The sequence below is a fragment of the Dromiciops gliroides genome, chromosome 2 (assembly GCF_019393635.1).
Source record: "Dromiciops gliroides isolate mDroGli1 chromosome 2, mDroGli1.pri, whole genome shotgun sequence".
NCBI classification, from domain to species: domain Eukaryota; kingdom Metazoa; phylum Chordata; class Mammalia; order Microbiotheria; family Microbiotheriidae; genus Dromiciops; species Dromiciops gliroides.
Window position 1 is genome coordinate 370,251,691 of NC_057862.1, and position 104,395 is coordinate 370,356,085.

At 43.9% G+C, this 104,395-nt stretch overlaps 1 protein-coding gene across 1 annotated transcript; it reads left to right on the plus strand.

Moving 5' to 3' along the window:
* The first annotated feature begins 19,639 nt into the window (after positions 1-19,639).
* VSTM2L (V-set and transmembrane domain containing 2 like) lies at positions 19,640-100,864 on the plus strand. Its single transcript, XM_043983998.1, has 4 exons — positions 19,640-20,182; positions 69,202-69,371; positions 78,859-78,909; positions 98,744-100,864. The coding sequence occupies exons 2-4, from the start codon at positions 69,228-69,230 to the stop codon at positions 99,059-99,061; spliced, it is 513 nt and encodes a 170-aa protein (XP_043839933.1). The 5' UTR covers positions 19,640-20,182; positions 69,202-69,227; the 3' UTR covers positions 99,062-100,864.
* Positions 100,865-104,395: the final 3,531 nt, after the last annotated feature.

A 104,395-nucleotide genomic window follows, 5' to 3' on the forward strand; every position in this document is an offset into this window, starting at 1 on the left:
CTGGTTTATTTGCATTTTCTCAAACATGACACTTTCAATTCAGTATCTTTGCACTGACTGCCTCCCATGCTCAGGAGGTTCTCTTCCTTACCTCCATCTCCTGGCTTCTTAGGGACAACTCAAATCCCACCTTCAATAGGATACCTCTCCCCATCCTCCTGTTTTACCTGCCTTCCCTCTAAGATTGTTGTTCAGTCATTTTCAGGTCTACCTGACTCTTTGTGACCCCATTTGGGATTTTTCTTGGCAAGGAGTGGTTTGCCATTTCCTTCTCTAGGCTCATTTTTACAGATGAGGAACTGAGCAGAGTAAAGTGACTTGTCTAGGATCACACACCTAAGAATATCTGAGACCAGATTTGAACTTAGGTCTTGCTGACTCCAGGCCTGGTGCCACCTAGCTGCCCCTCACACTAAGAATTACCTTCCAGTAATACTGGATAGACTTTCACGTAGATAGTCATTTGCATATGCTCTTCTATTAGAAAGTGAGCTCCCTAAGGTGGAGAGTGCCATGCAGATTGCTAGTAAATGTTTGATAACCATCTCCAGGGTCAGGGGGTTGCACAGGACAGGGGAGGTGGGAGAGGGGAAAAGTATGCCCAACACATCTTTATTATTAATATTTATCTCCATACTTTCTAAGTCCCAAAATCAAACAGAACAATAGATTGGGGACTGATTTGGAGCATTTGCCCGATTTCTGAGTATAAAATGCTCACGCTTGAAATTAACCACCACGGACTGCACTACCACACCCCTGGTAGAGGCTGTGTTTTTACCTTTCTTTTCATATTCAGTGCTTAGCACCATGCCTGTGCAGCTTAATAAATGTCTGTTTGGCTGACTAAATGATCCTGGAATCAACCTCTCTGGGCCTCAGTTTCTCCATCTATAAAAGGGGAGGGGCTGGAATGAATGAGTTTCAAGATCTTTCCCAGTTCTACATTCTGCAATCATATGAAGTCAGCAATGCAGTTGCTCTTTCAACTTTGCCAGGCAACGATCTCGGCTTGGATGAAGGGGGAGCCAAATCCTGTTGTGATTGCCCATCAACGCTTCCCTGGATCCCCTTTTTCCAAACTTGCTGTGTGTCCCCACTGTATCCTCTCCCTCCATTCCTTTGAAATTGCTCTTCTCTGTGTGAATATCCAAGGAAGCAGACCCCAAGCTGGGTAGTGTGATCCATTATTAAACCTCCTTCCTTTTTTACTTCCTTTAACTCTAGAGGGAGCAATGAACCTCAGCAGAGATCAATGCTATCTGGGATATTCTTCTGTGGACTTTATTTGGACATGAGAGAAACACTATGGAACATAGACGGTCCTTAAACCTCCTGATTCATCACCCTGGCATGGACAGTATTACATGGAATACAGCATATACTGTTCTTTCTATTCTGGCTGTGAGAACCCTGCCAGAGGATGAAAAAATTCTGCCAAAGGAAGGAACTCTAGGAAATTTAGATGTTTAAGTATTTTCCCTGCAACTTACCCTTCACCTGTTTCCAAGATTCATCTTCCTCAAACACTTCTCCTCATATGTCATTGTCCTCCAGGGTTTAATGTTGTCTTCCTCTAGTTGGAATGTTAGGTCCTTGGGGTAGGAGGAGCATTTTGTAATTTTATTCCTAGTACCTAGAACAGTGCCCGAACATTAGGTGCCTAAGAAATGTTTCTTGAATTGAATCAATTGAGAAGCATTTATTAAGCACCTAATATGTGCCAGGAACTACTAGACACTGGGGATACAAGTAAAAAGACTGAAACAATCTAATAAGTACATATATAAATAATTACAGCTTGAATATAAAGAGAATAAATACAAAGTAGTTAAATGTTACTCCTAGTAGCAGCTAGATGGTGCAGTGAAGAGAGCTTGTGACTTGAAGTTAGAAAGACCTGAGTTCAAATCCAGCCTCAGACACTAGCTGTGTGACTCTGGGCTATTCACTGAGCCCTGTTTGCCTCAGTTTTCTTATCTGTAAAATGAGCTGGAGAAAGAAATGGCAAACTACTCCAGTATCTTTGCCAAGAAAACTCCAAACGGGGTTACGAAGAGTCAGACATAACTAGAATGACTGAACAAACAAAACAAGCAAGAATAAAGTAATAACAAAAAAGTAATAACAACTCTGATTTTTATAGCACTTTAACACTTATAAAGCACTTTTCCCACAGCCCTGTAGGTAATACAGAAATTATTATCTCCATTTTCAGATATATAAAATTAAGATTTAGAGACTTACCTTGAGTAAGAGCCAGGCTTTGTCCTTCCTTTTCAAGCTTATATCCCAAAACATTTGCTGAATTGTACCAAAAAACTTTTGCATAATTGGAGGACTCAGATTTTAAAATGAGTACCATAATTTTGTAATCAAAGGGCCACCATCATCACCACCACCAACAACAACAAACATAACTCATGATGCACTTCTTCCATTTGGGCCTATGTATCTCTGAGAGTATCTTTTTCAGCTATGATAATTATTAAAAACAAGTATCAATTAAAATTGACTTTTTAATCTTTGAATCACTATATCACAAAGTTCTGTTGGGTTTTTTTTTTGAGGCATTCAGGGTTAAGTGACTTGCCCAAGGTCATATGGCTAATACCTGTCTGAGGCTGGATTTGAACTCAGGTACTCCTGACTCCAGGGCTTGTGCTCTATCAATTGTGCCATCTACCTGCCTCTATATCACAAAGTTTTAAACCAATCATTTCAAAAATTATGACACATATTCAATCACATTGGCTTCACTAGAAATATTTTGAATACATAATATGGCTGGAGAGACAAATTGGAATAATTTTGTAAATTGTAAATTGGCTATAAATGCCAAACAGGCTTTATCTTTGACCTTATAGGTAATAGGAGTTTCTTGAGTAGGGAGCATGACATTGTCCTACTTGCACTTTAGAAAAATCATTTTGACAGCTGAGTGGAATATGGATTAGAGAAGGGAGCTACTTGACTTAGGGATTTTAATTAGAATGGCATTAAGTAAGAGAGGATGAGGGTTAAATTCTGTGGAGCAAAAACTGGAAACAAAATGGGTGTTCAGTTGGGCAGCAGTAACCAAACATTTTGATCATACATCCCTATCAGCAAAGTATTTTGGCCATGTACCCTCAGTATATGTTTAGTTAGGTGGCACAGCAAATAGAGCACAGGGCTTAGACTCAGGAAGACCTAAGTTCAAAACCTGCCTCAGGGACTTGCTAACTGTGTGACTCTGAGCAGGTTGCTTAACTTCTCTGTGCTTCAGTTCCCTCATCTGTAAAATATGGTTATAGCTAATACAGGTGCAGTCATGAAAAACACATTTCCATATTAGTCATGTTGTGAAAGAAACCCCCCCCAAAAAAAAAACATAAGAAAAATAAGGAAAGTTTTAAAAAATGTTTCGCTCTGCCTTCAGACTCCATCAATTCTTTCTCTGGTGGTTAGCATATTTCATCATATGTTTTTTGGAATTGTCTTGGATCATTATATTGCTGAGAATAGCTAAGTCATTCACAGTTGATCAATATTACTGTTACTGTGTACAATGTTCTCTGGGTTCTGCTCACTTTACTTTGCATCAGTTCATGTAAGTCTTTCCAGGTTTTTCTGAAAGCATCATTTCTTATAGCATAATTGTACTTCACCACAGTCATATACCACAACTTGTTCAGCTATTCTCCAATTGATGGGAATCTTCTCAGTTTCCAATTCTTTGCCTCCACAAAAAGCTGCTATAAATATTTTTGCACATGTAGATCCTTTTATTTTAAAAAGAGTTTCTTTGGGATACAGACCTAGTAGTGGTATTTATGGGTCAAAGGGTACAGATGGTTTTAGAACCTTTTGGAAATAATTCCAAATTGACCTCCATAGTGGATAGATCAGATCACAACTCTATCAACAATGCTTTAGTGGCCCAATTTTCCCACATCCCCTCCAACACTTGTCATTTTCCTTTTCTGTCATATTAGCCCATCTTAAAGATGTGAGGTGTTACCTCAGAGTTGTTTTAATTTGCATTTTTCTAGTCAATAGTAATTTAGAACATTTTTTCATATGATTATAGATAGCTTTGATTTCTTCACATGAAAACTTCCTGTTCATATCCTTTGGCCATTTATCAATTGGGGAATGACTTGTATTCTTACAAATTTGACTCAGTTCTCTATAATTTTAGAAATGAGACCTTTATCAAATGAACTTGCTGTAAATTTTTTTTCAGTTATGATTGCTAACTGTATATTTCTTATTTATCCTTCTCTCTCTTCTTTCATCCTGTTCCTCCTACAACGTGCTTTGCTTCCATTTCTTCCCTCAATCCACCTTCCCTTCTATTGCCCCCTTCCCATAACCTCCTACTTCCCTGTAGAGCAAGGTAGATTTCTATGCCCTACTGAATGTGTATGTTATTCTCTCTTTGAGCCACTTCCAATGACACTAAGTTTCTTTTTTCTGTTATATTTTTATTTATTTTGATAAATATCTCCTAATTCCAATTTAATTTGTTTTGGGTTGCACTCAGCACTGTTGCTGGTCACATTTGACACCTGTGGACTAGATGATATACAAGGTTTCTTCTGACCCTCTCACCTGGATCAGACTTCTAACCTATTAATTATTTAATTTATTCAGTCCTATCCCATAATCTGGGACCAATTCTGGTCCTAGACAGGAGGAAATTAGGAACCCTGATTCAGAAATTTGATGAATCAGCACTAAGTCAGTCTCAGAATTGAATGCATGGGATTTGAGAGGTCTTGTAGTTAACAACAGTAAGTTTCTAGCACTGTCTGCTCCCCCCCACCCAACATCTTCCCCTCCACTGTTAAAGCTCTTTTGTGTGAGATAATTTACCTCATTCTACCTCTTACTTCCCCTTTCTCCCAGTGCAATCCTCTTTCTCAGTCCTTAATTTTATTTCATTAGATATTAACCCATCATAGTCAATTCACACCTATGCCCTTTGTCTATGTATATTCCTTCTAACTGCCCTAATACTGATAAAGTTCTTAGAAGTTACAAGTATCATCTTCCTATGTCGGAGTGTAAATAGTTTAATTTTATTGACTCCCTTATGATGTATCTTTCCTGTTTACCTTTTTATGCTTCTCTTGAGTCTAGTATTTGAAAGTCTAATTTTCTATGTAGCTTTGGTCTTTTCATAAGGAATTCCTATACAGTTTTGCTGGGTAGGTGATTCTTGGTTGTGATCCTAGCTCCTTTGTCTTCCAGAATATCACATGCCAAGCCCTTTGATCCTTTAATGTAGAAGCTGCTAAATCTTGTGTTATTCTGACTATGGCTTCATGTCATTTGAATTATTTCTTTCTCACTGTTTGCAACACTTTCTCCTTGGCCTAGGAGTGTTAGAGTTTGGTGATAATATCCCTGGAAGTTTTTATTTGGGGATCTCTTCCATAAGATGTTTGGTGCACTCTTTCAATCTAGATCATACTCTCTGATTCTAGGATATCAAAGTAATTTGATAATTTCTTGAAAGATGATGACTAATATCTTTTTTCTGATCATGGTTTTCAGGTAATCTGATAATTCTTAAACTATCTATCCTTAATCTATTTACCATCCCAGCCGTTTTTCCAATAAGATATTTCACATTTTCTTCTATTTTTTTCATTCTTTTCACTTTGGATAAAGCACTGGCCCTGGATTCAGGAGTACCTGGGTTCAAATCTGGCCTCAGACACTTGACACTTACTAACTGTGTGACCCTGGGCAAGCCACTTAACCCCCATTGCCCTGCAAAAAAAAAAAGAAGTTCTTTTCTTCAGTGAATTTTTATACATTTTCCCCACTTGGCCAATTCTGCTTTTTAAGGAGTTCTTCTCTTCAGTGGATTTTTGTACCTCTTTTACCATTTGGCCAATTCTGTTTCTTAAGGTGTTATTTTCTTCAGTATTTATTTATGCCTCCTATACCAAGCTATTGACTCGTTTTTCATGATTTTCTTGCATCAATTATTTCTTTTCCCAAGTTTTCCTGTACCTCTCTTATTTGATTTTCCAAATCCTTTTTGAGCTCTTCCAGGAATTCTTTCTGGTCCTGAGACAAATTCACATTTTTCTTTGAGGTTTAGCATGTAGATGTTTGACATTGTTGTCTTCTTTTGAGTTTGTGATTTGATCTTCTCTGTCACCATAGTAACTTCTTACAACCAGGTTCTTGTCATTGTTGTTGTTTGCTCAATTTCCAGTCTATTTCTTAACTTTTAACTTTATGTTAAAGTTGGGTTCTGCTTCTGGAGTGGAGGAGGCACTGTTCCTAGCTTCACATTTTTTGTGCTGAGATTTTCAGAGCTAGTTACTGGGGTCTATAAGTTTTCAGTTCTTCCAAGGTAGTATAATCTAAGGAGATGTGTGGTTCTTGTTCTCCTGGCCTGCTCATCTGTGAGCAACTACAATCACTCTTTTACACCCTGAAACTGTAAATAAATTCTCAGTTTCCCAGCAGCTGCACACTCTAGTGTGCTAGTGTTCCTTCGTTCCTTGGGACTGAGATTCATAACTGTGTATGGCCAATGCAACAATCCTGCACCTAATGCCAGCAAAGGGACCCCTCTAATTTCCTTCTGACCAGTTGTCCAACCCCCTCATTGTCTGTGGGCTGGAAACCACAGCTGCTGGAAGCCACAGTTGCTGACTGACCTGCTGCTGGCTTGCTAGACTGTGGTGAACTGCATTCCACTCTTACCCCAGTGAGATGGATCTTTCCTGCTGACCTTCTAAGTTGTCTTGGGCTAGAAAATTGTTTCACCCTGTCCTTCTGTTGTTTCTGCTGCTCCAAAATTCATTTTGAGGAGTTATTTTAAAGTTGTTTGGAGGGAAATTTGGGAGAGGCCAGGAGAATTTCTGCCTTTACTCCCTCACCTTGACTTCCTATTCATCTTATTAATTATTAAATGTTACTAATAGTGATCAAAGTATTAAGAATATTTTGGTGATAGCAAGATTTTGTTATTTAAAATATTTCAATTTCATCTTTATTTCACCCTTTTCAAATGTTTAGGTATTTGTACATCTTACGATTATAAATAGTATTTTAATGAGAATTAAATTTTATCATTAATAAATCATTTTTGAAATGTAAAATATTTTATTTCATAATCATGCCCATATGAAATGTCTGGTTTGTATATGCTTTATGATGTACATAATATATTATTAGTACAGTGGTACATTTATATAATTCATAAACATATTGGGAGCTGCATGGAGAAACATTTTTTACTGATAGGAGTATGTGATCAAAAATGTTTGGAGACCACTCTCAGCAGTTGATCTGTACCCTTCTTGTTTCTAGTCTTTCCTGTGACAGTGGATGCTGCTATAAGCATTTTTTAAAATATGGGGCCTTTCTGTCTGTTGTTGATCTACCTGAGGTACATACCCAGCAGTGGGAAGTAAAAGGTTTTGAACAGTTTAGTGAGTTTTTCCAAATAGTTCCAAATTGTTTTCCAGAACAGCTGGACCAGTTCACTACTGCACCAGCACAGCTCCTACAGCTTTGTTTCCACTTCCTCCCATGGCAATCTTTACCATTACCTATCTTCATTTTATAGTTCAGGAAATCGATGCCCCACGGTGATAAGTGGCAGTGCTAGAAATAGATTTACAAAATATGCTCCTTTCAACAATCCAGTGAGGTGGGTACTTTGAACATTCTTATGCTCATTTTACAAGGAAGAAACTGATACTCAGAGACCTTCCCATGATCACACAGCTAGTAAGTGTTTTCAGAGGCAGGATTTGAACTCAGGTCTCTTGACTCCTCCCCCAGAGTTCTTTCCACTGCACTATGATGGATGTACTACCCATAATTTTTCCCATAGAGGCATCTAGCTGATTACTCACAAAGCATTAGGCATTTAGACTGGAATTAACCATGCCATTAAAGTCATCTCAGGATTTTAAAAAATGCTGCTGACTAGCAGAGCCCCATAATTGGTACAGATCATGCCATCCCATTGTGTTTAATAAATGCTCTGCATAGAGGGTGAAGGTCTCACCATTATGCATTTGCTAAAGTCAGGGATGTCCCGCCTCTCAAATGCAATTAATTGCTTCTGATGGAAATTTTCATTATGTTTCTAGCTGCTACAATAGGGAAAAAAACATGCACATGTCTTGATTTGTTTGCAGAGCTTGATCCAGGGGCTTCCATTTGAATCAGGGGAACAGCTGCCTGGAACGGTTTCTTCTGAAGTAAAGGAGCTGAAGTCATCCAAACCAGGGCAAAGAATTGTCTCTCTTCCCATTGACTCACTCAGCTGCTGACTTCAGGCCTGGCAGTGCTAGAAATCATCAATTCAGTTCAGTTCAGTAAACATTTACCAACTTCTCACAAAATGCAAGGCCCTGGGTTTGGTGCTGGGAATAGCAAAATAAAGGACATACGGGTCTTGCTCTTAGGGAACTTAACAGTCTGAGTGGGAAAAACAGCTGTTCAATCAATTGCCACATCTTGATGATTTTACTTCCACATCCCCCATATCTGTCCCCTTCTCTCCACTCACACAATCTCTACCCAATTCGAGGCCCTCATCCCCTCTTTCCTGGACTATTTCCTGGATGTAAGGCAGCTGGGGGAGCTCTTGATAAAATGCTGGGCCTGGAGTCAGGAAGACTCAAGTTCAAATCCAGTCTCTAATATTTATCAGCCCTGTGATCCTGGGAAAATCACTTAACCACTTTCTGCCTCAGTTTCCTCATTTGTAAAATAGGAATAACGATAGCATCCATCTCCCAGTATTGTTGTGAGGATAATATTTTCAAAGTGCTTAGTACAGTGCCTGGCACATAGTAGGTACTTAACAAATGCTTATTTTTCCCTGTTTCTGTATGTCCTCTGTCTAATCCATCCTCCATGCAGCTGACACATTAATATTTATAAAATGCAGATATGGGGGGCAGCTAGGTGGCGCAGTGGATAAAGCACTGGTCCTGTATTCAAGAGGACCTGAGTTCGGATCTGACCTCAGACACTTGACACTTACTAGCTGTGTGACCCTGGGCAAGTCACTTAACCCTCATTTGTCTCTCTGTCTCTCTCTGTTTCTCTATCTCTCTCTCTCAATGACTTCATCATTTCCTATTGGTTCAGTGATCATCTATGCCAATATAGCAATATAAAAATATATCAATATATCAAAATCTACCAGTGTCATCTATAGCAATCATATCATCTGTGATTCCTAGATTCATATATCCAGCCCTAGTCTCGATCTTGAGTTCCACAACTGCATCACCAACTGCTGTTTGGTCATTTCTAACAAAATATTATGTAGTCACCTCAAACTCAATATCTCTAAGATAAAACTAATTACCTTTTCTACCAAGCCCTCCAATCTCCTCAACTTCCCTATTTCTGTTGAAGGTATAATCACTCTTCCAGTTACCCACATCAGAAACACTGGAGTAATTCTCAAATCCTCATTCTCCCTTATCCCATATATCTAATCAGTTTCCAGGTCTTGTACATTCAACCTTCACAATGCTTCTCAGATATGTCCCTTTCACTGTTCACGTAGTCACCACTTGAGTTCAGGCACCTCTTGCCCGGGCTATGGTAATAGTCTCCATTTAATTGGTTTCCCTAATTCAAGTCTCTCCTCTTCAAACCTTCCCCCATACAGCTGCTGAAGTGATATTCCTAAAGCGCAAGTCTTAGTGCATCATCCCCCTATTCAATAAACTTCAGTGGTTCCCTATTACTTCTGGGGTCAAAATAAAAATCCTTTCTAGGGCACTTTAAACCCTTCACAACCTGATTCCTACTTGTCTTTACAGCAATATTATATATTAATCCCTTTCATATACTCTGTGGTTCAGCCAATCTGGTTTTCTTGCTGTTTCTCACATAGGATATTTCATGTGCCTTCTCTGTGGCTTTGCACAGGCTATCCCCACCACTGCTTCTCAAGCCTGAGACCCCCTCCCCACTTAGAATCCCTAGCTTCCTTCAAAGTTTAGCTCAAACACTACCTCCCACATAAGGTTTTTTCCTAATCTCTCAGATTCTGATGCCCCCTCCCCAACTACCTTATACTTAATTTAGTACATACGTTTACATACACATCTTTTCTCTCCCTATAGAATGGAAGTTCCCAAATACATAGTGTAGTGGCTGGCACATAATAGGTGCTTAATAAGTATTTGTGGATTGATATGTAGAACCCCAAGCTTCTTTCAAAACATAGCTTAGATGCTTATTTCTCACCTGGTTGTACTATTTGGGACTTCTCTGACTGACTTATCCACCATGCATGCCCTCATATTGGGTACCTCTCCGCCTCCAGCCTCAGATTCTCAGCTTCCCTTTTGTTTTGTCTTCCCCCATTAAATTGTAAGCTCCTCAAACAGCTGGGACTGTTTTCTTATTTAAAAATATTTTAATCTCCAATGTTTAGCACAGTATCTGGCACATAACAAGTACTTAATGTGTATTGATGATTGCCTACTAAGGTGCTATTTCCTATACAAGACCTTTCCTGACACCCCTCCCCAACTAGGGTTAGAATTCTTTCCATTTTGAAATTATTTTAGAACTTTGGATATATTTTCTATTCACTTATTTTTTGGCAGAGCAATGAGGGTTAAGTGACTTGTCCAGGGTCACACAGCTACTAAGTGTCAAGTTTCTGAGGCCAGATTTGAACTCAGGTCCTCCTGAATCCAGGGCTGGTGCTTTATCCACTGTGTCACCTAGCTGCCCATCTATTCACTTATTTGTGTAAATGTTGTGTCTTCCCATTTGGATGTAAGTTCCTGTAGAACAGGGACTGATTTGTTTTTGTCTTCATATTCCCAGAGCTTGCCACAGCAACATGTGCATAGTAGGAGCCCAATACATGTTTATTAAATTGAATAGATTATAAGGGACAGTTTGACAAGTGTAAAGGAGAGGTCTTATCAAAGTGCTATGAGAACTATGAAGAACAAGAGATCAGAGATCACTTTATTTCTTTTTTTTTTTAATGATAGCTTTTACTTCTTACATCTGAGTTCTTCTTCTTTCTACCTATGTAACCTTGGACAACCTAACCTCTCTGGGCCTTAGTTCCTTATCTCTAAAATAAGGGGTTGAAGTAGATGGCCGTCAAGATTTCTTCTATCTTCAAATCTAGGACCCTTTAAAATCTAGGACCTAGATATCCAGATGTACCTCCCATCCCTTATAATAACACTGCTAGGTGTTATTATAACAACATTGCTAGGATAAAGTGCTGGATATAGTCAATAAGATCTGAGTTCAAATCCTGCCCCAGACATTTACTTGCTGTGTGACCCAACAAATTGGCAACTTGATTAAAATGTTGATACTCTCTGACCTTACTTTTAAAAAACATGATGCCAAATTGCTTTCCAGAATGGTTGAACCAATTCAAAGAACCATCAGAATTATATTCTGCTTGCCTTCTAGTAATCCCTCCATCACTGACCATATTCCTCTTTTGTCCTTTTTAGCAATTTGTTGGTGGTGGGGTGAAACCTCAGAGCTGTTTAGATTTGGATTTCTCTTATTAGTGATTTGGATCAATCTTTCATATGGTTGTTAAGAATAGTTTGTAATTATTTTTTGAGAACTGTTTGTTCATGTCCTTTGACCCCTTATTCATTGGGTAATGGTTCTTGGCCTTATTGATTTGTGTTAATTCCTTACATGTTTTGGTTATCAAGTCCTTATCTAGATATTTGATGAATTTTTAAAATCCTCTTCTCATCCTGGCACATTGATTTTGTTTATGAAAAAGCTTTTCAATTTCACATAATTTAAATGATCGACTTTATCTTTTGTGATCACCTCTCTCCAACCCGTCTGGCATGATTAAAAATAAGGAGAGGTCACTTTCATCTGGAAGAAGTTTCAGGGAAGGCTCCATAGAAGTGGCATTTGAAGGACGCCCATAGGCCTTGAATGAACAGAGGAACTTCCAGAGACAGTGATGGTCATGCAGAGAAGTCTATTCCTAGCATGTGGGGAGAGCTTGAGGAAAGAAATAGAGTTAGGAGAGGACAGGACAAGACAGGATGGAGAGAAGGTCAAATTATCCATACTGCAGCAGCCTAGGTGCTCTTCAAGGACAAAACCAGGGCTAGAACTTAGTCCAGGTCTTGTTCCACTGCAGCACATGGATGTTTTGCTTGGCCTGAATTTCTAACTAGATCTGATTTTTTTTCCCCGGGGATTCTCCAACACAGGGTAACTTTTTTTAATTTTATTTTTTTTGGTGAGGCAATTGGGGTTAAGTGACTTACCCAGGGTCACACAGCTAGTAAGTGTTAAGTGTCTGAGGTCGGATTTGAACTCAGGTCCTCCTGACTCCAGGGCTGGTACTCTATCCACTGTGCCACCTCGCTGCCCCCAACACAGGGTAACTTTTAATCAGTGGGTCCTATACCATAGCATTAGGGAGTCCATGGCCAGAGCAGTAGCAGTGATTAGAGGTAGCTGTAAGTCCTTCATTTTATCCAAATGCTGGGTGATAATTTATGAAATTTAATTAAAGGGGAAAATGGGGATTCTCAAACACCGTGTCTCCTGTTACAATGAATGAAATACACTCGGGCTGTAAAAGCCAGTGCTGTGGGAGATTCAGCCAGCATGCTTTATTGCTAAGTTTTATTTACTGATGTAAACCTAATCGCTGGGAACTGACATGCTATTAGCACACATGTTTTCCCACATCTGGTGCTCTGAGATTCCATTTCCCCCCAATTTCTCCCCTCCAAGTTCTTTTTGGCAAAACACCTCCGGAGGCCAGATATCAAGTGATCTGGGGTTTTCCACCCCAACCAAGGGTCCCTGAACAGGGAGGTCTGTATGCCAGACCACAATGTCTACATAGTCTCTTTAGGCTTTTCCAACACCAGCTTAATACCCTTATAGTGCAGATAAGACTTTAATAGAATTCCATAGCTCAGCTCAGGCTGGTAATGCATTTCCTGAAATTAGGTGGCTACATACTAAAGCAATTGTTTCCACTTATGAATAGTCTCTGTTTCAGCTAGTGACCCCTCCGTCTCCGTCTGAGATAAGCTGTTAGGGAGCAGTTGCTCCACATGTTATTGGTGTGTTAAAAGGTCTATCTATAGGCTTACATTGCTCATTGTTAGAAGCTGATACATTTAAGTAGTTTTCCCATGAATCAGCCTGCTTGGTTTTTTTTCCCCCTCTTGGCATTGATAGATGAGCGAAAGGAAGCCGTTTAGACTGTTCTATATAGAGCCCCAGCCCACACAGTGAATGATTTCCAATGCCTAGTTTAATTTATTTTTAAATGAAATTTGTTATTGATTCTGGATTAAAAGAACAAATCTTCAGGCTGTTACCACTGACAGAGCCACGGCAGCAAAAGTGACACTCCTCCTGTGATAGGGAAGCAGGATGGTTTTCCCTGGGGAGCTGGAACCAGGGGCACGAGGACAGGGCTGAGACAGCAGCCAGGAATGACCCTATGTAGCCTCCTTTTCCCTCCCCACCAGCACTGTGCTGACTTCCTACAGCCCTTACCACCACAGCTGCACAGATTAGCAGTTGATTTGATACCCTCTCATTTGGCTCTCTAATTAGAATCACAGAACATAGAATTTCAGGGCTGGAAGGGCCATTAGAACACAGAGCACTGAGTGTTAGATCTAAAAGTGACTTTAGAACACAGAATGTTGGAATTGGAAAGAACAAGAGAACAAAGGACACAATGTCAGAGGGGGAAGGGATCTTAGAAACAAAATTTCAAAGCTAGAAGGGCCCATAGGACATGAAGTATAGAATATCTGAACTAAAAGAGATCTTAAAAAATAAGAATTTTACAGCTGGATGGTGAAATAAGATAGAGAAGATGGATATCTAACTTAAGTAAATAAATATTTATTTATTGAGAGCCTAATCCATACAGAGTCCTGTGTTCTTGCCTGTGGGGGACAGAGAGATGAATAAGAATTATCCTTGCCTTTGAGGAGTGTACAGTTTAGTTGGGGAGACAGGACACAGATGAAAAGATCATTATAATGCACCTAGCATCCTTGTGAGGAAGGCATTTTAAAACTATAAATGCCACAAAATCAAGATAATAATATAGGAATGTTAAATGAGTGGTTAAAAGGTGCTACAGGAGTCAGTGCGAGGAAAGATCATTTTGAGATGGGGGTGATTAGAGGAGGATTCTTAGAGGAAGTGACTAGAGCTGGACTTTGAAGGGTGTGTAAGTAGAGAGAAAGGGTGAAGGGCACTCTAAGTGGGGAAATGGCATGGGAAAGGTATGGGAAACCCCAAGGGAATTCAGAGGTCAGTGAGAAAATATTCTGGCTAGAGTAGAAGGTTCAGGAAGAAAAACATATGAGATAAACCTAGAAAGGTCATTTGGGAATATATACAATAATTAATTCCATACCCCAAAATGGACTTTATTCATTCATACTAAGGCAAAAAGGACTGGATATACCTTAAAGTATGCTGCTTTTTAATAGCATTTTAAATTTAATAAAAGCAGCCAGATACTAAAGAAATGGAATATTTGAATGACTGAGTAGAAAGGAATTTTCAGCATCAGTCAGTGGGTTAAGAGGGTTTTTTGTTGTTTGGGTTTTTTTGGTGGAGTGGAGTGTCTTTCTAGTGTTCTTCAAATCATACCAACAGCTAGGGTTTTCTCACAATGCTGCGCACACGATGAGTAGGACACTAATAAGTGCCAAATTAGTCCTTCTGAATTTCCAACTTAGGAACAAACTAAAGATAACATAATTTTCTAGAGCTGGAAATGCCCAGAGAGAGGAATGATTAACCAAAGTAAGTTAGACTCAGAGCCAGGAGTAGAATTCAGACCTCTTCATTCTCAAATCTAAGTCTTTCATTCATTCAACGAATGTTTGTCCAGTGCTTTCTTTGTGCAATATACTGTGCTACTATACCCCTCTGACTCGTTACATCAAAGTTGCTGGTCACATAGAATGCTGTCCAAAAGCCTAGCAGAAGTTTCAATTTTAAATTACTCACTCTTCTGTTTTCTAATTCCTGTCCTCTCTGGTGCCCCCTTACAGGTATTTCTTGCCCTTTGGAATGAGAAGATTTCTGAACAGGAAGAGGTTTAAGAAGGTTTTCAGGTGGGTATGACCAGTAGGTGAAGGGAAAATGCAGTCCAGGAAAACTTCACAGGGAAAATTCTATGTCCTTTTTCAGACTGTTCCCCCCTCTAGCCTTCTTTTTTATGATTTGACCCTTTAAACTTATTACAATTTAAGACTATCTGAACTAAAAGAGACCTTAAAATAAAGAACTCTACATCTGGAAGGGGAAATAAGATGCAGAAGATACATTATAAAAGCTGGAAAATATTCTTAGTTATGATCTATTCAGTTCTTCATTTTGCAGATGTTTCAGACATGTGAGTCTACATACAGGGAAATCAGAAGTTAGTGTGACAGTGGATAGAGTGCTTGGACTTAAAAATCAGGAAGACTTAGTTTGAATCTTGCCTTAGAAAAGCTAATTAGGCATGACAATGGACAAGTTTATTAATTTCTTAAGCATCAGTTTCCTCATCTATGAATGTGGACAATAACAGCCACCTCACAGAGTTCTGTAAGGCTCCAATGAGGTATATATGTAAAGTGCTCTGAGAAACTTAAACAATTATATAACTACAAGCTGCTCATCATGGAGATCCTGGTCTGGGGAGAGGATGGACAATGGAAAGAAGACTGAATAGGGTCAGGCTACTCTGCCATCAGTTCCGTGTGTTCCCTTGGCTTCTCCTGAGCCTAAAGTTCCATTTCCTTTGTGAATCATAACCCTATTCATCCCTTTTGGCCTCAGATGGATCCTTCAAACAGAAAAACACTAATCAATTCTAACTTTACTCAATAGGAAAGAAAGATTTCTAATGGGGATAAGTCATTGAGGAGGGAACATCATGTGATAAGAAAACCATGAGACTAAGAGTTAGGTGACCTGGGCTTTGTGTTTTTTTGGCTTGGTGGAGGCCTTACTTGTGTGACTGATGTCAATAAATTCACCATGTCTCTGTCTAAGCCTCAGTTTCCCTCAGCTGTAAATATGTATAACAAATCCTATCCTGTCTTTCTTGGGGGTTAGGGTAAAGCTCAACAGAAAATGGACATGAGAGATTCATATTAAACCTAAAGGGATTGTTAGTAACAAAGAATATTAGAACTGGACAGGACCTTATCTTAGTAATATTTGTATCACTCATGAACACTTAGCACATGGTTAGTGATAAAATCATGGTATGACAGAGCTGGAAGTGACATTCGAAATCATCTAGTTCAACTCCTTCACTTTACAGAGGAGGAAATTGAGGCCCACAGAGGGTGAAGTTGAAAGAACACTCAACAGGAATTACAGGATCTGGGTTTTGATGTTGATTATGCCACTGATCTGCCTTGTCAATCAACCAGCATTTATTAAGTATTCATTATGTGGCAGGCACTGTGCTTAGTGCTGGGTATAGGAAAAAAGCAAACAACAGTCTCTGTCCTCAAGGAGCATACATTCTCATTGGGGACTAATATCATGCAAATAATCAAGTACATACAAGACATATAGCAAGTAGACAGAAGGTAATGTGCCCCTAGCAAGTGGGGGAAAGGGAACCAGAAAGGTCTCCTGCAGATGTTTGGGATTTGAATTGAATATTGAAAAAAGCCAGGAAAAATAAGGAGCAGAGATGAGGGGAATGACATTCTGGGTATGGGCATATAGTCCAAAGGCATGGAGATGGGAGATGGAATTTGTGTTTACGAAACTACAAATAGGCCAGTGTAGCTGGGTCATAAAATTCAATATAGAAGGAAGCAAAATGCGACGACTGGCAAGGGTAGGAAGGGGCCAAGTTGTGAAAGGGTTTTAATGACAGAAGATTTTTATATTTAATATGGGAAGTATTAGGGAGCCACTGAAGCTCATTAAAACAGAGGGGTGATAGTTTCTAGACTTTAGGAAGGTCTCCTTGGCAACTGATGGAGAATGATTAGAGTGGGAAGACTTAGATTAAGGATACCAGTTAGAAAGCTATTACAACAGTTCAGTTAAGAGGTGATGATGAAAAAAAAGAGGTGATGATGGACTGAAGTAGGATGGCTGTGTTATTGGACAGAAGGGGATATATACAAGAGGTATAGTGGAAGTGACAAGATTTAGTAAGGGACTTGCTATATGATGTAAGTGAGAGTGAGCGGTCAAGAATAACACTGAGGTTGCAAACTTGGGTGACTGGGAAAAATATTAGTGATCTCAACTAAGGTAGTTGAGGTAAGAAGAAGAGAGATCATTATGGGAGAGATAATTAGCCTTATTTTGGACATGTTGCAGTTTGAGATGCTTATGAGACAACCAGTTTAAGATATCCAAAAGGCTGATATGTACAGACTCTCAACAGAGGAGACTAGGTCTGGATGTACAGATCTGGGAATCTTCTGCATGTGCATAATAATTGAATATGTGAGAGCTGATGAGATGTCATGATGGTATAAAGTGAAAGAAAGGAAGGACTAGGAACAGAACCTTGGAGGATACCATGTAGAACCAGCAAAAGAGATTGAGTAATCAGAAGGCTAAGAGCAGAACCCAAAGAGACCAGTATCATGAAAACCCATAGAGAAAGTACACTGAGAAAGAGAAAGTAAACGATGGTGTCAAATGCTGCAGAAAGTTCAAGAATCATCATGATAGAGAAAAGGCCATTAGATTTCACAATAAAGAGATCATTGGTACTTTGGAGAGGGATAGTCTCAGTTCAGCGACAAGCCAGATGACAGCGTGACTTTGGCCACTCAACCTCTGTTGGTTAATTTCTTCTTCTCTAATAGGAAAAAGTAGATGACCTTTAAGGTCCCTCATAACTCTAAATACATGATCTAAGTGTAAACCAAGGTTACACAACTGATAAGTTAGAATAGGGGGCTCAACTCTTGGATCTCCTGACTCATTGCTTTTTTTCCACCACACCATATCGTTGGGTAATCTGAGACAAATTCAAAGTTCTATGGTTCCTGTGTAGGCCCTTTTCTTCCAGACACAATCCTAACCGTCTTTGTGGGTCCAAATTAAAAAGGTAGGAGGACGTGAGCGACTCTGATCTCTCAGGCTCTGTCCCTATGTTCTTCCTAAAACCTGGAGAAACTGGCCGGGTGCTATCCTTGGTGCTGAAACCACTCGGAGTCCGCAGAACAGTGAACTACCCAGTTTCCGCCTCCTCCCCTTTTCCATATTTCCACCCACACTCGTGAAGCGAGAAGAGCGGTGAAAACCCCCTCCATTCTCCAGCCCCTCTTCTCCCTACTCTTGGGGTTCGCTGCTTATCGTTCCCGCCTCACTTCCGCGAGGCCTGGGAGGGATATGGCTAGTGGAAAGAACGGTGGTCTAGAAACCATGACTCCTTCCATCAACTCAGAGTGATCTTTGGGGGAGGAGAAGATAGCTTAATCTTTCTGAGCTTCGATGACTCCACTTATAAAGGGGAAAGAGAAAATAATACCTTCCTATGGCTACTCCTGAGATAGGGCTCTGTGGAGTTTTGGACATAGTAAGGTAAAGAATTTTGAAGGTGTGAGTTCTAGATTTTCAATCAGAAGACCTATATTTAATTATTGATTCTGACACCTGATAGCTGTGTGACTTTGGCTAAGTCACGTCGCCTTTTAAAACCTGAGTTTCCTTTGTAAAATGACTTTTACCTCACCCACCTCGCTGGATCGTTGTAAGCTCAGTGCGCTGTGATAACCAAAACGTTAGATAGGTATGGTATGTATCATTCCTCAGGATTTCGCAGAATGTCAGGTCTGGAAAGGCCATCAGACACTTATCTAGTCCAAGCCCTTCGTTTTACAAAGTGGGAAATTGAGGTCCAAGGAACGGAAGTGACTCATTTTACACAGCTAACAAATGTCAAAGTCGGGATTTGAACCCAGGCCTCCTAACTCTCGGTTTAACGTTCTTTTCCACTCAGCTAGTCTTTTCTGCTCAGTGGTTTCTGCTCAGCTTGCAGAGCTGACAGCCTGGAAACAGCCCCAGCAACAGACTCAGGCCGGGTGACCCGGGGGGGGGGGACGCGGGGCGAGAGGGGGGGGGGGGACGACACACTGAGAGATCCAGAGGCTGAAAGCCAGCTCTGCTATGGGCGTGTCTTTCTGCCTTCTTTCGAGAAGTCTTCTCGAGGGCCATAGCCTGAAGTTAAGGACTCCCTGTACTTCAGGAGATGGTAAAATGTGCTATCTGTTTCTCTGGCTCGGTGCCAAGCCCGATGCAGCAAAGCCAATAAGGTGGAACTCAAAGCCCCTTCACGGATCGCAAAGCGTAATTACAGAGTGTGCCAGGTCCCCGGGACAGCCCGGAGCGCGAAAGGTTTATTGCTTTGGTCATGACCTGTTCGATTATATTTTACCCTTTTGAAACGAGTGTGTGCAGCGAGCTGGAGTGTATGCTCTCCATTGCGGGGCTTAGGGAGACGCCCCTGAGCTCCCCTCCCTATATCCTCTCCTCCCTTCTCTCCTCTCTACCCGCTGGAGGCCAACTAGGGGAAAGTTGTTGGTACCGCTTTAAAAATTACAGCCTTGGAAAAACTTTGATGATAAATCAAGCCCCAGATCCCTCCGCCGCCTCATTGGAGGCTCTGGGCGGGACGCGGTGCCGCCGCCGGAGAGCGGCGTGGCCTTCCGCTGGAGGGAAGAGTTCCGCAGTCTAAGGGGCGGCAGGCGGGCTGGGCGGACGGTCGGGCGCGCATCCCCCAGAGCTGCCGGAGCTGCCGGAGGCGCGGAGGGTTTAGTGGGCTGGGAAGCCGAGGGCTCCGGGCTGCTGTGGAGCCAGGGAACCAAGCTGGCGGGGGCAGGAGGACCCCTTTCTGGGGTTTGGGGTTAGCTCTCTCTAAGGGGCTTGTCTGTCACCCATCCCCTCCCCCTCGGCTGCCAGTGGCTGCTGTCTCCGTGGGAGGTTAGGCTTGCGCCTGGAGCTCTCGCTCCCCCATGTGAGACGCCCGGAGCCGCCCCCCTTCCCCGAGCCCCCGCCCCCCTCCCGCCCTGGGAGCCAAGATGGGGGCATTCGTTGTGACCCTGGGGATTTTCCACTCCCTGGGACTTTACCTCCAACTCAGCGGCGCCACGAGGCCCGGGGGACAAGCTCCTTGGGACAACCACATCTCGGTGGAATGGTGAGTAGGTCTGCGCCGCACCCCCCCACCCCCCATGGCCCGCCCGGCCCCGCCCCTCCCATCTCTTCCCTCCTTCTCCCCTCCCCCTCTCCAGGCTCCCCTCCTAGTACCCCTGCTGAGCCTGGGATCCCAGCCCTGGCAGAGGAAAAGCTAGGCTGGGGGCGGGGGGGGCGGGGAGCTCCAGGATGGGGGGGGGGGCTCACGCACTCTTATGCTTTGAGGGGGGAGAAGAGAGGACTACTGGGTACCCCTTTCCCTCTCTCTCGAATTGGACTAATTCGAATGTCCGAGTCCCTGTCCGGACACATTCTCTTACCCTGGGGAGATGACTTAGGGACCACGGCTTCCCCACCCTTCCCCCCTCCACGTATAGCATCCCCGAGCTCCCCGCTGTGCTCAAGACTCTGGGAGTGCCAGCTGAGCCGGGGTTCCCAGCCAGGACCTGCCCCTTTCCTACCTCACCCTCTGCTTGTATTCTAGTGCCCAGAAGAGTAAAGTGAGGGAGGGGGGCAGGGTTCCTTTCCGAGCTCCCTACCGCGTGCAGAGCTGGGGGAACAGGAGCTGGAAACGGGGGGCAGTCCCAGCTGGATCCACCTCTCCTGTGCCCCATGGAATAGAGAGAGGGAGACCGGCCAGGGCTCCACTCCTTCCCCAGCTTTCAGTTCTCTGGAGTGTATAGCTTGGGGAGGGGGTTCCAGTCTCGGAGGGCCGCAGTCCTCCCCAACCCATGGTGGAGAGTCTGGTTTACTTGTACCTCAGAGAGGGAGAAGAGATAGGTTTCCCCCTGTGTTCTCTTCTGTGCCCCTCGAATGACTCGGGAGCCCGAAATGCCCCTCTTTGTGTCTTAAAACCTCAGTTCACAGGGGAGAGAGTGAGAGGCCAGGGCGCCCCCATCCTCATCCTCAGCTCCAGTCGCAGAAGCCTGGATCCCAAACTTGGTTTTCTACCCTCTCCAGGGACCACCCAAGACTGAGCCTCGGCTGGGCTTTGGTTAGGAGAAGAGTAACAGTCGGGGCCTCTCCAGCGCCTTAGCCCCGAGCCTGGCGGACTCTCCCCTAAGTTAGATTCCCCTGGGTTTCCCCTATGGGGGTTGGGGTTTTCTCCAGCCTCACCCCAATGCTTCCTGATTTTGGTTTCTCGTACTATACGGCAGCCAGAGGCAAAGAGGCAGCTTAAAGATTGAGGGGCTTCTTCTTGTCCGGGTTGCCTTCACTTGTCCTTTGCCTAATCCGTCCTGTATTTTGGGGAGTATGATCCCCACTTTTGACCAGAGTGGCTCTGCAGGTATCTCTCTCCCGGTCTGGGGGGCTTTGCTAGGACCTGGAACAAGAATAGATTAGACAGAAACCGCCTCTAGCCCCAGTCAGAGTTAGGGAAAGAGACTGTGCCCCAGGCGCTGCAGCCAACTGGAGGCTGATAAAGAAAGAGAGAGTGTCTGCCCAGTGTCTTTGTTTGCTGGAGGAGGACCCTGGGGGATAAAGTGGATTTTTCTCAATTTCTTCCCTCACCTCCAAGTCTAGTCTGAAAGAACCCTGGCTTAAAGCTGAGGGCAGAGGATGCTGCTCATGCTGTTTCTGAAGACCCCTGAGGACTTGAGTCTGGAAACCCTCATTCTTGGCTGTCTGAATGAATGTTTAGCGGCAAATAGATGTCACAGTGTTAGATGGTCTTATCCTAGCAGAAGAGAAACCCAAGTTAGCAACTGGAGTTAATCTATCTAGAGCAAGTGATAGACTGGATAACAAGGCTTTGGACGTGTGTGTGACCTTCCTGAGCCATAACTCTTCAGTTCTTTACTTTAGGGACCCTCACACTGACACATCCCTCCAAATCTGTCACCTTTCTCCCCCACCCTTTTTCTAACTTAACCTTATCTCTGGTTACTTTTCCTTCAAACCAGAAACCCTATGAATGCAAATCTCTCTTCCCTATTGCCTAGTTAGCACTTTCACTGAGGGTACTCCAAAGAAGGCTTATCCTTCCAGTCCAAGTCCCCAAGAGGCATATGGAGTGTGCCTCTGACATTTAGCACCACTCCATCACTGCAGATCCCCTGGAGATGAACAGTGAGGGATAAAGGGAGCAGAGAGAGCCAAACCATTATGGGACTTTGCTGGGTGTATAACTGTTTTGTTGTTGTAGTGTGGGTGTGTGTGTGTGTGTGTGTGTGTGTGGTTGTGTGTGTGTGTGTGTGTGTGTTTAATAAAGATCCAGAGCTACAGTTTTGTTTTGGTTTTTTTTCCTGAGCCCCTTGGCAACCTTGGAGAAGAGTTGAGTTGGGTTCAGAGCCCACATTTTGGAACAAAGTAGTTCTCATAAGTTACCTTTTGTCCAGGAAGAAGAGTGGAGTCTTGCTCTCTCCTTTGGGTGCTAGTAGTCGAGGTGGGCAGATATTTATATCTTCCAGAAGGAATTTGCTCCCGCCCTAGAGAAAGCCAATGCTGGCCAGAGAAGTCACAAAATAGTTGTTGCAAAGGAGTGACCGAAACCTGCCTCTAGCAGGACCGGGAGTGCCCAGAGAGCCTTGTACCAGAGGAAAGGTTTGCAGCCACTCACTTAATCACAAAAGAAACTGTTATTAATGGTACTGAGACGCTGCGAATAAGTGGGTCATGTCTAATAAGCCATTTGTGTTCAGGAGGAGAATACCAATTTGATAAAAGCTGTGTGTGCTGAAAAAGACCCAGAAATTGCTGTTTAGCAGATTGGAGCCTGATCATTTCATTATTCCTCTGCTCTGCTTGTCCTTAGCTGAATCAGGGAATGTGGAATAGCTGGTGGAGAGAAAAGTGGCTTGAAAAGGCCATCCCAAGTTCCTAAGAAATGTCAAATGGGGGCCCCTGGTGGACTCTGCTTGATCATTAGCTCTTGATATCTGCCCCCCACCCCCTAACCAGGCCTATAAATATATACGCTTTGTATCCTGAGGTCTGAAGGCTGATTGAGCTCTGAGCTCAGTCAAAAGGCCAGCAACTCAACTCTTCCTTCCCCATTGTGGAGGCTCGTAAGGAGAGAAAATCTTCAGAGAGACCCCATCTATTCTTGGTGGGCTGCTTATCCCTCCCTGCCCCACCAGCTCCACGGTATGGGGTAGGGGTGGGGAGTCTTTCATGACTGCCTTCTTTGACTACCTTTAAGAAAGGCTATTCCCTTGGGCAAGTCACTTAACCCTCATTGCCAGAAAGAAAGAAAGAAAGAAAGAAAGAAAGAAAGAAAGAAAGAAAGAAAGAAAGAAAGAAAGAAAGAAAGAAAGAAAGAAAGAAGAAAGAAAGAAAGAAAGAAAGAAAGAAAGGAAGAAAGGAAGGAAGGAAGGAAGGAAGGAAGGAAGGAAGGAAGGAAGGAAGGAAGGAAGGAAGGAAGGAAGGAGAAAGGCTATTCCCTTGGGGTGGGAAGAATGAATAAATGAATGAATGAAAAAGCATTTAAGTGCTTACTATGTGCCAAGAGAGAAGCAGCTGAGAACTGATGGACTTGCAGTTGGACTGTCGCTGAATGGCTGACCCCAACACTTTTGAATAAAGTCAGCCCTTCTTGGGAGGAAAATATGGCTTGAAAATCATCTCCAAGAAACAGGGTGGGGAGAAGGAAAAGGGTAATACACAGTCTCTTGCCTTTGAGCCAAGATTTGCCTCTGGGTACTTTAAGTCATAAAATATTAGAGCTGGAAGAGACCTTCGAGATCACCTAGCACAACACTGTCATTTGACAGAGGGGGGAGCAATCCAGCTGTCTTGGTTTGGACGGTGAAGTCTTCCCTCAGAGGCACCCCATGAGGCATTGAAGTGCCTCCATTGCAGTAAACATCTTTCTTCTTCCACCTCGCCCTTCTGTCCACTCCCCACCGCCTTTCCTTAGGCCAGCACTTTCAATTATTCATGCACCCCTCTGCAGGCAGAATGGGAGCAGCATTTGGCCAGGGCCCGATCTCTTCTCAACCTGTATCCTCTACTTGAAAATTCAGCCACTGATTCCCAGCTGTGTGTGTGTGTGTGTGTGTGTGTGTGTGTGTGTGTGTGTGTGTGTGTGTGTGTGTGTGTCGCCAGGAGGGAGCAAACCCTGAACAATTTGGTAAACAGCTTGTGCTGAAAGATGAATATCTAGGTTTCTTGTTTTTATTTGCAAAATTTTTTGTGTCTTACCATCAATAAACCAGTTAGTTTGGTAGCTCAGAGATGAAGAAAATTGAGTTCTGTTTCCCTAAGGTTATGATGTTAAAATCTGTTCTCCTTTGTCTCGTACACTGATGATTATTCTATCAATTACATTCATAAACACTTTGCAGTGGGCTGGATTTTTTCTAGTCCTCTGTAGGGAATTGGCCATCGGCTGTGTTTTTTCCTTAAGTCATTCACTGCAATTGGTTTCTGACACCTTTCCCATTGTATAGCTCCACGGGCCTTTCCCCTAAAGAAGGTGGAGCGGCAGCCAGGAACACTTGGGGAATTATCACATTTCCAAAATGACAGTGAATTTTTATTTGAAAAGTCTTGCTGTGGCAGGCAGCAAGCCAGAGGGAGAGGCCAGCGGGTTTCTAATTCACCAGTCAGGCGGGGGCTGCTTACCTGTACTGGCCCATGCCTCTCCTCAAAGCAGCCAAAAACAAACTTTCCAAGGGATACAATGAACTGGCAGGTAGCAATGTCATTTCGAAAGCAACTGGCTTTAAGGTAGGGAGGATGAAAGGCTGTCCTGGCTTGAGTTGGTGATTTTAGGGGCTGGATTCTTCACTAGAGCCCCTGTGTTCTAGAGCAGATTTCCGCTCCATTTTGGTTCTAGGAGTTTGACTTAATTTATGCTGATTCACCCCATGCTAAGGCCCCTGGGCACATTTTTAAGTTTGCAAACAACCAAAGAGGAGAGGGAAGGGATTGTGAATAATTGTTATGAATATCTACTGCTCGTCCTCTTGCTGAAAAGAAGCTGATTTAGCCAACTTCCCTTCCATCCACCCACCTTATGGCAGCTGTGCCTTGTATTGTCTCCTTATGGTGGAGAGAGGGTCTTGGATGCAAGAGCAGGTTAGTGGGGCCCCTTCCCATCCACTGGCTTGAAGTTGAGGGATAGCTTCAGGGAGAATCTTAGCTGCTGGGACAAGAATAATAGACTTTCGTTGTAGTGCTCCTAAAAACCAGTGAATGTCTGGCTTATTTGGGTGAAATTTTCTTTCCTTCTTGCTGGAAACTTATGTTGCGCTCTTTTTATTTGGTTGGGTTAGTCCAGAGGGTTAACATACGGTGTTTATGGGATTCAACTTATATACTTGAGCCCCATGCAAGTGATTGGCTTTCTGTTCCTTGACCCCAGACTACTCTAGAAGGAAGTATCTGTTGTTGATCACAAGAATGGCTGAGCAAGAGAATGGGGATGGATCTAGGTAGCTCATCCTCAATGCTGGGGAAACAAAAGCATTTGCCCTATTAAGGGTAGATCAGCAGTATTGTCCGAATTTTAAAAGAACAATATTATTAATCTTGGTTGTTTTGTTGTTGTTGTTGTTGCTTCCCCCCACCTTTTCCTAAAACACAGGCTGAGATTTCAGTTTGAAAAATGCCTTTATTAGGCTGTTGGTCACTCTAACTCCTTTTGTAAACTCTCTGGACTGACTTTTGGAAATAGAAGAGTCTACAGGCCAGGGTAAAAGGCTAATTTGCACTTTTCTGAAGAGAGGTTCCAGTTTTTAACACAGTCCTGGGTTTTGGGACTTTGATGTAATGATAAAAGTTAGAGGAGTTAGAAGACCTGGATTTGAATACCAGCACCAATGCTTATGATAAGCATGACCTTGGACAAGTTCTTCTGCTCTGTGAATGGGTTTCCTCATTTGAAAATGAAGATAATGATAGTTTTAAGCTTTCTAAAGCACTTTTCATATACTATCTCATTTGATTCTCACACCATCCCTTTGAGGGAGGTGCCATCATTAGCCTTGTTTTACAGATGAGGAAACTGAGGATGAGAGAGTTTAAGAGACTTGCCCAGGGTCACACAGATATTTATCTGAGTCAGAATTAAAGTGGAGTCTGAGTCGAGGCATAGTGTGATAGTAAAATGAGATAATGTAGGTGAAAGTATTTTGTAATTATAAAACACAATAGAAATAAAATCTGTTCTTTGGGGGTGTGGGGGAGAGAGCATGCTTTTATATTCCCTGCTCACTTTATTGCTTGAGAGCTAGTTTAGAAGGGATTTTTTTTTCTCTTCCTCAGAGACTATTGGATTAGACCAGAGAAGACAATCTATGTATGAAGGTGTTTGCTTCTAAATCCCATACAAGTCTTGTCTTCCTAGTTTCATCATGGAAGGGACTCCCATTAAAGAGTCTCAGAAAATAGATTCTACTTCAGTATTCCCCTTCCTTCCTACCCCTACCACTTACCAATTCCTGTTCACCTATGGAAATGTTTCTGGGGGGACAGATGAGAAAGAGAACCTGACCAGTCTACTTTCCCTTTTCTTGGGTTCTTCCTACATGATAGCATGGGAACAGGAACAAGAAGGGAATTTCTGATTTCATTTCTACCATTATGTCCTTAGGGAAGTCATGTCCCCTCTCTGGGCCTCAGTTTCCCCACCTGTAAAATGAAGGGGTTGGTCTAGATGATCGGTAAGGTACCTTTCAGCTCTAGGAGCCAGTGATTCAAAACAAAGAAATACCCTCAGCAAAGATGCTAATCCAGGAGTCCAAACCCACAAGCAGTTTGTAGATTTCAAGGTTAATTTTGGCTCCCTGATGAGCTGAAAACCAGTTCCTCTCACAGTTTATGAATTAGTTGGTTTGGACTGGTAATTTACAGGGCAAATTTGAGCTGATTCTGCCACTAATATGACAGTAACGAGGGTCAGAGGAATTGTGTGCTCCAAGTTCGTGTTCAAAAAGCATCATCGGCAGCTCTGCCTGTCAGTTCTGCATTCAGATGCACTTCAGGCATGCACTTTCATTGGAAAAAGGGCAATTGCATAATTATGGAAGAAGTCGCCTCATCGGCCAGAGCCCTGTCCAATATCCAAAGCCAAGCCGGGGGTGGGCCAGATGGTTTTCTAGGTATTCGCAGCCCGCTCAGACAGCCAGCTTTTCATACTGTTGGTGATGAGTGTTTTGGAGATGAAATGTTGAGCCAACGGGAGGCTAAGAATCATTGGAGCTGGGACGCAGGGGAACGGGGTTCAGAGGAGAGAGGCCAAGGGGATTAAAAACTCTGAGAAGACTTTTGGGGAGGTGGGAGAGATGGAGGGTGAAGAAAAAATGACCAGAGAAGGCACAGCAAAGCGGTCTTCAAGAATGGGAAAGTCTTGAATATGGACGAGATTTGTTTTCTTTGATTCCAGAGGGCAGAACCAGGCCCAATGGATGGGAATTAGAGGGAGGCAGGTTTCAGCTTAGCAAAAGGAGGAACTTTCCCTTAATCAGATCTGTACATCAGTGGAAGAGCTGCGTTATAACTTACTGGACTCCTCATTCCTGAAAGCGATGAATAGAAACCAGATGACTGTGAGGCGAGGGGGGGCTTTTTGTAGTGGGTGGGAGATTGGACTAGAATACCCTTCCTTTATGCCCTTTCCAACTTTGGGACTCTGTAAGAGGAGGAGGCATGGAAACCAGAAAGGCAGCAGAGAAGAGAAGGCTGGGTAGGCAAGGGAGGCAAGCGGCAGAGGGCAACCGTGAGGACTGCTAACAAGAAATGATTCTTTGAAGATACTGAGATACCTGGTGGGTGCCTAAACCATGTTATCCCTATTAGCGTGATTAATTAATACTAGCAGTTTAATTATTAATGATACCTCTCTTTGCTGTTGACAGTACTTAACAAGACTCAGTTAAGCCATATTAATAATAATCCTCTGCATTTGCCTCAGTGCTTTCCTTCTCAAACATTTTCTGTTTTCTGTCTTTCTGCAAACAGCACAACAGGGAGGGAATGTAAGGGAGGTTTACAGCTGGTATGGATCTTGCCATATTACAGATGGAGGAGATGAAATCGTGCCTTATCCATGGTCAAACAAGCGGATTCTTGCATTCAACTTGAAGCCTGATTCACCAAGGATCTCTTTGCTGGGTAATAAAGCACCAGCACCCTCTGAGATACTGTTTCCTTCCTTTTGTAAAAATGTTTAGGTACTGGGGACCTGAATCTCCACTAGGGGAAGTGTGTGTGTGTGTGTGTGTGTGTGTGTGTGTGTGTGTGCATGTGCACAAGATGTTTGTATGATTTGGTTTGTAGGTCTCAGTGTTTGTATGTATGGCTAGGTGTTTACAACTAGGAAGGAAGGGGGAATTGAGATTATGTGGGTGTTACCTGGCTTTGTATGTCTGGGTTTTCAAGTGTGTTTTGTGTCTGGGTTCATTTGCCTGTGGGTCTGGATTTGTGTTACAGTATGTTTCAATTCAATTCAATTCAACGAAGCTGATATTAAATATTATCTTATTCAAGGTACTGTACTATCTGGCAGAGCTACAAAAATGAAAAACACACCCTGGCCTCAAGGAACTTATATTCTATCTGGAAATACAACATTCAAGGAAATATGAGATAATTTGAGGAGGGAGAGAGCATTAACAATGAAATGGATAGTAATAGCTGATATTCACATGATACTTTGTTATGTCATTTGTACCTCAAAACAAGGTAGGGAATAGGAGTGTTAATGCCCAATTTGCAAAAGAAGAAACTATAATCTCTAAAAGTTTATAGCCTAAACTGGCTCAGGGAGGGAGAAGTTCTCTGAAGAAGTTTTGGGTTGTTGTGAGAATCTAATGAGAGAACCAATGTAAAGAACTTTTGTAAGCCTTAAAGTGTTATATCAGATGAAGGTGATGTATCATGGACCCTTTTGGCATCTGATTGAAGCCTATGGAATCCTAGTCAGAAAAAAAATATCTTTAAATGCATAAAATAAAACATAAGATTACAAAGGAAACCAATTATATTGAAATACTATTCTCAAGGTATTAAAAAAGAAACAAAAAAACCAATTTCACATGCACACACACACACACACACACACACACACACACACACACACACACACACCCTGCACTAGATAATCTCTAAGAGCCTCTTCAGATTTAAAGCCTATGACAACTTAGAGCAAAGAATGGGAGACCTAGAAGGTTTGTCTAGAGACCATCCCGTTCCTCACGTTCCAGAAGAAGAAAGGGAGGCCCTAAGAGAGGACTGCTTGGTGGGTTTGGAGTCAGAGTCCCATGTGAGAATTCTGCCTCCGCTTCTTACTGTCTGACTGACTTCAGACAGGATGTTTGAGTACTCTCGGTCTCAGTTTCTCAAATATAAAATTATGAAATCAAAGTCTTTAAAGCTCCATGTAGCTTCAGAGCTGTGATTCTCAGAATAATTGATTCAGAGCTGAAAATTTAGAAGTCATCAAGTTCAACCTTGTCATTTTGCAAACAGGGAAACTGATCCACAGGGCTCTTAAGTGACTTGTTTTGTCATTTTCAGTTGTATTCTATTTTTTGTGACCCCATTTGGGGTTTTCTTGGCAAAGATACTGAAGTGGTTTGCCGTTTCCTTCTCCAGCTTATTTTATAGATGAGGAAACTTAGGGAAACAGGGTTAAGTGACCTGCCCAGGGTCACACAACTAGTAAGTGTCTGAGGCTGGATTTGAACTCAGGAAGATGAGTCTGGCACTTTATTCACTGTGCCACTTAGCTACCTATCAAGTGACTTATTCAGGGTCATGTAGCTAGTAAATGTCTAAAGCAGGATTTGAATTCAGGTCTTCCTGACCCCAAGTCCAGTACTCTAAGCTACTAAGCAATGTTGCTTTTTCAAGTCATTGGCCAGTACTATTTCTATTATCCTTCCCACAGTTACCTGGTTATATACCCTAGTAGAGATTGGGGGTGGTGGGTAGAATAAGACATCACATACTGTGTTTTGCTTAAGAAGAGGAGGAATATCACTCTTAAAAAATTGTTCCCTATTGTTTGGGAAGAGAGTGCATTTCCCTATCTTCCTTTCAGGGAACAGCTATTCCCCTCATGTGCCTGCCCTCAACACCTCCCACAGCTCTTTCCCAGAGACTGGGGATACAAAGAGGGTGTGTGTGTATCTGTTCTCTGACTCATGTAATTGTGTGTATGTGGCTAGGGGTGGGTGACCAGGTAGGCATAGCAACAGGGGTGGGAGTGTGGGAGTTTGTGTCATGTGTGGGTGTATGCCCGTGTCTATGTAGCTGAGTGTGTGGGTGTTTCAGAGTGTGTGTATTTAGAGGTGTGTGAGTATGTGTGACTAGAGGTATGTGACTTCAATGCCTGTATTTGTGTGATGGGAGAATGGTGGTAGTGACTGAGGGTGCGTATGTGTGTGTGTGTGTGTGTGTGTGTGTGTGAGAGAGAGAGAGAGAGAGAGAGAGAGAGAGAGAGAGGTGGGCATTCTTTTAAGGGATTGTATGCTTACCGGATCTCAGTGACTGTATCTGGGGAGTATTCCTGGATCCATCTATTTAGGGTGTGAATGCTCCTGGGTACATGGGTGGGAGATGATTTTCATACTCTCTGCCAGCCTTTCTCACCACTGGCTTTCCCTGGGTACACTTGGTTTGAGCTTCATCACTGAGAGTGCACGAGGGGAGCAGCTGTGAGGTCAGTGCTTAGAGCGGAAGGGAACAGGCATTTTTCAAAGCTGTCAATTAGTGGAACTGGGGAGGCATCCAATTCTCAGGCCCTTAGCAAGCCATCAGTGGAGTCGGTATCCATATATGTATTTGTGTCTGTCATGTTGTACATGTGTGTATCCGGTGTCGTGTATTGTACATATTTCTATAGCTCTAACTCTATATCTACATATATGCATACGTCTATATGTGCACATATATCCTATGTTTGTCCATTCATTCATTTGAACAAGCACCTGCTCTGTGCCCGCTCCTGCACTTGGCTACAATGTGGGAGAGACAAAGACAGAAAGAAATGCTAGCAATTCATAATCCTTTAGAAGCCCACCTAGCAAAAATCTGAAAAGATCACAAAATCTTAGAGTTGGGAGGGACCACACAATGACCTCTAGTACAATCCATCCCTGAATGAGAATGTCCTCTATAGTATTCTGATCAATGGTTATTTGAGATTTGGTCAGAGAACCCTATTGAAAGAGAACCCATTAGCTTCTAAGGCAGCTGGCCATTTCTAGTATTAGACACCTTCTTGTGAAAACCTGACTGTGTAGTTGGGGAGGTAGGACTGGTCCATATGAAACATTGAGTATTCTGTTACTTTGGTTGAATATATTAATTTCCCAAATATAGCACGGAAAAGAAAAGAACCTTTCTTTAAACTATTGGATTGTGAGCTCCAAATGATTCAACAGTATGATGTAGCAGCCTCAAAAGCTAATTTGATCTTAACGCCACATTTAATAGAAGCTTAGTGTCCAGAACCAAGAAGATATGTGCCGTGCTCTGCCTTGATTAGTCCATCTTTAGAGTATTGGGTCCAGTTGTAGATAACACATTTTAGCAAGAGCCTATACATAAGAGGATAAGCAAATCAGAGGTTGGAACTATACTGTGTAAGGGTCATTTGAAAATAACTGGGATTATTTAACCTTGGAGAAATGAGGATAGGAGAGAAAAATGGGGGGTGGGGAGGAGAAACATGAGCAATGTCTTCACATATATAAAGGGCTATTAGTGAAAGAGAGATTAGACTTATTCTACTTCATTCTAGAAGGCAGAACTGGGATCGGTGGGTGGAAGTTACAGGAACATAAATTATAGCTTAATATAAAGAAAAATTTCTGAACAATTTGGGCTGTCCCAAAATGGGATGGACAGTTAGAACTCGACAAGGTCAACATCTGTGTCATAGATACCTTTGTTCCTCTAGTGCCAGGCACAGCACTTACATGGTGGAAATCTTATTTTATATATATACACACACACACACACACACACACACACACACACACACACATACATATACACATATGCACATAATACGCATACATATACATGTTGCTGTTGTTGTCATTTCAGTACGACTCTCTGTGATCCTATTTGGGTTTGTTTTTTTTTTTTTGGCAAAGATCCTGGAGTGGTTTGACATTTCCTTCTCCAGTTCATTTTACAGATGAGGAAACTGAGGCAAAGAGGGTTAAGTGACTTGCCCAGGGTCATACAGCTAGTGTCTGAGGCTGTATTTGAACTCAGGAAGATGAGTCTTCTTGATCCCAAGCCCAGTTCTGTATCCACTGTGCCACGTAGCAGCCAAAATATCTATGTTCTTAGTGCCAATCTTATCCCTCAATTCTAGTCCAACCTATCTAGCTGCCTGCTATACATCTTCTCCTAAGTGTCCTGCCAGTATTTCATACTCAATATATCCTAAAAGGAGCTTATCATCTTTCCCACTAAACCACCGTGTGGCCTCAGCTTTCCTGTCTCTATTGCTGGCACCATTATCCTTCCTAGGCCCGGAGTCTTTCCTTCCCCTTACTTTCCATATCTAGTTAGTTGCCAAATTCCATCAATTCTACCTCCACAACATTCCTCTCATCTGTACCCTTCTTTCTACTTCCACTGCCACCACCCTAGTTTAAGCCCTAATCATATCTCATCTTGACTATTTAATAGCCTTTAAACTGGTCTCTCTACCTCAAGTCTTTCCTTCCTAGGATTCAGCTTTCATACAGCTGCTAAAATAATCTTCCTATAGTACAAATATAATCATATCACTCTCTTGCTTACTCACTTGCACCTCCATTGGGTCCCTATTACATCTAGGATAAAATACATAGGTGGAGATGTCCCAAAGACTGCTGGAGGGGGAGTCATCCACACAGATGTGAGAGCGGAAGTTGTAGAATGGATGCAATTGATTAAGAAAGAAGAGGGCTGGAGATGCTATTGGGAGAGAACAGCCATATTGCTGGTGCCTTCTCTCCTTCCAGATACTTTGTATTTACTTGTATATAGTCTCTTTATATTTATTCCATACCTCTTATCTCCCCATAGGATATAAGCTCCTTGAAAGTAGGTATTATGTCTCTTGTAGCCCCAGCCTGGTTCCTGGGACATAGTAGGTTATAGAAATAAATGCTTGCTGATTGATTGGTTGAGACAGAATTAATATAAAACAAAAGTTATATTTCTCTGCCATGTTAAAGGCATCTTCTAAAACCTTTGACCCCCTCCCCCCAAATATGAATTGGTAATCCAGTGAGATTCTGCTTTGCCAGGGTCTGTTATCTGGATAGATCTTTTTTCCCTCCATCCTTCAATCCCTGAGCATAGAACCCCTTCTCTCCCTGTTTGGACCCATTCCCAGAAGGCCAGGCCATTGGGTACAGTGTTCAGGGGCTGAGGCTGTTGTTGTTACTTCCCCTTCTCCTCAAAAAAGTACTATAGTGTAAACTACCCTTCCCCTAGGAAAAAACACTTTTTTAAACCTTTGTAAGGGCATATGTGCACATACACATATATGTATACATGTGTGTATATAAGTAAGCACGTGCGTGCACATGCATGCTTATATATACACATACATAAGTATATATGTATAGGTGTGTGTATATGCACACACGTGTGTGTATGTATGCATATATTTGTTTATATATATATATAATATTTATTTTTTATTTATATATGTGGATTTTAGCTGGGACTTGAAGGACAACAGATAAACCAGGAAGCAGAAATGAGGAAGAAGAGTATTCTGGGCACAAGGGACAGTCAGAGAAAATGCCCAAAGTTGAGAGCTAGTGTGTCCTGTTTGAGGAATAGCCAGGAGGCCAGTAATAATGGGTCACTGAGTACATAAAGTGTAAGAAACCTGGCAAGGTAGGGGGGATGATTTTTCCAAGGTCACACAGAAAGCAATAAGAAAACAAAGAGCTCCTAGGTCTCCTGATCCCCTGTGTGGGTGACATTCATCCCTTTGTGGCAAAGACACTTGAATATGTCCCCGCTCGCAAATGGATTTTCCAACAAACATCGTTTCAAACAGCTTGGTTGTAATGGTGCCTGAATCATAATTAGAACTTCAGATGGGAGCTAACGTGGGGCAGTGGAAAGAGTGCTGGATTTCCCGCTGGAGGACCTGGGTTCAAATTTTGGCTCTGCTATTTACTCCCTCTGTGACCTGAGGCAAATCATTTATATCTCTCTGGACCTCAGTTTCCCCTTCTGAAAAATGAGGAGGTTGTTCTAGATGACTTATAAGGTCCTTTACAACTCTAAATCTATAATCCTACAGACTAGCTAATTTGAGATCAAATTGGGTCTGGAATCTGCTGTGGGATTTTTGTTTTCTTTCTTGTTTTCTTTTTTTAAATTCATTTCCAGCCTTTGCAGAGCAATTACTGACTGCATGAGCTGTTTGTTCAGACCCTGCCATCAGCTCCAGGAAAGGGTCTCTAATGGAAACCCTGACAGACCTTTAAATGGGAGCCGCCAGGCCTACGCGGCTGAAATAATGTTTATAATAAAGCTGAGAGCCAATCTCCCATCCTCCAGGGAGCCCCAGAGAGCTTTCTTCGGGTCTGATTCCTGTCTGGTGGTCAGAGGAGGGGGCAAAGGGCTCAGAGAAAAAGGTGGGAGGAGAGTGATGACTTAGGGAGGACCTTGTAGAAGGTAGGGGGCTGCATGGAGGGGGGCAGCACTGAAGTGGACATGGCTGTCCCTTCTCTCCCAAGAAGAGGGGCCTTTTATTAGCACAGAAATACCCTCCTTGCCACAGGCGGAGTCTAGGCTCAGGGCAGTGTGGAAATGCACCTTGGCCCAGTCAAAAGAGCACTGGACACGGTCTCTTTGTCTCTCTGTCTCTCTTTATCTCTGTCTCTTTCTCTTTGTCTTTCTCTATCTCTCTCTTCTCTCTGTTTCTGTCTGTCTCTTCTTCCTCTCTCTTTTTCTCTCAGGCTCTCTCTCCATCTTTGTCTCTCTTTTCTGTTTCTCCCTTCTTTTTCTCTCAGTCTCTCTCAGTCTCTGTCTTTATCTCTCTCACCCCTTCTTTCTCTCCCCTCAATCTCCGACTCTCCCTCTGCCTCTGTCTCTTTCTCTTTGTCTCTCTCCTCTCTCTGTTTTTGTCTGTATGTCTTTCCCTCCTCTCTCCTTTTCTCTCAGGCTCGCTCTCTCTCTCTCTCTCTCTCTCTCTCTCTCTCTCTCTCTCTCTCTCTTTCTCTACTCTCTCTGTCTCCCTTTCTCTGTCTCTCTCCCTTCCACTTTCCTCTTTCTCTCTTTCTCCCCCTCTTTCTACCTCCTTCCACATAATATGCATATGTGGACACATGTTTATTTTTAAAAAGCATTGAACTTGAAACCAGAAAACCCTTGGTTTGAGTCCCAGCTCTGCCCCCTTCCTGTTTGACCTTGAGCAGGTCACTTTGCTTTTGAGACTCAGTTTCCTCACCCATAAAATGAGGGGGGTTAGACAGATGACCCATAAGGTCCCTTCCAGCTCTCTGATTCTTTGCCAGGAGCTGATCTCACCCATAGGTTAGGTAGCTAATGATACAGGAATCCAGGGGTCTCGGAAGTCAGGGACTCAGGGAACCACTGCTCCTCAACACCCTCTCTTACCCTGCCCTTTAAGAGGGAACAAAAAAAATCTTATTTGTCAGTTAGATAAGAGGCTGAGAATGTAAATCCTGCTAAGAGAGAATCTCAGGGACTTCTATTCCCCCTAAGGATGGAAATGATGAATCACAGAGGCTTTCCTCTGAGTAGGTTTAGATAAGGGGAGAGGGAAGAGAACAAGAGGTTCATCCTAGTGCAGTGAGCATAGACTGTTAGATTTGAAGTCAGAGGACCTGGATTCAAATTTCACCTCTCCTAGTTGGCATCTGTATGAACCTGGAAAAGCTGCTTAACCTTTCTGTATATAGAATGAAGGGTTTACACTAAATGACTTCTGGTGTCCTTTCAGCTCAGTCTAAGATCTTCTAATCCCTGGGTACGCACAAACAGGAGATGGTGGGGGTCTGGGAAGGGCCCAGAATGAGAGACCTAGGAATCCTAAAATAATAGCCAAATGTTATTGTTTTTTAGTCATTTTTCACTCATGTCTGACTCTTCATGACTCCATTTGGGGTTTTCTTGGTAGAGAAACTAGAGTAGTTTGCCATTTCCTTCTCCAGCCCATTTTACAAATGAGGAAACTGGGGCAAACAGGGTTAAGTGAACTACCCAGGGTCATACAGTTAGTAAGTGTCTGAGACTAAATTTGAACTCAGGAAGATGAGTCTTGCTGACTCGAGGACCGGCACCGTATCCACTGAGCCACCTAGCTATTCCCATGTACATACATATACATATATACATACATACATACATCAACAGATATAACCAAAGAAGTATATGCACAATCCAATCCAAGGTAAAATTGTGAAGATACTTGAGCTATCTGTATATGTATCTAGATAGAGCTATGTACATATCTATACATCTATCAATCAAAATATCTTGTGTTTTCACAATTTTGCCTTGGATTGGATTGTGCATATATTTATAGCTATCTGCCCCCCCCCAAGTTTGTAGTGAGCTTTCAGGCTACTTTTTTTTAAAGTGAGGCAATTGGGGTTAAGTGACTTGCCTAGGGTCACACAGACAGTAAGTGTTAAGTGTCTGAGGCTGGATTTGAACTCAGGTACTCCTGACTGTAGGGCCGGTGTTCTATTCACTGCGCCATCCAGCTGCCCCTTCAGGCTACTTCTTTCTCCTCATTCTTGCCTGACTCTGGGCTTTTCTGCTCCCTATTAGTAGGACCCTTTAAACTGAGACCCTAATGAAGTAGGAGTAGGGGAAGTACTGCTCCCAAATGTAGGACTGATAGATCTCTCCTCCACATCACCTCTCCTCCTTGAACAGGAAGAAGACTGCCCCTGGAGATGGGGTGCCAGCTGAGCCTTCTGGTCTACAATTCTGTTAGTTATACTGAGCCCCACCTCTATGATTAGCTACACCTTTGAGATCTGCCTAACTGTATGGGCAGCCAGGTGGCGCAGTGGGTAGAGTGCTGGGTATGAAATTAGGAAGACTCATCTTCCTGAATTCAAATCTGACCTCAGACACTTACTGAAAAATCACTTAACCCTTCATTTGCCTCAGTTTCCTCACCTGTAAAAATGGGGATACTAATAGCACCTACCTCCCAGAGTTGTTGTGAGGATCAAATGAAATAATAATTGTAAAGCATTTAGCACAATGCCTGGTTAAGCGCAAAATAAATTGTTGTTGTTATTATTGTTGTAATTATTACCCAAGAAGTCCATGGCAGAACCAGGACTAGGACCTGAGCCCCATTCATCTTACTGCCAGCTTAATCTTTCTTACATAGTGATGTGGTCATTCTACTCCTTTGTTCCAAACTTTTCAGTGGCTCTCTATTATCTCCCCACTAAATTTCAAACTCCTTTGCCTGGTCTCAAAGACTTCTGGTGCCTCCCTCCCTTTCTAGTCTGTCCACTATATGTTGTACACTCCAGCCAAGAATTCAACTTGTGCTCTCCTCCAGTCCTTCACCTTTGCTCTGTTTGAGGCACAGTTCTCTCTGTTTTGAATTTCCCCCCTTTCCCTCCTCAGCTGGTGAATTCTTTCCTAGTCTTTAACTTAAATCTCACTTCCTTCCCAGGATGGGATGTCAGCAGTCAGGGGCTCAAGACCTGGATCTGCTCTTTCATAGCCATACGAATGACTAAGTGTATAAAAGAATGACAGACCATTTTATGAAACTCTTAACCACATGCCAAGCACTGTGCCAAGTGCTGAAGATTCAGAGAGAAAAAAGAGAGTCTCTTTTCCCAAGGAACTTGTACTCTAATTGAGGAGAGACAACATATAAAAGAAAATTCAGCTTCAGGAAGGAGGGAAAGGCCTTGAAATCCTAAGGATGTATTTGTGGGGCATGTGTAAAGGTCCAGGGATCCCTAGGTTATAACAGTAGGTCAGATGATAGCTTGGGGGTTTGGGAGGGGGTCATCTGGGAGACACAGAGGCAGGGTAGATGATAAGGCCTGGAGGATTTAAGGGGCAATAGCAGGGCCAATGGCAAGGAGAGATAGTCCTGTATCTCGCTAGGAGGAACAGAGTTGGTGAGTCCCATCTCATCCAAGGTGTGTGACCTAGGTGGGTTCCAAGTACCCTGGGACTAGGTGAAGAGACAAAGGAGGAAGATGGAGAGGGCAGAGGTAGAAGGGAAGGGCACCCCCGATGATGGTAGGTTTCTGCCTTCCAACCACTAGTTAGTAAGGGACTTGACTAAGGTCACCCAGGTAGTAAGTAGCAGAGCTGGGGGGGGGGGGAATCTAGCTCCTCTGATTCCAAATTCTGTGCTCTTCCCGTTATACCCCCATTTGTGTGTGCCTTGCAGCACCCAGCAGACAGGAGGCCCTCAATAAATATTTGTTGACAGATTTACTATCCCATTGAGATGGTACACAAAACTTCCCATGTCCTTATTTCTCCTACTGAAATGAGACACAAAGCATCCCACCTTTTCCTTGATCTCTCTTCTTGCCTTCTTTCTACCTGTGCCAGCCTCTCTCCCACCTTCTTCTCAATGTCACCTCCCAGCTCTCCTCCCATCTCTCCTGCACCCTTTTCTTTGCCTCCCACTGACTTAACCTCTCCATTCCCCCACCCAACTGGCCTCCATTCCCTACAATTCTCTCTGGGTCTCAGAAAAAAAATCTCATCTTTCTTCCTCAATCATTCCCTTCCTTTCCCCTAGGCAAGTGAGACTTGAGCTGCCTGAGATTTCCTTTGTAGCTGTGCCCTGCCAGAATCCCGGGTCTATTTTTTCCCCTGTGTTTGCAGTGGGCTTTCTGGGTATTTATTTCTCTTTCTCATTCATTCATTCTCTCTCTCTCTCTCTCTCTCTCTCTCTCTCTCTCTCTCTCTCTCTCTCCCTCCCTCCCTCCCTCCCTCCCTCCCTCCCTCCCTCCCTCCCTCCCTCTCTCTCTCTCTCTCTCTCTCTCTCTCTCTCTCTTTCCCTTTCTCCCTTCCCCCCCTCCCCTCTCTCTCCCCCTTCCCTGCCCTACCCCAGTATGAGTCTCTTTCATATTGTACTTTTCTGTGTTGTGTTGCTGTTTCTGTCTTTCTTTTGCTATTTTGTCATCTTCTCTCTTTCTTTGTCCCTGTTTCTATTTCTCTTTTTATCATTTTTGGGTATCTTTGTTTTCTCTCTTTTTTGCATCCCCATTCCTCTCTCTTTCCCTGTGTGCTTATTGCTCTTTGTGACCTTTTCTGACTGTCTCTGAGCTCTATTTTCTCTCTCTTTGCCTCAGTTTCTCTCTGTCTCTCTCCATGACCTATTCCTCCCTCTGTGGTCTCTGTCTCTTGTTCTGTGACTCTTATTGTATCCTTCCTTCCTCTATTTGCTCCCCCTTTCCATCTGTGCTCCTCTCTTTCTCTGTCCCTTGTCCTCCCTTCCCATCTTTCTTTTAGTATGCCTACTGTGTTGCTTTATAGATTCCTCATCCCCATCTGTGCCCCCCTCTGTTGTCTCTCTTCTTCACCTCTCTGATCTCTGGATGTGCATCTCTGTGTGTCTGTCTCCCCCTTTCTCCATCTCTATTTCTATGTGTCTTCTGTGTCTATCCCTTTTCCCCTCTGTGTATATATTTATCTCCCACAACCCCCATCTCTGTATGTCCTTCTGCCTCCCATCCTTTGTGTCCCTGCTCTTTCCTTCCCTCTCTCTGGGCACATCTTTCTTTTTTGTGCCTTTCTGTGTCCTTTTAGCTTTCCTTGTGACCCTTTCTTTCTCTTCCTTGTTTCTTTCTTTTGGTTTGTCCCTTTATGTGTATCTTTGTCCCTCTGTCACCCTTTTCTTTCTATGTCTCTCTTTCTTTGTATTTCTTGCACTCTGTGCATCAACCCTTTGTCCTTCTCTGTGTCCTCCATATACCATCCCAATCCCCAATACTGGATATTCCACCTATTCTCTGTGTATGTCTTTCCTTGACTTGTGTTTCTATTTCTTCCTGCCCCTCTCCTGTCTTTCTCTGTCCCTTATCTCCATTCTCCATATCTCTGTCTCTCCCTTCTGTTCCTCTCTTTCAACATCCCTCCCTCTCACTCTCCCACTCTGTCTTCCTCTCTGTGTATAGCATATATACATTCATACATTTCACTCCTACCAGTCTCTCCCTAGAGCCAAGTCCATTCAGTAAGAAGGTGGGAAATTCCACAGGGAAAACCAGTTCAACTCCCTGAACCCTGCACATGCCAGAAAATTTTCTTTCTCCTTAAATCTCCCTAGATTTGTAATTCTACTGCTGTCTTCCTCAATGTGCCTGCAGGCTTAGTGAGGGCCGGTCCTCCTCACCCTCCCTCCCCTTCCTGGTAACAGAGGCAGGCGACTGCTCACAGGGATCAAGAGAGCTATGACATCTCCAGGAAGGATATATGGGGTCCCCTTCTATGGGACAAATAAGGTGGCATTGACAGGTGTGTCCCAGGATACAGTGGGGGAATGGAACTCATAGCCCTGTTGGGAGGTACCCAGAGCTAACCCTGTTGGCAAAATGTATCTTCCCTTTTCTCCCCTTCTCCTATCCTGGGCATTTGTCCCATTCCTATCTCATTCTGGAAAGATTCCTGCTGGCTAGAGGTGAAAAGCAGATAGGAATGGGGAAAGAACCTTGGTTTTGGTGTCAGGAGACCTGCCACTAGCACTTCTAAGGAAGTTGTTTAACCTCTCTGAGTGGGTTTCCTCCTCTTTAGAATGGATATAAAAATACATGGCCTTCCCATAATGTAGAACCACATGACAGTGTTGAGCAAATCTTTCCCCAATGTAGTCATGAGTGGATCTGTAATCTCTTAGATGTGTGTGATGCAAATCCCAGCCCATCCACCTCTTCTTATCTATCCATCTTGTCCCAGTCATAAATCCTTAGTGGGTTAGGGGTGAGAGAAGAGCTACACAACATGTTGGGTGGGGGGCTTCCTCTCCATTTCTTGGTATTTCAAAGATACCAGTGGAGCACATGGGCTGTCCATCCATTCTTTTTAGCTTTTGCACTATGACTGTCCCACCTCCTTCTCTGGTCACACATAGCCCTAATGACATCCTTTACACTATTTCTTCTGTTATTCTTTGTTGGTAGCATGCTTCCATCTCCTTGTGCCCATCATGGGCCTCTCTATTCCCTTTGAGTGATCTACAACTTTAATCATTCAGATACTTCAAGACTCCATGACTTATACTCATGCAGTTTCACCAGAAGAGTATTGATATTAAAAAGATTAACTTTTATTTCAGGGAGAAGTTAGAGGTCATTAAAAGCATTGCAGGGGCAACTAGGTGGTGCAGTGGATAAAGCACTGGCCTTGGATTCAAGAGGACCTGAGTTCAAATCCAGCCTCAGACACTTGACACTTACTAGCTGTGTGACCCTGGGCAAGTCACTTAACCCTCCTTGCCCTGCAAAAAAAAAAAAAAAAAGCATTGCATAATTTCCCAAAGTCAGTCTAACCTGTTGATTCCCCTGCTCTTGTTCATTTCTGAGTCAATCCACTGTAACTGTCTAAGGTGCAGGTATCCATGGACCAACTTATGGGACGTCCTTCCAAATGTATATTTTAGTCTTGACAAGAGATATTCTTCATCCACTTGATTTTTCCCATAGTTTGGCTATAGGATATTTTGACCGAATTCTTTTAAATGATTATGGATTTAATTTAGGAGGCTCTCTAATGTTTCTAGGCTTGATGCAATCAATGCAGCATTTGTCATTTTCAAACAGGAGTATCTGGATGAATTCACCGTCTACAAGGACTCCATATTGAATTTGGACTCTGTTGGATATCTTCCATGATAGTAGTAAACCTCTTTGGCTATCATACATCTCCCTGTTTGATGCCTCGTTTGATGTTAATAATCAGAGGGTCATTGAACAAAATTTCTTCTTCAGGAAACCTTTATGAATTTGACCTATACAGAGGAGATGACTTGTTGGAGAAGACTTTAAAGTAGAATTTTTCTCTAGAGCATCAAATGCCTTTTTGTGGTCAATAAACAGTACAAATGGAGGGATCCTATAGTCTTTTCACCTTTTGGTCAGTTGTGTGATTGTAAAGGTGATATCTATAGTAGAATATTGTTTGTAGAAGGTTGCCCATTCCTTTGTCTTGACTTCATCAAGGATGTCCTTGATAAGTTTATAGATTATCCTCATAAAGATTTCATGGAGATGCAAAGAATATACATATGTGATAGCAGTTACTGATAGTTTCACAATCACTTTTTTTTAGAAATAATAATTCCCCCCACCCACCCTTATTGTTATCATTGGTATTGCTACCATCATTATTATTATTGAGTTTATAACTATAGTGTTAGCTAACTTATGGAACCCTCCAGTCCCTTTATGATTGAGATGGGGCTATGGAAGTTAGCAAGGTGTAATAGGAAGAGCACTGGACTTTGATCCAGGACCACTGGTTGTCCTTGGAATCAAAAGACCTGGGTTCAAGACCCAGTTACAATACATATTAACCCTTTACTGTTGGTGGCATTGTTTCTCCTCTTGGAATCCCAGTTTCTTCAGTGATCCAATGGCTAATAATGATACTAGCATCGAGGACTGCACAGGTCTACTGCAAACAAAGTACTTCGTAATGCTTATAGTGTCATAAAATACACACTAGCATGAGTATTATTCATGGAATCACGATGTCATAGTGAGAAGGTACCTCAGAAATAATTTAATTCATAGTGTACCGTAATAGAAATTTCCTCTATAACATCCCCAGAGAGTAGTCATTCAGCCTCCTTCTGAAAACAACCTGGTAGTAGGGGCCCTATTTTCTCTCAAGGGCTTCCCTACATTTGAAAAAGTCTAATTATTAGGAAGTTTTTCCTTATATTGAACCAAAATTTGCTTTCCTGTAATGTCTACTTATTGCCCCTAGTTCCTCCTCCTGAAGCCAAGCAGAGTAAGCGCAATCCCTCTTCTGGGGGGATTCAGATATTTAAAGAGAGCTGTCATGCTCCCTCAGTTTTTTCTTCTCCCAAGTGAAATATTCCCAGTCTCTTTAGTGGATCCCTATATAGCTTGGCTTCTAGACTAATCATTTGGTAGAATCCATGTCTGCTAATAAATAGAGCTCATATTTATATAGCAATTGAGAGAAATGATTATTAATGACCAATGATTTGGGGAGATCCAGAGTTCCCCCCTTTTCTAAAGTCTTGATTTTAAAAGTTCAGTCTCTTGAAGGACATTGCTGAGAATGAGAATGGACTTTCTTGTTCAGACCCCACTTATGTAGGGTAGCTATTGTGTTCTTCTCAGGCTTAGGTGGGCATAAATTCTTTGAATAGATTGCCCTAGGAGGGGGTTAACTTAAGAATTAAATGACTTAATCAAAATTCTGGTCTGGCCCCTCATTGTAATATTTATTCTCTCATTAATTGTTAACCAGGGAAGCTAGGTGGTACAGTGGATAGAGCTCTGACTCTCATGTTGGGAGGATCTGAGTTCAAATCTTACCTAAGACACTTACTAGCTCTGTGACCCTGGGCAAGTCACTTAACCCCATTTGCCTTAAACATCTGGGGCCATCTCCAGTCATCCTGATATATATCTTACCACTGGACCCAGTTGGCTCTGGAAGAGAGAGTGAGGTTGGTGACCTTGCACAGCCCTCCCTCACTTAAATCCAATTCACTGCAAGTCATGACATCACCTCCCAATGTCATGGTCCTCTTTGGGAATGAAGGACAAGCTACAACAATTGTTAACCCATAATGGTTGGTTCCCACCCTGTGGAACAACTACTCTTCAAAGAGTATATAAACTGTGAGTCCACCACCATTGTCTTTGGTCTAAGACAGAAATGCCAAATAACCATCCTTTTATTAAAATGTTGGCATTATTAATAAAATGGTTAAATTACCCAGAAATTATCTCTTGAACTTTAAAAAATTCCACAGTTTTCTAAGACCCTTCCTATAAATTATCTCATGTTTCCTTTGATGGCATAGCAAGTAAGGAACCTTGTTGTATAAGGGGCCACTTTCTAACCACCTAAAAGAAGATGGGCCTGAGGATACAGATTGATAGTAATACAGATAGAATGTTTCGCAAACTTTAAAACATTATATAAATGTTAGCTTTATTATTATTATTATCATCCCTATTTTATTTTTATTATTATTACCCTGAATTTACCTGAATGATACCCTGGGGCGTGTAGGAACTGATGCCAAGATCACGGTGATAATATGAGTTTTATAATGGCATGATGCCAGTGAGTGCCCTTTCAACCATGTTTCACCTCCACTTCACTGGGGCTGCTCTGAGCATCAAAAGTTTCCTCTGGTGGCCACCCACACCTCCTAATCCAGACTGGGCTGCTTCCTGCCCCTCCCACTTCCCCTCCACTCCGGCCCCCAACCCATTCTTGTCTCTCATTAATTCTGGAATCAAATGACCTTGGTTTGAATTCTAGCTCCATTTCTCACCACCTTGGACAAGTAATTTAACCTCTCATCAGAGATCACCTGTCTTTTTATTTGTTAAATGAGAACATTGAACTAGATAATCTCCAAGGTCCTTTTCAGCTCTCAATCCTATGATTCTCCATGGTGCCCCATGATGCTTCTGTACCCAGAGTTGTCCTGCTCTCCCCCAAAGAAGAGGCAGGATGCAAGGACCCAGAAATCATATCCACAGACACTTTGATCCCCTTAGAAAAACCCTTCTAAATCATCTTATCAAACCTCCTCATTTTTATGTTTTTAACCTCATATTTTTCAATTGACAAAAATCTTTCTTTCTCTTCCTTCTACCTCCCTCCTTATTAAAAAAAAGAAAAACCAAACCCTTATAAAAATATATAGTCGATTTAAAAACATTTCAAAACAAGTTTAATGATAATGATAATAGCAAATATTTACATAGCACTTGCTATGTACTGTGCTAAGTACTTTACAATTATTATTTCCCTTGATCCTTATGACACTCCTGGGAGGTAGATGCTATTATTATCCCCATTTGACAGATGAGGAAACTGAGGCAAACAGAGGTTAAGTGATTTGCTCAGTCACACAGCAAGTTAGTGACAGAGCCAGGATGGGACAAAATCGTAACTCTTAGTGGAGTCTTTTTTCCACTGGGCTACTACTGCCTTCTATCATGGTGATTTCTATATTTGTCTTACCATGCTTACTCAGCCGTGGGCTGCTTTAGGGCAGAGAGCAGGTCTTATTCATCCTGGCTCCTCCCCACCTCTTCCTACTCATTCCAGTACAGCCCCTGGTCCAGTCCATTCAAGGGAATGTTTAACCTCCACCCCAGCATGTGGGAACCTTGTTGTACATGCCAGATAGAGTTGAGCTAACCCACAAACAGCCCGCCTCCTTTTAATGCTTCACTACTTCACGGTATGGGTCCTCCCACCATCCATCCATACCCTCTTATCCTGGACATGTCTTGTCCATATGTTTCCATAATTCTTCCATAAAGGATCCACCCAAATGTGCTGCAGGCTTTGCTCTGGTTCTTTGAATATTTCATGGGTACCAGTGCAGCAGGCAGGCTGTTCATCTCTCTCTGCCTACATAGTCAGCCTGCCTCCTTTTCCCGTCATACGTGTCCTTGATGTCTCTCGTACCACTTTTCACGCACCAGCCAGCCTTGGTAATGGGGCTGTGGCTGACTTACACCCACCCTTGGGTCTTCCCATTGCCCTGTAGGTCACCTAAAGTTGTGATTCTTCTAAGATCGTGGCGTTTCATGATTCACGGCTATATAGCATCGCCAGGAGAATATTGGTGTTAAAAAAGATGGGCTTCAGTGGCAGTGAGCAACATTCCACCTGGTGATGTCTTAATGGTCTTTTTTGTGCTCTTCCTGTTGTTTCTCTTCCTCCCATTATCAGGCCCTGCCCTTTGGGTCACTGTCTTTTCTTATTTGTTCAGTTTAATTCTATTCCTCTTCCCAGGAGGAATGTTTTCTCTGGGCCTTTCGTTCCCTGGTGAGGTGGGTTCCCTTTTTTTTTTTTTTTTTAGTGAGGCAATTGGGGTTAAGTGACTTGCCCAGGGTCACACAGCTAGTAAGTGTTAAGTGTCTGAGATCAGATTTGAACTCAGGTACTCCTGACTCCAGGGCCAGTGCTTTATCCACTGCGCCACCTAGCTGCCCCGGGTTCTCTTCTGCTTAGGGTCCCAGGTACACTCCCCTCGGGTTCAAATTAAAAATCTTTTCCTTCCAGCTCCCTGACCTGCTGAGTGGGCCTATCTCTGGGGCTCTGACCATCGTGCTGTTTTGTTTGAATGGTATTCTTCCTAGTTCTGGCCATTTTAGACCTTACTTGATTCTCCTGAATTAAACTGCCAGTGTATGCTACTGGTCCTTCAAAGAAATCCTTCCTTATGCTGTCTAGTAGCAAGAGAACTACATTAGGAGCTGCAGGACCTGGGTTTTTCTGAGCTTCAGTTTCGTTTTCTGTAAAATGAGGCAATTGGAGTAGTTGTTGTTTAGTCATTTTTCAGTCAAGTCCGACTCTTGATCAGAACCTCCCGATCTGGATTTTTCTTGGCAGATACTGGAGTGGTTTGCCATTTCCTTTCTCCAGCTCATTTTAGAGGTGATGAAACTGAGGCAAACAGGGTTAAGGGACTTACTCAGGGTCACATATCTAGTGTCTGAGGCCAGATTTGAAGTCAGGAAGGTGAAGCTTCCTGAGTCTAAGCCCAGTGCTTGAGCCACTGTGCCACCTAGCTGCCCTTAATTGGACTACAGCGGGGTTTTTAACCCAGAGTATGTGAACTAGGTTTTTTTTTTTTTTAAAAAAAAAAACCACCAAAAAACAAAAACTTAATTGCTTTCCATTGTAATCTTATATATTTAACCTTATACAGTTTAAATATTATTCTGAGAAGGAATCCATAGGCTCACCCCTAGGATAGTATCGGGCACTATGCTTCTCTTTCCCAGAGATGATTAGTAGAATGCCATTGAAGGTCCCAGCAAGAGGATCCATGACACAAACAAGGTTGAGAATGGCTGCCTTAGAGGATCTGTAAGGTAGGTTCCCCTCTAACTATTTAAATATTTCTCCCATACTTCAAGGATCTCAGTCGTGGCCCCTCTCTCACTTAGTAGACAGGGAATTTGCCATCCTATATAGCTGAGCCAGTTAGCTTCTCTGCACTTAGTGAGGCTCTTCCTTGGACAAATGACACACAGTCAGTCTATCACTGGGCCCAGCCTATACTCAAAGCCTTCCCAGCTGGATAAGACCTTCCAGAGCTCCCTTCTGCTGGCAAAAGCCTTCAAGAGCCCCAAGTCGATGCCCTGACAGGCACTGGAAGATGATTTTTAGGGGGATGCTCAGCCCCAGATACAATGACTAGTGATGATAGTAGCAAGTGAAAGCATGTGCCATGTGCAGAAAGCTGCCTCTTTCCAGGACCGCCTTGAGCCTTCACACCTCTGCAGGCTTGGTCTTGGCTCTGCGTGTACTTGGGGGCCAGCTGTCCTCACTTGTGCTGACCTGGATTTGACAGCTGACCACTCAGCTCCAGCTCCGCCTTTGCCAGGCCTCCAGGTTCCTAGGTTAGCCTCACTTCCAGCCTCTGATGCTTTTCTGCCCGGTGACTGGTGCTGCCCCTAAACCTGAGAAAAGCTGCTCAAAGGCCAGCCCTAGTTCATCCCACCCCTCCTGACTAGTGAGCAGTGGGGCTCTACTCACTCATTCCACTTCCTCCCTCCTGCTGTTTGGCTTGTGACGCTGTCCAAAAGCTTGTCAGTCTCTCCTCGTCTCTGTTGCCATTTCCTTTTTTGCCTCTGTGCTTTTATGCTATGTATTAACTGACAGCTTACCCCAGCCACTGCCCTCATCTTGAGCACATCCTAGGTTCTCTACCCTTTAGGGTCTAATCCAGAAGTTCTCAAACTTATTGGTCTCAGAACCCCTTTGCACCTTTAAAAATGACCGAGAACTCCACCCCTGCAAAAGAGCTTTTGTTTATGTGAGTTTTGTCTATCAATATTTACCAGGGTAGAAATTAAAATGTCTTAGTATTATTGTGAAAATAGTTTTGACCTCACAGATTCCCTGAAAGAATCTAGGGAATCCCCAGGCCATCCTCTGAGAATTTCTGTTCTAATTTTTTTCATTTTACAGATAAGGAAGAACATAAAGGCCCCAAGAGGTGAAATGACTTATCCAAAGACATATAGGTAGTAAGTGGGGGACCCAGGAGACAGTATGGTTTAATGAAAAGAGTACTAGCTTCGGAAGCCAAATATCCAACTTCAGATTCTGACTTAGTCACTTCCTGCCTCTTTGATCTTAGGCAAGTCAATTCACCTTTATGAGGCCTTAGTTTTCTCATCTGCAAAATGGGGATAATAATACTTCCACTCGAGGCAGCTAGGTGGTGTAGTGGATAAAGCACCGGCCCTGGAGTCAGGAGGACCTGGGTTCAAATCCGGCCTTAGACACCTAACACTTACTAGCTGTGTGACCCTGGGCAAGTCACTTAACCCCAATTGCCTCACACACACACACAAAATGTAACTGGGAAATATTTAACAAAATAAATAAAAATATAATATATAAAAAAAGATTGTGTTAGGAATGTGTCCAGAATAATTTGAAATATCATGTAAATAAGTGACCTTGTTATTTTCATATGGTTCCAGGTCCTCTGACTCTAAATCTTGTGCTCTTTCTACACCATGATGTCACAGTCTCTCCAGGACCTTGTAACTCCTTCCCTCCTATTCTTCTTGACTCCATGACTTCCCAGGTCAGCACTAGAGATCACTAGAGCCCCTGGGATAACTTTCTCCTTTGACCCCTGGAGAAATAGGCAGAGGCCAGGTTAAGCTCCTAGTTACCAGGGCTTCCCCTGCCTGGAGACAATTATTAGGACATCCCTGAGAATCCATTTTTACACACACACACACACACACACACCCTACTTTACCATATTAGAGGGAAATTGTCCTCTCCAGATACAATTGCTCAACTCGCAGCTGACCAGGTAAGGGGATGAAGGCATGACGATGGATTGGAGCACATGGTCCCTGAGCTCAGAGAGTTCAGGGAGGTCATTTAGTCTATTCCTCTGCCTCCAGACAGGTCGGTACTGAAACAGACAGAGAATTTAATAATCTCAACATTCCTTTGTGGGGATTGAGGGGAGGGTGGGAGAACAGAGTTCACAGCCTCCCTAGGGAAATCACAGCCCTTCTCCTCTCTCTAACTTCACACTTCAGATCCTCCAAAGAGATTCAGCCCCAGGATTTTATTTTACTATCTTTCCCTCCTTACTTCATTGATCCAATAAAAGGGGAAGACCTTGCTTGACCTTTCTTGGTCACCCATCCCAAGAGTGATACTACTCACACATCTATAGCTTTTTACAGTTTACAAGGTCCTTTCTGTACAACAACCCTGTGAGGTATATAGTATAAAGATTATTAACCCCATTTTACAGATAAGGAAACTGGGCCTAAGAGGAGAGAAGGCAGTGTAGTGGAGTAGAAGAAGCACTCACTGCATTTAGAATTCAAAGGAGCTGGGTTTGAATCTACAGATGCTACTTTCTAGCTATGTGACCTTGGGTAAGCCACTTTCTAAGCTTCATATTTTCACCTCTGTAAAATGAAGATGACTTGGATCAGAGATTCTTGATCTTTTCTGTGGACCCCTTTGGCAGTCTGGAAAAACCCATAGACCCCCTTCTCACAAGAATGTTTTTGTTTTTTTTTTATTTTATTTTATTTTGTAGGGCAATGAGGGTCAAGTGACTTGCCCAGGATCACACAGCTAGCAAGTGTCAAGTGTCCGAGGTTGGATTTGAACTCAGGTCCTCCTGAATCCAAGGCCAGTGCTTTATCCATTGTGCCACCTAGCTGCCCCCTCAAGAATGTTTTAAAATAATTGAAGGAGATACTAGATTTCAATTAGAGATTAGTGAAAATAAAGATGATTTTTTTTCAGATCCAAGTTTATGGATCCCCTGAAACCTATGCACCTATGGATCCCAGGTTAAGAACCCCTGGCTTAAATGATCAAAGCAGGTCCCTTAAACTTAGGGGATCCCAGGAGGCAGGAAGCCTCAGGTGGGATCAGAATCCCAGTCTGGTGCTTTCCCCACAAGATTTTGCTTACCCAAAAGGTAATGATTCTCACTACCAGAAAATCCTTTCCTAGTTCTAATGATGTTTTTCATGCTGTAGGGAAACTCATTTCTACCAACCACTGTAGGAGGAAGAAAGATTTGTCTTGAGTTGAGAGTGGGATAGGGTTGAACCCAGTTTGGCCGCTGGTTGAGAAGGAACCTTGGGTAGGTGGGTGGTTAGCAGTGATCAGGTATCTGGATAAATTTCAGCTCCACAGACAAATCAAGAGAAGAGTACCTCCCCTGTACCTTGAGGCCTCAGTTTCCCCCTTTGCAAAATAAAGAAGCTGATTTGGATAATCACTCAGGTCCCTCCTGGCTTAGGCATTCTATGATTCATGCATTTCGTGAGTTGGGATGCCCGTGTGCCTGTTACTCTGCTTCTGTGTTGCCAGGGATAGGAGGAATAAGAAAAAAAGAGACCCTTTGGGTCTCTGCCTTGGGGGAGTTCGCAGCCAGGCAGGGAAGACAAGCCTGACATTTACTAATCAGTGAGATAAAGGTATATGTTCCAGTGTCTGGTACCTTGGGGTATAAGAAAGGGGAGGCAGAGATGGAGGTGGTTTGAAAAGCCTTTCTGGAGGATATGAGGGTGGGTTTCTGGAAGCCAGATCCTTAATGGATACTTTGAGATCCTGGTTATGGAGGGCCTGAGATTTACCGTGGGGGATAGGACCCAGGAGACACTCATTCCTCCCCTGGATTTAAGGAAGAAGGCACCCCTTCTCCAGAGAGGAGCCAGACAGGACACACACCCTCATCCCCCTTTCCCCTTGTCCCCAAGTCCATACCCACCTCACCTTGCCTCTCCTGGCACGTCGGCAGCCAGGGCTGCAGCCCGAGATAGTGAGACAAGCCCGTATATCTCCGGTTTACGAGGGCCCTGGGCGGTCCCAACGGGCGCTTTCCATTCCGTTTATCTGTGTTTTCCCCCATTGAGCTGGTTTTATTTCCCCTGATTTTTGTTTCCCGGCAAGATTTACTGTGCCTGGTTTGCTCGCTTTATGACAGGCACAATGCCGTAAAACACTCCCCTCCCCCAGTGGAGCGGAGCTGATGCCCGCCTGGTGCCTCACTCCCTGCTCCTCTCTGCCTTCAGAACCAGGCAGCAGTGAGGAGGACATAGGGGAGGAATGGCCAGCCCAGGCCTCCTCCTGTTATATGGGAGATGACCCTTTCCATCCCAATATTGCCAGTATTTACTGAGAGCCTTCTGTATCTAGCCCAGTGGTATTATAAAAATCATGAGAACCTCTTTCTTCCTTCCTGCTCCCCCATCTAATGTATTCCTCAGTCGCTTCCAGCAATAATATTTTATGATTCTAACCCCCTTCAATTAACAGAAGAAGAAATTGAAGTTTGGAATAGTGAATCGACTTGCCCAAGGTCACAGAATGAGTCACTGGAGAGCCAGCACTAGAACCCTAACTCTCAGGCCATTGGTTTCTCCATGCCACCAAGTCTATACCTTCCAGAAACCATTGAGCTGGGAAGACAAGACTCTCACCTGTGAAGCCTAGAAAGTAAATGCTATGGGGGACCTTCTAGAATTAAGTGTTAAAATGTGGTAACCAGAACAGACCATAACTTTCCTGGCATAGTCTAATAAGGGAAGAGGACAATGGGACAGTGACCTCCTTGTTAATAGAATAATTGAATTCTAGTAAGTCAGCCTTATGTTGCCTACTGATATATTGTTCTAACAATTCCACTCTCTAATTTAGAATCATAAAATCTAGAATACCAGAGCTAAAAGGGAGCTTAGAATCAATTAGTCAATGTGCATTTATTAAAAACCTACTATGTGCCAAGTATTGTATTAGGTCCCAAGAACACAAAGGCAAAAGTGAGACACTACCTTTGCTCAAGGGGCTTATTATATTCTAGTCATCAGAAATTAGGAAGGTAGGTAGGTAGATAGGTAAGTGGGTGGGTGGGTGGATGGATGGATGGATATAGATAGATATAGAAAGAATATCTATCTAAAACACATAGAATAAGAAAAGTACTTGACCTGTGATTTCATTGTTATATTCCCAGAGGAGCAAACTCCCTTTATCAATGTAGATTGATACCTTCTCTGCAATTTATAATCTTAAAGAGTTCCCTGGAGCAGAGGTGTCAAACATAGATGGCAGGCTGCATTAAGGTCTGCAATACTCCCAAGTGGGGCCTAAATCAGATTAAAATGTAATTGGGAAATATTTAACAAAGTAAATAAAAATACTAAAAACAAAGATAATGTCTATATGAGGTTTTCTAAGTTAATATGTGGTGCCCAGGAATCCTTATGTATGGTTTAGTGGACCCCATTTCTATTATAGCTTGACACCATTAACAACACTGAGTGATTTGTCCAGGTTCACATAGCCTCTCTTCTGAATTTCCCCATTACTGTTAAGGATACTATCATCCTTCAATCTTTCAAATTTGCAACTTCAATGTCATGCTCAATTCCTTTTACTCACCCCACATATCAAATCTATTTCCAAATCTTATCATTTCTTTCTCTACAACATCTCTCATATACATTCCCTTCTGCCCATTCACACAGTCACTACCTTAGTTCATCACTTGCCTAGGCTATTGCAATAGATTTTTTTTTTTTTTGGTGAGGCAATGAGGGTTAAGTGACTTGCCCAGGGTCACACAGTTAGTAAGTGTTAAGTGTCTGAGGCCAAATTTGAACTCAGGTCCTCCAGAATCCAGGGCCAGTGCTTTATCCACCTAGCTGCCCCCACAATAGATTTCTAATTGGTCTTCCTGCCTCCAATTCATCCTCCATTCAGCTTCCAAAGTGATTTTTCTAAAATGTCTATCTGATCATTTCAGACCCCTGCTCAATAAATTTCAGTGGCTCCCTTTTACCTCCAGAATCAAATAAAAAATCCTTCCATTGTCATTTAACACCCTTTATTACTAGGCCCCTTCCTACCTTTCTTTTTTTTCCCCAGGGCAATGAGGGTTAAGTGACTTGCCCAGGGTCACACAGCTAGTAAGTGTAGAGTGTCTAAGGCTGGATCTGAACTCAGGTCCTCCTGAATCCAGAGCCAGTGTTTTATCCATCTAGCTGCCCCCCCTACCTTTCTTTTTTTTTAAATTTTTTTTTAAGTGAGGCAATTGGGGTTAAGTGACTTGCCCAGGGTCACACAGCTAGTTAAGTGTTAAGTGTCTGAGGCCGGATTTGAACTCAGGTACTCCTGACTCCAGGACTGGTGCTCTATCCACTGCGCCACCTAGCTGCCCCCCCTACCTTTCTAATCTCACATTCTGCCCTCCATGTACTTTGTCATTTAGTCATACTGACTTATTTGCTATTTCTTGAATACTCATCTCCCATCATGGTGCCTTTGCACTGGTTGTTTCTTATGCCTGAAATGCTCCCCACCCCCTACCTCTAACTCTTAGAATTTCTGGCTTCCTTAAGATCCAGCCCAAGCGCCACTTCTTCCAGGGGGCCTTTCCTGGTCCTCCTGCACTGCTAGTACCATTCCCTTAAAGTTACGTTTCACCTACTCTGTATTTATCTTGTATGTTCTAATTTTTATGTATTGGCTTCCTCATTAGAGTGTAAACTTCTTGAGGGAAAGGACTGGTTTTGTTGTTGTATTTTTTTGCATTTTTTTTAGTATCCTCTGAACTTAGCCTAGTTCCTGGCACCTAGTAAGCATTTAACAAGTGCTTTTTAGGGGGATTGCTTTATGGACATATTAGAAGTAGAACTCAAACCCAGGCCTTCCTAGTTCCAAGGTCAGCTCTCTACCCACTATGAAACATTGTCTCTTCAAAATAGATTCAAGGCTATTTGAGGGGAAGGCACTAGTATCTAGGAGATCAGGACAGGCTTCATGTAGGTGATGGTGTTTGAATTAAGCTTTGAAGCAAATAAAGGAATCTAAGAGGAAGAGGTGAGGAGGATGTGTATTCAGGTCATGGGGGACAGCCAGTACAAAGGATAGGAGATAGGAGATGGAGGGCTATGTGGGAGGAGGAGAGAGAAGGTGAGTTTGGATGGAAAATAGAGCACATAAGGGAGGGGGCAGGGGATATATCATAAGGTTGGGAAGCTAGGTTGGGGCCTGGTGGTGAAAGGCAGAACCAGAGAAGGTTCATGCAAGCATGAACCTTAGGGCATAGAATATTGGGGGAGGGGTGGAGACAGACAGACACAGGGACAGAGATAGAGAGAAGGAGGAGGGAGAAAGACAGAGAGAGAGAGAGAGAGAGAGAGAGAGAGAGAGAGAGAGAGAGAGAGAGAAAGCTTTCCTTATGTGCTTACTTAGTGCCAGGCCCTGGACTATGTTACAGGCATACAAATACAATAGTCCTTACCTTCATTCTAATGGAGGAAGGCACTATATATATGGGATGGGGAGATAGTGAAAATTGTAGAGGGGGGGAGGAGGGAGGGAAAAAGTTATCCAGAGAGTGGGAGCAGGTGCGAGTGAAGGGACACCTGCCTGGTGTCCTTCCTGAAATGCTGGTCTAGGGGAGGGAGTCACCATTCAGCAGAGGAGGGCCTTGGGACATTTCTAGAGGAGTAGAAACAGAGGACAACATAGGATCCACTTACAGCCTAGTGGTTAGGAGTAAAAGAATTTGAAGACAGGAGCCATCAGGGAAAGCTTCCTGGAGGAGGTGCATTTTTCAAAGGACTGGGTTAGATTGGATGGACAGAGAGTTGGACTTAAAGCTTTTCTCATAAGGACAGGGTGAAGGATTCTGTTCCCATAGTGTTCAGTTGGCTTTGCTCCAGCTCATGGTCATAGATTATCTGCCTCACCCCAGCTGATTGCCTGAAAATGTGGACCCCAGGGTGGAGAGAGGAGATGCATGAAGCAGACCAGCTAAGAGAATGCAGATGGCTCTGTACATAGCATCCCCTTGAACAGTGAAACCACTTAGCATTTGTGTCCCAGTGACAGTGTAGACAAAGCTTGTTGGCTTTGGGAGAGTGGGGGTGAGGAGGGAGGATGGAGGCAGAGTTAGCATCTCTGAACTCCTAAAAATACTGAAGATGGAAGAGTATGAGAGGCAGTGTGCTGGACTTTGAAGCAAGGAGACCTGGGTTTAAAGTCCTGGCTCTGACACTTAACTGGCTTCAGTGAAATCACTTCCCCTATCTGAATCTCATTTTCTTCATCTTTAAAGTGGGGATTATTGCTACTATTATACAATATGGACATTATTATTAATAATTGATATGATCATTTTTAAAATAATATTTTATCTTCCCCCAATTACATGTGAAAACAATTTTTAACATTCATTCAACATTTTTTTTGAGTTCCAAATTTTCTCTCTTTCCTTCCCTTTCCTTCTCCCTGAGACAGCAATCTAATATAGGTTATACATGTGCAATCATGTAAAAGATATTTCCATGTTAGTCATTTGATATTATAATTAATAATAATCTGGGTCTATAATAATCATCGTCCTTTGCCACCTATCTCTCAGGACTGTTGTGAGGAATGAGTGGTATAGCGTAAAGCATTCTGGAAATGTGAGCTATGATGCTCAGTCAGGGTGAGGACTATAATGATTTGCCAGTGTCATTTTCTCCCTGTGTCACCCCCAAGGGATGGTGGGTCAGTGTCTAATCCTTATGGCTGAAAATGGGGAAGATATCTGAGCCTGTGTGGGTTCGTGATTGGGCTGCCCTATGCCCGAACCATTGGCGCCAGGGCTGGGGCCTCTGGGACAGCATTCTCTGCAGTCATGGTCATTGCTGCCCTCTCAGCTGGAGTTTCTCCTATTGTCTGTCAATTCCTCCCTTAATCTATCATCAGCAGCATCCTCAGCGTGGCTTTCATTGCTAATCTATCAGTGCCAGCCCCGAGGTCTTCATCAATCACTAATCTCTCAGGTATGGTATTGCCTGTTGTCTGTCAACCTTAGACCTCTGTGATTGGCGATGGGGGAGGGGGTGCCGAGGGAAGGCAGATCAGACTCTGCCAGCCTTAGTTTGGAAATTCAGGATATTGAAGGCCATCTGCACTCTTCAGCTCTACCTGGCATTTTCTGAGGACTGGAGGCATCTAGGCAGCTGATAGGTTCTGTCAAATACCGTGTTTCTGCCCACTTCAGCTAAACCTTCTAACTCATTGTCTGAGGCTCAGCTTGTTATAGATTATGGGGCCAAGGTCTGTATTTTCAAAAGTAAAGGGAGAGTTAGGGGCTAGTAGGTAACTCCTGTCCGCTATTGTCTTATTCTTTCTCTTAATTCTCATGTAAAATGGGGTTTGCATCATAAGAGAGGAGGATAATAAGGGGGATAATTTCTATAGTACCTACTATGTGCCAGGCACTCGGCTAAGTGCTCTACAAATATGATATCATTTGATCAGTCCTGAGGTAGGTATAGTTGAAGAAACTGAGGGAAACTGAGGTTAAGTGACTTGCCCAGGGTCACACATCTAGGAAGTATCTGAGGCTTAATTTGAATCCAGGTCTTCCTGAGTCTAGGCCCCATCCTCTATCCACTTTGCCACCATTGTGGAACACAAGATTTAGAGATGAAAGGGACTTTATGGACCATCCAGTATATAGAATGAGAATCCTTAGAGGTCGTCCAGTTGGATCTGTAATTGATCAAGAATGAGCTCACCAGAATAATCAGTAGTGCCTTTTATCATATACTAGGCATTTCATAAATGCATATTGAATTGAACTGAGTTGAACCTTCTGCTCAAAGATCACCAGTTGGAATTCAGGGAGGCACTCACTGGTGGTCTATTCCATTTTGAGATAGCTTGAATTGTCAGGAAGTTTTCCCATGTATTGCCCATTGCTTCTGGTTCTGCCATAGGATAGGTAGATACTTAATAAATGCTAGTTGAATTGAGTGTTCTCTCTCTCTCTCTCTCTCTCTCTTTTTTGTGGGGCAATGAGGGTTAAGTGACTTGCCCAGAGTCAGACAGCTAGTAAGTGTCAAGTATCTGAGGTCGCATTTGAACTCAGGTCCTCCTGAATCCAGGGCTGGTGCTTTATCCACTGTGCCACCTAGCTGTCCGAGTGCCTCTCTTAATGAAGCCTTGGATAGCATCAATTACTTTTTTGGCTACTCTATATATCACACTGTTGATTCCTATTGAGCTTGAAGTCCACCTAGATCCCCAAATCTTTTTCAGATTAATTATTGTCTAGTCCTGTCTCCTCATCTTGTGCTTGTGAAATTGAACCCCAATGGAATAGCTAATGAAATACAGTTGTAGAGTGCATAATAGGCAGAGTTCAAGTTTTGATTCCCTTCATTTTATAAATGAGGACATGGAAGCCCAGAGAGGAGAAATAACTTGCCACCATCACAAATGTAGTGAGAAGCAGGATTTAAACCCAGACTCAAGTCCAGATGCAGTGCCCTGGCCAGGAAACATACTACCTCTCTCCTGGAGACCAGAAAGTGGGCAGGATTTCAAGGGCTTAGGAAACCCCAGTGCCATAAATATTTCTCCCCTTTTGGCTCATTGGTATCTGAAGTTCCTTTAATAGAGCTTCTCTCTCTCTCTCTCTCTCTCTCTCTCTCTCTCTCTCTCTCTCTCTCTCTCTCTCTCTCTCTCTCTCTCCCCTCTCTCTCTTCCCTCTTTCTCTTCCCTCTCTCTTTCTCTTTCTCTTCCTCTTTTTCCTTTCCCTCCCTTCCTTCTCTCCTTCCTTCCCTCCCTCTCTTTCTTTCTCCCTCTCCCCTCCCTCACCCTCATCCCAATGCCCACCCCCATCCCCAGTAAGAAACTAGGTTTACAGAAAATCTCAGAGTAGTTTCTGACAGCAGAGGTCACCCCAAACCTGATGGTATCAAAGTAATGAAGGAGAATAAGGCCACAGACAGGCTGGGGGCATAGAAAGCAAATCTCATTAGTAGACTAGCCCTGATTGGCAGCCTGGACCATACATCCCAGATAGGGATGTTCTAAGATACTTGCCCCTTCCTTTTCTTTACTATGTTGGACCTTCACTGTGTCCTCTCCACTCTAGCCCCACCCCACCCCAGTCTGTCCCCTCCCCATCAGGCTTTGGCCTGGATCCCTCTCTGGTGAGCCCTCAGCATCTACCTCTATTCCTATCCCTAGCATATAAAGAAGCCTAAATGTGAGTCTTTAGAAGTTGGAATGATCTTTCCTTTATTAGGATTTCTCCCAGAATCTTTTCAATTTTTGAAAAGTATTATTTTTTGTTTTAATACCACAATTAATCCCCTTAAATCTACCCATGCCTTTGCATTGAACTTTCCCCTTTTCATAAAGACATTTAAGCCAATCCAACCAAAATAGCAATTGTATCTAATAGTGTATGCCACATTCTACACCTATAATTCCCCACCCCTCTTCTGAGAGAAGGAAGGTGTTTGATCATCTCTCCTGGAGTCTTTCTGGAAGTAGCACAATGCCTCTGAAGTGTTAGGGTCAGGAGACCTAAGTCTCTGATCACTAGTACCCTTCCTTAATCATGATACTCAGCACTGAATATAAATCCCATGAAGTCTGACCAAGGATTTGGGCTTGACACTACTTGACCTAGACACCAGACTTCTGATGAAAGGAACAATTACCCAAGTGGTAGTGAAGGCAGCAGAGTCCTTCCTCTTCCTGGATCTCTCACTGACTTGCTCTGTGACCTAGGACTAGGCACAACTTCTCTGAACCTCAGTTTTCTCCTCTCTAAAATAGAAGGGTTGGGTTACATGATCTCTGAGGTCCCTTTTAGTGTTCAAATCCTGTGATTAACGCAGCCTCAGATCCCATTAGTAATTTTGGCTATCCACGTCATAGCCTTGACTCATATTGAGGGTGTGAGCAGCTCAGACTTAATAATGAGATTAAGACTTGGATTTAATCTCATGGTCCCTGCCCGGGGGAGCTCACAGTTTGACAGAATACACACAGAAAATCTTACAGTCCAATGGGGAGATAGGGAATGCAACACACACACACACACACACACACACACACACACACACACACACACACGAAGAATATTCATGAAGTAGCAAGGACCAAAGAAAAGGAAGACTTACACAATGCAAGCTGAGTTTACTGGCACCAAGGGGGACCCAAAGCACAAAACGGCTTAGAGCTGAGCACGGCTAATCCAAGGAGGCTTCCTAGGGGAGGGAACTCTAACAGAATTCTGAAAAAACAGAAGACTATGGATTGGTCAGGGGGTAGGAGGCAGGCATGGGCAAAAGACGCAGAGGAGACAGCCAGCACAACCAAAGATGAGAAAAACAGGCTTTCATCTCTAAGATTGCAGGGCTAGGGAAGAGATAGAAGTTTATTATGACTCATCTTTGTCAATTTGGGGCTATGCTGGAGCAGCAAGTCTGGGGTACAGAGGAGAGAGGAAGCTTGGCTGGTCAGAGATAGAGTGTGGAGGGGGTGTGGATGTGAGGAATATCCTTGAAAGCCAGGATGAAGAAAACCTCAAGAAATGAAAGTGATTTCTTTTTCAGAAAGGCTTTGTAAGGTGATTGTCTCATTTTGTCTTCTTGAAGGACAGCTCAGAGGATCACAGAGCTGTCCTGTGAACCAAGTCATTTTACAGATGAGGTAGCTAAGACCAAGGATTAATTGATATGGTCAAGGTCATCTAGAGGGGCAGCTAGGTGGTGCAGTGGATAGAGTACTGGGTTTGGAGTCAGGAAGATGAGTCTTTCTGAGTTCAAATCTGGCTTCAGACACTTACTAGCTGTGTGACCCTGGGCATGTCACTTAACCATGTTGTAAAATGAGAGAAGGAAACCACTCCAATATCTTTGCCAAAGAAAACCCAAATGGGATCATGAAGAGTCGGACTGAAAAATGACTGAAACAACATGGAGGATGTTAGGAATTAGGCTGGATGGGGCCCAACTGTGAGAGAACTCTGAATACCTTGACCAGGGAGTTTAGAGTTATTACTTTATTATTACTATTGTTGTTCGTGTGAAAGGGTCTAAGGGTTTGGATGAGTCCATGTAGTTCTTCCCTTCCTAGAAAACCAGAAGTCAAAGAAATATGGCCTACTGACTAGTGGGTCAGAAAAAGCATCATCCCTGTATTCAAAGGAGTGATCACTAGGAAAAGATGGGGAAGAGGAAGGAGTAGGGACTTGATACTACACAGAACTGCACGTCTGAGCTTTTGTGTTAGCTTGTCCCCATTCCTGGAACGTACTCCCTCCTCTCCAGTACCTCTTAGAATTCCTCGATTCCCTGAAGCTTCATCTTAAGTGTTTCCTTCTGCATGAGACTTTTCCAGGTCCTTCAATCACTGGTGCCTTTTCCTGAAAGGTTCCCTTGTATCCGCCCTCTATGTGTTTTTATAGATATCTATGTAGGGACATCAAGTTCTTTGAGGTCCGGGACTGTTTCAGTTTTGTGTTTGTATTCCCAGCACAGTCCGTACTGCAATGTAGTTACTTAATAGATATGCAATTGATTAAGTGATTCATAGATGGTAAATTGTGGGGCCCAGATTTAATGGGGAGGAAAATTCAAATGCAGACTATTTGGAGGAATCAATTGAATCTTCCCCCTACACCATTTTATCTACTGCACTGAAAACAGACTAGGAGATAGTGGCTGTGAGGTTGGAAAAGAAGGAAATTAAGAGGTTATACTGAGGTCTGGGGATCCCAGGCCCCAAAGAGCATTAGGTCCATCCCTTTGCTTATCAGTGGAGCCAGTTTTCTCTTTTAAAGCCCCAAATTAAATGGAGGTTGGGGTTCACCCAAAGAGCAGGCTCCTGTGGCAGACCATTGCAATGGCTTAGCTCCGAGGTTAATTAATACATTGCTCCCCCAATTAAAAGCTGAAAGGAAGAAGATGTTTGATTCAATCAAATCCCTCTCCTGTTTCTCTGCAGAATCCTAATTTGTGGGAGCAGATTTTAATTGTGTTCCCAGCAATTTAGACACGAACCTGGGCCCTCCGGCTAGAGAACACAATTGTATCCTTCTCAAAAATCTATAATTACACATGTCTCTTGGGGGAAGACTGCAAGGAATATCACCTAGGAAATTCAGGATGAAGGTTTGTCAGGGGGTAGGGGAATGTCAAAGAAGGGTGGTGATATTTATATTCAGAGCTCAGTTCCCATGATGATAGTTGATATTTAGTGTATCTTGGACAGGGGTGGAGGTGGGGAAGTGGTTTATAGTTAGGCCAAAAGTTCTTAGCCTAGATGAGAAATTCTTATTCAGGTCTTCCCACCTCCATTCTTTCCAAACTCCAGTCCACCCTTCATACTGCTTCCAGAACAATCTTTCTTTTGTACAACTGTAATCCTTTCTCTTCTCAACAATCTTCAGTGACACCCCATTGTCTGCCAAGTCAATTTCAAAATCCTTTGGTATTCCACCCTATCTTTCCAGCTCTGTGTTCTATTATTCCCCTTTAACATATGCTTTGCCCAATTGAATTGCTACCTGCATGATTCTGGGAGAGTCATTTAACCCCATTGGGCTTCTGTTGTCCAGCTTCTTTGGGGACACCTTTTAATTATCTAAAGAACATCTATTGTCTTTTCTTTAAAATAAGGGGTGTGAACTAAATGTCTGAGGTTATTTCCAAGTCTTAAATCACAACCTTGGCCTATCTTTCCTGTCCTCCAAACATGTTTTTGTTTTTGTTTTTTTTAGTGAGGCAATTGGGGTTAAGTGACTTGCCCAGGGTCACACAGCTAGTAAGTGTTATGTGTCTGAGGCCAGATTTGAACTCAGGTCCTCCTGACTCCAGAGCTGGTGCTCTATCCACTGTGCCACCTAGCTGCCCCCAAATGTAATCTTCATGAAGCCTTCCCTCATTCTTCCTGCCTGGAAGTAATGTTTCTGTCTTCCAGATCGCCACAGCATTCGTTTTATTTGTACCTCTCTTATGACATTAATCATAGCCTGTTTTGTTTTATTGTTACTTCATTCGTTTAACAAATATTTTCTGAGCAACTACTATGTGCTTGCTAGCTAGGCTCTAGTTGGCACTGAAAGGGATAAAACAAGAGTAACATATAGTCTCTGCCCCCAAGAGAGTTTATAGCTTAATAATATTTGAAAGCAGCTAGATGGCTTAGTGGAATTCCAGAGCTGGGGTCAAGAAGATCTGAGTTCAAATTTGGCCTCAGACACTTACTAGCTATGTGACCTTGGGCAAGTCACTTAACCTCTGTTTGCCTTAATCCACTGAAGAAGGAAATGGAAAACTACTCCAGTAATCTTTGCCAAGAAAGCCCCATGCAGAGTCAGGAGGAGTCAGATGTGACTCAACAACAACAATAATGATATTTGTGTACATGTTTTATCTTACTTAAAAACTGTAAACTCCTAAGGAGATAATCCTCAGGAGACATCTGTTTTCCATTCCCTGTTCTGCCTCTTGCTAGCCATGTGGCTTGGGATAAATCATTTCTCCTCCCAACACCTCAGTTTCTTTCTCTCTAAAATGAAAGGTTTTAGACCATGTGATCTTTAAAATCCCTTTAATTCTAATATTCTATGACTAAGTAAATTGATGCATGGGTAATTTTGGTTAAACTGATTTATGCCTAGGCCTCAGTTTTCTTCTCTGTCAAATGGGAATAAAAATACTTGCCCTATTTACTTTGAAGAGTATAAAGAGCCATTCTGTACACAGAGGGAGAGATTTAAGTCCCATCCCTTCTGCTTCCTTATCTGTAATTTTGGACACACTATTAACAACCCTGACCCCCAGGTCTCTTTTTCCTCATTTAAGCAAAAAGGCTGGACTAGATAACATCTCAAGGTCCTTTCTACTTCTGAAACCTCTGAATTCCTATTAAATAAACCCTCTCAATGCTAGAGATGCATAATAAAGAACTCACCCCTTCCAGGGTAAAATACTTGCCCTCATCTCCGTCCCATCCCAGCTGACTCCTTTCAGTACCGAGGAAACCCAGGAGTCCAAACTTGGGGGATACAGGAATCTCTAGGGTAATTGATATATGACTCTTCCAGGGCAGGGCTGGTGCCCAGAGACTGGGCATGGGGAAGCTGGTAGTCAGCCTGGCAGGTAATTAGACAAGCAGGGACTGTCTCCAGGGACTGTCAATCAGCATCGTTCATTGCCCCAGAATTCACATTTTTTGACAAAAGAGAGAGGGATGGGGAGGCCTGAGTGAGCCAGATTCCCTCATTAAAAAGCCACAGTTAAGCACTTCATTTTATGGACCCTGGGTAGGAGTGATTTTTTTTCCTCCTAAATTATACATTCCCTTCCGCTCCCCCTCAACCTCCCTCCTTTCTTTCTCTCCAAATGTGAACTCAGAGATTTTGCTTCTCTACTCCTGGGTGGGCAGGTGGCCAAGAATGGATTTAGAATTAGAAGGGACCTTAGAGATCATCTCATGCAAAGCCCCACATTTTACACATAAGGCAACTGAGGCCTAGAGAGGAAAAAAATGACTTGCATGGTAGTAGATAGGCAAAGTGGGATTTAAACCTAGGTTTCCTGGTTCCAAATTCAGGGATGTTTCCATTACATCACACTTCTCTTGCTCTCCCCAGACAGTTCTTATAACTAGAGATCCTGGGTCCACAGCTTCCTAACCGGAGCTCCAGGCAAGAGTGGGAGGGAGTCCCTGGGGGCTTGGATTAGCAAGGTCCTCCTCCTTTCCTTCCTCAACCCCCCCCCCCACCCAGTCTCCTTTTCCAGGCCTTTTTCTATTGTCTTTTCTATTTCTGTCTCCTGCTCATGTCTCTTCTCTTCTTGATCCCTTACCTTCTCCCTCCCTTCTTTTCTTCTTCCCTTTCCTCCTTTCCTTACTCACCCTTTCCCTTCCTCTCCTCTTCTCCACCCCATTTCCTTCCTCTTGCAATTCTGCTCCCCTAGGTCTTCCCCGTTTTTTTAAACTCCTATTTTAATTGTCTTTGTCCAGGCCCCTAGCACCTCACATCTATCCCTCAGGGAGAGGAAACAAGACCTTTCTGGAGGTGCAGGCATGTTGCCTTGTCTCTCTGTTGTTGGACCAACAGTGATATGAGAAGGGGGTTCTCTGGGTAAGAAACCAGCAGCGTCTGACATTGGCCATACATGGAAATTTGTGTCAACGATTGGCAAGCTAAGTAGGATCCAGATAATTACAGAATGTGGTTAGGAGCAGGTGTGTGACAAATATTGGCCCAAATGTAAGAAACAGCACTAATTGAATCCATTTATTCCACAAATATTTATTGAAGGCTGACTGTAATAATCCCTTACATGTTCACAGTGTTTCACACTTTCTTAAGTGTTTTCAAATCTGTTATTTCATTTGATCCTCAGGACAGCTCAGGGAGAGAGGAAGGGAAGGGATTATTATCCCCATTTTATAGATTAGGAGAGTGAGGTGCAGAACCCAAGTGACTTGTCCAAGGTCACATAGCCAGTAAACACAAGGACTGCGGTTGATTAATTGGAGGAAGGGAGGGAAGGAAAGGAGAGGGATCAGACATGTGACAGGTGAATGTGACAGGCTGGGTTAAGTCTCCAAAAGGCAACTGTTAATTGCCTTCACAGCATAGCTGACACTCAGGAGGTGACAATGTAAATCTGTTACTTTGAACAGTAAGAGGCAACCCTAAAAGACCTGGAAGCTATTAGCCTTGGCTATAGGGTAGCAGAATGTGAGCTGTCCCATTCTGGGGGGGAGTAGATGGCTGGATGCCATCTCCACTTAGGGTATAGACCAGCCCTCCCAAAAGCCCTCTCCTCCCATTCCTGCCCCAGCTCTATTTGTGAATCACCATCTAGGCACCATATTGTTGGGCATCCAGGATGCTCTCTGGCCACACATAAACAGTTTTCTTGCTAGATTTAATTCATAGCTCATGGAACAGCAGAGCTGAAAGGTGCCTTAGAACAGAGAATTTCAGGAGTGGGAAGGGTCTGAGAACAAAGGATATCAAAACTGGGAGGAACTTTAGAACATGGAATGTCAGAGCTAGAAGGGACCTTAGAATGTGGAATGTCAGAGCTGGGAGGGGCCTAAGAAAAGAGAACACAGCACAGCAGAACTGGAAAGGACTTTATTTAAGAGAAGATCTACGCACACACACACACACACACACACACACACAGAGAGAGAGAGAGAGAGAGAGAGAGAGAGAAGATCTAAATACAGGCAAATTATCTGATTTTCCTCCCCATCCCCCCAATCTCCATTTATACTAGGCAAACCAGCTGACATTCTTATTTCTGCAATGTTATCCAAATTGTCACGCTTCCATGTTCCTTCCACTCGGATAACTTATTCTGCCTTCTCGTTTCTTCCCCTCTACTGACAGTGAGACCTCCTGATTTCTTAGAGTCCCTTCCTGCCTTGTGGTCTCATAGCCCCAATCACTTGTGCTCTGATTTGGGGACTCCTACTCTAGAGAAGAAAGGGTTAACTCAGAGACTCGGAGCCCTGCTCAGATAAATGGGGAAGTCGAGGCGTCTCCTTTTTTCTTCCTGTGTTTGAAAAGGGCTTTTCCTCTGCCGCCGGCTTCAGTTACTAATCTTAATTAGGTTTTCTTTGTGCTGGAAGGTTATGGAAAGGCAGAAAGCATGAAGAGAAACCAAATACCTCTGTGAGAGGAAGGATGGAGTATCTCTGATTAATCCTGGGCCCTTCCTGGGGATCAGGTTTCAGGTTTTTACCATTAGCTACTGTGTGGGTTTGTAAAAGCTTCTGAGCTGGGCATTCGGAGGCATTATTTGTGTTACGCCTCGATGGTATTTAGAGATGGGGGACCAGCAGGGGATGAAGTCCTAAGAAGGGCACGATTTGGCTAGAGAAACATCTGATGGGTCCCGAATGAACCAAGCTGGCTCCCTCTGAGTCTTTGCTGACTTCTTCCTCCTCAGAAGGACATGTCTCCTAGGAGGTGGCACAGTGGGACAATGGACCAGACTTTAGATCCTAGCTCATTTGCTTGCTAGCTGTATGACTTTGGGCAAGTCACTTAACCTTTGTGAAGCTGTTTCCTCTTCTGTACGATGAGGGGCATGGCTTGGATCGGTTCCTTTAGGCTCTCGCATTCAGTGAGTGTGATTTTGTTTCCCAAACAGTCCAGTCCAGGTGACATCAGGAGGAGATTTGGCAGGAGGGGGTGGGAGGGCCGGCAGTGGCATAGATTGCCATACTACACCTGGGAAGACAGCTCTCCTCCTTTTTACCCCCTGTATGACTTGTGCATTTTGGGGGGGGGGTATTTTTGCTTTTGTTTGTTTCCCAGCAGTAGGAATGAGGCTGTGCTGAACCACTTGTGCCTTCTCAGCTGGTCATGGGATACTAAGTTTAGAGCTGGAAAGGACCTTAGAAGCCATTGAGTCCAATCCCTTCATTTTACAGATGAGGAAACTGAGGTCCAGAAAAGTTGGATAACTTGCCCAGAGTCAAATAGCTAGTAAGGGTGTGAGACAGGATTCTGACTCAGGCCTTCCTGACTCCATGTCCAGTGCTCTAATCACTGCACCACCTACCTGCTTCAGGGTGAACATACATTTCCAAAATGGCAGGCCAGTGTTAACAATGAACAAGGTAAGATGAGAGAGAGAGAGATGATGATGTAAGCATAGAGGTGCAATATGACACGGTGGACTAGAAGTCAGGACATCTGGGTTCTAGTTGCACTTCTTTTTTTTTTTTTTTTTTTTTTGGTGAGGCAATTGGGGTTAAGTGACTTGCCCAGGGTCACACAACTAGTTAAGTGGCAAGTGTCTGAGGCCGGATTTGAACCCGGGTCCTCCTGACTCCAGGGCCTGTGCTCTATCCACAGCGACACCTAGCTGCCCCTATACCACCTAGCTGCCCCTCTAGTCGCACTTCTAACACAACTGTTAATCCATGTCCAGGAATGATGTGGGTGCACTGTGTTCTCAATATTCTTCCCTCCCCCTTTGAGTAACCAGCCTCAAGAAACTAAGCCCTTCCATGCCAAAGGTCCTCTTTCACTTCCTGCCCTTTGGCTACCCGTGAGGGTCCAGTATTCCTAGAGAGGAAGGGGAGGGTCCCATGTTAATGCTTATCTCAAGAGGTTTCAACAAATGCAGGCACAACTGGCTCAGGCTCTATGCACGCCTCTGCCTGATACCTGAACCCATCTTTCTTCCCTCCCTCTAGTAATCATCCCCATTATCATCCCTCACTTTATAGTTTAATTCAATTCAGCCAACATTTATTAAGCACCATGTAAGGCAATTTCATACCCATTATCTCCTTTTAAAAAATCCTAGAAGGTCCAAGATGGAAGAGACCTCGGAGATCTAATTTGTCTCCCTGATTTGGTAGTGGGAGGAGTCTGGACCCCAGAGAGGTTAGGCACCTGGCCCCAAATCATACTGCTAATTAGAAGGCAGGGCCAGTAAAATGTAAGCTGCTTAAAGACAGGAAAGGTTTTGTTTTGGTCTTTCTCTCCAGTGCCTGGCACAATCAATGGTAATTGCATTGAGCTAAGCAAGGTCTGTAACCCTTGGTCTTCTTGATCCTTAATCTTGAACTTTGGGTAATAGAAATGTAGGCAGGGCAGGTATGATCTCAATTTCACAGGAGAGGAAACTGAGGCTGAGAGTCATTCCCTTAGCAAATGGGTATGGTGCTCCCACTGTGCATAAACTCTTCTGCCTCATGCTGTGTCAGAGAGACAAAGATGAATAAGACAGAAGCCTTGCTCTCGGGGATGCCTGTCCCTGGCTAGACCACAAACAGAGGGTGTCGAATGTAATCCATTATATAGTAGGAGAAACACCAGTCTTGGAGTCAGAGGACCTGGGTTTAAAAGCCTAGTCCTGCTGCTTGCTGGTTTAGCTGTGTGAGCTCAGATAAAACACTTTGCTTTTCTGGGCCTCAGTTTCTTCTTTTGTAGAATGAGGGGTTTGGGCTAGCTGATCTCAATGGCCCTTTCTGGCTCTTAATCTTGTCATCAGGAAAGAGTGAGCGACTAGGGGGCAGGTGGGGGCTGGTGCAGGGGGAGTCGTGTGGGGGAGGGAGCAGCTGGATGCTGACAGTTGCCACATTTCCTTGGTGACCCACACGTCCCCAGCCATCTTTCCAGGGCGAGATAATCTCTCTGGAGAAGATGAAAAGAATTCTAATTACATCTTTGAACAATATTTGTTTTGAGAGAAGGAAAACAAACCATATGGTGTGGAAGGAGGGTTTGGGGGCTGCATTAAACGGGGATTTGTTTTCCATTTATATATCCAGGCAGGAGGTGATCTGATTGGGGGGGTGGGGATTATTTTGTGTTGGGGTTGGACGTGGGAACGATGTGGAAAGGGATTGACAGTACCTGCCTCACTCCGTGCAAGCTTCAGGCTTCCTTTGTTCCTGTGTTTGTTCAGAAGCAGGAGAGGGCCCTGCAGAGGATGTGGCTGGTGTGGACTTAGCCACAACCTAGGTCCCTGGGGGCGCTAGGGGTGTTGGTGGGGAGCAAATAATTGGCTCCTAGGGGATGATGAAGGGGAGCCAGCCCTGAAGGAGACCACCATTGGCTAAACTCTAACTGGATGATGGGCACCTGCTTGGAGGCGGAGGCCAGAAATCCACCCTCATGAGCAGAACAAGAAGACTCCGGCCCCAGAGCCTGCCTCTCATCTGAGGAAAGCCCTTTGTATTGTTCTTGGCTGTGTCAGCCAGCATCTTGACTGGTCACTGTTTCCTGACAGCTAGTTATTTCTTAGACTATTCCATGACGGGCAGTTCTGCTAGGAATGGACTGGGGACTATTTCTGGACGGGCAGCTGTTTTATCCCTCTTGACTATTCTGGACGGGCAGCTGTTTCCTGGACTCTTCCCTTAGTCAGCCATCATTCCTGGATAGGGAACTGAATATTCCCTGATAGGAGTGACTATTTCCCTACCTGACTGTTCATGGACAGAGAACTGTTCCCTGACTGGGGTAACTATTCCCCCACTGGTGATTGTCTACTAACAGATGGCTGGTCTCTGATTCCTTTCTCTCTGCAGCCTTGTTCACAGAGACTCCCCATGACATGACTGCCCGGAGTGGTGAGGATGTGGAAATGGCTTGTTCCTTCCGGGGCAGTGGCTCTCCCTCTTACTCCCTAGAGATCCAGTGGTGGTACGTCCGCAATCACAAGGACTGGACAGATAAACAGACATGGGCATCTAACCAGGTAATCTTTCCCAATACCCAACAGCATCCTTCCTCTCAGCCTTCCCTGGTGATGTACCTGCTCCTTCCTGGCTTGGCCTTGGGTCCTTGCCCCATAGACACCAACTTCTGCTACTCAGTGATGTCATGGGATCATAGAATATAGAGCTGAAAAGGATCTTAGAGGTAGTCTAATCCCAGAGTGTCAAATTCAAACCACAAATTAACATTATCTATGTTCTATTGTATTTTATTTACTTTGTCGAATACTTCCCAATTATATTTTAATCTGGTTCCTCACTATGGAATGTTTCCAGCTACAATGTGCCCTCCCCCATGCATTGGACACCTCTGATCTAGTCCAGCCCCCTTATTTTACAGATAAGGAAACTGAGACCAAAGAAGGGAGAAGTGACTTGTTCAAGGTAACACAGGCAGTAAGTAGCAGATTTGAACCCAGGTTCTATTTCCAAATCCAATCCCTTTTTGCCTTTCTTTTTTGTGGAGGTTTGATTTTCATAGAGGCTGAGCTGGGAGGCATGGGAAGGGTTCTCCCTGACCATCTTCCTAGAGGTCAGTCCCTCTGTTCTGTGGTCCCAATAGTCTTCCACTTTAGAATCAGGAACTTTAAGGGGAACCATCCCCAGCCTAGAGGTTCAGAGGTGGATTCAGTAAGTACTTACCAAGCAGATTTGGGGGAAATAAGAGAAAGAGAAGACATTGTTCCTTCTCTCTAGGAACTCAGTGTCTTTTGAGAATGACAAGATATAACACAATTATAGGATAGTAGTGAATCAAGTGCTAAATATAATGTAGGCAGCTACCAAAATACCTGAAAGTGTGCTGGTTCTCGGGAAGCAGAGGCATCAGTGTGGTTTGTTATCCAGGAAGGCTTCTTGGAGGAGGTGGCACAAGAACTGACCCTGATGGATAGGTTGGAGGTAGATAGGTGAAGATGTGAGGGAAGGCATTTCAGGGCCAGGAGAATTTGAACAGAGGCCTGGAGGGTGGAACAAAGCCTAGGGTATTCAGAGGACAGTGACTGATTGTCTAGATCAGAATACTTGTGAAAAACCTTGATAAATTCATTCAATAAAAGCACCTACTGTATGCACTTTGGTAGGTGTTGGGCAAGGCAAGGACTGGATTCTCTGATTTTATGGTATGGAAAACCCCTAGATGAGGAATCACTCATTACCCAGGCAAGCCTGCCCTTTCTCTTCAACCAACAGAATTGCCAATGGCACTGGGAAGTTGAATCACTTGCCCGGAGTTATATGGCCAGTATGTGTCAAGAGCAAGACTCAAACCCAGGGCTGCCCAGCTTGGGGGACCAACTTGCTTCTCAGTATCACAGGGGAAAAAACCCTACAAACATAAATAATTCACAATAATCTATGGACAAGGGCGGTAGGGAGTTACAGAAACAAGGGCTACATGAAGACCCAGGGGGAACCTTATGAGGGAGGCTTTGTCAATAAACACAACTTCCTGAAACTTGCGTGAAAAGTAGGTTCATTCCAAGAGAAATGAACATGCACATGGAACCCAAGGAGTTCACAATCCATCCAGCAGTTTGCATATTTATGACAGTACAACAAAGGCAGGAGGAAGAAATACAAATCTTCACCTAAAGAGATGTGTCAGGGGAGGGGAAAGGTGTAGTGAAGATGGGAAAAAGACAGGGCCCCTCCCGAAGGGGAGGAGGAAGGCCACTGCAAAAGCCACATTCTTTTCCCTTGGGAGCTGCTAGACCATGAAGATATGATGGGTCGGCGTATCTACATGGGTCCCAGCTGCACAAGCCGTTTCTCAGCCTAGTGCAGACTGACTGGCGATGGTCTTGACTCCCAAGGGCACACAGGGAGTGCAGCTTGGGATGCAAACCACACAGTATGTCAGCTCAGTGGGGGGGGGGCGTCCTCCACACATTCAGGGCCTCCTTCATCCTCTGGGTCTGGTGTCTCTGGAAAATGTGGCAACTCACAAGGACAAGTTCAGGAGACCCCTTAACATTCCATACAAGCTTCCTGAGCTTCCTGGCAGAGATGACATTTAAACTGGGCTTTAAATGGTGGGTTGGAATTCAAAAGTGAAGAGGGCAAAGCACAAGAAAAGGCCCAGAGTTGGAGAGAGTACAGGGCATATGAAGGGGACGGAGACGCATCCAGATTGGCTGAACAATAATAGCAGCTAACATTTATATAGCCCTTTAAGGTTTGTAAAGCACTTTACATTTATTATCTCATTTGATCCCCACAAAAAGCCTCTGAGGTAGGTGCTATTATTATCTCCATTTTATATATGAGGAAACAGACTGAGAGAGAAGGCACTTGCCTGGGTAGTAAGTACAGAAGCAGAATTCAAAGATCAAGTCTTCTAGCTGGGTGTGACAGCCCATGCCTGGAGTTCCTGCCACTGGAGGCCGAGGCTTGTGGCTCTCTCAGCTCAGGGCTTCTAAGCTGCAGTGGGCTGAGCCAGCCAGCTGTCTGAACAAAGTTTGGCATTGATATGGTGAGCCCCAGGGAGAGGTGGGGTGGGAGGGGCACTACTAGGTTGCCTAAGGAGGAGTGAACTCACTGAGGTTGGAAACAGAACAGGTAAAAATTCCAGTGCCAATCAGAGTGGGATCAGGCCTGTGAGTGGCCCCTCCTCCTGCAGTCTGGGTCAGGGGGAGCAGCTAGGTGGTGCAGTGGATAAAGCACCGGCCCTAGATTCAGGAGGACCTAAATACAGACACTTGATACTTGCTAGCTGGGTGACCCTGGGCAAGTCACTTAACCCCCACTGACCCGCAAAAAAAAAAAAAAATAGCTCTATAACAAAACATTAGGTCTTCCTGACTTCAAATATGGTCTTCTACCTACCATAGGAAGGAAACAGGCATTTATTAAGTGCCTATTATGTGCCAGGCCCTATGCTAAGAGCTTGACAAATATCTTATTTGATCCTCACAACAGCCCTGGGAGGGAGGTGCCATGGGGTTGGCAAACAATGACCTGTGGCCATATCTGACCAACCACCATATTTTGTAAGAGCCATTCTTAGCTCTTGGGCCATACAAAAACAAGGAGTGGACTGAATTTGGTCCGTGGGCCATAGTTTGCTGAACCCTGTCGTCCAATTCCCTCATTTTACAAGCCTAAGAGAGGAGGAAATGACCTCTTTAAGGTCATGCAGGGAGTAGATAGTAGAGGCTCAGATCATGTGTATCCTGGATAATGCTGAGAGAAAAGGGTTTAGTTGGGTATAACATGTGACCCATGATCGGTATTTTTCTGGGGAGTTATGGTGGGAGAAGTGAGTCCATGGATGGGAGCCGATAGACGGTTGGGAGCCATGTCCTTGTGTTCTGGGGCTTACAGGTATGTTGGGAGAATTCAGCCCCTTCTTCCAACTCTGGGACTCCCCCAACCATGACCTGTCTGGGGCTTGGAAGCAAGTCAAGAAATCTTGGCCACTCATGTCTATACTAGAAGCCTGACTTTGAGATTCCACTGGCCTTAAAGGTCAGGGGATAAGGAATGGAAGGAAACCAATTGGCCCAACTTTGTCTAGACAGTACCCTCTTTCAGCTCTGAGCCCCAAAGGTCAGGTCTTTTAGTTCATGATCAGGACAGGAGGTAGCTGAGAGTAGTGTAGCTGCTAGTAGCATCAAAATGGCTCAGTGGACAGATTATAAGACTTGGAGTCAGGAAGACCTGAGTTTGAATCTTGCCTAAGACTAACTAGCTAATTAGCCTAACTAGCTGTGTGACCCTGGACAAGTCACTTAACCACCTTGTGCCTCAGTTTCCTTACCTATAAAATGGGAATGGAAATAACACAGGGTTAGAATGTGGATCAAATGAGTCAGCATAAGTAAAGTGCCTTGCAAGCCTTAAAGCACCATGTAAATCCTAGCTATTCTTATTATTAGTGTAGGAACAACAGTCCTAAACTTGAGGTAGAAGGACCTCAAGTCTAGGGATGGGTGAGGAATAATAAACTTGCATTTCTTTAATACTCTAAGGTTTACAGGAAGTTTTCCTTGCAACAGCTCTGTGAGGTAGGTAGCACTGGTGTTATAAATGTAGCCTTCATTTATAGATGAGGAAATTCATGAGCCTCAGAGATGTTAGCTGACTTACCTATGATCACTAGGCTAGTAGCAATTAGAGCTGGGATCCAAAATAGGGGAGGCCTCTTCTAACTTTTTTACATTACATGATTGCTCTCCTGATATTTAAGAGTGGAGCAACTTCCTCCCTACCTTGACTTTTTCCATTTTCCCTCTTTTAATTATTTCCCATTTATCATATCTATCTATATCTATCTATATATCTATCTATATCTATCTATATCTATCTATATCTATCTATATATATATCTATATCTATATATATATATATATAGAGAGAGAGAGAGAGAGAGAGAGAGCAAGCTTGCTTTGTTTATATCTTTTTGCCCATTGTCTCTCCCGCTGAATCTTTTTGGTTTTTTTTGCAGGGCAATGAGGATTAAGTGACTTGCCCAGAGTCACACAGCCAGTCAAGTGTCTAACTGAGGCTGTATTTGACTCAGGTCCTCTTAAATCCAGAGCCGGTGCTTTATCCACTGCTCCACCTAGCTGCCCCCTCTCCCATTGCATCTTAAGCTCCTTGAAGGCAGGGACTTTCTTTTGTTGCTTTTTGTATTACACGGCTCCTGGCTCATAGTACATGCTTAATAAATGTTTATTGAAGTGAATTGAACTCTTCTAGAACCAGTCAACTCCATGGATGAGGGGTGGGGGGTGGCCTTCAGAGCCATTTGTGAGGCAGAAAGAGCTAGCTTGGTATGTTGGTCTTGAGATTCAGACCCAGGGGTTAACCTGCATGGAAGAGTGAGTACTAGATCTGGAATGAGAAAACCTGGGTTCAAAACCTCTGTGACCTTGGGCAAATTGTTTAACCTTCCTCATCCAAGTAAAAGATGCTTGGGTCTCTTCTACCTCTAAATCTGCAAGCCTATGGGAGGTCACTGTGGTCTGTGTGCAGTTTTTTCATCCCTCCTGTCACCTCCTACTGGATGTTGATTTGGGAATGTTTTCAACCAAGTCTCTTTCTTTACTCTCCTTATCCCCCAACACTGACATCTCTTCACAGGGAATTTTGATAACATCAGCAACAGGATTTGTTGCCCTAACCATATGTTCCTCTAAGTAATCCAGGGCTTATCTGCCCTGTTATCCCTTCCTCCATCTTTTTCCTTCCCCCTTTCCCTTGACCCTGTCCCTCTTTGCTCTCAGCCTCCCTCCCCTTGTGTTGGATATGGGGCCAAGTTTTCTCTTGTCTTTTTTGTTTCTGCTCACGTAGCACTAAGGCCTCTGCAACTGTAAGCAGGCAGCTTTGCTATCTTCATGCAGATTTATTTTTGTGATGTTTGTTAACCATACATGGAGAGATGGTTGGGCATGGGCTAGGCCTTATGCTAGTGGGAGGAGTGGTGTCAACTCCACCCCTCTCCCCCATGAAACTCTGGAGTGACAAAAATGGAGGGGTTCCCCAAGGTGATCCTGGATCTCTATATTTCTGAGTAGCATGGTGTTATAGAAAGAGACCTGAATATCAAGCCAGAGGATCCTAATTCAAATCCCACTTCTGCTACTTACTACCTCTATGACCTTGAACAAGTCACTTCCCTTCCCTGCTTCCTCCTCTGTAAAATGAGGGTGTTGGATTAGAAGATCTCCAGGGCCCGTTCCAGATCCAAATCCCATAATCCTATAATAATAATAACAATTAGTAACAGTAATCCCTTATGTTTGTACAGCACTTTCAGCTTCTCAAAGTGCTTTCTCATAAATTATCTCCCTTGATCCTTGCAATAGCTATGTAAGCCAGTCAGTGCAGATGCTACCTCCCTTCCTCTCCCCTCCTCTCCTGCCCTCCCCTCCTCTGCCCTCCCCTCTGCCCTCTCCTCTCCTCCCCTCCCCTCCCCTCCCCTCCCCTCCCCTCTCCTCCCCTCTCCTCTCCTCTCCTCTCCTCTCCCACCCTACCTCACTTCAGGTTTGTAGGCAGAGAAAATGAGTCTCAGGTGATTTGTCTAAAGGGATCCCTCCCATTCCTAGTCCAATAGACCTTAGAGGAATTACAAAAATAACTTAAGATATGGTCCTTACCTTTTAGGAGGTTTTAGTCTCATGGTGGAAGAGAGATGAGTGTGGGCAAGTTTCTTAAGATTGTGCAGCACAGGTTTAGTACTAGAGAGTATCTCAGAGCTCATCCAAGTCCATCCCCCTCATTTTATACAGATGAGGAAACTGAGGCACAAAGGTGATTTGCCTCTCATCCCACAAGTAATAAGTAGCAGAGCCAGGATTTGAACGCAGGTCTTCTGACCTCTAATCCTGGGCTTTTACTCCTACACTGCTTGCTTGCGCGCGCTCTCTCTCTCTCTCTCTCCCTCCCTCTCCCTCCCTCTCCCTCTCCCTCTCCCTCCCCCCTCTCTTTCTTTCTCCCTCCCTCCCCTCTCTCTGAGCCTGTTTGCTCATCTGTAAAATCCAGGTAGTGATACTTGCACTATTTGCCCCCAGGATGCTTGTGCTATAGAAACGTGTGTCATTAAGCAGATAATGGAATACAAATTAGGAACATAAATGGCCATGCAATCAGAATCGGGAGAAATCACCTCCAGCTGGGGGAATCAGGGGAAGCTTCTTGGAGGGGGTGGCATTCAAGCCAGACATCTCCAAAAGCCCATCCCCTTCTAGTACAGTTTATGTGCTTTGTCATGTAGCTTGCTGGGCTGAGCCAGCCCCCAAGGCTGAGGAAGAGTGGGAGTGAGTGGCCCACCCCGGCCCGTCCCCTATCTAGCCATCTACCAGCTCATCCGCCTGTCTGAGACACACTGCCCACCCAGCCCAACCTTTGTATTCATATATAGGCACATTCCTACTCAGATATGTGCACAGACATGCATGAATACACACAGATGGAAATAGATCCTTATGTTCAAAAGAGCCATAATTACATCTAGGTGGGGTAGGAAGTATGGCACAGTGGAAAGAAAGCTGGCTCTGGAGTCAGGAGACTTGGGTTCAAATCCTACCTCTGACATTTATTAGCTGTGTAAGCTCCGACAAGTTTCTAAGCCTCTTCAAGCCTCAGTTTCCATCTGAAAAGTAAGAGAGTTGGCCTAGGAGGCCTCCGAGGTTTCTGGAAGCTCTAGGTCTAGGAGTCTATGATCCTCCATATATAGGCCCAATTACACTCAGCTGGGTATAGCATGTACAAACACACAAACGAATATGCATTTATGCTCCAAAGAGCCATGATCTCATCTGGGGGTGGGAGGGTGGCGGGGCTGGGTTTGTGGCCCAGTGGAAAGGACATTGGCCCTGGAGAGGACAAGGCTTCAAACCCCTGCTCTAATGCTGATTACCCATGTTACCTTGGGCAAGTCATTTTGAATTCCCTTGACCTCAGTTTACTAATTTGTAAAATGAGGGGTAGGGCTGGATGGACCCTGAGGTCCCTTTCATCTCTAGATCAATGATCTTGTCATCCTCCATTGGCAGGGCACTACCACCCACATCTCAGCGTTGACAGTTTCATAAATTACTGTGGCCCAAATATTCATCCTTGGGGGTCAGCCGTTTGGTGGTAAGCCTCTCCACACCCGGATGGACTAGTTCTGTGATCATACAAAACACACTCTCTCACACACACACACACACACACACACACACACACACACACACACACGCACGCTGTCATCAGTGCTGTACTCAAAGCCTTTCCAGCTGGGTGGAACCTGCCAGCTGCTGGCAGAGCTTCCAAGAACCCAGGGTCACCTCCACGCCACAGTGAAGCACCCACTGGCAGGGGACTGGAGTGGAAGATAAATCTATATGCTCACAGAAGGATGTGCAGGCGTCTACACACACACACACACACACACACACACACAGACGCAGGCAGCAGCTCCTGCTCCCACAGCATTTTCAGACTGTTTTCTTTGCTACGGTCGGGTCCTCCAAGGTAGGTACCCGTTTTGTAGATGAGGGATCAGAGACCCAGAGAGTGCTGATTGATTGGTTGACTTAGGGCATAGGATTGAGAGGTGGAAAGAATCTCAAATATCACCTATTCTTGGGGTTCCTCACCTTTTCTTTTTTTGGTGTTCTGACCCCTTTAGAGATCTGGTGAAACTTATGGTCCCCATCTCATAATGATGTATTTTTAAATTCCCCAAATCAAATACATAGGAGTGAAAAGAAAACCAATTATATTAAAGAGTTATCAAATTATAATAAAAAAGTTAGCAGACTCCAGGTTATGAACCCTTGCTCTAGCCAAGACCCCCCTCATTTGACAGAGGAGGAATTGAGAGCCAGAAAATTGGGCTCCAAACCACACTGTGTGCGTGTCAGAGCCGACTTTCAAACTCTGTCCCGTGCCCTTTCTAATATACTGCCCTGCATTTGATTCATACATATATGAATGCAAATATACATACTTACAGATATTTGTATGGGTATACACTGACATAAACAGATATATTAATGTACATATACATACGTAAGATTATATTATTTTAATATTGGAAGGGACCTCTTTCCTTTCTTCCCTCCTTCCCCCATTTTATATATAAGGAAGCTAATTTCCATCAAGGTTAAATTACTTGTCCAAGGTTACAGGACACATACACACACACACACACACACACACACACACACACACACACACACACACACACCCCACCCCACCCCCACCATTCTTAGCATGCCATCCACCCTCTAACAGACCAGATACCAGCAAAGGGGAGTAAAGAAATCCTGGATGTTCAGGATAGGCCAAAGTTTTCTTTGGGGTGCCTTAGAATGTTGGTCTCCCAGTCTGGAAACATGACCAGCAGCCCCACCCCACTGTGATGTCTCTACAGCTGGGCAGTCATATTGTTCCCAGCATACTTTTCTCCTACCCCCTACTCTGTTCTTCCCATGGCCTCTCCATCCTCCATTTCATTCCTTTGTTCCCTATACCCGAAATGGCCTCTCTCCTTGTCTTTATCTTTTGTGTAAATTCCTTCCTATCCATCCTTTGATGCCTAACTCAGAACCGTATCCTTGAAGCATGTGTGCATGTGCATGTGCACACACACTTTAGTAGTTCCCTGATTCACCCTTAAATTTCACTTGACCCTTTCCCCTGCATCTCTTTAATATACTCATCATGCACTATTTATTATATATTCTAGTGTTCTAAAATGTGAGCTTCACAAGGGCAGGCAGCATGTCTTATCACCACTTTCTCAACTCCCAACCCAGACCTCCAGAGGCAGACAGTAGGCGCCTAATAAATGTTTGCTGAGTGAATGAATGAATGAATGAATGAATGAATGTATATTTTCTCTGAAGCTCACAGTGCAAACTGAAATATGTGAGTTAATGTGACAAGTGTCGCTTCACCCCCCCCCCAACACTCCTACCATCTTACCCTTCTTCCTTCCAGCCAAACTAATGTTTTCTCTCTCTCTTTCCACAGCTAAAGGCATCTCAGCAGGAGGAAGCCGGAAAGGAGGCCACGAAAATAAGCGTGAGTTCTGATCCTGCTTTGCACACAGGCTCTTGTCTTGGACACAGCTGTAAACTTTGCTTTCTTTGACTCAGCAGGGAGCTTGGGGGAGGAGAAGCAGCAGAAGAAAAAATTGAACTGTTGTGATTTTTAAAGGCTGGAGATTTTTCAACCCTGTTGAATGACAACAACAAATGATAGGGAGAAGGAGAAGGAGGAGGAGCTGGGGGAGAAAATCCATTCTCCATGTAAGGGCCAAGGTTGTGTGAGGCCTGATGTTTTTCACTGGACTTCCCAGGGGCATTTTTTATTTGGGGGAATGAGGAATCTAATGGAGCAGAATCGCTGCTATTTTTTTTTTTGCTATGACAATTGTGCACAAAGCTTCTTGGTCTGACCAGGTGATCTGGTTGGTGGTGGGTAGCCTTTTTTTTTGCCAGGGAAGAATAAGGCGTCAGTATCGAAGAATCCTAGACTGTCAGAGCTAGAAGGGGCTTTAGGACATGGAATGTCTAAGCTGGAAAGGGACCTTAGAACATAGAATACCAATCCTAGATGGGCCCTTAGAACATGACATGTCACAGCTGAAAGGAATCATAGAAGATAAAATGTCAGATCTGGGAGCAATCATAAAATCTAGAATTCCAGGCCTGGGAGGGCTCTTAGCATCTAGAATGTCAGAGCTGCAAGGGATAAGTGAATATAGAATGCCAGGTTTGGAAGGGTCCTTACAACATGGAATGTTAGAGCTAGAAAGTGACCTGAAAACCTAGAATGCCAGGTTTAGGAAAGCCTTAGAACACGGAATGTCAGAATTAGAAGGGATCATAGAATATAGAATGGTAGGCTTGGAGGACCCTTAGAACATAAAATGTCAGACTTGGAAGGGACCTTAGAAGCTGTAATATAATCTAATGTCCTCCTTTTACATATGAGAATGCTGAGGCCCAGGGGGTAATAACTTGTCTGAGGTTACACAGTGAGTTAGTATCAGAAGTAGAGGCCAGGGGGCAGCTAGGTAGTGCAGTGGATAAAGCACCAGCCCTGGATTCAGGAGGACCCGAGTTCAAATCCAGCTTCAGACACTTAACAATTACTAGCTGTGTGACCCTGGGCAAGTCACTTAACCCCCATTGCCCCGCAAAAAAAAAAAAGAAAGAAAGAAAAAGTAGAGGCCGGCTCTTCAGACTCCCAGTGTAGGGTTGATTCCATCAACACAATGGCATTAATTCAACAAATGTTTGTCACCTGCTATGTGCCTAGCTCCGTACTTGGCATCCAGGGAAATGCAGAGAGGTTTGGACCATGGCTTCTTCCTTCTAGGACCTCCATGCCAAGTTGAGGAGAAAGGATACCTTGGCATAGGACACGGGCATCTAAAAAGTGGGACGACAAAAGAGTACCAATGATAATCACCATCACCACATGTGATCACTCATTTTTATAACTATTTATGGCTTACAAAACACTTTCCTCACAACAGTCCCATGATGTGAGTAGGGCAAGTGTCTTCATCTCCATTTTATAGAGGAGGAAACTGAGACTCCAAGAAGGGGAAGTGACTTACCCAGCATCACACAGGTAGGAAGAGCCATTTGCTTCCAGCTGCAGTATTCTTACCCCACTGCAGCATCTGCAATACAGAAATCCAAAACCTCTCTCCTGCCCAGTCTTTGGCCTTTATTGCCTTCAAAATGCTGGAACCATCCGGAGTGTCGTTTGACCTTCTCTGAAGTAACATTTAGAAACTAGAAATGTTTTCAGCTCAGCAAGCTCCTTCCTTTCCCACTCCCCAAGGAGCGCCTTTTAGTTCCCGAATGACCCATTTGCTGCCTGAGCTCAGATCGCTTAAGCCCAAGCAGGCAGCTGTATTCTTTTTGTAAAAACTGAGGCTCCCTCTCTTTTGATTCTGTTTGGGGTTTAAGGAAGAGGGAGTGCAGGCCAAGGAGAGACTAATCTAATTGACTTAGCGGATTAGAATTCCAAGGCTGCTTAGCCCCACGTGAGGGGAATGGGAAGACGCTAATTAGTTAAATATAATAAATGTGCTTAGCCCTGATTGCTCCTGCCTGCCACCTTTGCCCACCCCTCTATTTGTCCCCCTTCATCCTGGGCTTCCACCAAAAGATTAACACCTGTATTAAGCTTTTCTCTTTGCAATGTACTGTAGGAGTGGAGTCTCTGGGAGAGTCCCCAGTATTAAATAGATAAATGGACACATACTGGAGAAGAAGCAGGGCAAGCATTGGGGAGGGGGTGGGGAGCAGGGCAGGGAGAAAGCCCTGGGTTGGAAATGCTAGTTCCAACTTTGCCATTAATTCTCAATCAATCCATTATTCAATCAACAAGCAAGCATTTAGGGGCAGCTAGGTGGCGCAGTGGATAGAGCACCGGCCCTGGATTTAGGAGTATCTGAGTTCAAATCTGGCCTCAGATGCTTGACACTTACTAGCTGTGTGACTCTGGGCAAGTCATTTAACCCCAAATGCCTCACCAAAAAAAAAAAAGAAAAGAAAAAAAGAAAGGGAAATAGTCCCTACCCTCAAGGAACTTACATTCTCTTAGGAAAGCTAATTTGTTGTTGTTTTTCAATCACTTCAATTGTGTCCATTCTTCATGACCCAATTTGGGGTTTTCTTGGCAAAGATCCTGGAGTGGTTTACCATTTCCTTCTCCAGTTCATTTTACAGATGAGGCAAACAAAGTTAAGTGACTTGCCCAGAGTCACATAGCTAGGAGGTTTCCGAGGCCACATTTGAACTCAGGTCTTCCTGACTCCAGGCCTGGTGCTGTATCCACTGCATCACCTAGTTGCCCAAAGCAATGTTTTAATGGACCCTGGATCAAATCTTATCCCATCTCTGGGAAGCAGTTTTCCCACCTATACAATGAAATGTTTTGACTAGATTGTTAAGGTTCCTTCTATCTCTGATAGTCTATAGTCTTTGATTTGATATACACAATGTACCTGATAGAAAAGTGGCCTTAGAGCCAGGAAGACCTGGGTTCCAGTCTTGCCCCACTCTCAGTTTAGGAGAGCAGTTGGGGCAGGGAGGAGCAACATGAGCTGGAGAATAGAGAGGAGCAGGAATTGCTGTGAGGATAGGGAGGACTGGAACACTTGGGGAGTGAAAGAGGGGTGTGGCACTGCTCCACCCCGCCAGCCACATGCCCAATAGAAATCCATCCTTATGTAGGCTTGTGCATATGTAGACATGTATATACATAGACATATATTTGTACTCCAACACAGCAGAATACATCTACACACCTCTATATATAAACACAGAGACATGCATACAAACGTTGGCCTACCAAAGCACTAAAGCAATTGTTTTTATACACGGTACATTGTTCTGTGCATACATAGAATGGAAAACAGCAGATTCAGGGTCTTCATTACTTGTGGTCCTTGGGACACGGCCACTGCCCCTGCCTCAGAGAACAGTGGATCCTGGGAACTGTGGTGGGTGTAGGTGCCAGCTCGAGCCAAGGCCAGAATCTCTGCCCTTTGGAGACAGAAGTCTGCAGGGTTCAGGTTGGGGGAGGAAACTCAGCTCTGGCTCCCACAGGACTTTGGGCCCAGCATGACAGGAGACAGGCTGGATGAAATGACTGTTGTTGTTTCATACAGTGATGAATTTAGAGTCAGCAGACATTTGAATCCTGCCTCTACTACTTACTACCTACCTACCCAAGTCATTTTTCCTCTATGGGCCTCAGTTTCCTCATTTGTAAAATGAAGGGTTTTGAGTAGGTGATCTAAGTATCTAAGTAAGTATCTAAGGACACTTCTAGCTCTCAATCCTATGGTCCAATGCTACTTACCATAAGAGAAGCAGCAATTTTGAGCTGAAAGCCCTCAGGATTGACCAGAGGACCTTGCAGCAGGAGGGGCTTCAGTCAATATTCATTGACTTAAATTGGATCTGATGAGCTCACATAGTGGTGGAGGAACGGTTGGTGAAGTCAGCAGACCAGCCTTTTGGTTTCAGTTCTGGTTGAGACAGGAAAAAAAACGGCAGACAAGTCTTCCAGGCACTGCCCTATGTCATGGTCGACTCAGCCCTCTCTCTCCTCCAGGTCTCAGCAGGGGCTGGAGCAGCCCCACATAGCTGTGACTACATGACTTCCATAAACTAGCTGCAGCACTACATCTCCTGCCCACTTCCCCAGCGTTACCATCAATAATTAAGAGGCAGCTGCATTTGTCAAAGAAAATGCACAAAGGGGGCCTGTGACTCTGAGGCCCTGCCTGGCTATCTGCATCCTGGCTGATCTCCCTGAGTCTGGTTGCCTACATCTGTGCCACCATTGCTGGGGAGGGAGTAAGTCCCATTAGGTGTGAGAGGCTGTAAGGGGAGGTAATGAGAGGATGATGGCACTCATCATCACTAAATATCAGAGCTATAAGAGACCTTAGAAATCATCAAATCCAATCCCATCATTTTATAGCCAGGAATGAGGCCCAGAGAGATTGTGACTTTCCCAAGGTTAATCAGTAAATAAACTCAGGTCGTCTAACTGCAAATACAGTGCTTATTACATGCACGTACACATATGCATTCATAACACATACATGTATACATGTAGTATATATGTGTAGGTATTTACATACATACACAACATGCTTTATTCTCTTCGCATGCTACAAAGATGCCAGAGGGAGAAACCATAATTGGCAATATTGTCCTTGTACATGTCTAGAACAATATTATAAATCATAGAATCATAGAACATTAGCGCTAGAGAGAATCTAGTCCATTTTACTGAGGAGGAGCCTAAGCTGTAGAGAGAAAAATGATTTTTGTAATATCATGCAGCTAAGAAACAGCAATTGGGACTTGAGCTCATTTAGGTCGCCTCACTCCAAATCCAGGATTCTTTCCATTATATTGTAATTTCCTTCCCTACACCCTGATTTCCAGTCATTTTTAGTTGTGTCCGACTCTTCCTGACCCCATTTGGGGTCTCCAGCTCATTTTCCAGATGAGGAAACTGAGGCAAACAGGATTAAGTGACTTGCTGAGGGTCACACAGCTAGTAAGTGAGACTGGATTTGAACTTAGATCTTCCTGACTCCAAGGCCAGCACTTTATCCACCAGACTCTGATAAGATTTTCTGATTCTTATAGATTTCCCTCCCTGTTGCCTCTCCAGATCTTACATCCTTTCCTTGAAGGAGGCAGGGCAGAGATCCTTACCTTCAGTTTGCAGAAACTGAGGACACCGATGCAAGCTGGCCCTCCTGAAGCCCTCCTCTGATGCCTTGATATAGCCAGAAGGTAACCCTGGCCTCCATAAGGTTGATGGCACAGGGCAAATTCTGGTGGGTCCTCTCAAGCTGGAAAGACTCTGACTTTGGCTCCCTTTTGGAATTGTTTCCCTAGAACCTAGCACAGTGCCTGACACAGAGTAGGCACCTAAAAAAGCTTGCTAATGGATTGATTGAGTTCAGTCCTGAGGATGGGCTGTTACCTGAGTACTAGCCTAGCTAAATGCCGGGAGGCTCATCACCTGGAGGGTGGTCCCTAGGAGATGGATTTTTTTTCACCCCAGAAACTCTTCAAACTATCTGCCAAAGGTGCCGTAGAAAGCCTGTCATCTGTATTGGTGGAGGAAGCACCCAAGTGGTTGATCACCGGAATATAAACTTTTAACTAGAAGAGACCCCAGAAGTTATCTAGTCCAACTCAGACATTTGTCAGATGAGGAAACTGAGGCCTAGAGAGGTTAAGAGATTTGTCCTGAGGGGGCAGTTAGGTGGTGCAATGGATAAAACACTGGCCCTGGATTCAGAAGGACCTGAATTCAAATCCAACCTCAGACACTTGACACTAGCTATGTGACCCTGGGCAAGTCACTTAACCCTCATTGCCCCACAACAACAATTAATTAATTAATTAATGTGTGTGTGTGTGTGTGTGTGTGTGTGTGTGTGTGTGTGTGTGTGAGAGAGAGAGAGAGAGAGAGAGAGAGAGAGAGAGAGAGAGAGAGAGAGAGAGAGAGAGAGAGAGAGAGAGAGAGATTTGTCCTGAGCATGAAGTAGTAGGAGCAAGATGTGCACTCTGGGCAGAGGGAATAGCATGAACACAGGCATAGAGATAGGAAAAAAATGGATGTGTATGGGAAACAAGAAGCCCTATATGGCTGGGTCAGGGAGTCTGTGGCAAGTTGGAGGGAATCATAGAGGGGTTTTGATAATAGGCTAAAGAGTTTGGACTTTGGACTCTAGGCAATGGAGAGTCACTAAAGGATTTTTGAGTAAGAGAGTGATACGGTCCAAGTAGGCCATTGGGAAGATCTGCTCTCAATCACATAATTAAAAAGCATGGTGAAAAGCAAATGAACAAATTCTTATTCTCTACCATGTGCTAGGGCAGTTTCAATGATAAGACTGAGTCCCAGGTCTGAGGAATAAAGTTTTGGGGAGAGGGGTGACAGAATGAAGGGGGCCACAGGAATAGACTCCTGGAAACATCTATCCTCAGATCAGAAGAGAGAGTCTAGCTCTCTTGACCAGGAGTCAAAGGCCTGCATTCAGGTCTCAGCTCTACTGCCAATTTGCTAGGCAATCTTGGGTGAGTTTCTTAGCTTCTTGGAACTTGTTTCCCCATCTTTAATGCTGAGATGATAATCTCTTCTCCCAGCAATGTACCCCATTGCCAGCTGCTGCCAAAGTGATTTTATTGTGCCCCTACAATCACGCTTCCCCTCTATTAAAACAACAACACAACCCAAACCTTTGTCGGCACCCTATCTCCTACTGAGGAAAATATAAACTCCTGAGTGACTTTCAAGGTCCTCCACAGCCTGGCTGTACTCTTCCTTTTTGACCTTTCGCAGTTCTCCCCTTTAAGTATTCTGTGAACCATGTGAGCTGGACTACCCTCTGACCTATTGTGCTGTCCTGCCCTCTCCCTACCTTTTTGCCTTTATTCACATTGGTCCCCATGCAAGGAATAGATTCCACCCCATCCCCTTCCTTCAGGTCTGAATTCAGGAGTGAATGTCATAAATCCTTTTCTAACCCCTGACCTCCCCACCCACACATTCATACTCCATAAAGTGATTTTCTCTCCTTACATTTCTCATATTACTTTTTCTGGATCTTTCCTTTGTGTTTTTTTCATTCTCAATTGCCTATCCACTGAGGTCCTGTGAGAGACTGCAGGATATATTCCCCTGCACTGTACCTGTGACCCCTTCTTATGGAGAATTCTCAGAGAAGAAGTAGCAGCACAGTACCCAACAGTGGGTCAGCATTAGCGTGGACACTTTCTAAAGCAAGGGGTTGGACTAGAAAACTTCAAAAGGTCCCTCCTAGTCTTAGGATCATATGCCCCAACAACCATGGGTCTCCTGCCCTGAGGTAGCCACCAAATGTTTTACAATTTTCTGGACAAGGTTTAGCAACACTACCCCAGTTTCCCCAAAAACTAGAGAGAGGGGAATGTGTGGCAAAGTCTCTCTTAGAAGGAAGAAGCCCCAGGCTTGGTCATGCCATAATTGGGCTTTGTGTCTTTCAGCATAATTAGGTGCCTAATTGCACAGCTAAACCATGTCAATGCATTTGCACGAGGAAGTCATTATGATTTACGGGCGAACCTCTGTTTGTTAACATTCTCTTCTCCATTTGCCACTGGTTAGATTCCTGCCGGAAGGGCTCAATTTTTGGAAGCATTTTGAAATCTGAGGGTTTGTCAGCAGGGTCTTAAGCAAGATTTGCTTTAAATTTCAGAAGCTTTAAAATTAATTAAGTAGGAAACTAAAAACCCAGATAGCCTCATTTGGGGACATGCCATTCATTCTGCAAAGGCAGGAGGTCTAACCAAAGGTTCCATCCCTAGCTCACTTACTATCTGTGTGACTTTGGTTTGTCCATTTGTAAAATGAGAGAATTGAACTTGGATCACCTTCAGACAGAATATCCTATGATATTCTGTGAAGAAGTCTGAGATCTGGGTTTAAATCTTTTTCCAGTACTTATTGACTAGCTGTGTGACCCTAGATGAGTCACTAAGCTTCCTTATGCATGTCCTCAGGTTGCACAGGGCAGTTGTGAGGAAAGTGGTCCATGAACCTTAAAGTGCTCTAGAAATAGGAGCCATTATTATTAGCCTCAGCACATCTACTTGCTTTCAGCTCTGTTACTTGTACACCGCCCCCCCCTTTCCGTCCCCCTAGAGGATAAGTACCATGTTCACTGTGCACACATTTATGTAGGGGGCTGTCTCTCCTGTTGAACAAATACAGAGAACCTGCCAGCCCCGTGGCAATGAATCCTAATTACCTCATCAGAGGCGCAGACCCTGCTGGGTAGAATAAGGAAAGAACGCTGCTCCTTGGAAGCCTTTTGCAAAGACTAGGAGGGGAAGGGCCCTTCAAGAAGCTAGAGATATGGTTGAGGGGGAGGGGGAATGGAAGAGGGGAGTCTGGGACAGAGCAAAAAGGTGAGATGCTCCCCTAGAGCTGCCCAAAGATATGATGGAGATGGGGGTGAAACAAGTCCAAGACTAGGAGTGAAAAGGTCTGGGTTCCAGCTCTGCCCCCACCACTTACTCGACGTGTTGCCTTGGGAAAATCATTTTAACCTCTTCTAACCTCATTTTCCCCATCTGAAGCAATAATACCTCCCCTGGGTCCCTGTGCTATAGGGAATAGCGTGTTAGATGTGGACTCAGGAAAGCCTGATCTTATTTCACACCCTTGCTAGCTATGTGACTTTGGGCAGGTCACAAAATCTTTCTCTCACTTTCCTCATCTGTAAAATGAAGATAAATACTAACACCTGCCTCAAAGAATTGTAAGGATAAAATGAAACAATGTGTGTAAAGAGCTTTACAAGAGCCTTCACATAACTGTATTAAAGGTATCTATTTGTGAGAGGGCAGCAAGGTGGTGCAGTAAATAGAGTACCAGGGCTGGAGTCAGGAAGACTCATTTTCATGAGTTCAAGTCTAGCTTCAGATACTTATCAGCTGTGAAAACCTGGGAACAAGTCACTTAATCCTGTTTGCCTCAGTTTCCTCATCTGTAAAATGAGCTGGAGAAGGAAGTGGCAAACCACTCCAGCATCTTTGCCAAGAAAACCCCAAGTGGTGTCACAAAGATTCAGACACGACTGAACAACAACAAAAATCTATTTATCTTCATGATGATGATGATGTGAGAGAATAGGTGAGAAAGGGCTTTGACAATGCTAAAGCAACCTCTAAGTGGGAGGAATAATGGTTTTTCCGATGGAATGAGTACAAGCAAAGAAATAGTTGAGCAGGGTTGGAGCCTTTAAAGGTCATATGCCAAGTCTTCATTTCTTGCCAACAGGGTTAAGGGGGAATAGAGAGAGTGACACCCCCTACAAATATAACATTATCATCATCCCTTTCAATTAATCAATTAACAAGCATTTTTAGTGCCTACATTGTGCCAGGCACTGTGCTTGTCAACACTTCCTCATTCCTTTATCCCTTTACTTTTAACCCACTGAAACATGAAGCAAAGAAATCAGGTTGTCATGGGGAAGGGGTCTGTACTATCTGGGAACTTCTGGCCAGTGAGAAGCCTGAGGCTGCCTTATTGCTCTTGTCAATTTTTCCTTATCTTCAGTAAGCAGGGGACAAAAGCAGTGATGCAGATAATCAAAACATCATAGATAATACATGCTCGTGCGTGCACACACACACACACACACACACACACACACACACACACACACACACACACACACACACCCCTTCCCAAAGTGCCTAGGATTTAGTTCTATAGCACTTTCAGGTTTACAAAGCTTTTTACATATCTCTCTCAACAACCCTGAGAGGTAGGTGCTGCAGGTGTGACTGATTCCCCATCAAACTCACATAATAAAACATGGTACCCGCTGGTGGTGGTGGCCTGCTAGAGGGACCATAAGATCTTCACAACCTTGTCATTTTGCCAATGAGGAGACCGAGGCCCAAAGAGAGAAAGGGATTTTGTTTAAGGTCACTCAGCAAATTAGTGGCAGTGCCAGGACTCTTGTCTCCCATCTTAGGTCATTTTCTGCTGCACCAGGTGATATCTTGGATGGTAAGATGATTTAGATTCTCGAGGCATAGGGAGGCTGTCTGGCTGGCAGGAGGAAGGTTTGGGGAATTAGGGAGGTGGCAGTGATCTGGGGGGGCATGCTCTCCAAAGGTTTCTGAGGGGTGCTGAATTAAGGCGAAAGACTGATTGTTAACAATACTGACGTTTCAAGGTTTGGGACAAGCCAGGAGGAATTTGACTAGACTTTCGTTTTCCCCTCTAAGAAATGGGAGTGTAAATGTGTATTCTCTTTCCCCCAGCACAACTGAAATCAGGAGGAGGAGGAGGGCGGTGTGTGGAGCGCATGGCACTCCCGAGGAGCAGGTCCTCTCTGAGCTCAAAGCATTATTACTCCATTAGTGGCTCGTAGGGTTGACAAATGAAGGATAATTAATATCCGTGAGGGAAACAGATGTTGAGGTAATTCACTCCCCGCTGTGCATCTGAAAAAGCATTTCCTTGGATTCCTCTAAGGTCGGGGACTTCGGGTGAGAGACTGGGCCCAAGAGCTTGGCAAGACTGTTCCAGTCCCTCATTTAGAGGGAATGGAGGGGTCAGGAAGCTGATCTAGCTCATCTGATCATCTGGGCCTCCAGCCGATTCCAGGTCCTGGTGCTTCAGAGGAAACCCTTCACCCTGTGCCTCCTAGCTAAGAGAAACATGGGCTCCTCAGATGGAAGGGTCATCCGGGGGTCTTCTCACCCACCCCATTTCCTGGTGGTGTGGCACTTCACTTCTAAGGGGAAATGATTGTTTCTCATCTGTAGAACAAGGATAATAACACACTCCTCACCTCATAGGATGCTTGTAAGAACAGTGACTTACAAATTGTAAAGTGCCATAGATATACGTGTGAGCATTACTGTTCTTTCACTAGCACCCTGATCTGATGCCTCATTATAGTATGGACCCATAAGCATGGATTTTCTAAGACTCTGTAGTAGTCTGTGTCTGTCAGCCAAGGACACTCCTTGCTAAGTGTGGGGAGCCTCAGGCCATGGAAGGGTGGCCACTGGGTCAGGCTTTTGACTACAGCAAACCATCTATGAAGTCACACAGGAACTGCAGTCTGTATCGGTGCCCTAAGCATCCACCCCGAGGAAACCGTGGGTCCTTAAAGCACAATCATCATCCCCATCATCACTGCTATTTTGTCCTCATCTTTTTTATGGCATTCAGCTTGAAATGGTTTGAGGACAAGTAACTATCTTGCTATTATTCATTTATATTTAATGTCCCATGGACTGTTGTGTGGGTGGATAAAAATGACTGCTTTTTTTGGAATTGAATAGAAGTATTAGGATTTAATATCTTCCTCATAGGCTCTAGTGCTGGAAGGGACCTTAAAGATTATCAGTCCAACTGTCTCCTTTTACATCTGAGGAAATTGACAGGAAAGTCTTAGAAATGTTAAGCAGTGACCAAGGTCCTATAAGTAGTAATTAGCAGAGGCAGGATTCAAACCCAAGTCTTCTGACCCCAGATCCAGTGTGATCCATCCATATCATGTTGCTTTTCAGATACAAGTTCATTTACAGGGGGATTTCTTGACTTTTTGTGTGTCTTAAGCCAGTTTGACAGCCTGCTGAAGTCTATGAACCCATTCTTAAAATAAAATTTTTAAATGTTAAAAAATAAAATATGGAGGATTACAAAGGAAACTAATTATATTAAAATACAGTTATCAAAATATTAAAAAAAACAAGTTTAAAGACCTCAGGTTAAGAATGTCTGCCCTAAATCCCAAGCCAGCCAGCTACCTCTTGTCATTGCTTTTGGACCTCTCCTTAGCACAACCTTCTCTCTACTTTGCTGGGAAAGAGCTCCAAGGCCCAAAGTTAGCTCAAGGACAAATGTGTCTCTTCTTTCTTCAAAGGACAAGGCCTTAGCAACTGTTGTAGGCTGCTAACCCTTCCTGAACCAATCCTCTTCAAAGCCAAGGGGATCCTAAAGTTGTGTCTCCAAGGAGATATCCTTGGATGCCAGCCAGTTCTTGCCCATACCTATCCACTCAACTCAACAACCCACTCACACTCTAGCCAAATTAACTCTTTGGCTGCCATAAAAACAGGACCTCCTCTAGTCTATAATCCCCTTGTGGCTGAGAATTTCTTCCCTCTAGCTAATGCAGAGCCATCCAGTTGCACTGTCAATTCAGTTCTTTATTCATGTAAACAGAATCTGGCAGGTGCACTCATTGTGGGTTAATGCCAGTACACGTGAAGCTCAACTGTTCATAGAGACCCAGGCATATGGCCCAAGAACCATGGCATCAGCCAGTCCTCAAAGTTGAGGAAGGAAAATTATGGAATCTCCCAGGCCACTTCTCTTTAAGACTACAAGAAGCTGGCCCACTGCCCTGCAGTAGTCCCATGACCAAGTAGCTCAAGTACTAAGACATGGGATTTTTTAGGGCAAGGCCATGGGATGTGATCCCAGTGTAGACAGGTTGGTTAGTTTGGCTCTGTTCTGTTGGCCAGAGCTATATCCCAATTCAACACTCTCCCCACCTCTCAGAATCCTTGTCTTCTTTCAGGGCTCAGCTCAGTTTCCACTTCTTCCATGAAGCCTTCCTTGACTTACCCCCCCTATAACCCCCCACACTTGTTATTGCTTTTCTTAGTTTATCTAGTAGTATTTTTATTTAGGTACAAATTGATTACTCCAAGTAGGATGTATGCTTCTTGAGAGCAAGGACTGTTTTGTTTTTGTCTTTTATCTCCAGGTCTAGAACAAAACCTAGCATATGTAAGACACTTAGTATACATTTATTAAATGTAATTGAGTTATATGCAAATACAGCTGTGTGTCTTTGGCTACAAGGAGACTGCAGAATTCTGGAAGAGACCAACAAATCTGAGAGACTTCCTTAGACTTCCTTAATGTTTCCTGTCTTTCAAAGGTCTGCCTTATTGCTACAAGGAAAAAATAGCTGGGCATGGTAGTGCCATGTTCTACTGCTGGGGAGGCTGAGGCTGGTGGATCACATGAGCTTGGGACTTGTGAGTTGGGTGTCTGCACCAAATCTGACACCAATATGGCCCTGGGAATGGGGCTGCCCTAGGAGGTATACAGAGTACAGGTTAGAAATGGAGCAGGTTGGGGGCAGCTAGGTGGCACAGTGGATAAAGCACCAGTCCTGGATTCAGGAGGACCTGAATTCAAATCTAGCTTCAGACACTTGACACTTACTAGCTGTGTGACCCTGGACGAGTCACATAACCCTCATTGCCCTGCAAAAAAAAAATGGAACAAGTCCAAGCTTTATTTCTGATCAGTAGTGGGATTGGGCTCATGAGTGACCGTTGCATTTCTAGCATAAAAAGGATAGAGAGACCTAGTCTCAAAAAGAAAGAAGGAAAGAAGGAGGGAAGAAAAAGGAAGGAAGGAAGAAGAGAAGGAAAAAAGAACCCCTCGTGCATATCCTAACATCTATAAAATATTTTGTAAATTGGAAATCACGGTTTTGTTATTAGTACTCATGATAGTTGAGTATTATCATCAATAATACAGAATGTTAGCTATGTAAAAGACCCTGGAGACCACCAGATCCAACCTCCTCACTTTACAGAAGAGAAAACTGAGACCCAGAGAGAAGTGAATTGTCCAAGGTTACAGAGTTAGTGGCAGAACAAGGGCAAGAATTTAGGTCTTCTAATCCAATACTTCGAAATATTTCACTGGACTATAGCACCACAAAGACAATACATTTTTTTTTCTGCTGGAGTCCATCTCTAGAAAGCTCAAATTAAAATACATGTTACCTGGAAATATTCAATGTTAAAATGTTACCTGGAGGGGCAGCTAGGTGGCACAGTGGATAGAGCACCTGCCCTGGATTCAGGAAGACCTGAGTTCAAATCCAGCCTCAGACACTTAACACTAGCTGTGTGACCCTGGGAAAGTCACTTAACCCCAATTGCCTCACAAAAAAAAAAAATTTTTTTTTAAATGTTACCTGGAAGTTTCCTCCCCAATCCTCTCCCATAAGCACAGGCAGCAGTGGGGCTGGATGATCAGATTATCTGCCAAGGCATCAGACCTGGAGCATAGCAATCTCAGTTGGGAAAGATTCAGGGACAAGCCTTTAGTGTGACAGTGATGATGGTGGTAAACTGGCATTTATAGCTCTTGAAGGTTTTTTCAAAGTATATTTCAAATAGATATCACATTTGAGCCTCACAAAAGCTCTGTGAAGTAGGTGCACAAATTATTGTGGCTTGCTCATGGCCAGTAAAAAGAGACAAGATTTGAATCCATTTTCTTCCTTACTTTGGGGGCAGCTAGGTAATGTAGTAGATGGAGTGCCGGGCCTGCACTGAGGAAGACTCATCTTCCTGAGTTCAAATTTGGCCCCAGATACTTGCTAGCTTGTGACATTGGGCAAGTCACTTCACCCTGTTTACCTCAGTTTCCTCATTTGTAAAATGAGCTGGAGAAGGAAATGGCAAGCCACTTCAGTATCTTTGTCAAGAATGTCAAGAAAACCCTAAATGGGGTCACCAAGAGTCTTACATGACTGAAAAACAATGAACAAAATTTTCCTTACTTCAAGCCAGCGCTCTTGCCACTATTCTGTGTTAACTCTCATAGATAGGTCTATGGCATTACATAGACTCTAGACAAGGAGGGCAGACCCAGGGTACTGATGGCTGTCTTCCCTTCACCTTTTCTCTTTTGGAAAGGCATCATGGAATAGTAGAAAGGGCACTGAAGTTAGGAGTTTTAGAGTTAGGAAATCTGGTTCTAGCACTTTACTAGCTGTGTTGCTATGGACAGGTCAGTTAACCTCTTGGAACCTCAGTTTCTTCGTCTGTAAAATGGAGAAAAATGAAGCATTATAGTATAGTGGAAAGAGCACTAGATTTGGAATTGGGGCCTGGGTTCAAATGTTGCCTCTGCTACATTCCTGTGTAACTTTGGTCAAATGATTTTCCATTTCTGAAGATTCCATTCCTTCATTTATAGAATGTTATTGTTCAGTTGTTTTCAGTTGTGTCTGACTCTTTGTGACCCCATTTGGGGTTTTCCTGGCAGAGATACTGGAGTGGTTTCTATTCCCTTCTCCATCTCATATTTTTATTTTGGTGAGGCAATTGGGGTTAAGTGACTTTCCTAGGGTCACACAGCTAGTAAGTGTCAAGTGTCTGAGGCTGGATTTAAACTCAGGTCCTCCTGACTCCAGAGCCGGTGCTCTAGCCACTACACCACCTAGCTGCCCCTTCTCCATCTCATATTATAAATGAGGAACTGAGGCAAACAGGGTTAAGTCACACACCTAGTAAGGGTATATAGCTAGTAAAGTGTCTGAGGCTGAATTTGAATGCAGATCTTCCTGATTCCAGGCACTCTATCCACTGTGCCACCTAGCTGCCATTTATAAAATGAGGAAATGGTATTAGATGATCTCTAAAGTGTCTTTCAGGTCTAAATCCTATGATCATAGGGTCATTGTGAGGAAAGTGCTTTGTGAAACTTAAAATACTCTAAAAAAAGGAGTCGTTTTTCTCCTCATCCCCCACCATCAAATGATGATATTCATGAGGCCATGAACTGGACCCCTCCTAAACTGTAGGAAAGCCCAGCTACAGGGTGAACAGTAGAAGCTGCTCCCTGATGGGTCCTCATCTTTTCCTTCCCCTCTGGCACAGAGCCAGGGACCCAGGGCGGGCTATAAATCGGATTTATTGACCCAACCTGAAAGCTGCACCCACTCGGGCCATGAGTAAGTCTTAAATTTCATCGGGTGATAAATACCAGGAGGGAATCAATTTGGTATGAAAGCTAATTAGCTAGCGAGCTGGGGCATCGATCTTAGCCTGATGCTTCTTGGAGGGGACTAGGTAGTTCGGCTGTGAAGAAAGGGGGAAGGATGGGTCGGTCATCTGGTCTGTTCCAGAGAGCAGGGAGAGGAGAAAGGGAAGGGTCTCAGAACAAATTCAGCATTCCTTATCTAGACTTCCTTACTCAGAGGGGGAAGGGATTAAAGAAGAGATCTGGGTTATTGGGAGAGGGTGTTTGACCTTAAAGAAACAAAGAAATTGGATGGCCTCCTCATAATTTCCTTTGTAGAAATAAGGAAACAGGATAAGCTACATTGTTTCAATGGGAGAAATAGGCTTGCTTCCTCTTCTTTTAGATCAATTCTAAAGTCCTGTCTAGTTCTAAATCCTACAAAATAAGGAATTAAGGAGTCTAGGGTTATTTTTTTGAGAAATAAAGATGTGGATTCATCTTTTTCTCCTCACGATTCCTTCTCCTAGTTGAAATTTGGGGATGATGGAACACCCGGTGATGTGCTAGCTCCTTCTATCCACTCCCCTGTCCCTACCCAGCATTTCTCTGAAGAAGGGGTGTCCAGCCCCTGAAAGACCTGGGGAGTATCTGGGTGACCCCAAGTTGATCCTATCTCCACTCACTAGATGCAGTAGGATAACATGGGAAATTAAGCGGGTTAGCACTGAAAGGTGATAGAGATATAGTGAGATAAAAAATAAGATGCTAATTGATATTTGGATATAGGATCTTAGGTCTCCTTTAAGTATTCTTGTTCTTCAGAAAGATTCCTTCTCCTCCGGCTTTTGCTCCTCCTCCTCTTCCTTCTTATTGACCCAACTTGAAAGCTGCACCTACTCGGGCTGTGAATAAGTCTTAAATTTCATCGGGCCATAAATACCAGGAGGGAATCAATTTGGTATGAAATTCTTCTACATTCAGTTCGAGCATTGTTATGCACCTACTATATGCAAAGCTCTGGAAATACAGAGACAAAAATTTTAGAACAGCCCCTGCCTTCAAGTTGCTTACATTATACTAGAAGATAAAACATGTGAATGTATAAATAAATGAAAGATAATTTGAGGAGGGAGAGAGAGCTAACAACCAAGAGGTTCAAGGAAGGCTTTCCCTGGGATATGGGACATGAACTGAACTCTGAAGGAAATGAGTGATTCTGTGAGGTGAAAGTGAGGATGGAATGCATCATAAATTTACAATAACAATGATTTAGCCAGTTAATTAGAAGTACTTATTAGGCACCTTACTTCAAGGACCCATGATTTCATAGTTGTGACCTCTCTCTCCATTGAAGCATATCATAGCCCTTGTATGGTTTATGAGTTAGCATGAAGCTATTGGAAAAAGCAGTCAATCTGTAGTTAGAAGACCTGGCTTCAAATCCCAGCTCTGCCCCTTACTATCTTTGTGACTTTGGACAAATCACTTACCTTCTCTGGGCCTCAGTTTTCCTCATCTGTACAATGAGAGAAATGGAGTAGATAACCTCTAAATTCTTACCATTCTGAAAACATACTAGAGGGCAACAAGTTACTTTCATCATAATAATTCATTATTCAGTAGCCAGACTTCTAGAAACAAGGTTCTCCCCACTTAGCTCATCTGCCCTTTAGATAACAGACACATAGAAGGGCCATACATTAGTTCCATGCTGAAGCTTATTCAGCTTGGCAGAATATGCTAGACATTGCAGTTCACTAGTATAGGCTTTATGAACCTACAGTTATTCCAGGCCACAGTGAGACATCAGATGACATAAAATAATTCCCATTCATCTAGCTTTGCAAAGTGTAACACTGAGGTTGTTAGCATAAGGATTATCTCCATTCTATATGTTGGGAAAATGTGACTTAAAGTGGTGAAGTGGCTTGCCCATAATTACATGGCTACTGTCAGAACTGGGATTCATTCATTCATTCATTCATTCATTCGTTCATTCATTCATTCATTCTGCAGGGCAGTGAGGGTTAAGTGACTTGCCCAGGGTCACAAAGCTAGTAAGTGTCAAGTGCTTGAGGCTGGATTTGAACTCAGGTCCTCCTGAATCCAGGGCAGGTGCTTTATCCACTGCACCACCTACCTGCCCCAGAACTGGGATTTAAATGCAGATTTATCCAAGTCTTAGTCCAATGTCTTTTTCAATACATCATGCTGCTGTTTTACACACACACACACACACACACACACACACACACACACACACACACACACCTCCTCTTATATAGCACTTGAAGGTTTTCAAATGCTTGCCTTTTAACAATTATTCAATACTAATAACCCCCTAGTATTTGCAAAGCAGTTTAGGTTTTTTGAATCTGAAAGAGGAATCCAAGCAGTTTCTAAAGTGAGGTCAAAGGCATCTGGCACTGAGGCTGGAAGTGTGCATTTCCTGGACCTGCTTTTGGGTCTCTTCATAGTGACAGTGTAAATGCTCACTTTGGACTACATGGGACTGGCTACAGTGTGGCATGAGGCTACAGTAGCATCAGACTGACCTGATTTGAACAGGACAGTTCACAGTGGTAACATCTCAGTGCACAAGGGACCAGAATAAGGAGGATTTTTCATGGGGGAAAGTATTCAGTTATCATAGCAGCTTGCGTGATAGTCCAAGAATGTAGGAAACAAAGGGAGGAGACAGGTCTGGACTCCAGAATAGGTCAGGAACATGGAAATGATGGGATCCAAGGAGCAAACAGGAAAACATGGTGTGAGGTCAGGCAGGTTCAAGAAACCATGTGTTTAAACAGGCTTGATGTGGGGCTAGGAGTTCATATACAATTTGATTCAACATGGGGAGTGTACCAGGGTCCTTTTCTCATGTAGTACAAACTCTGCCCTCGTGCATTAGCTTCAAATATGGAAGGCTTCCGGCACTGTGGACAGCTCCCAGGATGCTAGATAGATCTCAGCACTGTGGACAGTTCCCAGAGGCTAGTGTTTTCTACATGGAAAATAGCTTTGTCTGAGCTTACTGATAGTAGAAAGATTTGGCCTAGTCTTGTCCCCAGAGGCTCCTAGGGGAGAGTCTTCAGCCTGAGGGTACCTCACAGTCATCAAATGCCTGTTATCATCAATCAGTCAACAAATATTTGGGCAGCACCTTCTTCATGTACGATAAAGTAGTAAGAACACTGGTCTGGGACTTAGAAAACTATCCTTTGCTCTGTCACTCATTCACTATGTGACATTAAGCAATTCTCTTCCCCCTCTCTGGGGCTCTGTTTTCCCTGTAAAATGAGGGGACTGGATAATCCCAAAGGTCCCTTACAAGCGTGTTATTTTGTGTTTTAAGTTCTAAGGGCCTTTCCAACTCTTCCATTTGGTGTTCTGTGTTACAAAGATTCTACAAGATCCAATATCCCAGCTCTATGTTCAAAAGACCATCCCAACTCTGTCATCTTCTGTATTTAGGACTCTTTCAGCTCAGAACAATCTATATTCCTAGGGCCCTCCCAGATTTGTCATTTTATGTTCTGTGTTCTTTTTTTTTTTAATTTTTATTTATTTTTTTTTTTAGTGAGGCAATTGGGGTTAAGTGACTTGCCCAGGGTCACACAGCTAGTAAGTGTTAAGTGTCTGAGGCCGGATTTGAACTCAGGTACTCCTGACTCCAGGGCCGGTGCTCTATCCACTGTGCCATCTAGCTGCCCCTATGTTCTGTGTTCTTTTACAGCTCTGATAGTCTCTGTTTTGTGTCTCTCATTTCAAGCAATACATGCTTAGCATCATATGAGTAGTGTAGATAATGAGAACTCTGAGGAGAGAACGAGGTCAGTCCCCCTGGATTTTAAATGTTTTAACCACAGGCCTTGATCTAGGGGTGTGTGTATGGATTTTGTGGAAACATCCATTGAGAATAAAGGATAAGAAAGAAACTCCTCTTCTGGACTCAGGTCTCACTGGGCTGATACCTGATGCATTGACCCATATCCAATACTTCTTCAGCTTGTCATTCTGTGTCTCCCATCCCCCTTCTCTCCTCTTTCTTTAGGTGGTCAAGGTGGTTGGCAGCAACATCTCTCACAAGCTGCGCCTGTCCCGGGTGAAGCCCACAGATGAGGGGACCTACGAGTGCCGAGTGATTGATTTCAGTGATGGCAAGGCCCGGCACCACAAGGTCAAAGCCTATCTTCGGGTGGACCCAGGCGAGAACTCCGTCCTTCATCACCATGGCCACGGTCCCTCTCTCCACTTGCAGGATACCCCACTGTTGGGGGGTCAGCCTGCAGCTCCTGCCCCACCCCCGCCACCCCCCAAACCAGGCAAGGAGTTGAAGAAGCGGTCAGTAGATGCTGCCTGTGCTCTGTAGACTGACACTCCTTCATTCCCCTTACCCACTCACCCCACCCTGGTGGCTCAGAGAGAGTGGGAGGGTCACTCCTTCCCCAGTCCCTCTGCCTTTCTTTCTTCCTTCCCCTCCTCCCTCCACTGTACAGAGTGCATGAGGAGCAGGGCCTGGGCCAGAGGAGTGCCCTGGATCCAGATACCACTGAATTGATGTTGGCCCAACTGGGCCCTTGTGTGTCCCCCAGCAGTGGCCCTTGTTGCTCTCCCCATGCTCAGCATGTGAGCCCCTGTACCCTTCCTTCAGCTAGTTTCCTCCTCTGTAAAATGAGGTGGTTGGACTAAATGATTTGCAAGGTCCCTTCCTGCTCTAAACCCTATTCTCCTATAGCCATCACTTTTTCAGGTTCTTCTAGGAGTGGAGAGGGGTGGGTGGGTGGTGTGGGACTGGGGCTTTGGAAGCTGGCAGGAAAAAGGCATCCTAGGGATTCTGGAGCCCTGGCCATCAGAAATTAGGGGTATGGTGGGGGTGCTGTTTTCCTATGCTATAGGGTCTAATCTCTCCACACCTAGGGGTCCATTCAATGCCCCAGCTCATTGCCAGCTTTGGTGAAGTCCTGTGTTTTGATTTTCTTGTTGGGCCCAGGCCCAAAGATCTAGCTTGCTCTTGCTTTGATCATTGCCCCCTGGGCACACTCTACTCCCCTTACCATCCAGTTTCATTGCTGTGCCAGGATCTGGCCATGCTAAACAAACAACCAGTCCCACTACCCACACCTGTATATTGTAAATAGCAAATAGCCCAGATGAATGTTCTTTCCTTTGATATGTATGTGTGTGTAGGGAGGTCAGGGGAGAGGGGGCAGCAGGAGAAGAGAGGTTGTTATGAGAAGCCTCCCTCTTCAGTGGGGCCAGAGCAGGTTTGAAGGGACCTGAAACAGGGAACCCCTGGCCCCTATAGAATTGCAGACCCCTCTGGAAACCTGGCCCCAGCAAAGAAGATCCTTGCTTCCTGGATGGGACCAGGACCAAGGTGGGTGGAGAGGGACTGTTAACAGTCTTTATATCTTTATAGTTTGTATTTCTGTGGTTCTTTTCATCCCAAGCCTTCCAAGTAAGCTATTGTTCCTTTCCCTGTTCTTGGAAGAACCTAGAATCAAACCCAGGAGCCCCCTTATTTTTCAGGGCTCATTTCTAGACCCTCCTCCCTTTGCCACCGTCCTCTCCCCTCCATGCAAAGTTTTGCACCAGCAGGGGCCCCACCTTCCCAACCTCACTTCACTTCAACTTGAGGTTTCTCCCAGAAGGCCCCCCTCCCTCTTCCCATCAACCTCACAAACTCCAGGGCCTGTTCTGATCCAATGCAGCTGAATCCACCTCTCGAAGGGGATCCTCTGGGGCCCAGTGACAACTCCGGCCAAGGCCCCATCCCTTTCTCACACCACACTTACATCATCTTGCCCTTTTTATCTCTCTGCCCCACAAGTATTTGTAAATATTTCTAATGGGCCAAACCCTCCACCCCCATTCCCTCCATATAAACACACACACACACACACACACACACACACACACACACACACACACACACACACACACAATTCTACTGCCCTGGCCACTGCCTGATTGAATAGGGAGCATAGTGAGAAGGGAGAGGGCAAAGGTTCCTTGGGTAGAGTCCCCTCACAAGTCTTTTGCATCAATACAGAAGGGTGTGACCACAGGTTCTAACACTGGGGGCTCAGCACCTGCTGAGTCCTCTTCATACCCACATGATCCAATCTGTGATTATCAGCCTTGCTGAAGTAAATAAAGCTGTTTAAATGAACTTCTGGTTGAGTGTCTTTCTGTGACAGCAATCATTCATTCAATCAATCAACAAGCATTTAAAATATCTCACTAAGTGCCAAAAGTGAAACAGAAAGGGAAGACCCTTTTCTACCTTGCCTCTGGGAGTTAAACTTGACTTCATTCATTCATTGAACAAGTTATCTTTAAGCCCCACTAGGCTTTGGGGTTGACAAGAGAAGGAACAGTTTCCCTGTTTGGGGAACTCAAGAGTATGAATAAGGAGAAATAACTCTGTTTTTTTTTTAAAGGGACAATACAGTAGATAACACTACACGCACTTATTTAGCAGCAACTGTACACAAAGCATTGTGCTTAGTTATGCAGGAGATAGAAAATTTAGATAAGACAAGGTCCCTGCTCTCATGGAGTTCTCATGGGAACACGACATTCACAGAGAACTACTTTTCTCTCATCTAAATGAATTTTAGTAACTTGTAGCCCTGTTAGAGAATAGAGAAAATCAATCATTCTTTTGTGATGTTCTGTAGCTAGAACAAGCTAGACTTTGGCTAGAAGATAGGGAATGGAGCATTGGTGTTGGGAGCAAATGGGAAATAAGGTTGGAAAAATCAGTTTGGGGCCATGTCACAGAAGACTGTGGACCTTTATTCTGCAGGCAGTGAGGAGTCACTAGATTTGGAGTCCTAGAACCTGGCTCTGATAATCATGTGATCGTCAATGTCACTTTAACTCTATGGGCCACAGTTTCCTCATCTGTGAAATAAAGGGATTCGACTAGATCATGTTTAGGAGGCCCATTTGGGTCTAGAACCTATATTTTTAGGGCCTTGAGCAAGAGAGAGCTGTGATAAGAGGTGCAGATCAGAAACTATCTGTTGGGCCTGTGCAGGGGAGATTGAGAAAGAAATAGGAAATCAGTTGGGGAACTGTCATAATAGTCTAGGTTTGTTGTTTGTCCTTCACTCTCGAAGAGGACCATGACATTGGGAGGTGATGTCATGACTTGCACTGAATTGGATTTAAGTTAGGGAGGGCTGTGCAAAGTCACCAACCTCGCTCTCTCCTGAAGAGCCATCTGAGTCCAGTGGCAAGTTATATTTTAGAACAACTGGAGATGGCCATGGGTGTTTGAGGCAGTTGGTGTTAAGTGATTTGCCCAGGGTCACAGAGCTAGTAAGAGTCTGAGGTGAGATTTGAACTCAGGTCTTCCTGGCTCCAGGGCCAGTGCTGTATTCACGGTGCCACCTGGTTGCCCCAATAGTCTAGATATCAGGTGTTGATTGATGGCTTGGTGACTGGAGGCCTCATGGGGCACCTGGGCAGCCCATGAGAAGCTTTCAGTAGAGACTGAAGGACCACTTTTCAGGATGCTTCACAGAAGAGTCCCTGTGATAAGGGTTGAACTAGACCACCTCTGAGGGTTCCTCTCATGGACTGAACAACAAGACTTCTGAAAAGCAAGGTCTAGAGGGAAGAAGGAGCAAGGTACTCAGATGAACCTTAAGCCCACTTGCTTTTCCTTAGATTTGGAGTCAAAGCACTTGGGTTTGAATCCTGACTCTGCTGCTTTTCCCTTTTGTGACCTTGGGCAAATCATCTCTCCCTTCTGGAATTTAGTTTTCTCATCAAAAAAAGAAAAAAAAGAAAAGAAAAAGGAAGGGGTTGAGTTAAATAATGACTAAGGTGCTTATAAACATTATAATTTCTCTTCTCATGAGCCTATATATCCAACTACTGGGAAGTGAAGGAGGAAGGCTACTGGCCAGGCCCAGAACTGAAAAGGATTTGGAGTCTGCTAGCCCTCTTGGCCTTGGAATGGTATCCCTTTCTGTCTCCTAGCTCAATTGAAATAGAGGTTGGGTTTTCAGAAAAAGGACTTTAGTAGGAGCTATGGGAAAGAAGGGAAATTATGACAAACCCAAGGGTCCAAGGGTCCAAATTTCCAATTTACATAGCCGAAAGGACCCAATACTAATATGGCCTCAATCTAGCCATGGGGGAGGAGGGCATGAGGGGAGAAGGAGAAGAGCAGTGCATTCCTAGGTTAAGTAGTCTTGCTTCTCCATCACCCTACCACAACTGCTTCTTGTGCAAGAAGGCTGTTTGATTGGCCAATCCCAACTCCTCCATTACCCACTGTAAAGCTGATGCCCTTTCTGGCCTCTTCACTGGCTCCTCTCTAACTGGAAGGGCTGAGATGAACTGAATATGTTTAGGTTAGAGAATAGGAGATTCAAGGGGAGTAGACATAGAATCATTGGATTTTAGAGCCAGAAGGAGCCGTAAAGATCACCTCATCCAACCCCCTCATTTGATGGAGGAGAAAAATGAGACCCAGAAATGAGAAGTGACTTGTCCATAACCACACAGCTCTTAAATGGCAGAGGTGGTATTCAAACTAAGGTCTCTTACTCCCAGTCCACTAAAGCTAGAGGTGTCAAACACTCCATTTGTGGGCCACAATGCTCCCGAGTACAATGAAAACCAGATTAAAATGTAATTGGGAAATATTTAACAAAATAAGTAAGAATACAATAAAATATAGATAACATTATATTTTTTTAAATGTCCCCGAAAGGGATCCTTATGTTCACATCAGTTGTCCTGTTTCTATTTGAATTTGACACCACTGATGTGGACCATAGCACCATTCCCTAGTCCAATACTTTGCAGTTTGCTGGCTCCTCCTTTCTTGTGAGCTCTGGGACTGGGGTGAGGAGACACTGTGTTGAGCCAGGGTCTGTGGTTCATGGTGCTCATGATCAGGTTGCAGACAACCGTGGTAGCAATTCATGTACCTCTAATCCAGCAGAATGTAAGTTTCTTGAGATCAGATAGTGACCATTTGGAGCTTTGTTATCCCCAGTGCCTGTCAGAGTTTCTAGCCACATAATGAGCACTTGATAAATGCTTAGTGAATTGATGTGAAAGTTTTTAAAACACATTCCTCACAACTACCTGGGGAAGCAGGTTGTACAAGGTTGTACAAGGATTATTATTCCCATTTTACAGTGAAAGAAACTGAGGCATGGAGATAACTGGCTTTCCCCAAATCACCCAGCTAACAAGTGTCTCCCAGGGCTCTCCACACCAAGTCCAGAATACTTTCTGCTCTGCTTCATGTCCACTATGTTGGATCCTCATAAGAGTCATTATCTTGTCCTCTAGCCTCAATTTACTGATGAAAAGTCTAAAGTCCAAAAGAGGGAAGAATTTGCCCAAGGTCATGCTACTAATAAGTGACCTATCCCTTATCTTCTCTTTCTTTGTGTGTTCCTCCTCTGCTTAGAAATATCCAATCTAAACCTTGAATATTTCTACCTCTGTACCTCTGCTTTAGAAACAGCTAGTGGACAGGGCTCTGGATTTCAGTGAAAAAGATCTGAGTTCAGATCTGACCCCAAGACAATGCACTAGCTGTGTGGCTGTGGGTAAGTCACTTAACCTCAGTTTCCTCAAATGTAAAATGAAGATATTAATAGCCCCTGCTTCCCAGGGCTGTTGTGAGATTTAACTGACATAATATTTATAATTCACTTAACACAGT

What these genes read in the sequence shown, in the direction of transcription:
- VSTM2L (XM_043983998.1), top strand. Translation starts at nt 69,228, where the DNA reads ATGACTGCCCGGAGTGGTGAGGATGTGGAAATGGCTTGTTCCTTCCGG. An exon ending in AGACATGGGCATCTAACCAG is followed by an intron (nt 69,372 to 78,858) that starts GTAATCTTTCCC and finishes CTCTTTCCACAG; the next exon opens with CTAAAGGCATCTCAGCAGGA. An exon ending in AGGAGGCCACGAAAATAAGC is followed by an intron (nt 78,910 to 98,743) that starts GTGAGTTCTGAT and finishes CTCTTTCTTTAG; the next exon opens with GTGGTCAAGGTGGTTGGCAG.